The following is a 144,179-nucleotide window of genomic DNA, read 5'->3' on the forward strand; positions in this document are numbered from 1 at the left end:
ATCATTTGAAATGAAAGTAAGTTAGACATCATAAATTTACTCCTAAGTACTTAAATGGGTGTTTCTGAAACACAAAGATATTGTACATAATTCTGTAGTACAAGCACACATATAATCATTCCCAATAAAATTAACAAGTCCTCTAATATTCAATTTTCAGTCCATATTCAAATACTTCCCATTTGTACCAAAAACATCTTTTATAACTTTGTTTTTTGTATGAGGATCCAATCAAGGGTAACTTACCATGTTTCTTTGTTCTGTCTCTTTGGTCTTTTAAAATATATAATAGTCTTCTCAAATTTATTTGTTAATTTTAAAGTCAGAAAGAAATAGATGTTAAAAAAAAAAAACAACCCAGGATATTATTTAAAAGTTTTGCATGTGTTACTTAATTTAGTATTTACTAAAACAATTACAATAAAAGTATGCTGGTATTTAAAAAGAAAGAAATAAAAATGTTAGGGTTATCTCTAGATATAAAACTATAGGTGATTTTTCAAAACTTCTTTTTAATTTTTATTTTTTTTCACAATGAACATGCAATTTAAAACGTTTATAAGATTGAAGCCGGGTGCGGTGGCTTACGCCTGTAATCCCAGCAGTTTGAGAAACCGAGGAGGGTGGATCACTTGAGGTCAGGAGTTGAAGACCAGCCTGGCTAGCATGGTGAAACCCCATCTCTACTAAAAATACAAAAGATTAGCCGCGCGCAGTGGCAGGCGCCTGTAATCCCAGCTACTCAGGAGGCTGAGGCAGGAGAATCGTTTGAACCCGGGAGGCAGAGGTTGCGGTGAGCCGAGATCGTGCCACTGCATTCCAGCCTGGGCAACGAGAGCAAAACTCCGTCTCAAAAAAAAAAAAAAAAAGTTTCTAAGATTGAGTTCAGAGTGATAGAAGAATTACTTAACTGTGAAGAACATTAAACCTTTAAACACTGGGTAAGTAGCTGTTGAGAAAGGGTGCTGAATTATATGTAAAGTTTTTAAAAATAAGGGTTGGGCACTGTGGCTTGCGCCTGTAATTCCAGCCCTTCGGGAGGTTGAAGTGAACAGATCGCTTGAGCCCAGGAGCTCCAGACCACCCTGGGGAAAATGGCGAAACCGTCTTTACAAAAAATAAAAAAATTAGCCTAGTGTGGTAGCGTGTGCCTGTAGTACCAGCTATTTGGGGGAGCTGAGGTAGGTAGATTGCTTGAGCCCCAGAAGTCAAGGCTGCAGTGAGCTGACATTGCGCCACTGCACTCCAGCCTGGGCATCGGGAGTGAGACCCTGTCCTTCCGCCCCCCCTCCCCCGCACCGCCAAAAAAGGATTCCCACCTATGTGGTGAGGCTAAGAGTGGTTTGGGCTAAAAGTGAGAAGAAAGAGATCAAATCTCCCTTTTCTCCTGCTATTCAAGCAGGTTGCAAACTAGCCTGTTGGCATGTAGGGAATAGTTTGGTAGAGAGGAAGGAGCTTGAACTTTGAGTTTCAGTCCCAGCTCTGCCACTTAGTAGTCATTTGACCTTAGGCAAGTTATTTTATTCATTCTTTCTATTTTTTTCTCCTTTTGCACACTTCTTTGCTGTGAATTATTTCCTTTCCTAAGCCTGCTTTCTCATCTGTAAAGTGAGCATAATTACATCCTATGAGGTTGTTACAATTGGCAATTATATATAGTATATGAAAAGTAGCTACTAGGGTTGTTATTATTATTCAGATACATTATAGGTTAAATAATGCCTATTTATATTTAGACCCCATAAGGTGGTTACTCTGTTATATAGTTATATGCTATTTTGTAGTTTAAAAATATTTTAAAATACATTATCTCATTTATTAATAATTCTCACACTCTTAGAGCTAACTCCTGGCCTCCACTAATTAGTGAGGAAACTAAAGCTCTGGGAAGTGAAGTGACTTGTCCAATGTCTCATTACGAGAAAGGGGCAGAACCAGGAGGAAAATCAGGTTTTGTAGTTGCAAATTCAATACCTAAAAAAAATTCTTATAAGGAAGTGTATTAAAAAAAATCACAGAATCAAGCATCCAAGTGGCTTGGATTTTTTCTTTCAATTGCCAGGTGTACTTGGACAAAAATGTACACATTTCAATGCTACATTCTTTCTGTTAGAAAAATTGACATGAAACTGGTTGATAGCCAGTATAATATTGCTTATTTAAAGTTACATATCTATTATTTATGCAAGTGACAAAAAACATATCATAAGCAAAAATTATGTACAAATGAAAATTCACATTTTAATTGTTTGTATACCTAAAGATTTACACCTTGGGAGTCAACATGGTATTGGGGCAGGTACATGGGAATTGGAGTCAAAGAGCTCTAGGTTCAAGTACCAGTTTGTGAGCCTTATGTCTTTGCACTAGTTAGTTACCCGTGTGAGCCTGATACTACAATATGGGGTTGTTTCGAAGACCACATGAGCTAAGATACGTTAAATACCTGGCACAGTGCATATGTACAACAAATACTAGTTTCTCTGTCCTCATTTAATCCATTAATTGCCAATTCACTGGCAGCCTTTGAGGATGGGAGACATTAAGGTGATTTTAATCATGTTAAGCAATGTTACATAATAGCTTTACCTCTCTACCCACTTTTGCCCAAATTTCCCTTGAAAGGCTCCAGGGATGTCTTGAGACTGTATGAACAAAGTAGAAACTTCCTTCTGCTTAAAGATTTCTTGAAGCTATTTAAAAAAGTGGAAGAAGGCTGTTCCATTTATCTATTACATGACAAATTATAAAAAATTACAAAAATTATTTTATTTGTATGGGGTCAGAATTCTGTGGGGTCAGAAACTCAGGCAGTGCTTGGTTAGGTGATATTTTTGCTCCACGTGGTATTAACTGGGGTCACTTGGTGGCATTTAGCTTGTAGCAAGGATGGTCTGGAGTTCAAGAAGGCTTCATTTATATTTCTGTCATCTTGATGGGGACAGTTGGAAGATGGTCCAGTTGAGCCCCTCTCCTACCCAATGTAGTCTCAGGGCCTCTCTACATGGTTTTTCCAGCAAGGTGGATGAACTTTTTACATGGATCTAAGAGACAGTGAGTGGAACTGCCTATCTCGTATAGCCTGGACCCAGAAGTTGGCAAAGCATCACTTCTGCCATATTCACTGGTCACAGCAGTCACAGAACCCTCCCAAATTCAAGAGGGAGGTCTACAAATCCCACCTTTCATGCAACGAGTGGCAGATAATTTTCAGTCATCTTTAATCTGTTATGAAAGCACACTCTTGAAGACACAGGTCAAAGGAGCACAGTGCAGACCTTTATGAAGCACCTTTCTGTGACAGATACTTTGCTAGAATAGCTAATGACGTCTAGATCTGCAGCTGAAGAAGTTTCGATGAACCTTCCCTCTACATTACTTGGGTGAAAGTGGACCTGGAATCCTCCAGTTGCTTCCATTATACTTTCATCTCTGCTATCCCTGATCTTGTGGAGTCAAGAGATATAATCTGTTACTCACGTATTACTCAAATCTCTACACAAGTCACCACTTACAGGAAAACTACCCTAGTCAAAACAGGAATAGCCAGCTTGTTCTCCATCTGCAGGACAGGCATGTATTGTCTTTAAAACTTTCCCCAAACTCAGAAGAAAGAGTTGTTACCCGCAAAAAATTCAGAAGACAGTCTTCAGTAAATTGCAATTTTGTTAAATTAAAAAAAAAATAGGATGTGTGCTCTTTAGGTAACAGTGTTTAGACTTTATAGTTTTCAATAAAATTTAATTTCTTAGTTGTTGCAACTAGAGGTACCTCAGATGCTGGGTGTGTTGCTAATCCTTTTTAACAAGTTAGTTGTTGGTTTCAGTGACATTGGAGGGTAGTAAATAGCAGCCAAAGTTAATTATATCGTAGGTTAATTATATGTGTTAACTATAGCTAATTATATTATATTATACTACACTTCAAAACCTAGAGGGTTGGTGTTAATTCATAATAGGGCTTGCCTATTATGCATAACACTAGAGATGCATAGCATTTCTAGTGAATCTTTTTTTTTTTTTTTGAAGACAGTCTTGCTCTGTTGCCCAGGCTGGAGTGCAGTGGCACCATCTTGGCTCACTGCAACCTCCGCCTCCTGGGTTCAAGCGATTCTCCTGCTCAGCCTCCCCAGTAGCTAGGATTACAGGCATGCACCACCACGCCCAGCTAAGTTTTGTATTTTTAGTAGAGCTGGGGTTTCACCACGTTGGCCAGGGTGGTCTCAAACTCCCAACCTCAGGTGATCCACCCAGCTTGGCCTCCTAAAGTGCTGGGATTACAGGTGTGAGCCACTGCGCCCGGCCTCTAGTAAATCTTTTGGTTTTGATGTGAATAAATAGAAAGCTTATAAAAAATAAAGCATTCAACCACTTCCCTTTCAATAGTCAAAGTTCAAACGCCAGAAAAGCTGAAATAGGTGATACAAAGTCATCCTTTAGAATAAGCAGTAGTATATTTTGAGAAAATCCTAAACTCCACTCATTGTCTTACTTACAAGTGCACCGAAATATTATTGCCTGTAAATGACATTGCGGTTTTACTGGTCAGGAAAATGAATGATATAAATTTTTAATTCTAACTTAAAACCTGCTTTAGTACTAACCTGAGGAAATTACATGGTTGTTTGTAAGCTAATCAAGAGCCCTTAAACTCCATTACATAAATGATACACTTACCCTTTGTATTAAGAGACTAACGGCTTCGCTTTTCAACAAAGCTGGATCTTCTGGCACACGCTCAGAAGATAGCCAGTACTTCAGAGATAGATTGCTTTGAGGGCACTGGAACCGCTGAGGGGCAGAGTAATCCTAATGAGAAAGGAAAAAGAGGACGCCTCTGGAGTTAAAATAAGACAGAATGCATCTGTGGAAAACACGGTGACTGAAGACTGGCAGAATTCTCAATATCTCAGGCCACTATACACTGCGCAGTTTTCATCTGTATTTTGGACGTGCTCTAGAAAACTTAGAAATGATTAGAATAAAAAGTATAGATACTTTTAACCAGCCCATGCACAGGAAATTCTGTTGGTGTAGAAACGGTTCTGCTGTTCATTCCTTAACTGCTTCTGTTCCCACTTTGTCAGATGTAGGGCGAGGTGGTGGTGGTGAGTCCTAATTTTTTTGTATCTCTATCCACAGTCTGGAATCGTTCGGATTATTTTAAGCCTTCATAACATTTGCGGAGAGCTTGGAGTGTTTTGTACATGTAGTGGGGCAGTGCCTGGCCTCCTGTGAGAGATTGATCATCGGTAAACAATCCACACGAAACTCACTTGCCAGTGGACAGGGAGGATGGCTGCCATCCTTTCAGCAAAGAGCAAACGAATAAGCAGAGATCCGGGCCCATCCCTCCTCGCGCAGCAGTTTCTAGATTTTTACCCCGGCTTCATGAATGGCTACCAGCTGGCAGTCACAACACTTTCATAATATTTGCACACAACTTATTTGGGTCGATTTCTTTCTTTCCTCTTTTTTTTTTTTTTTTTGAGAGAAACGGAGAGCCTTACTTTCTCGCCCAGGCTGGAGTGCAGTGGCGAGATCTCGGCTCACTGCAACCTCCGCCTCCTAGATTCATGCGATTCTCCTGTCTCAGCTTCCCAAGTAGCTGGGGCTACAGGCGTGCGCCACTATGCCCAGCTAACTTTTTGTATTTTTTTTTGGTAGAGACGGGGTTTCACTATATGTTGGCCATGCTGGTCTCGAACTCCTGACCTCAGGTGATCCGCCTGCCTCGGCCTCCCAAAGTACTGGGATTACATGCGTGAACCACCGCGCCCGACCATTATTTGGGTCGCTTTCTAATTTCTTTCTCCGTTTGGAGCTAGCGTTGCCCGAAGGAGATTTCAGAGAGATCCCTGGAGAAAGGGACGGGGGATGTCGTTTTCCAGTAATTTCTGGGGGAAATCTGGGAGAGTCAGTGGGTAAATCTAATGCCGTTTGCTGAAGTTAAAAGCCGTGGGGAGCCAGGTGGTGCCCTGGAGGGAGGGCCGCGCGAGACGAGACCAACCTTTGGGACAGGGGAGAGCGGGGCTACTGAACGCAGGGGATTCCGCGGAGCCTCCAGCCCCTGAGCGTCCACCTTCGGCCCAGCTGGGGGACGCGGTCTCGGGAAGAAAGCCCGGAATCCCGAGCCGGCCAGCCGCGAGCAGCGGGTAACGGAGCGCGTGGGCAGGCGTGCAGAGGCAGAGGCAGGCCGGCGTCTGTCCCTTTAAGGGGCCGGTCTCCCGGCGCCGCCGGCCCAGACGCCAGGACGTGCCGGGGCAGCCCCGCCCCGAAGCCGCCCGTTTCCTGCCGAGCGGCGCGACGGCACCTGAGCAACTGCGGCGGCGGCGGCGGCGGCGCCTTGGAGCGGGCGGCCCGGGCTGTAGTGCCGGCGCCGCCGCGTCTTCCCGGTCTTCTTTCCCGGCCGCACAGGGTGAGGGAGAGCAGGCCGCACCGGGCCGGGCGCCGGCGGCGGGGAGCGCGGGGGGAGGCGGCGCCGGCTGCGGGGTCCTGGGGCAGGCGGGAGGGCCGCGCCGGGCGGGGGGGCGCGGCCGCGGGGCCCGGACGCCGCCCGCTGGGTAGGCCTTGGGCATCCGGTCGCCGCCGCGGGGCTCTTGCCGGGGCCGGGACGCCGCAGGGGGCGGGCTCGGAGGGACCTCCTCGGCCTCGCGGGGCCGTCCCGGGCCCGACCCCGGCTCTGTCGCGGCACCCGGGGCGCGGCCGAGGGACACCCCTCCTCCTCCCCAAGGACGACTCTCCCGAAGGCGAGGTCGACCCGCGCGGGCCCTGGGGTGACCAAGGCACCTATTTTTAGCCAAGCCTGAGGGCCCCCGGGAGGGAAGGCGGATTACCGCCTCCTCGGCCGGTGGACGGAGGCAGCGCGTCTCCGGCGGCGTCCCCGGGCCGGAGCTGGGCCACACTTTACGCCATGCTGGAATTCCAGTCCTTGCCGCTGCCTCTGGCGGTCTGGGCGCTCGCCCCCTTCCCCGGCGCCCCTCCCGCTGCCCTTTGCGAGTCCCCAGGTCAGGGTGGGAGGCGGTTGGGCACGGAAAGCAGCATGAGGGGGGACTTTGGAAAAATCCGTAGACCACCCTCGACACCGGCGAAGTTATCCCTTCCTGTCCCCGAGGGGTGTGTCTTAGCGATTCGGCCTGACCCCTTCAGTTTCCAAAAGTGAGATTTTTGGCCTTGGGGACCTCGCCGGAAAACTACACGGGAAGTCTAGAGAAGTCGTCTGGCTCTCAGCCATACGTCTGGTGTGGGATGTGCAGCCCCGCACGCTGGCGGTGAAGGCGCTGGGTGCACTAGACGTGGGCAGCCCCGGACACGGGCAGCGGCGTCCCAGCCTGCCCCAGCTGCACCTTGACTAGCTTAGGTTGAAAGCAAGCTGTTCAGTGTTGGCCCTTCTTTCCTCTGGGAGGAAGGAGGAATCTAAATTCAGAACTGTGTTGTCAAACGGATTCCTTAGCAGCTATTTAAGTTAGTAGTGCTTAAAGAGCTACGGTTGAAGTTAACTGTTAAGTTGTGTGTGTGTGTGTGTGTGTGTGTGTGTGTGTGTGTGTGTGTGTGTGTTTGAGATGACTTTGTGGAAAGCCTTGAGAAATGTAGACACCCATAGCCAGCCCAGCTAAAGATAAGCATCTTCAGGTGAACTAAGGTTCTGAATTGTATAGGAGTTGACTTAAAGTTAGAATTTTTGCTAAATTAGGTTGCATTTGTTTTCCTTAGCTTACCTAGCAGGCTAATGGCAACAGGGTCTCCAGTTTGGTCCGAAGCAATTCCTGGTGAGACTTGGGATAATGTTCCCAAGAATAACACTAAATTACTCTTGAGTATTTTGGGTAGACATGCCTTGCAGTAGACTTTCATATTTGATGTGCTGCCTGATAAAAAAGGCTCTTTTTTTTTTTTTCCTTTTTCGTTTTGTCTTTAGTTTAAGGATCTAACCTGAAATAGCTGGGTCTGTTCATGAGTTTCCCTCCCACCCCAACATTGAGTTTCAAATGTCTCTTCTAATTTTGTAGCCTTCAGCAGACATAACAATACCTTATCAAGTGAGCTTAGAGAATAAGATGTTCTACTTGATTTACTTGAGGCAGATAATGAATTTGAAAATATAACAAGATCTATTGAAAAATTTTCTTAATACTTGAAAATTATAAAGAATATCAGTATTTAACTCTTAATGATTCAGCGTCAGCATTATGAAGAGACATTTACGATTTTGTTTCCAATTTAGATCTTTCTGTATTCTTTTAGTACCAGTAGTCTCTTCTGTTTGATGTTGTGTTTTTCCCTAAAAATGCCTCACTTCAGGCTCCCTTCTAGTTTATAGGCTTTAATCTGCTTTTGGTAGGGAGATCATTTTAATAATTACATTTTTCATATCAGTCAGTATGGCTTTTTAAAAGAGCCTAAAACGTGAAAACCTTTTTGAGACTTTGAAAGAACCCATATTAAGATTGTCACTGTTGTTAAGTTCTTAACTTGAATTTTAAGTTATGGTTAAAAGTTCTTGATCAGCCTGTCATGGTTAAGATGACACGTAGAATACTGAATCATAATTGTTTTTTTAAAAGTTGAATGTGTCTTATACATTTCCTATGTGTAAGTTCTTAACTTGAATGGAACATGTATTTTTAATTGTATGCTTATAATTTTTATAGCAAATGAAGTTTTAACCTGAAAGATCTCCAATACTTTGTTAAAATATAAAATTGTTAATGAACTTAAGTGGTTCTAGGAAGGTTTTGGTTCTCTTGGGAATCTGACCTAATATGTAATAAGGAAATGAGAAAAATCGTGCTTTGCAAGATCATTCATATATTTGAGAATACACCTTATGACCTGCTTGTTCTCTGTACTGTTTTTAGTGACTTTGAAGGTAAATCCAGAGTATACTTAGAGGATAGAAGCAAGTAACTATTTATCTAGAAGTGACATTAATGATCACTCATGCTCAAAGAGAATTGCATTTCGTTGCTTCCTCTTTCAGTTCCTGTGAATATGACTTTGAGTGTCCCAATCAAAAAATGTGATTTATTTTCAAATCACCGGGAAACCATTGGTCTAGATGAGAATATAAGCCTTTTTCCCCCCTCTATAAATAGAAAATTAAACATTAAGGGGAAGAACCTTATGTGCTGTGAACTAAGGAGTTTAACCTTCTGTATCTGAGGTCTAGAGAAAGAGAAATAATGACAGTTTACAATTGTGTGCCAAGCTGTTGTGCTTAAATGTGTTTTTGGTTTTTGACAGAGGTAGCAGTGAAAACTAGGCTATTTTTCTTTTTTAAAAAATGGTACAAGCTTTTAATTGGTTTTATGTAAAAAGAAAATAGGCAAGATATACTTTTAATTCTAACAATAGTTTTAGTAGATACTCCGATAGGAAATATAATATTCCTCGGAAATGTAGAAGACATACTTACCCTAAAAAGAGTTATGATTTAGTATTTTACGGGTCGTCCTAACTACTACAGGGAGATTAAGACCTTTTCTGTAACTTAAATCTGGTTTCAGCAAAGTGATTTGTACACTAAATGTAATTTGTTTGCACTCTTCTTCCAGGACATTCTGCTTTTTGGGCTTTCTCCTACCTAATTGCTTTGTTCATTCTATCTTACATCTTCTACTCTTAAAGTTGACATGCTCAGTCCTTCTTTCACTTTTCTTTTTATATTCCTCTGACAATCTTATCCAGTGTCATGGTTTTAAATACTTATATGCTGATGGCTCCCATATTTATATATCCAACCCAGACTTTCCACATATCCTGTTAGGCCTATCCACTTGATGTGCAGTGGTCAACTCCAACTAAATTTCCATATTTTTCCTCAAACATGTTTGATGTTTGATGTTTCCATCAAACATTCAGGTAAAAAAACGTTGGAGTCATCCCTGACTTACCTCTTTCACACTTGGCATTCTGTGCTCTTATCTTGAAAATATAACCAGAATCCAATCAGTACTTACTGCTTCCACTGCTCACCAGCCTGGTCCAAGCCATTCTTCTCTCTTACCTAGATTTCTGCAATTAGCCTCCTAACTGATCTCCCTGCCTCTGCCCTAACTCCCTACAGTCTTTCTAACACAACACCTGGATCATATTACTTATCTTTTCAGAATGCTACAGTGACTTTCTCTATGCACAGTGAAAGCTGAAGTTCTTATGTCCTTAAGGCCATACAGAATCTGGACACTTCCACTCTCCTCATTCCCCCTTACCTCTAAGGTTAGCTACTGTCTTCCCTCTGCTTACTTCCCTCTGGCTCCAATGGCTTTCCTAGGGGCAGCTACATGTCAGACACTGCCCTAAACACTTAGACTCCATCAATAAACAAAACAGACGAAAAGCTCTGCCCTGATAGAAGTTATGTAATAGTGTATGTTTGAGGGCAGGGGGAAGAGATAATAAACACAATCAATGAGGAAATTATATACTGTTTACTTCTCTTGGCAAGAAGGTGACAAGTGCCATGGAGGAAACAGAGCTGTTTTTTACACTTGCTGTTACCCCTCCTTAGATCAGTTTTTTTTTTCTGATGATACATGCATGGCTTGTTGTCTCCGTCCAGTCTTTGCTTTTTAAATGTCACTTTTTAAAAAAGATCTGCCTATTTTATTTAAAACTGCACTCCCCTACGTCTGATTATTGTACCTTGCTCCGTTTTCTTTATAGCATTTGTCACCTTCTGTCATACTATATAATTTCCTGGTTGTGTTTATTGTCTCTTCCCCATAACCCCCAAACACACAGTATTACATAGTTTCCATGAGGGTAGGCTTTTTGTCTGTTTTATTGGTGATCTTTAAAGAGTTCAGAGCAGTGGCTAGCACATAGCAGGTCCTCAGTAAGGATTTGTTGAACACAATAATTAAATCCTGGCTGGGTGTGATGACTCACATCTGTAATGCCAGCACATTGGGAGGCCAAGGTGTGTGGATTGCTTGAGCCCAGCAGTTTGGGACCAGCCTGGGCAACGTGGCAAAACCTCATCTCTAAAAAGAATATAAAAATAGCCAGGCATGGTGGTGTGTGCCTGTGGTCCCAGCTTCTTGGGAGGCTGAGGTGGGAGGATTGCTTGAGCCAGGGAGGTGGAGGTTGCAGTGAGCTGAGGTGGTGTGACTACACTCCAGCCTGGGTGACAGAGTGAGACTCTGTCTCAAAAAAAAAAAAAAAAATCTCGCATTCCTTCCTTTGATGGATAACTCATTATTGGATACATGTAGTTTTCAGGTTGCTCCTTTCCTCTTTCAGGGATGGTCAGAGAGTGGAAGAAAGTGGCATGGAGCCTTTGGGAGCTGCTTGGTGGAAGGAATGATGTTAGAGTGTGGGGGAGACCCTCTTACATACTCCACATGATTAGGACCATTTGTTAGTTAATTCAAAAAGTTGGTTAAAGCAAGGAATCAAAATACACGTGCACCTTAAATGTTTTCACTTAAAATATTTGATTTTACTTTTATTTGCCTTTTTATTTTTACTGATTTCTTTTCTTAAAATAAAGGTTATCCTGATTTTCCTTTCATAGATTGTACTCTAAAAGCATTATCTATGATTTCTAGTATTGGTTTCTTTAAAGTGGAATGAAAAGGTAGGCACTGGGAAACTCTCCAAATACAAAATCTTTATAGATTTTTCCAGTTATTCATCAAGGTCTTCCAGAGGATTTAATGTCATTTTTATAGAAATAACACCTTTTGACTCTATTTTCATGTTTGATAGATATATAGAAATAAGTGAGTAGGAGAGTAACTGCTAGCCAGAAACAGCTTTCTGAAGACACCAGCCCATGTATTTTTACAAAGGAGAATGTCAGTTAATCCGGTGAGAGATCCTGTAAGACAGCTTCCACTTTGAATAGGTTCCATAGGGGCCATAGGATCATAGCAGCCTGTAATTACTAGAAGAGAATGTTATTTACCCTTATTTATTTATTTTGACTCTGAGTGACGTCTACAATTAGTTTTCAGAACTTATGTGAATTCAAGTAAGTGTTCATTGTCTATCAGGAGACATGATGTTACACTGCATTTTCACTGGAAAATGTGGGACAATTATTATTCTTACACATGAGTCATTGAGTTGTCAAGGAAACAGTCTGGTCTGGTATAATAAGCTGGAAGTCAGTAGTTAGGAGACCTACAGGTCTTAGACCTTATTAACTCTAAGGTTTTATGCAAGTTCTTTATTGTCCAGTTCTTTAATTACATAATGTTCTGTGGGGTACTGGAAACAGCATGGGCACTAGGGAGCCTGAAGACCTTGGGCTTGAATTTAGTTTTGCTAGTCAGTACCACGTACTGCATGTGTGATCTTAACGTATATTAACCTGCCTAAGGCCATTAAGGAATTATCTTACCTCAGTAGTTGCCTCATAAATGATAGCTAACATTGGCGTACATATTTGCTGTCAGACTCTAAATGCTTTATGTGCATTATCATATTTAATCTTCTCAACAACCTTATGAGGTAGGTACCATTTGGTGAAAACTAGGGAGACAAATAATTTGTTCAAAGACACAACAAATATCTTTAGGAGGAGCCTGAATTTTAACTGAGGCATTCTGACTTAGAGCCCATTCTTACCGATTGAGCTGTTTTATAAGAATGCTTTCTGAAAAAAAAAAAACCAAAACGCTGTCCATGTGCAGCTGTCTAATGTTAGGCATTACAAAGCTAAATTAACGTTATAAGGATCCCCCCTCCCCGCCACAGGAATTAGAAGATTAATTCTTAAAACTAGTGATTTAAATTTAAAGACTTGAAGTTTTTCAAGTGAAGAAAACAGTAAAAGCTACTTAAACCACATGCTATAAAATGTTTTAGTTATGTGGAAAGCAGTAGATAGAATGTCATCCTTTTAGTTTCCAAGAAACTTTTCTGTTTCATTTCCTGCATATGTTCATTATAAGTTACTCTTGTGTGATCTTATAGATATTTCTTAAAGGTTACCTCGAAAAAGCCAACTCTGACCCTACCTAAAAATGCATACCCTCCCTATTCTTTGTCACAGCCTTATTTTTCTTCATTGCACCATGAGTCACAACTTGATGTAATAAGCTTATTTCTTTCTTGGTATCTGCCTCACCTACAAGAATATAAGCAATGTGAGGCAGGGACTGTGTCTTGTTCATCGCTGTGAACTATGTGTCTGACACCTAGGTAGTGCTCAATTTGAATGAATGGATGGTCTGGTGCTTGAAAATGATTGGGACTCATTGAGTCTTTTGCTTTACTTGCCACCCTTTATTAGCATGGCTAACTGAGTGGTATTTGGTATGCCATATAAAGTGAAACTCTAAGAATAAGGGTTTTAGGTTTACTCTTGGGAGAGTGGAATGGAAAACAATTTGAAACATGAATTTCAGCAAAATGCTTGTGCTTAGTCCCAGTTAATCTTGTTCATCAGTAATGTAAGTGTTCTGAGTGGAATCTGTACAAAAATAATTTAGTGAATGCATGTGTTTAGATCTCATTACCTTTTGAAATAAATTTGGACAGCTAAGCTGTGCACTGAAAACTCCCTAGTGTTCTGAATGCTATGTTGCAGAACATTGAAGATGTTGCCTTAAATCTGTAATATCCACACAGGTTGAATTCACTTACGTGCTGCCAACCTGTACTTGCCTACTTTATTGGGAAGTCATGTTCATTTGAAATGTTTCCGTAATTACTTTACGTAGTTTTCATAATCTGGATCTCTTGAGGTTGGCTGAATGTCATGATTTCTGTGAAGGGAATTCCTGAAGCTTGTGTTTAGTGCTCTTATTTCTGGGTACAGTTTCAGGTGCTGTGCTGGATAATCTTTGTGCTTGGTACTCTATTGCTGGGGAATCATTTCTTAATTGACTAGATGTTTGCTGTAATTTTAAGTTTAAATTGAATCCTTTTGTAAAAGTGGCTTAATTCTTTTACTCTTTTTTTCTTTTAGTCTAAATAATTGGATTTAGTTTTAACTTGAAGTATTTCTGAGCTTGAAAATTCTGGAGCACTTTTCAAGTAAAAAATACAGCTGACCTTTGGACAGTGTGGGAATTAGGGGCACTAGCACCCTGTACAGTCAAAAATTTTTGTGTAACTTTTGAGTCTCCAGAAACTTAACTACTAGTACCCTACTGTTGACTGGAAACCTTACCAATTACATAAATAGTCAATTAACATGTATATTGTATGTTATATGTATTATATACTGTATTCTTATAATAAAGCTAAAGAAAAGAAAATGCTACTAAGAAAATCATAAGAGACTGTGTATTTACAATACTGTACTGTTTATTGATACCATAAGTTTATATCATCTGTAAGATGAATCATCTGTCTGAAACAGTGAGCAACTGTAACTGCAGACCTCAGTCTAGGTACATATCAAGTAATTCAACTTTTCCTTGTCATGACTTTTCTCTGCTTCTTGGGAGCACTTCCAGCATTACTAGTGGCACTTGGCATGGGTCCCATGGTGTTATTCAGGGTTTACAGTGTTGTGCTAAAAATGATGAAAAATATGCGAGAACTACGATCACTTTTTACTGTGATACTGGAAGGACAGAATGCTCATGTGGAGATAATTAGAGTCATAGATAGGAGTCATGGATACTTCAGACACTTGAGCTCACAGTAATACCAACAGGAGGTGGCTACAAAATTATTACAGTGGTACAGTATGTACTGCAGTTAATTTTATGCAGTAGTGATTTGGTACTGTATCTTGACGTTTGTTTACATTTCCATCTATTGCAAATGGCACCATGTACAGTAACCGTATAGGATCTGGTTTGTGTAAGTTTTGATAAATTTTAACTTTATAATTTGTGTATATTTTATGGTAGTAAATTATAAAATAGACTGGGATCTACATATATTTTATGCATTAATTACATACATTTTTCTTAATTTTTTTCAATATTTCTAGGCTGTGGTTTCCCTGCGAGTTTTTTTCATATTGTTGCAGTCTCCAAAAAATTTTCCAATATAGTTACTGAAAAAAAAAAATCTGCATGAAGTGGACCCACATAGTTTAAACCCATAATGTTCAAAGGTCAGTTATACATTCAAGATTAGCCTTGGTATTATATGTAAACTACAGCCGAGGCATTTACCTTGTCTAAGGTTTTGGGGAGAAAAGAAATAATTCATAAATATAAGTTAGTTGTAAAGTGATGAAAGCTGAATTTTTGTCTGCTCTTCTAGGATTAATTACCTGGCATAAATTGGTAGTTATATTTCATATCCTTTCAGTGTTATGTAACCTTCATTTAAGCAGAAAGTCCTGGCAGCATTCAAAATAACATACTACTTTTGGTATAAAGAGATTCTTTTTTTTGAAACGGCGTCTCGCTCTGTCACCCAGGCTGGAGTGCAGTGGTGCAATCTTGGCTCACTGCAACCTCTGACTCACTGCAACCTCTGCCTCCTGGGCTCAAGCGATTCTACTGCCTCTTGAGTAGCTGGGATTACAGGCACCTGCCACCAAACCTGGCTAATGTTTGTATTTTTAGTAGAGACGTGGTTTCATCTTGTTGGCCAAGCTGGTCTCGAACTCCTGACCTCAAGTGATCCACCCGCCTTAGGCTCCCAAAGTGCTGAGATTACAGGCATGAGCCACCATGCTGGGCCAGGGATTCTTTAATTATTATTCTTGGTTACTATATTTATCTGATTTCTATTTTTTTTTTTTTTGAGACGGAGTCTCTGTCGCCCAGGCTGGAGTGCAGTGGCACGATCTCGGCGCACTGCAACCTCCGCCTCCCGGGTTCAAGTGATTCTCCTGTCTCAACCTCTTGAGTAGCTGGGACTACAGGCATGCATCACCACGCCCAGCTAATTTTTGTATTTTTAGTAGAAACGGGGTTTCACCATGTTGGCCAGGATGGTCTCGATCTCTTGACCTCGTGATCTGCCCACCTCAGCTTCCTAAAGTGCTGGGATTACAGGCGTGAGCCACCACACCCAGCCTTATTTATCTGATTTCTTAAGGTAGCTTTGTAATAAGTAAAAACAAAACAAAACAAAACAAAACAAAACACACATACAAACCTAGATATTTTCTGTAAACCTTTTTAATAGATTTCTTATTTTAAAGGACTTTTCTTTTTGGGGAAAATTTCTTCCAAAGTAGGAATAACTTTCTACAGTTATTCAGTGCTTGTATTGTAATTGTATAAGTTAAGAAGCAGGGAAGCTTATGCCTGTTTGCTTGTTTGTTTTGATTTACATTTATCTCTTCCTACTTGTCTTTTTATTGTTTTATTGAAAGTTGAAACCACTATTAAATGACTCAGACATATAAGAGAATATATAATGTATATGTACAATTTAAAGATTAAATATAAAATGAACATCTGTGTACTGAACACCCGTGTACCTTTCTCTCAGCTCTATTTAAATTTTTTCTTTTAAAATAAAATACGTATGAAATAATATTTTAAGAATACTTGTAAGATATAAAGACATAATGAACAGCCTTGTATCTAATATCCAGTTTGAGAACATAATCCTTTTTATTTCTTTACGTCCCTTCCCACACTCTAACCACTACCTTTCTTACCTTTGCTTTTCTTTTAGTTTTGCCAGATCTAGTTGTATCCCTAAACTATTTTGTTGTTTTGTTGGTTTTTGAACTCTAAATGGAATCCTTCTGTATGAGTTTATTTGTAACTTCCTATTTCCCCTCAACCTTGTTATCTGGATATTCTTTTTTTTTGTTTGTTTTTTTTGAGATGGCGTCTCGCTCCGTTGCCTGGGCTGAAGTGCAGTGGCGCAATCTTGGCTCACTGCAACCGCTGCCTCCTAGGTGCAAGCGATTCTCCTGCATCAGCCTCTGAATAGCTGGGATTACAGGCATGCACCACCACGTCCAGCTAATTTTTATATTTTTAGTAGAGACGGAGTTTCACCATGTTGGCAAGGCTGGTCTCGATCTCCTGACCTTGTGATCCACCCGCCTTGGCCTCCCAAAGTGCTGGGATTACAGGCATGAGCCACCATGCCCGGCCCAGGATATTCTTTCACCATGTTGTATGTAGCTCTAACTAATTTGGCTACTTCATGTATGAATATTTTACAGCCTGTTTCCTGTTGTTGGACATTTGGGTTTCTAGGTATTTTTGTTGTTAGTATACACAGTGCTGCTATGAACACCGTGAATAGCATAGGTCTATTTGTTGCACTTGTGTCTCTAGGATAGTGTTTTTTTTTCAAACTTTTTGTTATCACTCACAATAAGAAACACATTTTAAATTATGACTCAGTATATTATCAGGTATACTATTCCATGCTATTCTAGTTCATTAAAACTAAAAACGCTAGTCAAGACCTAAGTTTTATGCTAATCACTAGTGAGTTGAGACTAGAGTGTAGATAGTTTTGGGACTTATGACTAGCTAGAAATAGAATTGCTGGATTGTAGGAGACAGACATTTTCAACTTTACTAGTTAGTGCTAAATTGTTTTCTTTCCAATATAGGTGTGCCAGTTTATTCCTGTCACCAGTGTATATGTGTGATGGCTCCACGTTCTTCCCTATACATGATAATGGCAAAAACCAGTTAGCCTATTGTGTGTGATACATTGTATGTCTTGCATTTCTTTCTTTTCTTTTTTTTTTTTTTGAGACGGAATTTTGTTCTTGTCGCCCAGGCTGGAGTGCAATGGTGCGATCTCGGCTCACCGCAACCTCCGCCTCCCGGGTTCAAGCAATTCTCCTGCCTCAGCTGGGATTACAGGCATGTGCCACCACACCTGGCTAATTTTATATTTTTAGTAGAGGTGGGGTTTCTCCATGTTGCTCAGGCTAGTCTCGAACTCCTGACCTCAGGTGATCCGCCCGCCTCGGCCACCCAAAATGCTGTGATTACAGGCGTGAGCCACTGCACCTGGCCTTGCATTTCTGATTAATGAGAGAAAACATATTTTCAGAGTTTGCTGGGCACTAGTTTCCTTTTCTCTGAAATGACTGTTCATTTTTCTGTTGGATTTATCTTTTTGGGTGGCAAGATTTCTTCATATGTTCTGAATACTAATTCTTTGCCAATTATGTGTTATAAATGTCTTCCTACTTTGTGGCTTGTCTTCTGACTTTCTTATGGTGTCTCTATTAAAAGTTAAAAATTTTAATGTAGTTGAATTTATCAGTGTTTTCCTTTTATAATTTGTACTTTGTGTCTAGTTTAAGAAATTCTTCTCTACCTCACGGTTATGAAGATGTTCTTGCATGTTGTCTTACAAAGTTTTATGTTGTCTCACAGTTCTTTCCCTGGAATTGATTTTTGTTTCTTCCCCTTTATGCTGTTTTCTTTTCTCCAAGATTTCTCTGCTTACCATTTCAGTTTTTAAGGGCTAAAATGTGTTTATTTATAGATGCTTTGAAATAATACTTTGACAGTATGGAGTTGTTTCGAGGATTGCATCTACAACTTTTAGAGTCATAAGAAAATAATTGCAGTTGACCCTTGAACAACATGAGTTTGAACTGCATGGGTCCACTTATACGTGGAGCAGGATGGTGAAACCTGAGTAGGTGGGCTATGGGACTTGACTGTGGGCAGATTTTGGTGTACCTGTGTGTGTCCTTAAACCAATTTTTGGCGCATACTGAGGGGTGACTGTATGTAGGAATGTTTTGAAAAACAAACTTCGGATAGTTATTCAATAAACTTTGAAGTCCCTCCTCCAATCCCTATTTGACATCCTAAGTGTTTTGTAAATATTTCAGAGTGATGCCAGTGTTTGCATGTGGTTTTCTTAAATTGTTTTGCATATATATTGTGAAGTAGATCTTTGTGCTTGGTATTTTAAATATGTATGGACAAACTTCTATGTATACAGCCTGTACTTAGAGTATACTTACAGTATGAGGAATCAAATCTTTAATTTTGAAAAATTCTCACCTCTTTAAATATTGCTTCTTTTATTTTCACTTTTCTCTTTTGCTAGACCTGTCTTGGAGTCTGAGTTTATCCCGTGTCTTTAATTGTTCTGTCTTTTTTTTCTCTTTTCTGTGCTTCATACTAGGTGAATTCATTACTATCTAGCAATTTACCATTTTATTTTTCTATTTTGTCTAGAGTGTGTTGTATCTGTTGAGTCTATATGCCAGTATCTATAATTTTCATATTTTAAATTTGGAATTGCTTTTTCATAATCACCTGTTTCAATTCTCTTTTTGTTTGGCAACCCTTTTGCTACTTAGAAAACCTCTATCTCCTTCTTTAACATGTTCAAATTTAAAAATCTTTGTCAGACCATTTCATAAAACATCTGGTGTGAATTCATGTTTTTATATGATTGTTTTTTATCATTAAATTTCTTCCTATGTTTTGGATTAAAAACTGGTTTTAATGTTGGACAGACTCATTATTTTGACAACTCTTGCATTCAAATCAAAACTCTGAAATTTAATCTTGTTTTTGAATTTACAAATTGATCAGAAATAGACAACCCCCTCCCCCAAAAAAAAACCTCGTTAAACATTGTGAGGGTACTATCAACAAAATTCACACTGGGAAACACGTTTGGACTAGCTGCTTAGTTTTTTTTCCCTTCCCAACTAAAAGTTCTAAGAATCGTAAGAAACTGAAAAATAAAGAGATAGGTATAGTAGGTGAAAGGAGACAAGAAATACACCAGTCAAGGAATAACAAAACACTTACAAAGCAATTGGGGAATGTGAACGAACGCTAGCTTTGCATTAAGGAATTACTAATTTTTAATTTGCTATGACATCGGATGTTTTGTTGTCTTTTTTTTTCTCCAGGCTTGGAGCTTCTGTAAAGTTATAGCTCTGGATTTGCAGTGTCATCGTTTTTCTCCCCTCTCCTCCCCTCTCCTTTTTTACTTTTTTATTTTTTTAAAACCTCTGTTTTTACAAGCTGTGCAAATCTTGACCCCTTGGTGTCAGGTGGTGAACCTGATTCTGTTTTGTTGCTGTTACCTTTCGGAACTGAACTATCCAGCCATCTTCCTGGTTCCTTCTTCCCTCTACTCCACTTAAGATATGGGTTACTGTTTTGAATTTTTATTGCATTTCTCACCCAGTACGATGTTTATTTTAGTTTTGAGTTTAGCCATATCTTTTAAATAATTTCCTTTTATATTCGTGCAAAAGGTTGGTGCAAAAGTGATACTTCACACTATTACTAAGTATTTGGAGGGGATCTTTATTGGAAGTCGTTATCTTCATTTCTACCTATGTTAGTCTTACTTGCTTTTTGAATCTCAGCTTATGTATCCTGAGTAGTATTCATAGTGTATCCCGAGTGCTCTAGTTCAGTGATCTGTTCCCTTCCTTTGCACAAATCTTTTAATCTTGTTGAATATTATTCAGCTCTACAGAACACATCTGATATTAGCATCACACTAATTTATGATTATATAATAATTAGAATCTTTAAGCGTTGAAATGCGATTCTTGCTTTTGCTGCTTGGTCTCACTCATCCTGTGTTTCTTCATTCTGTTTTGGAGTTGCTATTCCCACTCAAGCAGAGTAGAGTTTTTTTGTTTTTTTTTTTTTTCATTTTTGAGTTTGGATTGGTATCCATTGTTGTCGGAAATATTTTTGCTTGTTGTCTCCAACTTGAAAATCAAATATTCAGTGTTTTGAATTCATTCTTGAAAACCCTGCTGCTAATTTAAAAGCTATTAAATGAAAGCATATTTCCATTAATTTTAGTAGGGAATTATGATGCGGTATTTCATCCCAAACAGTTTTCACACGTAGGTAAATATTAATCTAACAATGAAGACAAATTTGTGTAGGTATAAACAAGTTGAAAGTAAATACACTTTATATATAAAATATAATGTAGTATAATAAAGGCTAATTGTATTTGCCAAAGGAGAAAGAAGATTTGATAGTGGATGGTAGTGTAGTTGGTAGGGTGTCACTTTTTGGAAAATCTGTTTCTTCTGTACTGTGTTTTTACACCAATTCAAGCTTTCTGGAGTTCAGAGTTATCTTGCATTCTGTCTGCACTTAAGTTGTCTGCACAGAAAAGCACCACTAGGGCAATAACAGATAAACACAAGTTGTTCACAACACGGGAAACAGAACACATGCAGAAAAGACGGAGTTGTAGAAGCTGGAAGCTCATTGACTTTCTTGCTCTGCATATGTACACAAAGCATATCTAGGTTCATCCAGTGTACTATATGTACAGTATAGATCTGTTCCATATGATGTACGCTGACGGGAAATAATTATGTTGAATAAAACATTGAGTGTGTCTTTGCCTGAAATCATAAATGTTGAAATTTCACTCTATAGAATATTTATTTTGTGTGTGCTTAGGTAAACAGTCACTAATACCAAAAAAGGTCACTGCTTGAAAAGTGGTAATTTTCAAGAGCCATTTTGATGAAAACCAGTTAAATGAACAGCTCATTATGTGGGGTAAGTCTGTAGTAGACTTAGTAACGTGGTGTTCCAGCTTATCTGAACTAGTTGTCAGGATTTCTGCTATTCTAACCAGGTAACTGAAAGAGTAACACAGGATAATACAAATCTTCCTTTCTGAAACCTTTAGTTGGTTGCCCTGGTATTCAACACATTTGTAAACTGGCAAGATTATCTTTAAGTAATTGATTAAAATGTTAGTAAGGTCAGGCTAAGAACTGAGTTTTTTGGTACATTGTTAAGATACTTTCTAAACCATTAATTGGCAACTTTGGGATATTATTGTTTAACCTTTTAAATATTCTCCAATTTATGCCACTATTCAGCCATGTTCAGGATTTATCAATCTTGTCTCCAAGGATAGCTTGTTTACTTTATTGAATGTTCTGACAAAATCAGACATTCCATAATGTGTATTGGGTTTTCCTGATTTAGTAACCCTTTTATTTAAAAAGGTATTGGAGTGATTTTTTTTTAATAGTGACTGGTTTGGCAGCTGGGCGCGGTGGCTCACGCCTGTAATCCCAATACTTTGGGAGGCCGAGGTGGGCGGATCATGAGGTCAGGAGATCAAGACCATTCTGGCTAACACGGTGAAACCCCGTCTCTACTAAAAATACGAGAAAATTAGCTGGGTGTGGTGGCAGGCGCCTGTAGTCCCAGCTACTCGGGAGGCTGAAGCAGGAGAATGGTGTGAACCTGGGAGGCGGAGCTTTCAGTGAGCTGAGATTGCGCCACTGCACTCCAGCATGGGCGACAGAGTGAGACTCAATCTCAAAAAAAAAATAAATAAATAAAAAAAAAAGTAAAATTAAAAAAATAAATAAATGGTTTATAGTGGATGGCTTTTGATGTGCCTATATTTTTTAGTAACATTGTCTGGATTTACCTAAAATAAATTCATCAATTTTAATTTGACTACTTTCTATTTTTAGTACATGATATTTAATAGCTTTTACTTTTTTCCCCCTAACTCTTAGGCATCTTCTAATAGTGAGGAAAGCAGAAGCCTTTCATGGAATTTGAAATGTAGGATCATGGCAGCTGTGTCTGTTGAAGGCAACATCTATCTTTGCATGGCTGTTGAGGTGGTTGTGTCTAAGGATGACCATAGGATAGGAGCCTTTACTTGTGGCTATATTTTAGGTTCTGATAACTGATCACCTTTCAGCCTCTTACCTCGTATTTCTGTTGTCTGGAAGGCAGTCTTTGCAATCACAAATTTTGAAGGTTCATGGTGTGCTGTGTTTTAATTATGTTAATTACATAATTTACATACTTAAACCAACTTTCAGTTGGTGAAATCACAAGGACTACGTTTTCTTGGCGTTAGCTCCCTAAGGTTCTTAGTAAGATCGGTTCTCTCACTAATTTCTTGTTTAGGTTTCCTGTTATTGCGAGTGATGTCAAAAGAATAGAACCTTTCTTTTTTTTGACAAAGTTTTTTTTTGCCACTGTAGACTTAAACTTTGTTAATATATCAAAGCTACACTTATTTCCAATTCAAGGTAATTATATTTGTATTTTTTGATTTTTTTTCTGTCATAGACTCTTTTTGCAGCTTCAAGAATAGAACATTATGGTGAAGTCCATATCATGAGAAAACATCCTTGATTTTGTGTTTCAGAGTACCAGTGAACACCAATAGGATTAGTATATACTGTATATACGAAGGATAATTTTGAAAAAAAATCCAAAGGGAAGAACTCACAAGGACCACCTATATAAAGTTATTTATGTTCAGAGAAGTAAATATTTGACAACATTGTGCGTTGGACTCTGTGTTGGGCTCCCAGATGGATGGGAGAACATATATTTGAAAAGGGGAGTTACTCATTTGGCTTACACTTTTTGAGTAGTATAAGCTAAACTTTGTATAATAAGTGAGTAAAAATCTTCAGGGAATGTTTTCTTAAGCCATAGTTCTTAAGGTGCAATTTCAGAGAATGATAAACACATAAGACTGTGAATGTATTAAAGCAAATGCCTCTTAATTTCAGTGAATCAGAATGAGAACATTTCTTAATTTTATCGGATTCTACATTTTTACTTGTTTTTAGATTGTGTGTAAGATTTTGCCGTTTATTCACAATTTTGCTGTTTGTGTAGATGTCGAATCTCTTTGCTTTTTCTTAAATAGCAATGATAGGAATTTCCCTGTGGAATATGAACATTAAAATTGAAATGCAGAAGGGCTGGCATGGTGGCTCATACCTGTGATCCCAGCACTTTGGGAGGCCGAGGCAGGCGGATCACTTGAGGTCAGGAGTTTGAGAACAGCCTGGCCAACATGGTGAAACCCCATCTCTACGAAAAATACAAAAATTAGCCAGGCATGGTGGCGGGCACCTGTAATCCCAGCTACTTGGGAGGCTGAGGCCAGAGAATCACTTGAGCCCCGGAGGGGGAGGATGCAGTGAGCCGAGATCGCGCCGCTGCATTCCAGTCTATGCGACATTCAGACCCTATCTCAAAAAAAAAGTAGAAATGTAGGTTGTAGAAGTGTAGAAATTAAAATGTAGACTACAGAATAGATTGTAAGGTTTAGAAAAAAAAATTCAGGCTTTCACCATTTAATTGGTGTACTTGACTGTCTGTGAAGATTTGTCCTAATTTCATATGGCTTTGTACACGGAAGCTTGGAATAATTGAGGGGCCAGAGAGGGAAAACTCTTTGCTAGCACTCTTCTTTGTACATTCCCGAAAAGTTTATTAGAGAAAAACAAAGGTCAGCTGTAATACCTAGTGAAAGAATAAGAATATTGCTTTTTCAGCAGGGTGCGGTGGCTCACACCTGTAATCCCAGCACTTTGGGAGGCCGAAGCGGGCGGATCACGAGGTCAGGAGATTGAGACCATCCTGGCTAACATGGTGAAACCCCGTCTCTACTAAAAATACAAAAAACTAGCCGGGCGTCGTGGCGGGCGCCTGTGGTCCCAGCTACTCCGGAGGCAGAGGCAGGAGAATGGCGGGAGCCCAGGAAGCGGAGCTTGCAGTGAGCCAAGAACGCACCACTGCACTCCAGCCTCAGCGACAGAGTGAGACTCCATCTCAAAAAAAAAAAAAGAATATTGGTTTCTCAATCAGTCATACTCTGGTTGGAAAGAGGTACTGTTCATTAAAAAAAAAAAATTACGTTCTGGGTTAGTAAATTTCATATAAAGTCTGAAATAATTTTTACTAATTATTTACTAATGTTGATCAGTTTTGTTTGTTGCATAGCTGAGAGACTTACTCTGAAAACTAATATTCCAGTGTTCAGCAGGTTCTAGAATTCTGTGGTAATTAATGGTCATTGTTTCTATGGAGATTTTATTACATTATCCTTTGGCTTCTATTGCTAAGTACTATGTAAGTCTAAATTTTTCGGTACTCTTTTCTGTGTTGCTTTCAAGACTTGCTTGAGTTACACAAGACTTGCTTGAGTTACAACAAATACGTTTAAATATCTTTTATTCTGTTCAAATTTTGTTGCCTTTGCTGAATTGGAAGATCCATAGCTTTCAACAGTTTTTGAAAATTCTCAGCCACTGTTTCTTTGTTCTTTCCTCTCCTTGAATTCCCATTTGATTTATTGGACATTCTCATGTATCCTTTATGTCTGTTAATTTTTCTTTCATATTTTCCCTTATGTATAATTTTTTGTGGTACATTATCAGTTTTTTAATTAAGTCTGTCTTGTTTGATAATTCAACTTTATATAGTTATCAGGTCATTTAGCTTTTAATTGCTGGGTTGGGTGTTTGTATGTCTGTGTACATATGTATGTACACACATAATTTATAAAGTTCAAGTTCTAATTTTTGTTTTTTTTACGAGTGTTTTCTGTGTTTCTGATTTCTTTTATAACTCTAATGGCTGAAATTTTTGTTTTAATAGTCTTTCACATTCTGTTATCAGTTTTTTGGGATCTACTCCCCGTTTGTATGTGCTACTCTTGTTCATTTTGACTGGAAGTTCACCTCTGGCAGGAGTATATCTGCAAATACTATCCTGTACAGACTAGATTGGATAGAGGTAGTTTTTTTCCAGAGAGATTTTTCCTTCCCAAGAGTTTTTCCTGAGTCCCAGGGCTTTTGTGGCCATTGAGCCATTTTTTTTTTCCTTTTTTTTGAGACAGTCTCGTTCTATCGCCCAGGGCGGAGTGCAGTGGCGCAGTCTTGGCTCACTGCCAACCTCTGCCGCACAGAAGCCCAGATTGAAAGCGATTCTCCTGCCTCAGCCTCCGGAGTAGCTGGGATTAACAGGCTCCCGCCACCACGCTCGGCTTATTTTTTGTAGTTTTAGTAGACACGGGGTTTCGCCATGTTGGCCAGGCGGTTCTTGGAACTCCTGACCTCAGGTGATCCGTGAGCCATTTTTATGTCAATATTTGTGGTAGGAAGGGGGCAGTAGGGGGTGTTCTGGATTGGCAGAAACTGTAGATCAGAATTTATGGCTGTAAAATCTTAATGGAGACTCTGGCCTTTGGAAAAACAAACAAGCTTTCTCTTGTGTCTTTTTCTCATTTGTGTCAACGCTACTTATTAAATCTATTTTTTTAACTTAGTGATTTGAAATGGCACTGTGATAATATGCCAAACTTTTTGTGTGTATTTGGGCTATTTTGCCTTTAATTGGGTGTTCTTGGACAAGAATTAAAAATTCTTGTTTTCATAAGCAAAACTTTTTCAGTAGTCATTTTTGGTAGTATTTGATATTCTAATTTACATTTCACGTTTAGTTTGTGAGATGTTTTAGTACTTCCATTGTTGAGTGACCTAAGGTGATACACCTAAGAGTTATTTTATTAATATTTTATTAATCCATTATGTTCAACTTTAATACCCTAGCTAAACTTTTCCAAAGGATGATAAATTTTTGTGAATGACAAATTTTGATGTAAGTTTTTCTATTTGCTGCTAAATTTAATTTCATTAAGTTTAAGCATCAGTTATGAAGACTACCCTGTGGTAGTGGGATTGGACAGATTTGTTATGGTTAGGGTAGAGCTAGGACCACTGGGAGAAGTTATAGGATGATGTGATTTTGGATCAAAACTAAAAAGAACTTGTCTTTCTAAAGAAATAAAAGGGGTTTATGGGAGGTATTCATCCCTGCTTTTCAAACATAGGCTGGCTGCCTGTTCAGCTGGGTCTAATCTCTGAGTGGCTAGTTGGATTAGATGGCCCTTTCTTACTCCGAAATCTTATGAAAGGAAAAGTAGGTCAAGATGGTAGATTTTAAGGGGAGGAAAGCTTCTGTACGTGGTGTAGCTGTTTTACGGTTACATTATTGGTATGAATTTCATGTTGTGTTAATTTTTGAACAGTTTTGATGACTTATGTTCTTTTGTCTTCGAAAACTGATTTTATGTGTTGATTTGAAAGACTATTTTAAAAAGTTATTAATTTTTTGGTATTCAAGCTTTCAGTTTGTCTAATTATAAATTAGATTTTTTTTTACCGAATAAACTTTTGACCAGATTATTTCCCATGGAAGTGTTTTTAAATGAGCAGTGCCTTTTCCTGAGAAAATGGGCTGGTTTGGGCATAATGAGTAAGCAGAAGTCTAAAAGATACTCTCAGCAGCTATCATCTCTGCAATTCCTTTTCAGTTTCGTGGGAAAGCTGTTCAAATGGATCGATCTATTCTCATATTAAAGGGAAAAAAGTTTCATTAAAAAATAGAAGTCTCATTTGTTGTGACATGATACCTAATGGAGAAATTAAATTTCATTACTCATTTCTGGCATTAGTTGTATTCATTTCAGATTGGGTTAGCAGTACTTTAGAATGGATATTGCTGAAGTAAGGGGTGTGTTAATAAGATGTGAGTCATAGAAATAACTGTCTTGCAGTTTAAAAGGAGAAATTGTACCATAGCTTTGAAATTTTACTGTGGTCTATAAAGTTAATCTTAGAAAAGATACTGTAAATGGGATTCCCATGTTGGAGAATTCGATGTTTGGATTTCCTGGGTTGTTTTGTCTTTTGCTTGCTTTGAATGTTTTTCCTCTTATTTTAAAAGATAATTGTATAATTGTGTTGTTCACTCCGGGGCCATTATACTTTTGTTGTAGTGACTGACTAGGACAATAGGAATTTAGATGAGTTTTTGCATTTTGATGGCTGTTTCAGGAAATGGTTAATGCTTTGTCTATTTTTCTCATTGAATTTTTTGTTTTTTTAAATTGATTTGTAGAATCATTTATTTTTAAAAATTCTTACTGCAAATGGAATATACTTAAAAATATTTAAACCTATAGAACTATGTAAAATGAGCCTATGTATTTTCTTGTGTTTTCAAATACTTTATATTTTTTCTTTTTTTCAGATAGATTTTCGCTCTGTCACCCAGGCTGGAGTGCAGTGGCGTGACCTTGGCTTGCTGCAACCCTTTGCCTCCTGGGTTCAAGTGATTCTCATTGCCTCAGCCTCCTGAGTAGCTGGGATTACAGGTGCGTGCCACTGCACCCAGCTCAGTTTTGTATTTTTGGTAGAGACAGGGTTTTATCGTGTTGGCCAGGCTGGTCTTAAACTCCTGCCTCAAGTGATCCACCCGCTGTGGCCTCTGAAGGTGCTGGGAGTACAGGTGTGAGCCACCACGCCTGGCCCTCAAGTGCTTTATATTTTTTCTTGTATTTGAAACTTTATTTGGATGTTTTTAGTCGATTTGAATGATACAGCCTTCTACTGATTAGAAATAACTTACAGTAAACTAAATTTTTGTATGTATTTGGATTTGTTTTAGATTTTGAGTTCAATTTTATTTTCTTTATCACACTGCAGTATGTTGCTGCCTTGCTGTATTAGTTGAAACCATTTACTGTCTCATAGAATTATATGCATGTCTATGTAAATAGAGAATAAGTGCTCTGGAATTTTAGGAGGAGAACTAGCTGTAGACATGGTACTTGAGCTAGAAGAGTAGAACCATATAGAGGCTCAAGTTAGGATTTTTGCTGTAGTTAGGTTTGTAGAACTATATACTTCCTTTCTCAGCGAGATTATAAATTCATTTAAAGTCAGCAAATTTATTTGTGAACACTGTCAAATACCCTGCATTCAAAAACTTAAGTGGAAAATTAAAGTGAGTGCAACTTACAAAGAATGAGAACTACAACAATAATTATAATGTGTTTTATAAGACCTTCAACGCTGTCTTTTTTTTTTTTTTTTGAGACAGGGTCTCCCTCTGTCGCCCATGTTGGAGTGCAGAGGTGAAATCATGGCTTACTATAGCCTTGAGCTCCTGTGCTCAAGCGATCTTTCTGCCTTATTCTTCCAAGCGTCTGGGACTACAGGTGCATGCCACCACGTCTAGCTAATTTTTTATTGTTTGTAGAGACAGGGTTCTGCTGTGTTGTCTAGGATGGTCTTGAACTCTGGGCTCAAGCAATCCTTTCTCCTTGGCCTCCCAGAGTGCTAGGATTACAGGCATGAGCCACCGTGCCTGGCCACCATCTTTTTTCCCCTTATTCTCTGCTTATGATTTTGCTTCTCATTTCATAAAGAGAATAGTAGCATTAGGAACAGAATTTTCACAAATGTCTATACCATCTACCTCCTTTCCTGTCCTGGGTCTGTGCTTTTATATTCTCCCTTCTTTATGTTTCTGCAGATGAACTGGCTGTGCTACCATCTAAGGCCAGTCGCTCTATCTACTTGTCCAAATTCTGTCTGTTCTTGCTATTTGAAAACATTGCCTCTCACTCCTGCATCATTATTCTTTCCCTTTTTACTGGATCATTTTTTTGTCAGCATATTATCATGCTGTAATTTCTCCCATCTTTAAAAACCAAACTGTTAACCTCATATTCTCCTCCAAGTTCCATCTTATTTCTCTGCATTCTTTCACAGGAAAGCTGCTTCAAAGAGTTGTCCACACTTGCTAGAGTTCTTCTAACTTTTAAATTCATTTCAACTAGGTTTTGATCACCACTACTCTACTGCTTTGGTCAAAGTCACCAGTAACGTCTGTGTTGCTAAATTCAGAAGTCAATTACTAGTTTTCATTGTATTTTACTTACCAACTCCATTTGACAAAATTGATCCATCTCTCCTCCTTAATAGACTTTATTCATCTAGCTTCCAGGACAGCAAACTCATAGTTTTCTTTCTAGCTCTCCTCAGTCTCCCTTGAGAGTTCTTCATTTTCCTGTTGTTGAATTTCAGTGCTTCAGTCTTGAGACCTGGTCTCTATTTATACCCATTTGTTTGGGATTTTATCCAAGTTTATGGCTTTAAATATAGTCCGTTTGTGAATACTTCCAAATTTATATCTCCAGCCTTCACTTGTCACGTGACAGCTCTTATTTAGCTGTCTACTGGACATCTCCACTTACCTAAAACCTAACTCCTTATCTCCAGCCTTAATCATGTCCCTGCCGCTTTTCCCCTATCTCAGTAAAGGGCAGCTCCTTTTGTTTTTGGCCTAGTCTAAAAGCTTTGGAATTGCTTTTGGCTTTGTTTATTCTCTCATACCCCACATCCAGTCCATCAACAAATCATCTTGGCTCTACCTTTATAAAGTATCAAAAATTTGACCACCTCACCTGCTACCATCATCTCTAAATTATTTCAGTTGTCACCTAACAGTTCTCCCTGATTTTACTTTCTCCCTACACCCTTCCCTAGTCAGATCCCTCCAGTAGTTTTCCCATATTACTGAGAGTGTTAGCCACAATCCTTTTCCTATAAGAAACTACATGAATTGTTAACCACATCCCCTCTCCCTTTCAAATTCTCTTTGACCTCATCAGTTTATCCTTTTGTTCATTCTATCCGAACCGTGTTGTCCTTACTGCTCTTGCTCATATATAGCAGGTATGTTACTGTCTCATGATCTTTGTGCTTGCTCTTCCCTCATTCACTGTATTTTGCTCTTCACTTAGATATGGATAGCAACATGGCTCTATCTTTCACTTACTCAGGTCTTTATTGAGATCTCATTTTTTAAAAAATGGAATAATCTCTGACCATTCTACTCTAAATTTTAACCATTAGGAGTTTGAGACCAGCCTGGGCAACATGGCAAAACCCTGTCTCTATATTAAATAATTAAAAAAAAATTAAATAAAATTTAACCACTGTTCACATCTTCCTGTGCTCCCTATTTCTCTTCCCTCCTTATCACTATTCTTGCTACTTATTACCCTTTCATATACTGCATACTAATTGTTGGTCTGTCTTACCACTTAGTAGAATGTTAGCTCTGTGAGTGCAGGGTTTGTGGCCCTTTTACTGCTGTCTACTCAGAGTGTCCTAGAGCAGTCCTGACATATGGTCAGTGCTAAATAACAAATGGATAATAAAGACTATTGTGGAAGAGAGTTGAAATTACATATTCGTAGGTTTGATTTAAGCTGGGTTTTGAAGGATAGGCGGAGATTTCATACAAAGGACATGGCAAAGATTTTTAGATTTGATTGCAGGGATAAGGTGAAGTGCTTTAAATGGAACTTTAGAAAGTGGTTCCTTTGGTTGCCTGATTTAGAATCCATAGTAGCCTCCTACTGCTGATTTTTCCCACTTGGTTGACTGCTGATCTTTTCTAGCTGGTCATCCCATATTTTCTTCAAAATCTGATCTAGAACCCCCAGATAGGAACCTATTCCTATATTCTTAATCTTGTCAAGGGGTTTCCTCATTTATGGAACCTTCCAGGCATGACATGTTGGAATTGTCTTATTAGCGTCCTCACTCACTTTCAAATAGTTGGGTTTTCTTGTTAGTTGTTCCACCCAAGTATTTCTGTGTTGAAATTGATTTATTGTCATCAGATCTACTTAAACTACTGAAAGTCATTTTAATTGGTCTCTTTGCAACTATTTTTAACCTATCCATTTGGTTTTATTTATTTATTTAGTTATTTGAGACCGAGTATTGCCCTGTCTCCCAGGCTGGAGTGCAGTTGGAGATCTAATTCTTTAGCTCGTTTCTGCTGCCTCTTGTTCATGATGGCTTATCACATGTTCTGTTATTTTGTGTTGTGGGCTTATATCTGGATAATAATTTTTAAAAACCTTAAGGAGCCTGGCTTGGGGAAGGATTCCACCAAAGAGGTTATGCATTTGCTTCTGCCATGGGTACTCTGGGCACCACCAACTGGGGGCCACTTTAATTTTTTGGCTGGCATATCCAAGATGATGCAAGTAGTTTGGACCCTAAAGCCATGTGAGAAGAAACTCATGGATAAAAATTTTTAAGTAAGACTCTGAGTGAAGGCCGAATTGGGGCTAAAAGCCAAGACTCTTGCCTTCCATTTTACTGCCTCATTATATTGCTATTCACTAATCTTAAAATAATTTACTTTTGCTCAGGATATATCTGCAACATAACACGCATACTGTATTTGAAGGTTATCAACTACATGATGGCTAATGTTTACTTTTAGCAGGAGGAGTTCATTGTAGCTAAACCTTTTGCGGAATGGAAATCTAATTAAATGATACTTGGCTACCAATAGTAAACTTTTTATCACTGTAGAGTACTTACCATAAATCATTTTTCTTAAAAAAAGATTAACTTGTCTGTTTTAAAAAAAAAAAAAGATAGTATTGTGGGTTTAAAGAAAGGTAAACATGGTATGAAGAGTGGCACGTTTGGAATGCCAGGTATTTAGATTCAGTGTGATCAGATTACAGATAGTTTTTTTTGTTGTTTTTTGTTTTTTTTAACCTATGATAGTTTTTTTTGTTGTTTTTTGTTTTTTTTAACCTATGAACATTATTTTTACAAATAACCTATAATAATAGCTTTCAGCTTAGGCCTCACAGCTACTTCTGTAATATTTTAACTGTATTCAAATAATGAAATAAAGCTCTTATAGGCTACTCTGGGAGCCTGCATATCTTAAAGGTGTATTCATTTAGTTGTCCAGACATTGATTTATACTGGAACTTTTATGAAATTATGCATTCCTGTGTTGAAAATTACCTTTCCCTCAACTTAATGTTTTTGTTTTTTTCAAATGTGTCTGCTTGCTTTGTATGTTTTTTGGTGGAAAAAGACTTTCACTGTGTTCAGATTTCAGTCTTGAATTTTGATTTGTTAAGTTTTTGCTAATGGTTTTTTTGAGTCACCCCAGCTGATAAAATTGTGTCAATTGAAGGACAGAAATATTGATAAAATGAATTTTTTGTGTCATTTGTTTTCAATGTTTTTAATGTGAAGAAAAGGATAGCAGAAGCAAAAGCAACTGAAACACTATAGTAAGAAAATATAATTCAAAATTGTTGTATTACTTGAAATTTAATAGTATACTTATCAAACTGCCCCAGTTTTTTCTCATAATATTAACAATTCTTATGTTTATGTATTTAAGCTTTTAAAAGTTTAATACTGTGCATTCAGGTTGGTTACTTAAATTATTGTTTCAGTGTGAAATTTTAAAAGTTGAACAATTAACCAAACAGTAAAATGTTTGTAATAATCTCCCTTCAAAAGATGTAATGATTCTCATTTTTTAGGTATCATCTATGAGTGTATATAATACTCAACACAAAACTTTTAGTCTTTCTGCTGTGTAATGTATTTTGCTGCATTACAATCTTAATTATTTTAAATGGTTGTGTGATGTGTCTTCACATGTCCCACACCGGAACAGTTTCATCGTTTTATTATATAAACAGTGTGGTCTGTCTTGTATATACATAAATATATTATCCTTTTTGTTTAAGCAGTTCTATTGAAATTCTAATAATTGCCGCCAGATTTTTATATCACTTAAAATTTTAGGTTTCACCTCTTTGTTATATTAATATAAATGGGTCATTGTGCCTTCTGAGAAGTTTGTAAAATTTAACTCAGTGATTTGTCTCAGTTTTTGTATGAACAAATGTAAGTTATAGGAGGGTGAGTAAATAGAATTTTAAAACTATTTGATTAGTATTTGTAATGTGCACTCTGACGAAACAAGACTTACGTAATTATTTATGCATGTTAACTTATTATAATTTTTTTTTTAGTTCTTTTAAGATAGGGCAGGAATGAAAACTCTCATTGTAGAGCAGGATTTTAAACCTGGGGCCTGTGCATATTCTTCAGGGAATCCAGAAACCTTCCGGAGATTATATGTAAAACTTAGTGAGTGTGGATACTTTTTTTCTTTGAGAAAGAGGGTCAGTATCTTTATCAGTTTCTTGAAAGATTTATGTCCAAGTGAAAGATAAAAGACAATGGTGTGGAATGTGGTTTTAAAATAGTTTGGACTTGCTTTCCTATTGTTCCATGGATATTTCTCTCCTGGTTCTCTTGACAGAGAAATCCTATTTGCCACCACTGGCTGTTTATTGCATTCAGATTGGAATCTATTATGACTTATCAGTGATGAAGTTAAAGAGGTAACTAATATTAGAAAGGGTAAGCCAGGCTAGTTGGTACATGCTTGTAGTGTAGTTCCAGCCACTTGGGAGGCTGAAGTGGGAAGACCTCTAGAATTTGATGCTGCAATGCGCTATCATAGGTATTGTGAATAGCCAATGTGGTCCAGCCTGAGCAGTGTATATATAGAGACCCCATTTCTTAAAAGTGTAAAAATATTATACATTTTTTGTGATAACTCAGGTTGTGAATTAGCAGAAATCACCGGTGTTAATTATTTCTTCCATGTGTGAAAGAACAACATGAGCGTCTACATGTCTCCATGTTTTTCAGCTCAACAAACATGTATTGAATTGTATACTGTGGACTTAGAAAATTTTAATGACCTGGTTCTTATTACCCAGAGCTAAATTAACTTTGTCTCAACCTCTTTCCTTTTATTTTTCAGTTTTGCCTCCCTGCTTTTAAAACTTTTCGTTTGTTCTTCCCTGAATTTTCCTCAGTTTCGTTCTCAGTTCCTTTTTGTCTCCTCTTTTTTCCTCCTTATGTAATTCTGATGCTCATGGGTAAAATGTGAATCTGAGGTATATTAATTGGTATTGTAGTATTTATTCAATAAACACTAATGTTTTGCCTTTTTAAAATAATATTTTATGAATTTATCTTAAACAAAGTTTAAAACTAGAGTATTAAGGCAAATGAGACCGTCCCCATGATTCTGGCACAACTCCTTAGTTACTGAAGTTGCATACATAAAATGTTTTGATCATATAAATACATATGATTTTGATTTTTTAGCAGCATTGAATTGAATTTAACAAAGTTTTAGTGTTCATGGTTTTAATACCTATACTTTGAGTTGATATTTGCTGATTGAAATCATTCTGATTTTGAATGTTTTATTTCTTAGTTTTTATGTAATGTTGCTGTGAACTTTTTTTTTTTTTTTTTTTGAGACAGAGTCTCGCCCTGTTGCCCAGGCTGGAGTGCAGTGGCGTGATCTCGGCTTACTGTCACTGCAACCTCTGCCGTCTGAGTTCAAGCGATTCTTTTGCATCAGCCTCCTGAGTAGCTGGGATTACAGGCGCGTACCACCGCGCCCAGCTGATTTTTGAATTTTTAGTAGAGACGGGGTTTCACCATGTTGATCAGGCTGGTCTCGAATTCCTGACCTCAAGTGATCCGCCCGCCTCAGCCTCCCAAAGTGCTGGGATTACAGGCATGAGCCACCGTGCCCAGCCTGTGAACATCTTTCTATATGTTTTCTTCTTGCAAATAAATTCCTAGGGATAAAGAATTGGGATTATTGGGTTAAAGGAATGCAAACATCTTCTTCTTTTTTATTCTTCTAAAAAAAAAAAAAAGGATACATGTGGAGAACATGCAGGTTTATTACATAGGTATATGTGTGTCATGGTGGTTTGCTGCACCTACTGACCGACCCATCCTGTAAGTTCCCTCCTCTCAACCCCCACCCGCAACAGGCCGTGGTGTGTGTTGTTGCCCTCTCTGTGTCCATATGTTCTCAGTGTTCCACTCCCACTTATGAGTGAGAACATGCGGTGTTTGGTGTTCTGTTCCTGTGTTAGTTTGCTGAAGGTGATGGCTTCCAACTTCATCCATGTCCCTGCAGAGGACATGATCTCATTCCTTTTTATGGCTGCGGCAAACATTTTCTTGATTCTTAATCTCTTGGTGTCTAGTTAGGTTCCTCTAAGTGCATAGTGAGACTCAGGTGAGCTCAAGTGAAGGTGAATTGAATTGTGTGAAGAGGGACTCCCATGAAAATCCAGAGACAGAAAGCTTGATTCCTTCAGGCCTATATATGGGACCTGGAAAAGGAAACTAGAAAATCATTAAAACATTTGAAGAATCAGTGTTTCAGAATTCTTGTGGTCTCGTACCCTCTCTTCTCCTTGAACATTTGCTACTTTTTTTTTCTATACAGGTGAATTTGCTGTGCTTGATCATAATTTCTGCTTTCCTAAAACCTAGGTTTGTACAGGGCTACAGCTTATTCATTAGGCCTTTTTGACTTTTGCCCCTTTTTTCAGCTTCTGTTATTGCTGCTAAGTGCCTTAGCGCCTCTTCTTCACCAAAGCAAAAACTTGAAGCATTCCAACTCATTGTTTTGTGCTTTTTCTCCCTTGGCTGCCCAGCTTATGTTGAATAGGCTGTGTATTCTATGGATGCTATGTTTAAAAAAAAATTCTGGGCTCTTTTAAAGCATTCCTGGTTGACAAATCACACTTATGCAGGCACAGTAAAATGTGTCTAATTTTAAAACCTGGATAGTTCAGGTTAATTTGAATTATCAGGGAAACAATTCTGTATGGAGTTTCTTTTAGTATTTTGTTAGCACATGATTCCTTTTCCCCCTTAACTTGTTAAAACCTTGTCCTAGTAAATCTAGGTTTAACTAATACTATTAAAAATTGCTTATGGAAGTATGAAATGTTACTTCAGTCATATAGATTAATAGCATGCCTGTTGAACAAACGACAGTCATTCCTTGGTATATGCAGGAGATTGGCTTCAGGACCCCTGTGTATACCTAAATCTAAGCATGCTGGAAGTCCTGGAGTAGTCCCTGTGGAACCTGAGTATACAGAGTTGACCCTCCATATACTTGGGTTTCACGTCCAGCGAATACTGTATTTTCAGTAACAATTGGTTAAAAAAAAAAAATCCATGTGTAAGTGGACCTGTGCAGTTCAAACCCGTGTTGTTATAGTTCTGGCAAAGTCTTATATTCAATAAACTCAACATTTATCCAATTTAAAATCAGATATTTTCTTAGGTGTAAAATAATTCTTAGAATAAGTCCCCTGTTTAGGTAGAATTTGGTTTCTTTATCTAATCATTACATATCAAGACTCTCCAAATTGATAATGTAAAAACTTAAAAAAGTCTCAGATTTATTTTTACATTAAAAGTGCAGCAATTAACTTTAATTTGCTTTATCCTAAACATGTCCTGATGTTTAATTATATCTGTATTATATACCTTGTCTTTTTCTACAACACATTTAGGATGACATAAGAATACAAGTCACTTTTATGTGGCTTACGCATGTTTGTAAGGAGCATCAATATCTAGAATCTCAACATCAGAATCATTTTTACTTTGAGATTTAATTTTAGCAGAAACTACCCTTCATGTAAGTGATATCTACATTCAAGGCAGATGTTGGTAGTTAAGTTACATCCCCCCCCCCCCCATACTTACTGAGTCAATCTAAAAGTAGGGCTGATGTTCTTTTGATGAGGCAAAGCCTTTTATTTAGCAATTTCGGTAGGGTGTTGATGGCAGCCTCGCTTTTGCTGTATAACTTGTTTTGTGCAGTATGGGGTGCCTTTAAAAAACTGAGATAAGTTCCTAACTTGTAATTTATTTCACCATTTTATTTTTTTTGAGACAGAGACTTGCTCTGTTGCCCAGGCTTGGAGTGCAGTGGCAGAGTCACAGCTCACTGAAGCCTCGACTTCAAAGGCTCAGGTGATCCTCTCACCTCAGCCTGCAAGTAGCTGGGACTACAGGCTCACTTAACTACACCCAGCTAATTTTCTTGTCTTTTTTTTTTTTTTGTAAAGACAGGGTTTCACCATGTCGCCCAGGGTAGACTGGAACTCCTAGGCTCAAGTGATCCGTCCGCCTCAGCCTCCTAAAGTGGTGGGATTCAGGCATGAGCCACTGCGCTTGGTCTGTAATTTATTTTAATGCTAAATGCCACATCCTAACATTTCAATTTTAATTTTATTAGATTTTTATATCCTTGATAGATCCCACTGCATCGTGAGGCTGATAGTCACTGGTGTAAAGATGCAAGCAGTTTGTGACTAGTCTTAATCTGTAAATTAACCACCTCTTTTTGCGTGTGTGTGCATTTCAGAATATGACACTTTTAATGAATGTCCATTGAGTTGGTAATAGTACTTCCTTATTTTCACGTGTAGTAGTTATCAACACTGTACAATAAACAAAAAAAGTTAACTACTAATAAAGTACCAAAGTGGATATTTTGGGAAAAGAAAGTAATGAATATTTAAATTTTTTCTCTTCAATTAAGATATTTTCACATGATTTAGAAATGGAAGGATGTGTTCTACTCCTTCTAGTTACCACTTGGCTTATTTTTCATAGTATATATGAATTATAGTTGGCAAATAAATCAGAATGTGATTTAAAGAACTAACCTGTTTGGATTTGTAGGTCAGGTTAGATTTGAAATGCCACTTGAAAGAGCAGCAGTTTTGAATTTAATTTTTATGAGACTGACAGGTTCTTTTTTTTTTTGTCCCCACCTTCTTCCCTATTTAGGTTTTATAGGATCACATTGACAAAAGTACCATGGAGTTTTATGAGTCAGCATATTTTATTGTTCTTATTCCTTCAATAGTTATTACAGTAATTTTCCTCTTCTTCTGGCTTTTCATGAAAGAAACGTTATATGATGAAGTTCTGGCAAAACAAAAAAGAGAACAAAAGCTTATTCCTACCAAAACAGATAAAAAGAAAGCAGAAAAGAAAAAGAATAAAAAGAAAGAAATCCAGAATGGAAACCTCCATGAATCCGACTCTGAGAGTGTACCTCGAGACTTTAAATTATCAGATGCTTTGGCAGTAGAAGATGATCAAGTTGTACCTGTTCCATTGAATGTGGTTGAAACTTCAAGTAGTGTTAGGGAAAGAAAAAAGAAGGAAAAGAAACAAAAGCCTGTACTTGAAGAGCAGGTCATCAAAGAAAGTGACGCATCAAAGACTCCTGTCAAAAAAGTAGAACCTGTCCCAGTTACTAAACAGCCCACCCCTCCCTCTGAAGCAGCTGCCTCAAAGAAGAAACCAGGGCAGAAGAAGTCTAAAAATGGAAGCGGTATTGTAATCTGTTTAATCTATTTAATTTTATTGTATGATTTGGAGCTTGGAATTGAGATATTCTGTTAGGTACATACACAGAATGTTTAATACTGAATTTGAAGCCAAGATTATTCTTTTCATTATGTGTTTGCTTCATTAACATTAATTGCTGGTAGAAATTAGTATTGATCATAAAATAGCACTTTAAACTTCAGGGCCCGATGCAGTGGCTCATGCCTGTAATCCTAGCACATTGGGAGGCTGAAGTGGGAGGACCTCTTGAGCCCAGGTGTTTGAGACCAGCCTGGGCAACAAAGTGAGACCTCATCTCTACGAGAAATTAAAAGAAAAAAAAAAACCCATACATCTTATAAATATCCAACTTTGTCGCTTTTATTAAAACCACTTAGGACCTGTAAATATTAGCAGTTACGAACTTTCTAAATGATGTGATAAGAATTAAAGGTGAAAAGCTAAAATCAGATATCATTTCTCACCCTTGATTGCTTCATTTTGCTAACATTTATCATATATCTGTTTTATGCTAGGCATTATGCTAGGTAATAGGGCTACAGAGATGAATAGTGCGTTTTCGAGGTAGTCGTGTGCTAGCTATAGACACAAATAGGTCATTATGAAAGATTTCGTGTAATGGTCTAGATATGTCTAAACCAGTGTAGGAATTCTAAGGTAGACCACTTAAAGCATGTAATGCCAGAAATTTTTAAAGTTTGGGTAAGTACTAGTTAGGTTTTTTGGGTGGATGGGGAGGGGAGGGAGATTCCAGGGAAAGGGGGTTGATAGGTACCATGGAAAAGCCTTGAGAATTGGCGTGGTGATGTGTGAAACTGTAAACAGTTTGTTTTATTTGAAAGGACTTGAATGTACCATTAAGTCATTTGTGTGTCTTAACTTGTAGGAGGTTATATTGGATTTTTTTTTTTTTTTTGAGACGGAGTCTCACACTCTCACCCAGGCTGGAGTGCAGTGGTGTGATCTTGGCTCAGTGTGTCCTCTGCTGCCCAAGTTCAAGTGATTCTCCTGCCTCAGCCTCCCGAGTAGCTGGAATTATAGGCGTGTGCTACCACACCCAGTTAATTTTTGTATTTTTAGTAGAGATGGGGTTTCACAATATTGGCCAGAGTGGTCTCGAACTCCTGACCTCAAATGATCCACCTGCCTTGGCCTAACAAAGTGTTGAAATTACAGGCGTGAGCCACCACGCTTGACCCGGTTGTATTGAATTTTAAATATTTGCATGTCAGCTAGGATCAAGGCATAGTAAGAACTACATGTTTTAGTTGGGGAAAAGGACACGTAAGCCAGTAAAAAAAATGGGGTTTATGTAGGAGATAGAGAAAGTATAGAGGAAATATAGAAGCTAAAGCAAGTACTACTTATGCTGGGCTGAAAGGCTTTACAGAGGAGGCAGTGTCTGAGCATTGAATCACTTCATCAGGCAGATAGTGGGGTCTCATTCCTCACTGGCAGTATATCATGTAAAGGCACAGAGCTGCAAGAGTACAGTGTATTGTTGAGCCATACAATGTGAGGTATAGAGAGTGGTAGAGAACAGAGCTGAAAAGATAGCAGTGGCTAGATCATGGTGGTTTTTGGATACCGTGCCAGGGAGCTAGGACTTCTTAGGTTAGCCATTGTTGAAGATTTTCAAGCAGTTTAGTTACATGGTCATATTTCTGTTTTAGAAAGATTTTTTTGGCAGAGCTAGCAAGAACAGATTTCATGGGGCAGTATTTGATGCTGGCAGACTAGTTAAGAGGTTATTGTAGTTTTCTAAAATTAAGATGTAGGCCTGAACTATGGTAGTGACAGATGAAACAAAGTTGAGAAGTATGCAAAGTAAGAATGACACGAATAACCTCACTATATAGAAGTATGGCAGATAAAGGAGAAGATAGGATTAAAGCTGATCTCCCAAGTTCTGAGTTAGGTTGAGGTTGGCAAACTGCAACCTGTGAGCCACATGTAGCCCACTTCCTTTTTTTATGCCCATGAACCAAGAACACTTTTTGCATTTTAAATGGTTGGGAAATAGAATAATATTTTGAGAAACGTAAAAATGTAAAAAAAGTCAAATCTCAGTATTCATAAAGTGTTTTTATATGCAGCTACATTCATTCACTCATTCATAATATGTTTATGACTGGCTTTCATGCTGCAGTGGCAGACTTGAATAGTCGTACCAGAGTCCGTATGGCCTATAAGGTCTAAAGTTTTACTACCTGGCCCTTTGCAGAAAAAGTTTGCCAACTTGTGCTTGGCAGATGGTTGGTAGCACTAAAATAGGTAATACTGGAGAGAGACTAGATGTGAATGGAGAAGAGAACACTTCCAGTTTGTGTTTCCAGTGCCTGTGGGGCCATCTACGTAGAGCAACTCAGGATGCAGTAGGGTATGTAAATGTAGAAAAGTAGATTCAGAAGCCTTAAGCGTGAAGGTAGTAGAAGGCATGGGAGTAGATAGCTCATCCAAGGGAAGTATTTTAATTGAAGCCCCAACCCTGAGAACAAGCAGTATTCAGTAGAAGCAGTTCCCAAAGTATACCGCAAAGGAATATTTCAAGTGTAAGAAGAGAATTATTATGGGAGCTGATAGGAGGTAATTTATTTTATTTATTTTTATTGTGGCAAATTACACATAGCATGAAATTTACCATTTTAACAACTTTTAAGTGTGTAGTTGTGTGGTGGTAAGTACATTCACATTCTTATATAATCATCACCACTAGCCAAGTCCAGAACTCTTTCGTCTTCTCCAAATGAAACTCTGTACACATTATACACTAATTCCCCATTCCGCCTGCCTCCCCCTTTTCCCCCGTCCTTCCCCCTTCCCCCGTATCTTGACAATTACCCTTCTACTTTCTGTCTTTATGAATTTCACTACTCTGGGAATGTCATATAAGTGAAATTATACAATATTTATCTTTTTTTCACTGCCATATTTTACTTAGCATAATGGAGAGGAGATAATTTTAAGAAAGGGGTAGAGACCAAAAGTATAAAATGCCAAAGAGTAGTCAAATAAGGATTAGTGAATATTTGTAGAATATGGCATTTGGGACACTGGGGGATCTGAGTTAATCCTTTCGTGGAATGAAAGAGATAAAAATCAGGTTGCAATTAGTTGAGGAATGATTGGTAGAAAAGGAACTAAGAGTATTTTGTCAAGATGTAAGGAAATGGATGTGGGATGCTGCGAATTACGGTGATGGGGAAGGGTTTTCTCTTCCTTCGCTTCCCTTCCCTTCCTTCTTTTCCTTCCTTTCCTTCCCTTTCTTCCTTTTCTTTTTTTTACTTTTCTTCTTTCTTTCTCTCTTTCTCTCACTCTTTCTTTCTTTCTCTCTCTCTTTTCTTCTTTCTTTCTTTCCTTTTTCTTTCGACAGGGTCTTGCTCTGTTGCTGAGGCTCGAGTGAATGGTGTGATCTTGGCTCACTGCAGCTTCGACCTCCGGGGCTCAAGCTATCCTCTCACCTCAGCCCCAGAGTAGCCGGAACTACAGGTGTGCGCCACCACACCTGGCTAATTTTTTAATTTTTTTTGTAGAGATGGAGTTTTGTAGAGATGAGGTTTCACCACTTTGCCCAGGCTGGTCTGGAACTCCTGGGTTCAAGTGATACTCCTGGGTTCAAGTGATCCACCTGCCTCAGCCTCCGAAAGTGCTGGGATTACAGGTGTGAGCAGCTGCACCTTGCTGTTTATTTTTTAAGATGATAGAGACTTGATCATGCCTATAGGCTCAGTAGGGTTGAAAATAGCTGAGGAATGGGAAAGGAGGAGTAAGTACATTGAAGAGCTGGTGTAGTGGAATAAGAAAGCTAGAATAAGTTGTTGGTGAGAGCGTTATATGTCAGACTATAAATTTTTAGTGGTAAAGCATTCTGGAAATTACTCAATGATTGCATCTTTTCTGTTATGTTCATTGTTTGCCACAATTATTTTTTTTGTTTGTGTTTAATAAAGATGACCAGGATAAAAAGGTGGAAACTCTCATGGTACCATCAAAAAGGCAAGAAGCATTGCCCCTCCACCAAGAGACTAAACAAGAAAGTGGATCAGGGAAGAAGAAAGCTTCATCAAAGAAACAAAAGACAGAAAATGGTGAGATGTTTAGATATGTATTTTTATAATGCTAATTCTAGAGAAGTACACCAGCACAAGGACCCTGGAAATCTCACACGCTCTTTAGCTCCCAGTTTAATGTGTGCTAATGACAACTGTAATACTAATACACGTCTAAAATTATCTTTAGCCTTATGACTTTATAGCGCTTTGACAGATGGGCAGAGTGTACATTTGAGATGAAAAAGTTTATATACCATTTACAAAGGGCAAAGCATTAATATTCTTAACTCAGTTTTGAAGAAAATGAATAGCATACAGACCATAGAAGAAAAACATTCTTGAAATATTTGTACTTTTTAATATCACTTAAAGATTATGCTTAAGGACATTAGCTAGATCTGGCATTAGCTTACATTTCCAATTAATTCCTAAACAGAACTCACATGTGTATATGGCAAGCATCAAATTATAAGAGATGGAGCAATCTTATTTGTTCACAGTTTTCCAGGGAAAGCTTGGCTGTGAAATTTGTGAAGACTAAACAACTTAAAATTATGACATATCAATTAGGTATGAGGGAAATATTACCTGAATATATTTGTTAAAATTAAATGTTAAACAATTTTAAATAAAAGAAGAGACATATATAAGTAAAAAAGCTCTTTTTAAAAGGTAGGAATGAAAAGAAAAGAGGTTTTCATCTGGGTGTGGAAGTTTGTATCTCTAACCAGCAGACATTAGGCTTAATGTTCAAACTCTTCAAATTCTTCCCATTAAAATTAGGAACAAAATAAAGAGGCTTCCTTCTTCCACTTTTAATGTTATTTTGGAAGTTTTAGCAAGTGTAGATGTACCATGGAAATTAGAGGCATAACTATTCAGAAATGAGAAGCTATCTGCAAGGAGCACTGTGATTCTTGCACTTAGCAAGTACGAAGAACTTGATTAAAAATTATCAACTACAGTAAGTTGGTAAAGTACCAACATAAATAAAAACTAATAGTTTTCCTTGAGCACTAATTAAGTGGAAATAATTCTTATATTAAAACAAAAATTAAAGGAGACCTAAGGATGCTTAAAAAGTTTTTAGATACTGTTAGAGGAGATATGCTGTACACTTTTAGATGACTTAAATGATTTACTATAAAATAAGACTGTTGAGCTGGTACGGCTTCATTAGAATGAGTGTTTTGACTTGTTAAATGATGAAATAGGAATTTAAAACCAATTTGAGCTACCAGTAAAGGTTTCAAAATAACTGCATTTATCATTAAAGTTTGCTTGCATGTCATTTACTCTGTTTTGTAAAAATTCTAATTATGATTTTGTTGAACTTAAATTGCAGTCTTCGTAGATGAACCCCTTATTCATGCAACTACTTATATTCCTTTGATGGATAATGCTGACTCAAGTCCTGTGGTAGATAAGAGAGAGGTTATTGATTTGCTTAAACCTGACCAAGTAGAAGGGATCCAGAAATCTGGGACTAAAAAACTGAAGACTGAAACTGACAAAGGTAATATATGGGATGTATAGTCTTTGTTGTACTATAAAAAGACATTTCTGAGTTCTGATGGAGTCATTTTCTCATAGAAACAATGCATTTCAAAAGAATCAAATCCTCGTGGTAGAAGACTTACTGGTAGTTTTTTAGTCCAACTTCCTCAGTTTTGTAGATCTGGAACTTGAATTTGACTTATTAAAGGTCCTACAGCTATTTTGCTATCTGATGATTATTTCCCAGCTACTACTGTCTCCTGTGAGGTTTCATGGCTAATTCATAACTGTTTTTTTTTTTAATAGACTATTTTTTTTAGAGTAGTTTTAGGTTCACAGCAAAATTCATTGGAAAGTTCAGAGTTCCCACATATCCCGTTTCCACATATGTACACAACTACCTCTTAAAACTTATAATTTAGCTGAAGTATTAAAAGCCCTAGGGTCCTTCGAGTCTGATGGGTGACAGCTCTTTTTAAGAAGAGGTTGTTAATGCCTAATACGAGAACCTTAGGAAAATAAGGGTGGGTGGGTCAGGAGGTGGTTGATGCATGGATTTTTAAAATGTCAGGATGGTTTGCATATATTTGATCTTCATAGAATCAGATTTCCTTTTTATAATTATCTTAGAACTTATTTTCTCATGTGTGGAATTTGGCTTAATATCTCTCAGGATTATTTTGTTTTTCACAGTTGGTTGTCAGTGTGCAAGGATTATTTAAGTTCATTGAGATTATTGTGAATATAATAGTGCAGATATTAGCACATACTAGACACCTAAGTGACTTTTTTTTTAAAGTGAGGGTATATTGGCATTTTAGTATTTTGCAGTTTGAGCAAACTTTTAGCTAATGTAATTATTCCGTATTATAGATGATAAACCCTTTTTTTCCTCTTGACTGGAGTATTTGTTTTATTTAACCTGAAGTATATATCTGTTTTCTTTTGGTTATTGACTTTCTGGGCCATGAATTCTTCATGCTTACCTTTGCTGAAGTTATTACTTGTGTTTTTTAAATGCCAACTCTTTTTTTTTTCAAATTAAGAAAATGCTGAAGTGAAGTTTAAAGATTTTCTTCTGTCCTTGAAGACTATGATGTTTTCTGAAGATGAGGCTCTTTGTGTTGTAGACCTGCTAAAGGAGAAGTCTGGTGTAATACAAGATGCTTTAAAGAAGGTAAGCATGTTTTTTGATTATGGGCATGCATATTCATGACCAGTCATTAGAAGTTCACCAAACAAGACTTTAGCCAGAGCAATTAATATCTGCTCCCATCCTTAACATCTCAGAACATACATCTGGAATGCCTTCAGAAATTACTTTATATATTGTATTAATCTGTCTTCATGCCACTGATAAAGAGATACCTGAGACTGGGTAATTTATAAAGAAAAAGAGTTTACATGGCTCACAGTTCTACGTGGCTGGGGAGGCCTCACAATCATAGTGGAAGGTGAAAGGCACGTCTTACATGGTGGCAGGGAAGAGGGAATGAGAACCAAGCGAAAGGGGTTTCCTCTTATAAAACCATCAGACCTTGCAAGGCTTATTTACTACCATGAGAACAATGGGGGAAATTGCCCCCATGATTCAATTATCTCCCACCAGGTCCCTCCCACAACACATGGGAATTATGGGAGCTACAGTTCAGGATGAGATTTGGGTGGGGACACAGCCAATCCATAACATTCCGCTTTGGACCCTCCCAAATCTCATGTCCTCACATTTCAAAACCAGTCATGCCCTCCTACTGGTCACCCAAAGTCTTAACTAATTTCGGCATTAATTCAAAAGTCCACAGTCCAAAGTCTCATCTGAGACAAGGCAAGTCCCTTCCGCCTATGAGCCTGTAAAATCAGAAGCAACTTAGTTACCTCCTAGATACAATGGGGTATAGGCATTGGGTAAATACAGCCACTCCAAATGGGAGAAATTGGCCAAAATAAAAGGGCTACAGGCCCCATGCAAATCTGAAATCCAGTGGGGCAGTCATATCTTGAAGCTCCAATATGATCTCCTTTGACTCCATGTCTTACATCTAGGTCATGCTGATTCAAGAGGTGGGTTCCCACAGTCTTGGGCAGCTCCGCTCCCGTGGCTTTGCAGGGTACAGCCTCCTTTCTGGCTGCTTTCACGGGCTGGCGTTGAGGGTCTGTGGCTTTTCCAGGCTCACAGTACAAGCTGTCAGTGGCTCTACCATTCTGGGATCTGGAGGATGGTGGCCCTCTTCTCACAGCTCCGCTGGGCAGTGCTTCAGTGGGGACTTCGTGTGTAGGTTTCAACCTCACATTTCCCTTCCGCACTACCCTAGCAGAGGTTCTCCATGAGGGCCCCACCCCTGTGGCAAACTTCTGCCTGGACATCCAGGTGTTTCCATATATCCTCTGAAATCTAGGCAAAGGTTTCCCAAAACTCAAATCTTGACTTTTGTGCACCTACAGGTTCAACACTACGTTGAAGCTGCTGAGGCTTGGGGCTTGTACCCTCTGAAGCCACAGCCCATGCTGTACCTTGGTTTCTTTTATCCATGCCTAGAGTGGCTGGGTTGCAGGTCACCAAGTTCCTAGGCTACATACAGCAGGGGGGCCCTGGGCCCTGCTCAGGAAACCATTTTTTCTTCCTAGGTCTCCAGCCCATGATAGGAGGGCCCTGCTGCAAAGGTCTTTGACATTCTCTGGAGACATTTTCTCCATTGTTTTGGTGATTTACATTTGGTTCCCCATTACTTATGCAAATTTCTGCAGCTGGCTTGAATTTCTCCTCAGAAAGTGGGTTTTTCTTTTCTATTGCATCATCAGGCTGCAAATTTTCCAAACTTTATTCTGTTTCCCTCTTAAAACTGAATGCTGTTAATAGCACCCAAGTCACCTCTCGAATGCTTTGCTTCTTAGAAATTTCTTCCACCAGGGACCCTAAATCATCTCCCTTAAGTCTCCCTCACATCTCTAGGACAGGTGCATAATGCCACCAGTCTCTTCGCTAAAACATAGCAAGAGTTGCCTTTACTCCAGTTCCCAACATGTTCCTCATCTCCATCTGAGATGACCTCATCCTGGATTTCATTGCTTGTATCATTATCAGCATTTTGGTCAAAGCTATTCAGCAAGTCTCTAGGAAGTTCCAAACTTTCCCACATCTTCCTGTCTTCTTCTGAGCCCTCCAAACTGTTCCAACTCCTCTGCCTGTTACCTGGTTCCAAAGTCATGTCCACATTTTCAGGTATCTTTACAGCAGTTCCTCACTCCTGGTACCAATTTACTGTATTAGTCTGTTTTCACATTGCTGATAAAGACATACCTGAGACTGGTAATTTATAAAGAAAAAGAGGTTTAATGGACTCACAGTTTCATGTGGCTGGCCTCACAATCATGGTAGAAGGTGAAAGGCATGTCTTACATGGCAGCAGGGAAGAGGGAATGAGAACCAAATGAAAGGGATTTCCCCTTTTAAAACCCTCAGATCTTGTGAGACTTACGACCAGGAGAACAGTATGGGGGAAACTGCCCTCATGATTCAATTATCTCCCACCGAGCCTCTCCCACAGCACATGGGAATTACGGGAGCTACAATTCAAGATGAGATTTGGGTGGGTACACAGCCTAACCATATCATATATTCACACTAATCAATTCACTTATTTAAAATGTCATCTGTTGTTATCTGATCCTTTGACAGAGCCAATTGCTTAAAATAAGTAAAATGATTTATATTACTTTTTTTTTTTTTTTGAGATGGAGTCTTGCTCTGTCGCCCAGGCTGGAGTGCAGTGGCACGATCTCGGCTCACTGCAACCTCCGCTTCCTGGGTTGAAGTGATTCTGCAGAGTAGCTGGGATTACAGGCATGCACCACCATGCCCGGCTAATTTTTGTATTTTTAGTAGAGATGGGGTTTCACCGTCTTAGCCAGGATGGTCTCAATCTTCTGACCTCGTGATCCACCTGCCTCGGCCTCCCAAAGTGCTGGGATTACAGGCATGAGCCACCGTGCCCGGCCAGATTTATATTACTTTTAAAGTCTTTTGGCCCTAGGCTAAACTGTACCGTGCTTTGCTCTGACTAGAAGTGCTAAAGTCAAAGTCAGGTGATTTCTGGATAGCATGTATGAACGGTTTTTGTGACTGAAGATCACATCATTCAAAGAACCTTAGGACTGTTGTTGTGGGGGTGTTGTGTGCATTGTGTTTGTAATAGTACTCTTCTAAAAGAAATGATTTGAATGGCATAATCACTGCTATGGCTGATGTTTTAAAAAAAATTGTAAAATAAAAACCCCATGCAGCTAACATCTATATTCTTATGGGTCATATTCACTATAATATCATATGTACTATGTCATACTGGGAAAGGTGACAAGTTTTGAAGGGTTACCTATGTAAAATAAGTGACATGGTGTCTGCTATTCAATATTAGATGGTGCATTTAACTGTCTTTATTCTAAAAACACACACATGCACACCTCTTCCCTCATAACTTCTCGCCTACTTTCAAACCTTCAGTGGTTTAATTTTTTCTTATACTAGTCTAGACCATTACCTTTCACCTGATTACCTGCAGTAGTCTCCAGATTGATGTTTCTGCTTTTCCTCTTAGTCCTCTAATTTTGTTTTTTTCCCACGTAACTGTAAAGTGACCTTTAAGAGATAAATTAGGTTATATTACTGCTTTGAAAACCCTTTGGTGTTTTTCTCTTTTGTAGTTAAAACATAAATCCAGATTCCTTAAGAGGTCTATGTCCTGCCTCTCTCTGCAGCCTCATCTAATGACATTTTTTCTCATTCCCTCACTAAATTTCACCCATACGGAGTCTTCTCTGGTTCTTCTGTCATACCAGACTTTTTTCTTCTGTCTGTCCTGTCTCCCCTTTCCTCCCAAACCCTCCCTTCCAATTTCTTTCTATGCCCACTTTCTCCTTCAAGTCTCCACTTAAATGTCATTTTCTCATATAAGGCTAACCTGAATTCACAGTCTAAATTGTTTGCCCTGCTATTCTTTCTTACAACCGTCTGGATGTTTTTGCCATAGCATTTATCATAGCATTATAAGTCTGTCATACTTCTATTGACAGTGCATTTTACAAATCTGTGGCAATTTTACAATGTAGTATGCTTGTTAGACAGTTTCCATGTGATGCCAGCAATGGCCCAGAGTAAAAAGGTAATCAGTAAATAATGATAAATGTGACTTTAAATACAAAGACAGATGCTTTGTTGCAAGGAACTTTCTTGATTATTTTTATTTTTATTTTTATTTTTTTGAGACGGAGTCTGGCCCTGTCACCCAGGCTGGAGTGCAGTGGCGCAGTCTCTGCTCACCGCAGCCTTTACCTCTCGGGCTCAAGCGATCCTCTCATCTCACCCTCCTGAGGAGTTGGGACCACAGGCAATGCCTGGCTAGTTTTTGTATTTTTTTTGTAGAGATGGGGTTTCACTGTGTTGCCCATGCTGGTTTCAAGCTCCTGAGCTCAATCAGTCGTCCTGCCTTGGCCTCCCAAAGTGCTAGGATTACAGGTGTGAGCCACGGCGCCTAGCCTTGATATTGATTAAAGAATTTGTCCTTCGGTTTATTTTATTGTAATTGAGTGAGTAAATACTTAAAAAAGTTGTTAGTTATATGTGGGGATTGGGAAAAGCTCCTAGCAGGGAAGAACCTTGCTGAAGTTACCGTGTTACTATATTGCTGTTTAGAGTTAATGCTTTTTAAGATTAAAGGTAATTGCTTTAAGTGTCTCTCTTCTAATGAGAGATGTTGCTGGTAGCTTATGGGGGCAAGAGTAATCATTTTATTGTCTGAGACAGCTGTCAACTCTAGAGTCTGGGTGGTAAATCAGACTACCATTTATCTATTTTAGGCAGGCCTTGGAAGAAGTTGGAAACTATTAAAGATAGCATGGAGCAAGTGTTTTAAAACTGTTCACATTTTTCCCCTTTTCCTTGGAGCCATTTGGTTTTAGATTAAAATCTTATTGTTCTTGGTTTCTCATGGGGCGGTTCTGTTCTCTACTAAAGGAACTCTGCCTTTGTAGGTCTCTTGTATCTGAGTAAGACTAGGTAAGTTGAATTTCTCCTTTTTCCTGCCTTAGAGCTGAGTTGGTCAGAGCTTTTCACAGATTGTTCGAAGTCCCAGAGGTAATTGAATCCTTGTGCCGAATAAAGACCACTTTAGAGCAAAGGGGGAGATAAATACAAGGCACTGGCATAGGATAGGATTTTTTGAGCAGTGTATGTAGTGGCTAAAGAAGAGTCCATGGTGACTGCTTGTTTTCTTTCTTGAGTAACTGGATAGATTGTAGTGACAGTGGTTTTTGTGAACACTTTGTAGAGAGTAGAGGATTGAGAATTTTCAGAAAGCTGTTTTAGGCATCCCTTGTGCCATTTAAGTGGATATCGTTATTTTACAATTAACATATTTCTCTGGAGTAGAAGAAAGGCTACAATGGGAGTGATTGAGGAAGATAATCCACTATCAGCAGTACATATGGTAGATGTATATTAGATCAGGGAGGATGTGAGAGGTGATAGAAGGCTCAAGAATGAACCCCAGGAAACACCAACAATTAAAGGGCAAGGAAAATCACCATGAAAGATGCTGAAGAGGAGCGAAGTGGTAGGAGGAACACCAGGAGGTAGTGGAATCACAGAAACTTTGAGTTTGGGAAGTAGGGAGGTTGGGGGAATGATCAACAGTAACATGCTTTAGAGATGTCAAGATTAAGATTGTAAAACTGGGTTTGATATCCTTAGTAAAAGTAGTTTCACTGCAGTACAAGACTATAAATAAGTACCAAATGGATGGGAAAAGTGACAGCGAGTGTCCGCTACAAGTAAGCTTAGGTGGGAAGGGGAAAACAGCAAAAGCTAGAAGGGTTGGAGCAGGGATATTATGTTGTGTGAGTGTACACGTGCCCTTGTATTCGAGTTATGAGGCACTTGAGAGTTTGGTTAAGATCCTGAGCTCTGGAGTCAGACTTCCCAAATTCAAATCTGGACTCTGCCACTTGCAGCTTTGTGGCCTTAGATAAGTTACTTAGCTTCAGTGACTCAGTTTTCCCATGTCTAAAATGGGAATGATCAAGTTTTGAGAATTAAATGCTAGTGCATGTTAGGTGCTTACGGTCCCTAGCATATAATAACTGCTGAAAAATGTAAACTATTAATGTAATTATTAGTAAGAAAATGTTTAATTATTAATTTTTTATCATTGACCTTTAAATATACTTGCTTCAGTTATATTTTAAACTTTAAATTATTAACAATTTGGGCCCCATGCTGTGTAGCAGGAGGAACTGCTGTTATACCACTTAAATTTTTTTCCTAGCTTCTGTCTTCCACCACTCTCAACTTTCATTAATAATAGTTTTTCTGTTTGTCAGATACTTGTAATATTTAACATCTCTTCTGTGATTATAACTTTCATGTTTTAGTTTTAATTTTATAGTTTAATGGTGGGTCCAGATCTCAATGTTAGTACTTTTGTCATAGCTTCTTTATGCATCTCTTGGTTAGCTGAAGTTGTTTTTCCTGGGATTTCTTCAAAAAATTTTCCAAATTTTGGCAAGTTAACATGCTTTTGTTGTATTTATACTCAAATAATACTTTGGTGGGGTATAACATAACAGAGTTTCATTTTTTTTCCTTGAAACGTTTTATGCATTTGTTGTTTCACTGTTCTCTTTATTCATATTGCTGGTAGAGGACTGACGCCAACCTGCATTTTGCACCCTTTTCATGTATTTTTGTTAAACTGCACTCTCACAATAAAACATTCTTTGAATAATCAATCACGTTTATTATTTACTGGATTTTTTTCAGTGTCTGACCTACTCTACACACATCAAGGAATTCAGTTTCTTTGGCATTCAGTAATTGTACTATAACATGGCTTGACATTGACTGCTCCGTTAAACTTCCCTTGGATACAGTATGCCTTTTCAATCATTAGATTCAAGTTAGCTTTTATTACTGGGAAGTTGTATATAATGTTCTTGAAATAAGTAAAATAATGGAGATCAGTTAAATACATGTGGGCTCTCCTCTGCCTACCTTTGTTGTCTTTTCATATCTTTAACAACAACAAAAAAATCGTAACACATAACCAAAGAAAACTTTATTTCTACTTTTTATTTATTTCTCTCCACCATGGACTCTATGGCTCTTAAACTGTGTTTACAGCGGCATGTGCTTTTCTGTTTGCTGCTTCTAACTATAGTATATTTCTGGGATGGTGTTGCCTTTGCTTCCACTTTAGTTTTGCCAGCTCACGTTTCATCTCATTTTGTGTTATCTTTTCTCTGAGCTCTTTTATTTTCCAGAGATGATTACTATATTAGATTTTTAACCACAATTTTTTCCTGCTGTGTGATAACCTTTTTCTGGTGATTTTTCTTCACTTGTTATTTGTGTTTTTCTTATTTTCATTTTTTTGGTATCTTGTATAGATCCTGTTTTGTTTTATTTTATTTCATTTTATTTACTACTACTGTTCTTCCAATGAGGGATGTTTTTCTTGGATCATCTTTGTGTTAGAGCTTGGTGGTGTTGAAGGGTCAGGGATGGCTGGTGTTTTCCTTGGGGACTGTGTATGTAATGATTTTTTTAGCCTTTGCTGCTTTTCAGATAAGAGACTTAGGGCCTCCCTATAGAGAATCTTTTGACTGCCTCACTGGCTAGTTGCTCCCTTTGAGTGAGGTTTTTCCTCTTGAGATGTGGGATTTTATCTGCGACTTTTTTTTTTCCTTCTTGAGACCTTCTTCCAAGAAAGTTCCTGCTTTCAATCTTTGCACTTGTTTGTTGTTTCCCATGTCAAATTGGGGATGGCTGGTTTTACCTTTCAGGATGTGCCTGTTAGTTTCAGAGAACTACACATTTATGGCACCTCTGTAGCCGTGGGTGTATTCTGACGGGTTCGTGGAGCATCTGAATTTGATCTTTACTATATTTGGTGGTCTTTCCTCATATGCTTTGAGATTACAGGTTACTGTTTCATGTATAGCAGCTTACATTTTGGTTTCATATTCTCTCTTTTGATCTAGCAGGAGAAGGAGGAAATTACTGTCTTGACTCTGAGTTTAAAACTGGAATTCCCGTAATTCTTTGTAAAAATCTGTTTCTTGGTTGATATGTATCTAGTTGGAAATTTCAGGATATACAGCATTAAAGAGATTTTTCTGAATATTTCACTGATCAGTATTTGGCAGTTATTTTACTTTTTATGTAATACAGAACTCTGCATTGACCCAAGAACACTTGATGTTAGATACTTCATTTTCATAATTTTTTTTTAATCTTAGCACCTTTTATTTTTTATTTTATTTATTTATTTTTCTTTTACTTTAAGTTCTGGGAAACATGTGCAGAACGTGCAGGTTTGTTACATAGGTATACACATGCCATGGTGGTTTGCTGCACCCATCAACCTGTCATCTACATTAGGTATTTCTCCTAATGCTATCCCTCCCCTATTCCCCTACTCCCTGACAGGCATGTTGCCCTTCCTGTGTCCATGTGTTCTCAATGTTCACCTCTTACTTATGAGTGAGAATATGCAGTGTTTGGTTTTCTGTTCTGGTGTTTGTTTACTGAGAATGATGGTTTCCAGCTTCATCCATGTTCCTGCAAAGGACATGAACTCATCCTTTTTTATGGCTGCATAGTATTCCATGGTGTATATGTGCCACATTTCATTTTCATAATTTTTATTAGCCCATGGTAACTATTACTAATTCTGCATTGCCTTCTCAATTGCAGTCAAGTAAGGGAGAATTGACTACGCTCATACATCAGCTTCAAGAAAAGGACAAGTTACTCGCTGCTGTGAAGGAAGATGCTGCTGCTACAAAGGATCGGTGTAAGCACTTAACCCAGGTGAAGACATTCATATGTACCAGGGATATACGTCCCAAATCAGAAACAACGAAAGATTTCAGAAATTGTCCATAATCAGTAGTTTAATTATTTGTAATTTATATCCAACAAAAGTAACTTTCCTTTAGAGTTTTGGGAGGGTAAATAGAGCTGTCTCTCTCTTTTGTGATATTATAGCCTATAGTTGAATTATTTAAAATAAGAGTACTTACAGATATCCTAACTTCAGAATAACAAAAGCATTCTGTACAGAAGCATGGGAATTTGTTTTAATTGGATCTGAACTAGATCTGTTCTCTATAGAAACACAGAATTTGGTGTGATCTTGTTTAAGTCTGATTAATGGAATAAATGTGAAACTCTTAACATAGGTAATTTATTTATGGAGCTTCTTGTGATAAGTATAATTTTTTGTCAAGTTCTTCAAATCTCAGAAATTTTACTTTGAGAGGTTAATAGTAAAAAGTACCAGAAAAGCCAATCTTTAAAATATCATGAAACTGAGAGAACAGAATTGAAACTATGGAAAATGTGGTTTCATTATTCCTGAAGTGCTTGTTTCTCTTTCTGGGGATTAAATGCAGTAGAGTACATGATGTTTATTTATGAGTCATTCACCTAGCCACTTGATGACATTGTAAAAATGAATAGCCTTGTTTGAATATAAATCCTTTATGTGAATTTGAAGTAAATAAAAAAAGTCAATGGAAAAAGTTGGCAAGATTAATTGAAGTTATTAATAAAATTAGAAACTTTAACATAGTTTTATGTGACTATATATGACTATGTAGTCACATAATTAAAAAATTAATTTTAATTTAAAAAAATTAAAAATTAGGATAACTAATTTGATAATTCATTGAGCTGCATACTTATGATGTGTATACTTCTAAGTATGTTATACAGGAGTATAACAGTTTGTAAAGATGAATGAACAAACTCAGGCAACCATAAATTATGTAATATCTCAAATTTTGTCATACAATTGCTTTAGAGCAGGAACATGATTAGTCCTAATGATACCTGCAGCTAACTTTAAAATTGCTTAGCTTTCATGTACTTCGATAATTAATATTTGTTTTAAGAGTTCATAGTACCGGCAAAGCAAAATGAAATCCCTCATTTAAGATTTGACTTAGTGGCCGGGCGCAGTGGCTCACGCCTGTAATCCCAGCACTTTGGAAGGCTGAGGCGGGTGAATCATGAGGTCAGGAGATCGAGACCATCCTGGCTAACACGGTGAAACCCCGTCTCTACTAAAAATACAAAAAAAATTAGCCGGGCATGGTGGCGGGCGTCTGTAGTCTTAACTACTCGGGAGGCTGAGGCAGGATAATGGTGTGAACCTGGGAGGCAGAGCTTGTAGTGAGCTGAGATGACGCCACTGTTCTCCAGCCTGGGCGATGGAGCGAGACTCCGTCTCAAAAAAAAAAAATTTGACTTAGGAAGATGATAAAACTTTGCTTTCTGAATTTACTTTCCCTTGTTTCAAACTTTGACTCTGCTATAGACATCTTATCCCTATTTTTTCCCTTAGGAGAGAGACTTTTATTTCCTTCTAGGCCTTTTTTCCCTGAAAGAGAACGTGTACCTGGGAATGATAGAGAATGAACTGTTTTGCTTTAAAATGTTCTTTCGTGTAATCAAGTTAGAATGTAGGATTTATTCTAGGTTCATAGTCTTTAACTCATAATAAACTAGAAAATGCATTTGAATTAAGAGTAAACAACAGTGGCAAAGTGTTTATGAAGGGAATTGGTGTGAAGAGCAGATGAGATGCAGAAGACTGTTTTTAAAATCTTTTGACCTTGCTTTTTTTAAGCAAGTACTTAATGTTTTATCATTCATGATTATTTTACTGATGATGTTAAATAATATCATTGTTTGTCATTGTTGCAGGCTTATGATACTTATTAAATAACAGGTTTTTAAATTTCTGGGATATTCTTTTAGGAAATGATGACAGAGAAAGAAAGAAGCAATGTGGTTATAGCAAGGATGAAAGATCGGATTGGAACATTAGAAAAGGAACATAATGTATTTCAAAACAAAATACATGTCAGTTATCAAGAGACTCAACAGATGCAGATGAAGGTATATTTTCATTCTTTGAAAACAAGATGAAATGGTTGCATTCACTTTATTAGCAAACTTTTAAGTGGCTAGAATGTACAAGGCCCTTTGTTGGGCCATCAACATACAGTGGCTAGTGAAGTTCACTCTGTGTCCTAAGTAAAACAACTTTTCTAGGTGGGAATGAGGTAGGGAGGCTGGATGCAGATAAATATGATGATAGAGATAAGTATTGGCGACTTTAGAGCAATGGTGATGGGAGGTAGAGAAGAAAAGGATTTGATAGGGAAGACTTTTTAGAAGTGATATCCAGACTGTGTTAAATCTTTTAAAACAATTAGGCATTATCAAGTAAGAGAGTAAAGAAATGGGCACTGAGGATAAGAGTTACTTGGTGTGATTTCTTAGTCCATCTCTGGAGGTGATAGTTCAGTGGGTATATTTTGGGACCCAGGATTCAGCTTTTTAATGAGTACACTCCAGGTGTACTCAGTACAGATTGTCTAGAGTAACTGCTCTATGAGAAATACAGTAAGAGTTGCGGTATTTGGGAATGAGGGCTGGAATGAAGAAGGGATATTGGAAGTAGATAGAGGCCCCATCTTAAAGGGCCTTGTATACCTGAAGACTGGGGAGCCAGTGAAGGAGTTTAAGCAACGCAGCAGTTGCTGGAATTATACTACTATTTTAAATTTTTACCTTGGTAGCTGTGGGGAGAGTGGAGCAAGGGATAGTTGGAACACTTTGCTAGAATTCAAGTCAAAGAACAAGGGCCTGAAATTAGATGTTGACAATGAGAGAATGAGTTTGAGTATACAAAGAGTTAGATAGGGCTTAGTGTTAGTGTGGAGGGGAGAAGTGATAGTGAAGAATGACTTCCAAGGTTTTGGCCTGAGTGATTTTGTCTGTTGTTGCTTCCTACCCTTTCACTTGTCTTCTGTCAGAAGGCTCAGTTTTTACAGTCTGTCTTTTGTATATATTTTCCATTTTCATGATCCTAGTTAGGACTAGACCAGTGAATTTTTTTTTCTTATTTTTAAAAAGATTGAAATATCTTTATTACTGCTAAAGAGGTTATTGAAGAATATGGCTTGGGTCTGCTTGCTTAGTGGTCATGTAATACCTTCCTTAATTTAACTTTCTTGACCAGTGACTTTTTGAAATTGTTACTTCCATCTGCTGGCTGATCCTTCAATTCAGAAGGTCTGTCATTACCTCAGATTTAATATATGTCTAAAACTCACCTATTGATCAGGTTGATAAATGTATATGTATGTGTATAAATACATATTTCTTCAGGCCAATCATGAGCAATGATGTTTTTAATATTTTGAGGCATTATTATCTTTATGCTTGAATCCTGTGACTTCTCTTTGCCTCGCTTAGGCTACAATTTGCTCTGAAATCTTAAAGACATTTTATTTCTATGGCCAGGTGCCATGGCTCATGTCTGTAATCCTAGCCGAGGTGGGAGGATCACTTGAACCCAGGAATTTGAGAACAGCCTGGGCAATATAGTGGGACCCCATTCTATAAAAAAATTAAAAAGTTTGCCAGGCATGGTGGCATGCCCATGGTCCCAGTTACTCAGGAGGCTGAGGTGGGAGGCTTGAGCCTGGAAGGTTGAGGTTGCAGTGAACCGTGATCACACTATTGCACTCCAGCCGGTGACAGGGTGAGACCCTGTCTCAAAAAACAAAAAACTCCAAACCTCTTTGTTTCTAGTTACTCTTGCATTCAATTCTTAGACATGTCTTTAGTTTATTATTACATACGAGGATAATTATGGCTGATATTAATAAGTTTGTCATTTTCATTCCATCTCGTATTTGGTACCAGATTTTTTTTTTTTGTAAAATATTGCTTTGATAATGTCACTAGTCTGCTAAAAATTTTAAAATATTCTTTGCTGCTTTCAGAGTCCCAATATTTTCCTCTGAAATGCCACTAATAGCAAAAAAGAAGTGAATGATGCTGTTTTCATGTTCTTACCCTATCCACTGCTTTTAGCATTTGTTTAACTCATTCCTTCATCTTCTCATCCCCCAGCAATTTGAGTTATTGAGGAACTGATTTTCCTAGCCTCAAGTGATCTTTTCTTCTTAATTCCTAATTCCTGTTAATTTGAAAATTAGTCAGATACTTGTAGCAGCATCTTTTGTTGAAGATGAAAGGTATTTAAGTGATTCATCCTGTTTTACTTGATTACTTACAGAGGTCAGGATATAGATTCCATATGATAACTTCTGTGAAAAATAGAAACGTATACCTTAATTTCTCTTAATAAGCAACAGTTTCTTTTGAAAGAATTATTAATAAGATTATTTCATATAAAAACATGTTCTTATGAGAATATAAGAGTCAGTGTGCTTTATCTTTAGATTCTTTAATCCAAAATTTAAAAATTAGAAGAAGAAAGTTAGAGTGGTGGTCGCCAGGGGCTGCAGGGAGAGGAATGGGAGTTATTTGTTAAAAAGGTGTAGAAGGTGTTTTACACAATGAAGAGAGTTATGGAGATGAATGGTGGTCATGATGACACAGCATTATGGATATATTTAATACCAGTGAACTGTATACTTAAAAATGGTTAGAATGGTATGTTTTATGTTATATGTATTTTATAATGTAAAAACTTGGAAAAAAAATTAAGAGGTCAGAATATTTTAGCAAGCAGGTTTTTGTGTTATCTGCATGATTATGGCTCATTTTGTAACTTAATATAAAGTGTATCAAACATATTTTCAGTTTTTAAACTTTGGCTTACTAAAGACTTTAAGAATATTACTAACATATAATTGACATAAGATCAGGACAAGCTTAATTCTATATGAATCTGTTTGGTAGGAAAGAAGTCCTAAATCATATTTAGTTCTGAAACATCATCTCTAAGCATGTTTATCTTGTATTTCAAATATGATAGCAGCTAGCATCTACTTGTATTCTTGAATGTGGTGACAGTTTGTATTTGATTTGCATTCATCACTAACAAAATGTAATTCTTTTAAATTTGTTTATATTTATTTGAGAAGAATGATTCAAACTTCATTCTATTGATGCTTTTTACATTCTTACTTTAATAAAGTTTATTTTAAAAGTTAGCTTTGACAGTCTTTGTTTTCTAAGTTTTATATGTGTAAAATAATTTTAGTTTCAGCAAGTTCGTGAGCAGATGGAGGCAGAGATAGCTCACTTGAAGCAGGAAAATGGTATACTGAGAGATGCTGTCAGCAACACTACAAATCAACTGGAAAGCAAGTATGTTTCCAAATACCTTATTTTTAATTGAATGGCAGAGTATTTTCTTGAATCATCAAAATATTAATAGTGTTTGATAGTAATTGGTTAGACTTTTGTTTTTTTACATTTGTTTCTAAAATGAGTTACTTTTAAAAACAATTCTCTTTTGCTTTGTGAAGAACTTCTTCAGTTATACATATGTAAACTATATATGTTATATTAACGTCATACTATTGTATACTTATACAAATACATTAATATATATCATATATTACATATTTATATAAACATGTATGTGTATATTATATATAAACTATGTAATAAATACTAGTACCACCAATGGAATGGTCTACAAGCTTATGAGTTTATAAGTTTTAAACCATCTGTCCCCTTTCACAGTAGCTCCCAAACTTCAGCATTCTGAAGAGTACCTGGCATTCTAATTAAAAAGTGTATTACCAAGTCCTCCCCTTAAAAGATTATGATTCACTGACTCTGAGGAAGAGCCCAGGAATCTACATATTAAGACACTTTCGGGCCGGGTGTGGTGGTTCACGCCTGTAATCCTGGCACTTTGGGAGGCCGAGGCAGGCGGATCACCTGAGGTTAGGAGTTCGAGACCAGCCTGGCCAATGTGGTGAAGCCCCCGTCTCTACTAAAAATACAAAAATTAGCTGGGCCTGGTGGCACGCACCTGTAATCTTAGCTACTCAGGAGACTTAGGAGAATCGCTTGAACCTGGGAGGCGAAGGTTGCAGTGAGCCCAGATTGCGCCACTGTACTCCAGCCTGGGCGACAGAGCCACACTCAGTCTCAAAAAAAGAGACACTTTCCTTGTGATTGTGATTGGCTCTGAGGACATACTTTGAGAAATAGTACCTTAAAGAGACTAGTAATACAGGAACACAGTACCCTGACTGATGTTTAATACGTTTTCAGAAGACCAGTTTGAAGGTGACACTATTTATGGTCATCCATTTTTCTTGATATTTTACAGTGATTTTAGAATTTGGATAACTCATTAGAATTATATAGGAATTACACAACTAAACTTTATTGTTAGTAGTCACTTGTGTTCTGTTTCAGTTGGGCTGTAAATGGAACTACTAGCTCAGCTCAGCAAAACTAACAAAGTATGTTTTGTTTATTTCTTATATATATTTGTAATAATGGAAGGCTCCTAATCCAGTTACTGTTTTCAGGCAGTCTGCAGAACTAAATAAACTACGCCAGGATTATGCTAGGTTGGTGAATGAGCTGACTGAGAAAACAGGAAAGCTGCAGCAAGAGGAAGTCCAAAAGAAGAATGCTGAGCAAGCAGCTACTCAGTTGAAGGTGATATATTCTCACCTTTATTTGTCATTTCATGAATAATATAGGCGTATTAGTTCGTTTTCATACTGGTATGAAGAACTGCCTGAGACTGGGTAAATTTTTAAGGAAAGAGGTTTAATTGACTCACGGTTCGACATGGCTGGGGAGGCCTTAGGAAATTTACAACCATGGCAGAAGGTGAAGAAGAAGCAAAGCATCTTCTTCACGAAGCAGCAGGAGGGAGAAATGCCGAGCGAAGGGGGAAGACTCCCTTATAAAACCATCAGATCTTGTGAGAACTCACTATCACAAGAACAGCATGGGGGAAACCATGCCTATGATTCAGTTACGTCCACGTGGTCTCTCCCTTTACACATGGAGATTATGAGGATTACAATTCAAGATGAGATTTGGCTGGGGAAACAATGCCTAACCATATCAGTAGGTATTTAATTTGATGACTTAAATGTGTATATAGGTTTGAAAAATATAGTTTTAAGCTTAATGGGACCTATAGTCTAAATGCTATGCCCTGATGAAAGAAAAAGAAGCATGTGCCCTTTTGAAAGAATTGAATGAATATAGGCTTGAATTTGAAGTTAAAGACTGTTTGAAGATATGGTAAATGATGTTAGTTGATTGACAGATATAAATTGTAGAATTTTACCTTATATATGGGGGTTAGGGTCTACATGTGTAGGGCAGAAATCATGTAGTTAAAAATTACCCTTAATACCACTTTATCACCCATAGCTTGGATTTTTCAGTAGGTCCAGTAGAACCTAGTTTTCTTCAGCACTGGAATAGGTAGTTTTTCCTTTGCTTCAGCATAAGACTAAGTAGTGTTCCAGTGGCTTGCACTCGACCCATGATGTACAAAAAATCACATACTGTATCTTTAGACGCCAGAGTGTCACTTGGTCCAGTCAGATGCTTATACTATGAAGAGATGCATGGCTTTGCTCAGGCTGACTGAGGGAGGAGCAGATTCATTTATCGCATTTTATATGCATTCTGAAGCATATGTACATTGGATAGAATGATGAGTATAATTCTCTATTCCTGCTTTTATTGAAGAGGAGATTTGTTGAAAGTATAGTTCAATTTGTGTAAGTTAAATGCTACCTCATTATAATAGATTCCTACCTAGGTCATTGATACAGTTGTACTTTGATACCAGTTCCAGAGTAGAAGTTAAAAAGGCTTCAAGAGTAATTGAATATGGAAAATAGTGTGAGTAACCTTTGTTTTTCTTAAGTCTTGTTGGGAGATTGATATAAGTATCCTTTCTTTTATTTAGTATTGATCTTGCTGGTGGGTTTACTGCTGGCATAGATATGGAAGTCTGTTCTCTGTGGAATATGGATAAATAAATGACATTAAAGATTATAGTCATGATTGGAGTGTTCTGTTATTAAAATACCTCAAAATAAGAATTTTTAGCTACTTAGATTTAGCAGTAAAGACACCATCCTGTCCTTCGGAAGCTTATCAGCTGAAGGAAGGTTAGTGGGAAACAGGGTATTGCTAATTGGATCAGATGTGTATAGTAGTAGCTGTCTTGATAGAAACTCAGCACAAATATTGAGTCTGAAATAATCTCCAGACTGTAAACCCTGTAATGTTGGAGGATAGGATGGCTATGGCTGATAAATAAATGGCTTTTAGACTGTGTGTATCTGCCTATCTTATTGAAATGTAGGAGACTAGTTGTAATAAGCAGTTTTATGATACAACAGTAAAGGTAGAGGATGCTTTTTTCCCCTCTTTTTCAAAGTAGAAATTCTGTGTTTGTGCTAATTTATCCTTTCTCCCTTTTAAAATATCAAGGTTCAACTACAAGAAGCTGAGAGAAGGTGGGAAGAAGTTCAGAGCTACATCAGGAAGAGAACAGCGGAACATGAGGCAGCACAGCAAGGTAAGGGAAAAAGGTATTCATGTAAACTTTGTATATAATTTTGGGTAAAATTGCCTCTCTTCCATCTGTGAAGAAAGTATAATTTGGCATTTTGGTTATAGCTCAATAAAAATAGCTTTTATACTTTCAGAATATCTTTCTTTGACATTTGTTAGGGTTTTAAAATAAGTTACCTACTAGCTTTGCCTGAAGCATTAAAGTTGCAGGCAAAATTATAGTACATGACAGGGTAATGGGATCCTGGCTGTGTGTTTCTTTTCTGTAGTTATTCTCTTTGGTTCTTTGGTTAATTCCTTTTTTTCCCCAAGAAAATACTTACTTCTTATTTTGAAGAGAAAAACAGAGCATTACCATCCCAAGTAGTTTACTTAAAACTGCCCATTTAATACATGCCAACTTTTACTCATTTACTCTTAATTTGATGGATCCATCTGGGAGATAATGGAGTACATGTTATGTGTATTGTTTATTTCTCTACTACTCCCTTTCTCCCATGAAACGCAAGTATAGCCTGCTACAGGAGCATGCAAGAATGGAAGCAGGAGAGATTCAAAGAAGGTTTTCTAGAGGAGAGAATGCCTACACTAAAGATGAGTATGAGTAACTAGGCAAAGAAAGAGACCTCTGTAAAATGTAATGTTTTATTACAGATTTACAGAGTAAATTTGTGGCCAAAGAAAATGAAGTACAGAGTCTGCATAGTAAGCTTACGGATACCTTGGTATCAAAACAACAGTTGGAGCAAAGACTAATGCAGTTAATGGAATCAGAGCAGAAAAGGGTGAACAAAGAAGAGTCTCTACAAATGCAGGTTCAGGTATTTTTTCTTCTTCTTTTTTTTTTTTTTTTTTTAAATACAGGTGGTCAGTTATTAGATCTGTGTGTCTAGAAGAGAGACTAAGGTCTACCTTATCCTAAATCTGATATGATGATGAATAAGTATAACTTTGTCTTTGAGCACTTGACACAATATGGTGTGTTTGAAGATGTGCTCACGCACAGTCTTAGGCTTTTTGTGTTAGATTAGGAATAGCACAAACATATCTTTAACTTCTGTCTTATAAGCTAACTCAGAATATCTAATCATTGTTTAAAATAATGCCTTTTGGAATCTAAGAATGCCTTAAAAAAAAAAGAAAGAAAAAGATAAACAGGTGTACCTGTAATACATTGTGTTCATATACATGGGGTTATTTATTAGCATGCTTTTTCTCTTTTTGGTTGCTATTTATGAAAGGATATTTTGGAGCAGAATGAGGCTTTGAAAGCTCAAATTCAGCAGTTCCATTCCCAGATAGCAGCCCAGGTAATGATGCTTTCTTATTGCTTATGATTAATAACTTTCAGCCATTTAAACACTCATCTGAATGTCTGTTGAGTGCCAATTACTGGATTAATAGCTGGGAGACTAGTCAATGAATCAACAAATGATAATCCTGAGTGCTAAACTCTTGCTAATTATGTACGGTGCTGAGGGAAAACACTAAGAAAAAAATCCATACCAACTAATTGGATGAGGGGAAGGTTAGAGAGCTTTTATTATACAAAAATGTCCCCAATCCTGTCACAAAACAAGGAGAGAGAATTGGCCAAATCCTATCTAGAATAGTGGCTTATGTATTACAGATGTTCATTAAATATCAGCTAGCTCTGGAAATCCTAATATATCAGCAGGGGGAGCAATATGGTAACCATAGATCACAGATTATATTTGCAAAATGATCAATTGAAAATTTGTACCTCAGTTTAGTGACTCAACCTTCCAAAGTTTTCAAGTGATAGTGTAAGACCTGTTATTCTTTAACGTGACATACACATCTTTATAAATAATATAAAGAAAATCAAATAAAAACAAGTTAAGTATTGTGAATTTTGAGCTTCAGTTTTTCAACTTGAAAATTCTGAGAGTTATTTGTAGCAAAAAGTATTGGCTTAGAAGTCTGACATTTCTGTATAAAAAGTGGTTTTAACATTAAAATTTTGTTTTTAAGGTTCAGAGAAGTTCAGACTCCCAAAGCTTTGACCATATAAATATATTTTTCCCAATTGCTTTATCTGTAGAAATTATAGTCTAGAGTAATTGAGGAAGAATTAATGCAGGAAAGGGTGCTGGTGTGGATGTGTATGTATATGTGAATTACCAACTCAAATTGAATAGTGATCTTTAGTTATCAGCTGAGAAGTAGCTCTAAAAAATTTATCAGGAGTTAAATACATAGAGGATGCTGTAAGAATCTTTTAAATAGTAAACATGAACATGGGTATTACTAAACTATATTAGTCATGGAATGGATAATTTTATTATTAAAAGTTGTTACTAAGGAGAAGAAACACAGGATGACAAATGGCCTTTCTGGCTGTTTTTCCTACTCATTTGTTGCTTGTCAATTATTTAGTTTCCAGGCCTGTCAACTTGTTTTATTCTAAATGTCTTGTGATATGTAATTCCTGACTACTGGCTGTTGGTGATCAAACTTGCTTTCAGAATGATAGTTACTTTTTATTGAACACTCACCATGGGCCAGATACTTTCATAACAATTTATATACATTAACTTCTCTTAAAATTTAAAGCTGTGTTATGATTATTGTATATCTTTAAAGCTTTCTCTTAAATACTTTTATGTTGACACTATTTTTCTTTCTTAGACCTCCGCTTCAGTTCTAGCAGAAGAATTACATAAAGTGTAAGCCTACCTTTTCACACTCTTATAATTGTGTAGTCACCACTAACTGATACTTGTTAGATGCAACACTTATGATTAGCTTTATACCTCTGACCTGTTCAGAAAATACTCTGAACTAGATTTGGAGCAACTTTTGCTTTTTTTTTTTTCCCTTTTTCCCATTAGTGAGTTGGGTCCCTAAACATTATATATTCTGCTTTTATTTATGTTTTTATTATAACAAGAGTTGGGGAGAGTTTCATTTGGGTGTTAGCAATTATGTGGAAGAGGTAATTGTTTAGAAAGTAGTGGAAGTAAATTAGTTTTTGTGTCTTATACCCCAAACAAAGTTATATGCTTTTTTTGTGCTGTATAATTTTGCATAGACGCTGATCACTTGAGTTCGGAAGATCTGAAATCTGGTTTTGACATTGCTAGCTTTAACAGATTAACCTCTTTTATCTCGAGTTTTAAAATAGGGTTATATATTTTAAGGAGTTATAGTAATGTGTATGACAGTTGTTAGTAAACTGAAAGGGGCTATAGAAATGGAAGGTATATGAGAACTACTGAAGTAAGGATGATGCTTTTTAAGGCTTTAAATCCTTTTGATTTGTGACTTCTTAATGTTTATTGAATGTACAAATGTCTTTCCTTCTAAAGGATTGCAGAAAAGGATAAGCAGATAAAACAGACTGAAGATTCTTTAGCAAATGAACGTGATCATTTAACAAGTAAAGAAGAGGAACTTAAGGTATAGTAATTCGTATAAATGGCTGCAATATTTTACAGAACTGAAATTTAAATTACTTTGAGCCACATAATCGGTAAGTGTATATGAAGAAAATAGTCTAGAATTCATTTGAAATAACTCTTTCTAAACTACAAAATCCTCTAGCTCTCTAGGAGGAAAAATTCAAAGGGCTTCTCTCATGTGATATAATTTACAATAATTTGATAGGAATATGCTAAATAACAGGAATTGGTGGTTTCTCTTTTCTATTTAGGAAATTTTGTAAGTTGAGACATTTGCTTAACTCTTTTGTAGAAAAGATGCTTTACAAACTTTAAAATCAATTGTATTAAGTATTTTAAATGCTATTTTTCCTTGTTCTAGGATATACAGAATATGAATTTCTTATTAAAAGCTGAAGTGCAGAAATTACAGGCCCTGGCAAATGAGCAGGTAGATCTTTATTGCTTTTGAGCATTGACCTCAGAATTTCAATTTGCGTATTCTTATTGTCATTGATATTGTGAGCCCCAATTTGATTGTGTAAGTAAAAAATATAATGGTTTCTTATCTTTGGCTGCATGATTTGATGTTACTATTTTTATGTTGAAATAAATGTTTGATCCAATGAATTAATCACTTCAAGATATCACAGGAGGCAGTTAAAATGATCTTACTATGCTGGTTTGTTTGAGTCTTTTATTTGAGCCATTCAAAAAGGATATACCTTTTTGTTAGTGTATATGAAGAATGGAAAATAGAATAAAAGAAGTAAAAAATATCGAACAGCAAAACATGTTGCAGAAGTATATGGTATTGCTGTAACTTCAAATATATGGAAATACAGCTTTTTAATATGTAAAAATTAGTGAAAAAAATAGTTTTGAGCACTTCCTGTGAAGTGATATCATTTTCTTCTCATTCCACACACAGGCTGCTGCTGCACATGAATTGGAGAAGATGCAACAAAGGTGACTAAAGTATTGTACATCTAGTCATTCATACATTTATGTTTAAGTATAATTGTTGCAGAAAATATTGCTGCTTATAACTGATAGTTGTGCCCATAATTCCTGTAGATTTTCTGAATGTATGAAGTATTTTAATTTTTTTTTTCACCCTCATAGTGTTTATATTAAAGATGATAAAATAAGATTGCTGGAAGAGCAACTACAACATGAAATTTCAAACAAAATGGAAGAATTTAAGGTGTGTGATTAAGCTTGTACACTCAGGTTTCTTAGAACAACCTTGTATACTTTTCAGTTGAGTGATTCCAGAAATACTACATTTTATATGAAGTCACTCTGAAACAATGTTTCTGTAGTTTATTAGGGGATTTATGCAAACCATGAATTTTATCATAGACTTTCCTCCTAGATTATCTGTTCTTTTAGTAGAGCTTAGAGGTTTATTTTTGGCCCCCAATCTTTTCTCAGCTGATAGATTCTATTTGGGACTGTCTTATTTGTCTCCACTGTTGGCTGTAGTTCTAGTTTCTGGTCATGGCCAACCAAGTGCTAGGGTGCATCTCTGTGTCCAGTGAAATTTGAGTTATGTCAGTATATAATTCACCTGTCACTTTGAGGACTGAAAGCTGAGATAAGGGTTTGATTGTTCAAAAACCCATTCAAATGATTGCTTTATTACCTTTTTTCTTAATAAAACAGTAAATTGAGATTCTTTCTTCCAGATTCTAAATGACCAAAACAAAGCATTAAAATCAGAAGTTCAGAAACTACAGACTCTTGTTTCTGAACAGGTAAGGCTTTTCCTAAATTACAAAGTAGAAATACTTGATACATAACAAGATCTGGTTCTTCTTATTTAGGTACCAAATTACTAACTGAGAAATTTTGCTTAAGCTTAGATATGTCTGTTATTGCCTTTCTATTCATCCTGTATCTAAATTCAGGAAATTTTTTTCTCCCTGAGATGAAGCTAATGCCAGTCTGCTCAAAAGCACATTCCAGAAAAACAAAAATGTGTAATAGGATGCATAAAAATAATTTCAGCCATTTTGATACATTTGACTTTCAGAATAAATGTCCTGCCTTAGACTTGGAGCCTCAGCTTTTTCTTTTAGGGAGCATGGTGTCTTTAAAGGTTGAAACTTATTACTAGCACTTAAAAGCAGTGTGATGTTGATCAAATAGCTTAACCTTTGTGACACCTCTCATTCCAAGCCTTTCACGTGGAGATTATATTTACACCATAAAGTTGTTAGATTTGAAAGGAGAAGCTTATGTGTGGTGCCTAGCCCAGTGCTTTGTTTATGGCAGGTATCTAAACCTTAATTCTTTTCCCTTAGAGTATTTATTTTATCCATCTCATCTTCATCCCCTGCCACCGTCACTATTCATTTCATATTTATAGCAAGGTATCAAAACTATAGCAGCTTTGAATAAGCATGGTTCCATAAATTAGAGCCCAATGGTATCTGTTCTCTGCCTATTCCTAAGTGCTGCCTTCATACTCTTCTTCTACGCAGCTCTTAGAATTACAATTTATTAATAACACAAACTCTTGATGACACATTAGAATAGAAGATTTGCGTTTGTTCCTAATATTAAGTTTTTGGATTGTACTTTTATTGGAAGCTGAAATGTAAAGCCATTGCGAATGATAGCACTTCTTTAGCGAATGCATGCGTTCTTTCATTTATTTTAAAATTCACATTTATGCAGATATTGAGCTGGTGTAAGTAGCTGTGCCTCTGGAAGTATTCTGTTAACTTGTCAAGAAATAATCAATTTATTCTACCTCCCCATATGATATTAAGTGCATTATTACATAGTCTTACTACTTACTTTGTATTTGCTTTACCCTTGTAAACTAAAGGTAATAGAAGAGACAATGCTGAAGGGATGATATTTAGTTTAAATGGCATTTAAGGCTTATTCTTTTTTTTTTTTTTTCCTTCTTGAGACAGTCTTCCTCTGTTGCCCAGGCTGGAGTTCAGTAGCACTATCTTGGCTCACTGTATCCTCCGCCTCCCAGATTAAAGCCATTCTCACGCCTCAGTCTCCTGAGTAGCTGGGACTACAGGCATATGCCACCATGCTCCGCTAATTTTTGTATTTTTAGCAGAGACGGGGTTTTGCAGTATTAGCCAGGCGGGTCTTGAATTCCTGGCCTTAAGTGATCTGCCTGCCTCGGCCTCCCAAAGTGCTGGGATTACAGATGTGAGCCACTGTGCCCAGCTAAGGCTTATTCTTGTCTTACTTCCTTTTCTAGTATAGCTTACAAAAAAGATATGATATCAATTATAAGATTTCTCTCTCCCCACCCTCCCTTACCATCTCTGAAATAAGAATGTATCTTGTAGTCTGTGGTTACAGTTTAGTTGTTTAGTTGGCAACATTTTTAATTTTTACTGTTAAATAGCAGTGGTGAGATATAACATTGGTGACTTGGATTAGATAAAATGTAATAGATTTTTGTGTGTGTGTTCTTACTTGGAAATGCAGAGTATAGTTTCTGTGTGTTAGTTACCAGGGATTTTTGAAATGCTGATACCAGTGTATGAAGTTTTAACCTTTCTAAAATTAACTTCATGGAGGTAAAACAAATGCTTAGAAACTTCTGAAACTGTCCTAGAATTCTTGTATTCTAGTAGTATCCAGGTGCTGGCGACTCTTATTTAAACAGAAAACTTTTGTTCTTTGCTAAAAATGGTATTTTCCATCATTAGATAAAAGTAAAACCACCAGCCTTAAATTTTTCTTTTCCTTTAAAATCATATAATACGTTGAGAAATGCCAGTGTAATACCTTATGTAAAATTCCCAATCATATTTATGAAAGTTAATATTATTGCTATCTTATTAAGTCAGCCTTTTATTATAATGTTTCTACGTACTTTTAGATGTTCTGTTAAAGTGACAACTTTTAATATGAGATGTGCTTTTGTTATGAAGAATAATTCACAGGATAAAATTTTATAGCCACATTTTTTGATTTATTTAAAAGAATTATTTGATAAGGGGGAAACTCATCTTGTGATACTAATTTAAGATCTTTGGGTAATTCTTAGAATTGTTCTTCTGACTCTGAGAGCTTTTTATTAATAGTCTAGAAAGCATATGACTGAGGTTTTGGTTATAGTTGTGACTTCTTTCATCTTGGCAGACAAAGAATCATTTTTGTGGCTTTTCCTCTAGTCGTTTTTATTGTTGTTCCTAGTGAAAGAAGAGAAAAGATTGGTATAATCTTAATTTCTGTCATTTCCACTTTTCTTTAACCCCTTTCTATCCCACAGTCAGAATTCCAAGTGACAGTTGAGAGATTGAACAGTTTAGTTATGTAAAAATTTCAGTCCTTTTACCCCATGGATTTTTATTCTGGAGGAAAAGATTGAGCGTATGAAAGCAGAAACCAATAATGGTGCCAAGTTGTTGTTTCTTCAGGTGTAGGAAGCAGAAAGACAACAGGTACCAAGTGAGTTAACCTGTTGATACCCTAAAGGAGGGAAGGCTGCATTTGGATTTAGGCTTGCAGATGGTCAGATAATGCAAATAAGTCATTTACTAATACTTCATTTACTCAGAATAAGACTTTTTTTTTTTTTTTTTTTTTTTGCTGTGGGAGAGCGCATTCTGACTTTTAGTGAAGGAGCAGCATGACTTATTTATTCTTATTCCAGTAGATTTTTAAGATTCAGTGATCAAGATTATTAAGTAAAAACTATAAGAAGTTTCTTCTTTTTGCCCTACTGCCTTGTTAAATTGTATTGCAGAAGAATATATTGTATATGGTGTAGTTTTGGAAATCATCTAGGGGAGGAAACAGTAGGATTGGATTAAACCAATAAAGTATGAAGTAAAGTAAAAATGTTGGAGGAGATGCAAACTAAGCTGGGTCAGTATTATGCATTAGAGTATTTGATGAGCTGAAGACCAAGAATACTTTCTAAACTGGAACTTCATTTAAAAAAATTCATCAAATACTTACTTACTAGTTGAGTATATGCTAGGTACTTACCTACATGCTGAGGTTATAGAGATGAATGAGACTTGATTCTTGCCCTCCTAATATGGAGATAGATGTGTTAAACAGAAAGTTATGGTGAATGAAGTTTCTGAACTCTGTGTATAGGTTTAGAGGAAGAGATAATGCATTCTGTTAATATTTGAAGGAGGTGGGGAGGTGACACAGGGAACAACTAAACCTGATTTTGAAAAATGAGCTTGAATTTGCCAAAGAGCTAAGAGACAGTCCAGGCTGAGGGAATACAATGTTCAAAGACATGACAGTGTGGCAAGATTGGCATATTCAGAGTATTGGTATATTGCAGAAGTATAAAATACAGGAAGGATGTAAGGAGTAGAGAAAGATTTGCTAAGACCTAATTATGAAGGGCTTTGTATGCTGTGTGAGGACCATGAACCTGATGCAGCATGTGGGTAAGCCACTGAAGAGTGTTGCAAGGGTAAATGAGCATTTAGCCTAAGATTTTAGAAAGAATATTCTGGTAGGCAGGAGTAACTAAAGGTACAATACAGTAAATGGTTAAGGTGCAGGTAACTTAGACTTAATAGTGTTATATCTTTTTGTGAGATGGCATTCATTGAAAATAAAGATGGACGAAAACCATCTTCATGAATGATTTAAAGGCTTAATGCATGATTTGTTTTTCATAGTATAAACCTGATTTAATGTACTTTTGACAACTCCTATTTCCCTTCTCATATTTGGATTATTTTTTCCCATTGGGAATTTTTTTCCTGTGCCTCCTACAAAACAATTCTTACGAACTAGAAGCAGAGAGAAGAATTAGGGTATTATGATACTTGAGATGAGTAAGCTGAGAGCCTAATCTTAGGCATTAAAGAGAAGGGTTTAATTTCATAAATATGTACAGAGTGGAATTTTAGGACTTGCATAGGGCAATGGAAAAATTAATATCATTTGTGAAAAATGATTGTAATAAGATTGGGAAAAACAAAAAAATGATTGGGAAAAAAAGTAAGAAACTAGCAAGATTGGCAAAGGGGTGCACAGAAGAGAGTGTTCTAGGAGAAAGACCCTAAATCTCTTTGGTCAGGCTGCTTGGCTGTCTGAAGATAAGGGAATACTGAGGGAGAAATCCCACTTTGGACATAAGATAAATTTTAACACTGGGGACTTGTGTGTGTACCAGGGGTTGCCGGGAGAAGTTTCAAAGGGGACTCATCTTACATGTCATGTTCCAATGCTTTATAAAGAGAATGTATTCCTGTTGCTTTTGCAGTTTACGATCAGTTTTAAAACATTTTATATCTTGATCTGGTTGGTAGTTACATAGTATCTATCTACCAAAATTCACTGAGCTGTGAACAGGATTTGTGCACTTGTCTATGTAAATGTACACCTTAGTATAGAAAAAAAAAATCAATTAAAAGAGCCCCTGTTTGTTTGTCTCTTTCTTTCTTTCTCTCTTTCTTTTCTTCCTTCCTTTTCTTTTCTTTTTCTTTTTCTCTTTCTCTCTCTTTCTCTTTCCTTCTCTTTTCTTCTTTCTTTTTTTTTGGACTCGTGAGGTCTTAGAGTCTGGGTTCTTTGTATTTGAAGAATTGAATTAATGTAAAGGAAGTGAGGCAGATTGTCTTAAGGTTATCTTTTCTAGTGATTAAGAGTTTTTTCATAAGATGCTAATTCATTTTACCAGCCCATTTTACACTACTACTTTTTCTGTGTCTCTTGTGTAGATGTATCTCTTTGTTTTGTGTTTTCTGAATTTTTTAATTATCAAGTCTTCAGATAAGTTATTGTCCTAAATTTTGTATCTATTTAATAAACCTAAACAATTTTCACAAAATTACATTTCTCATCTGGTTTTACTTCATGCAAATTTGGTAAAGTTAAACTTTTTTTGGTGATTTTTATTTTAGCCTAATAAAGATGTTGTGGAACAAATGGAAAAATGGTAAGAGTTTAGTTTTCTTTTTATATTTTGATGAATTACTTCTACCAAATTAACTACATTAATTAGAGTTTTAAAATTCTCTTTAAACTTTGTAATGGAAGAAATGTAGTATGCTGTTGATTTGGGATTACATTACCGTTTGTGGGTTTCACGTGTGGCAGTAATTTTACTTGTTAAGGCTAGCATGTAAGCATGAATTACTTGAGTATGTTTTACTTGTAAAGAGGAAGTATCCTCAGACCATGATCAAAGATTCCTAGAAACCTTTCTAGAATTAAAAGTTTATAAGAAATGATGGACAAACGAGTTGATCCATTTAAAATGATTAGAAATAATATCATTAACTGGCCGGGCGTGGTGGCTCACACCTGTAATCCTAGCACTTTGGGAGGCTGAGGTGGGTGGATCACCTGAGGTCAGGGGTTTGAAACCAACCTGGCCAACGTGGCAAACCCTGTCTATACCAAATGTACAAAATTAGCCAGGCATGGTGGTGCATGCCTGTAATCCCAGCTACTTGGGAGGCTGAGGCAGGAGAATCACTTGAACCTGGGAGGCAGAGGTTGCAGTGAGCCGAAATCGTGCCATTGCACTCCAGCCTGGGCAACAAGAGTGAAACTGTCTCAAAAAAAAAAAAATAAAAATAAAAAAGGCCAGGTGCTGTGGCTCACGCCTCTAATCCCCAGCACTTTGGGAGGCCAAGGCGGGTGAATCACGAGGTCAGGAGATCAAGACCATCCTGGCTAACACGGTGAAACCCCGTCTCTACTAAAAATACAAAAAATTTGCCGGGCGTGGTGGCGGGTGCCTGTAGTCCCAGCTACTCAGGAGGCTGAGGCAGGAGAATGGCGTGAACCCGGGAGGCAGAGCTTGCAATGAGCCAAGATTGCACCACTGCACTCCAGCCTGGGCAACAGAGCGAGACTCCGTCTCAAAAAAAAAAAAAAAAATCATTAACTTTGAAAAATAGTTAATACATGTGTTAACAAATTGATAATTTCAGCATTCAAGAAAAAGATGAGAAGTTAAAGACTGTGGAAGAATTACTTGAAACTGGACTTATTCAGGTGGCAACTAAAGAAGAGGAGCTGAATGTAAAGCATTTTGTAGTTTTGTTTTCCTTGTGATTATTCAGTGACATAAAAGGATTTCACTGTAATTTGTGTAAGGTTTTTCCCATAGATCTTAAACTTAATAGTACCTCTCACATTTATAAATTTATATAATACTTTTTTTATTAAAGTTTTTTTAGAAGTTAAACATGCATAACATTGACTGCCTTAATGAGGTAGATACTATTGTTATAGTTTGTCAGTTTCCCCACTTGCACCCAAATTATAACCAAATGATAACTACAGAGTTAATTCATGAAACGGTACTGGAGGCCAGAGAAGAGATTGCCATTCTATTTTATGGTTGTCATTAGCTTTAACTAACTTGATTGGGAAAAGGTTGCTGGAAGAAGTAAGTTAAAAGATGTTGCTGGAAGAAGTAAGTTAAAAGATGTATTTGAATTTAGGGAGAGGAGTAGCTTAACTAAAAAGTGGTATACTGTGTATTTTTGAGGTTGTCCAGATATGAGTAGAAATATATGTGGGTGTAATTGAATTAAAAATTCGTTTGGGTAGCTATAGAAGTTACAGAATTATAGACATGGAAAAAAGTGAGAGTTTTGGGCCTTCCAGAGTGGAAAAGAAGCAGCTAAAGAAATGAGAAACTAATGTATTTTGAAGCTAACTATATTTTTCAGAGAGTAAAAGCATGTTTTGCTTATGTGTCTTTGAAAAAGGCAATAAGAACAGAAAATTCATCTCTGACAAAAGAAGTTCAAGACTTAAAAGCTAAGCAAAATGATCAGGTAATGTAGTAAATTTTTACAACTGTTCTTTGTCTCTGTTTTTTGTATGTTTGTTTGTTTTTAAATGAAAAGAAACGGGATCTTGCTCTTTTGCCCAGACTGAAGTGCAGTGGTACAATCATAACTCACTGTAACCTCGAACTCCTGGGCTCAACTGATAACTCCTCCCTCAGTCTTCTAAGTAGCTAGGACTATAGGCTTATGCCACAATGCTCGGGTTTTATTTTATTTTTTTGTAGAGATAGAGTCTCGACATGTTGTCCAGACTGGTCACAAACTCCTGACCTCAAGTGGTCCTCCCACCTTAGCTTCCTAAAGTGTTGGAATTACAGGCATGAGGCACTGTGCCCAGCCCATTCTCTTTTAAACAGTGGGCAAACTGTTGCATAAAAACAAGTCTGTTGTTTCTCTTCCTCTAGGTTGGAATAAGTCAATTATAGTTTTAATTTATGAATGATAATCAGTAATAGAGGCTGCAGTTTAATACTGATTGTATGCCAGGTACTGTGACGAATACTCCAGATAGGATGCCATTGCCTCTTACTAGAGTGATAAAAAGGTTCTAAGTAAACAAATATAAAGTAAGACTCTAGTAAAAGAGGCTGCCTGAAATTAGCCAGTTTCTTAGTTGTATTTTCTCTGTGGTTGGAATTATTGATTAAATAATTCTAACATTTATCTAATGATTTTTTTCTTTTGGCATATTTGTAAGTGACCTTAAAGCTACCTATGTTCAAAATGCTATTTGTTGTCATTATTATGACATTAAAAAAGTCTCAAAAGAATGCCTGGGCTTTTCCCATTTGGATTTTGATTGTAGTGGAAAATCTAAGGATAATGTGCATTTCTACTTCTGACCCATTTCTATTTTGAACAAATTACTAAGTAGGATACTTTCCTATTTCCAGGTTTCTTTTGCCTCTCTAGTTGAAGAACTTAAGAAAGTGTAAGTGATAACATTATTATAAACCGGTTTTTCTTCTTTGGTCCATTTTTTTGTGTGTGTGCTCAGAAATCTAGTTTTATTGTGCAATTGGGACAGCTGATATATGTTTAACTTTCACTCTATAATTTTTCTTAGCGGAATAAGAGAACTTAGCTGTGCTTTCCCAAATTCAGTGTAATTAAAAAACAAAACAAAACAAAAATCTATTTCCAGAGGATGGGAGTCAGTATAGTTGAATGGAACTTGATTCTCCTCTGTATTCCTCAGGGTACAAATCTTATATTTCTGATGTACTTCTGAAGCACTTAACTGACTTCTTGTGTGCATAGGCTTCAGCTGTCTGTTAGGAGGAGCTTTATGTTCACCCTGCCATTCTACAAAGACATGTTGCTATTTTATTTAAAATGGGAAAGGGTTGATTTGGAGAGCCATTTCATTATTTAGTGCTATTTTTATATCTTGGTGGGTCTTGGTGATTTCTAATCAAATTATACTGCATTTCTTTATTGAAGGATCCACGAGAAAGATGGAAAGATCAAGTCTGTAGAAGAGCTTCTGGAGGCAGAACTTCTCAAAGTTGCTAACAAGGAGAAAACTGTTCAGGTATTGGGAGACAGAGAACTATGTTTTATGTTTTTGTTTATCAACTTTAGTTAATATCATTTAATTTCATGTGTTTGTCTGTGCGTTGCATTTTATGTCAATTTCTGTGTTTCCATTGTCCAATCTTGTCTGTTTTGTCATTGTCAAGGATTTGAAACAGGAAATAAAGGCTCTAAAAGAAGAAATAGGAAATGTCCAGCTTGAAAAGGCTCAACAGGTAAAAATCCCAGAGCCATAGCATGACAGATTTATTAGTTATGTGTTATTTATGAGCTATTTGATTTTTTTTCTTGTTACTCAGAAAAAACTTTTAGTAGTATGCTGTAAGTATATTGGGTTACGTGCTTTTAATTTTATTTTTTGCCTGATTTGAGAAAGTATTCTTGATATTTTAATCTGTGTATCTTAAAAATTTTAACTGTTAATGGTTATTTTCTAGAACATTTTTTGTGTTAATGTTTCATTTTAGTTTGCCAATTAAAAATGAAACACGAAACAGTTTGGCAATGTTTTTAATCCCCCTGCCCCCTTTTAAAAGAAAACTGCATGGACCAAAATGTTATTTGAATATACATTGCTCGATCTCTGCCTTAGAACAAAGTACAAGTTTCATTGGGATTTCAGACGTAGATGTGATTACTGGAAATTGATGAGTTTTGCTGATTTTAATCTGATAAGGCTTTCTTGAAAAAATGGTGAGATTTCATTGAAGAGATGATTCATTCATCCATAGATTCATTCAGCAATATTTATTGTCAAAGCAGTACTTGTCAAAGCACTGTACTCGTGATTGGTGGATCACTAGCTAGTGATTGGAGATAATGTGTTGAGCGAAACAGGTAGGATGAAAAGATCATAATTTTCTAATATAGATTGAGAGTTCAGGAAAGTCTCCTGAGGAACTGACATCTAAGCCAAGAATCTGAAGGGCCTGTGAGAAGAGAGTGGAGGATAAAAGGTATTATCAGACTGTGTATGATTAAGAAAAAATTAAAAAAGGACATCATAGAGTACTGTTGAGTAGTTGGCCTTGAAAACTGGGATGGAGAAGAGCTCTGATACAGTAGGGAGATGTGTGGAGAGTTAATATTCTAATTTTCACTACTGTAGAAGTATGGCTGGTCTGAGTGCAGTGGTGTTTACAACTGATCACAACCAGTTACAGATTTCTTTATTCCTTCTCCATCCCACTGCGTCAGTTGACTAGCCTAAAGAAAAAAAGCATCACATTAGTTAGACTTATTATTCATAACTATTTTCCTTGTTCCTCCCCCTTATTATTTTTAGTTTATTAATTTTCCTGTTATTGGAGTCAAGAGGAGGTAAACTCAAAACACATCTCATTTTGTTGTGAAAAATTCAGCTAGTTTCTTTGTAATTTGAAGTGTACACATTATAAAGACTTATAAAGCTTAATAAGTTAAATTGAAAGGATTATTAATTGATTTTTCTGTCCTTTGTATTTCAGTTATCTATCACTTCCCAAGTTCAGGAGCTTCAGAACTTGTAAGTACCATTTATCTCATTTCCTTTTACTATTTCTTTTTCATGAGTTAAATAGAAGTATAATGAAAATTATAGCTTCTTGATTTCAAGTGGTTTTAGAAAATATGAAAATACTAATTATCTCAAAACTCCTAAGGGCCCTAAGTTTCTTATTTGGCTTTAACCTATAAGTTTTTTTGTGGGAAGGAGGTAGGAAGTCTTTTCATGATTTATAATCTGAATATAACCTCAAATTGAGATGTTGCTTTTTGCCTATTTTAATGGCCATGTGAAATTGGTATCTTTCACATCCAGATCAAACGTAGTAAATTTTCCAGGTTTGTTTATATTGACTTAAACAAGGTGATATAGGGTAGAGGTAGAGCTAAACTAACTTACTCATATCTGGATATTCAATGATAGAATGGTTTTCCTTAATCATCCTGTGCTTCCTGATTTGATTGTCTCCAAAATCTTATATGCCTTTTTTTTTTTTTTTTTTTTTTTTTTGAGATGGAATCTTGCTCTGTCGCCCAGGCTGGAGTGCAGTGGCATGATCCCGGCTCACTGCAACCTCCATCTCCCAGGTTCAAGTGATTGTCTTGCCTCAGCCTCCCGAGTAGCTGGGACTACAGGCGCGTACCACCACGCCCTGCTAGTTTTTTTTGTATTTTTAATAGAGACGGGGTTTCACTGTGTTAGCCAGGATGGTCTTGATCTCCTGACCTTGTGATGCGCCCACCTCGGACTCCCAAAGTGCTGGGATTACAGACGTGAGCCACTGCGCCCGGCCTTGTATGCCTTTATACTTGATAAGTTTTAGTTTAGTTTAATCAGCTGGTCTGTGAGTACTACCCAAAATATACTTTTTTCAGTGTCTAAGATTTTTGCTTTTTATGGTCATGTAACATTTTCATTTAGAGTTCTGATTAATTTATTATCAGATTAAAAGGAAAAGAGGAACAGATGAATACCATGAAGGCTGTTTTAGAAGAGAAAGAGAAAGACCTAGCCAATACAGGGAAGTGGTTACAGGTGAGAAATTAAAAACAATAAAAAATAGCCTTTTTATACTTGACTATCAATTTAATTTACACCTATTCTTTTTAAGGATCTTCAAGAAGAAAATGAATCTTTAAAAGCACATGTTCAGGAAGTAGCACAACATAACTTGAAAGAGGTATAGTATAAACAAATTACCAACATGTTACATAAGGAATGAGAAATCTTTGTTTAAGGCATTAGAAAGTAAAGATGTTAATATGTTCTGAGTTTGCCAGAAAAATTGTGTTGTACCATAGTTTTGTTGTTGTTTAAATAAGTTAGCTTTTATTTCTGGCAAGTCATACTTAACTGCTTAATCTGTCAACCTGAGCCTACAAGCATTTCCTTATCTCTACCTTTTCAAATAGACTCTTAGTTCATCCTTAACTATCTGTTTAAAGTGTTAGTCTTTAATCTTTTAATAAGTATTAAAAATTGTTTAATAAAACTCATTCTGTCCTTGCTTTATAAATGACCCAATCTTAAATTTACTGTATATAATTATGTTTTTGTTTTTATTGGTGGGTGATTCCATACATATGTTGTAGCACCTTTTTTTTTAATGTTAGCATTAAAAATATGATTCTGTTTCTCAGGCCTCTTCTGCATCACAGTTTGAAGAACTTGAGATTGTGTAAGTATGCTTTAAGACCACGTTTTGAAGAGAAACAAACGTCTAATTATTTTCCAGAGTGTGCTTGAATATAATGATGAGTTTCCTGTACATCATTAACTTTATTGTTAAGTGGAAATTATAATTCCAGATGCAAATAGGCTAAGTCTCTGTTGGGTAAAATAAAGGTTATTTAAATGCTTTCAGATACCTGGAGACTTTATCCTTTCCAAATCCATCAAACCCATTTTTTCAATTATTCTTTCTGCAAATATAGACTGGTTTTAAGTTATTTTTTAAAACAAAGTATGCAATTATTATAGAGATTAAACTTATTTCAAATGAAAATTAGTATTTGAATTAGATGTTAGTAACATCTCTGAATTAACCAGAAGATAATCTTAGCCATAATCTTGATAATGAATTTTAAACCTTTCTGTAATTTTAATTTATTTATAGGGAAAATGGAACTTGTCATATTATCCTGTGCTGAATAGGAAAACTGAATCTAGTCAGCATAAGAGGTGTCAGTTTCTGTAGATACTAATCTTAGAAAATGTTTTATTCTAGACAGTCTGTTGTCTTAAGTTAAGCAGGTTACAATGGTGAGAAAGGGTATCTGGACCTGATCTTTTTGGCTCCCTTTAAAATTGCTTTTAACAAATTTTTCTTGGTGATACCATTACTCTTTATTGATATTTGTTTTAAAGAAGTGCCCCCTTTTAAACTGTCAAGATATTGAGGATATTTATTGGGTTATTATCTTTCTAAAAATAAGGGCGATTACTCTGTTCTTGGAAGATTACTCATTTGTACAATTATTGTTTGTCTTTTGGCTATGGTGTAACTGTCGAGGTGCTTATCTCTTATTTGCTTGGAAAGCTTAGAGCCGCATTTCTGGCCTGTTTATAGTAGGGATATGTAGACCATTAAAGTAGGTAATTTTAGGTGTATTTCTGCCTTACATTTTTTTTTTTTTTTTTTTTTGCCATTTTCTTCTTTAAATTAATAGATTTTATTTTTTGTGGTGGAGCAGTTTTTATAGGAAAAAATGAGAGAAATACAGTTTCCATATCCTGTAACCAATTCTCCCTATTAAAATCTTGCATTAGCATGGTACATTTGTTACAAGTGATGAGCCAATAGCAGTACATTGTTATCGTCGTTATTAACTGAAGTTCATAGTTTCCATTAGGATCACTCTTTGTGGGTTTTAACAAATGTATAATGACATGTATCCATCATTACAGTATCATACAAAACAGTTTTACTGCCTTAAAAATCTCCTGTGTTCTACGTGTGTATCCCTCCCTCCCTTCCTCCACACCCCTGCAGCACCCCCCCGCAGCACCCCCCCGCAATCAATGATCTTACTGTCTTCAGAGTTTTACCTTTTCCAGAATATCATAGTTGAAATCATACAGTATACGGCTTTTCTGGATTGGCTCTTTTCTTTTCTTTTTTTTGGGGACAGAGTCTTTCTCTGTGGCCCAGGCTGGAGTACATGGAGTGCAGGGCTGTGATCATGGCTCACTGCAGCCAGGACATCCTGGGCTCAAGCGATCCTCCCACCTCAGCCTTTCAAGTAGCTGGGACTACAGGCACATTCCACCATGCCTGGCTAATTTTTTAGAAACAGAGTCTTCTTGTATTGCCCAGGCTGGTCTTGATCTCCTGGGCTTGAGTGATCCTCCCACCTTGGCCTCCCAAAATGCTGGGATTACAGGCATGAGCCACCATTCTCAGCCTTGGATTGCCTTCTTTTACTTAGCAATATGCATTTAAGTTTTTCCCTTTTTATATATTTATCTCACTCTTCATGTATGCTGTTTTGTCATTTTTTTCATATAGATTTATAAGCATCTTGAAATTCTAGATCAAGGTGTGGTAAAAGTAAGTGTTCAGCTCAATGAATACTTGAGACTCTATTATGTGCTTTCTGGCATTGGGGATACTGAAATGGATAAGATTTCCTATCCTGACGAAACAGATAGTTAAACAGATCATTTTGATGGTGGTGTTATGCTAGAGGTCTATTGCTTAGGATGACCAGGGCAATTGAGATTCACTTGGGCTAGAGTAAGATTTACATCAGCATTGGGTAAGGGAAAAACAGATTAAATTATCCATGTAATACAAAGGATAAAAGATCCTTTGTATCTCTTCAGTACAAAGGTTAGACATATTTTGTAATTTCCAGGGTCAACAAATTATGACTTAAGATTCTTGGGGGCAAAACTCCTTGCTTTTGAAGTGGTAATTTTTGCAGCAATTTGATAAAATATAGTTTTGTTCTTAGTTTTTGTTTTAGAGTTTCTTCCTAGATAAAGCCACATTTGCTTAAGAAATGTTAAATGTGACTGAGTAGAATGATCCTAGAAATATCTTTTAAAACAAACTTCTAAGTTGATATAATATGGGGGAAAAAAAGCTGGTATGTATTGTTTCTGCCAGCTTTTTTCTTAGGGGTGATATTGAAGTCTGGTTTTCCTTTTTTATGTACTTTAGTTAATGCAGATCTTTGTAAAAAATTCTAGGTTGAAAGAAAAGGAAAATGAATTGAAGAGGTTAGAAGCCATGCTAAAAGAGAGGGAGAGTGATCTTTCTAGCAAAACAAAGCTGTTACAGGTGAATATGGTGACTTAAAATTAATTATTTTGTAGATTATTGTCTTTGCATGCTTTAAAATAATTTTTAACTGCTGCCAAAAAATAGAGTACAGAATGAGTCTCCCTCCCACCCAGATACTAGGTCTCATTACTGGCATATTTTTTGAGTAATTACCCATGCATAAAATGTGTGTATGTGTGTACACTTGTTTAGTAAATACTCTGTTGAACTATACTAACTTGTATATTTTGCTTTCTTCACAATTAACAGTGTTTTCAAGATCTTACCATATAAAGCACATTTCTGCCCTAACTTTTAATAGTTTTATGATATTGGATGGTTATATCATCTTTTTTTATTTTTATTTTTATTTTTATTTTTGAGACAGTCTTGCTGTGTTGCTCAGGCTGGAGTACAGTGGCGTGATCTCGGCTCGCTGCGACCTCCGCCTCCTGGATTCAAGTGATTCTCCTTGCCTTAGCCCCTAGAGTAGCCGGGACTACAGGCATGCACCACTATGCCCAGCTAATTTTTGTATTTTTTAGTAGAGATGGGGTTTCAGCATGTTGGCCAGGCTGGTCTCGAACTCCTGACCTCAGGGGATCCGCCCACCTTGGCCTCCCAAAGTGCTGAGATTATAGATGTGAGCCACCGCACTCAGCATATATCATTTATATAACCAATCCCAGTTGATGGATACCTAGATTATTTAGGGCTGTTTTTTCTGCACAAACAATGCAGCAGTGAATATCCTTGCACATGTTTTGAATACTTTTACTAGTGTATCTGTATCCTAGAAGTGAAATTCTGGATCAAGGCTTATGTAGCTTTTTTGTTTGTTGAAAGATAGTTAAATAGAAAATCAGTATCTTACCTTCATACAGTTAGTATTCAGATTACTTACAGAACATTGATTTGAAGTGATAGCAAGTGTGTAGGTGCCTACATTGTCTTCGATTAATCTTGCTCACATTACATGCTTCAAGGTTTGAGTCTATCACATTCCTTCTCCCTCTCATGTAGGTTCATTTTAAATTTTGTTAGACAATGCTAGATAGACCTCCAAAAGTGTTTTCACTAATTGACATTCTCACCAACTAAGGGCCATTTCACCTTCTTCCTTTCCAACATTGACAAGGATAAAAATTTTTGATATTATACTTGAAAAATGGTAAGATTATTTTTAATTTGCATTTGACTGTGAGAGAAGTTAAGCATTTTTCCTATGTTCAAGCCATTTTTATATGAATTGTCCTTTAATTTTTCCCACATTTTTTCCACTGGGTTGACTTTTTTTTTTTACTAATTTGTAAGATCCTTTTTGTGTAATAAGGGAAATTAAATAACCTTTTGTTATTATACGAGGTGATTTATTTTCCCCATTTTTTCTTCTGACTTCATTTGTGTTTTTCCCCTTTTTGGGAAATTTGAAACTTTTATGTACGCAAATATAAGTAATTTCTAGAGTTTTAAGTCTCGGGAAGAAAGGTATCTCTCTATGCTCATAAAAATATATTCGGCTGGGTGTGGTAGTTCACAGTAGTAATCCCAGCACCTTGGGAGGCCGAGGCAGGTGGATCTCTTGAGGTCAGGGGTTCGAGACCAAACATGACCAACATGGTGAAACCCCGACTCTACTAAAAAAAATACAAAAATTAGCCAGGCGTGGTGGCAGGTGCCTGTAGTCCCAGATACTCAGGAAGCTGAGACAGGAGAAACACTTGAACCCGGGAGGCAGAGGCTTCAGTGAGCCAAGATCACACCACTGCACTCCAGCCTGGGTGACACAGCAAGACTCCCATCTTTAAAAAAAAAACAATTACGTTTTCTTCTAATATGTTTATAATTCTTTTTGTTTGTTTGTTTGTTTAGCTTATTTAGTGTAACTGATTTCAGTAAGCTGTAACAATAACATTGTAACCATTAAAAAGAGAAGGCTAGCCACATTATTAAATAATCCATCATAACAATAGTGATTCTCTTCCCCAGGGGACATTTGTCAATATCTGAAGACATTTTTGGTTGTCACAGCTGGGGCAGGGGGGCTGGGGCATCTAGTGGATGGGTGCCATGGATGCTTCTAAATGTCCAGCAGTGCATAGGATAAAACCCCCACAACAAAGAAAAATATCAAGCCCAAAATGTTTTACTAGAGTTGAGGTTGATTTGAAATGTCACTTCATACTAAATTCTTAGAGCTATTTGGGTATATTTCTGGATTCTATTTTGTTCCATTGAGACATGCAAACTCTGCAGCTAGTACTAATATAAATACTCTAATTTCATCATGTTTTAATAAAGAGCTTATTACAGCCTTTAAAATTATTGCTATTTTGGAATTTTTCTAGCTTGTATGATCTGTTTCTAGCTTCTGTGATCTAAGTTTATGTGGAAAAAATCTGTTTAGATACTGATGTTTAATTTTTATTTAATTAGGATGTGCAAGATGAAAACAAATTGTTTAAGTCCCAAATTGAGCAGCTTAAACAACAAAACTACCAACAGGTAGGTATTATTAGATGTCTTGCCTTTCACTTATGTGGCAAAAAAATTATATAACCAGTGACATATGAGTATTTTTGCCATTTCTGCATTTTCATTGAGAATGCAGTATGTTTTGTTTATATCAAATTTTATATAAAAGAAAGCGACTTGCTATGTCATATCCAAAGTAAAACAAATCTGTAATTTATGAAGTATACACAAATAATATTATTGCCTGTATTCCAGCTCTGTTTTATATTCATGTGTGTTTTCTGATCCTAGAATTCTTAGCAAGTCAGTTTAAATACTGTAGAGGTTGGCTTAAAGATATGTGTACACACTCTATCTCCCCTCTTCCCAAATGAAACATTAGTAACCGGAGAGAAACTAACAAATGTATCATAAGTGATAGTCTACTACTATTTAAAAGAGGTTTTCAAGTTATAATTCTGCTTGGTAAAAACAAAAATGTGTTTTTATAAAAGATGCTACCCAAAATAGCCTTTAAATTAATTTATGCATGTATATGGATAGACTTGATAGTATTTTGAGAAACAAATGAATTGGGAGTCCTTGCAAACAAGAAGTTTGAGAGATTATTGTCACCAAGGAATAAATACCATATATGAAGGGCTGTGTACCTTTGCATGTTGATGTATAAATAACTTTGTTAAACGTGAGGAAACATAACTTGTCCTAGTTTTTCTTTTGATTCTGGTATTTTTTTTTTAACTTGGAAGCTTAACATTTTTATGTAGTCAAATATGAATTGTGCAGTTTGAAAATGTAAGGTGTGCTTCCATGCACGTAGTGGGAAATTGATAAATACTTATTAAATGAAGAGTTCAAGTATGTTGCGACAGTAAAGATTGGATTTAGCATTCAATATGTTTTACAGATTTGTACATGTTTTTATTACAATCACTTGATTAAAGTCAGGGTTACTGGCATATGAAATATATACTATTTTTGCTTCTGTTGTTTTCTTAATTTATATTTGAGAAAAGTTTCAATGTTTTTAAGTCTCCTGAAAAGTTTTGTTCTGAAATAACATTTAACTCTTTTGATAGGCATCTTCTTTTCCCCCTCATGAAGAATTATTAAAAGTGTAAGTAATAAGTTTGTTTCACAGTTTATAAAGTAGTAACTATTTTTATGTGATAAACCATTCTCAAATAAGCAATTTAGTGTAACTGCAAATGGCACCTGATTTTTACAGTTCTATTTGGATATCTTGAATTGCAGTTGAGAGTTGAGCGGTACCTTTGGCTAAGATGCTTTTTTTGTGGTATTTGGATTTGAATATTTTGCTGAGAGAGATGTTTGTTTTTGTTTTTTTAGGCATTCAGAAAACATCAAATCAAGTTAAACTGTACTTTGCAGGGTTTTCTAAATCACCTTCTATTATCTCAGTCATATTACTGGGTCTTCTTTCTTCTAGATGTGATTGTGTAATTGAATGATGCAAATTTTGGCTTAGCTTCATTTTTTAAAGAAACTTTAGGATAGATGTGGTAGCTCACGCCTGTAATCCCAGCAGTTGGGGAGACTGAGACGGGAGGATCACTGAGCCCAGGGGTTTGAGATCAGCCTGGGCAACATAGTGAGACCTCGTCTCTATGAAAAGTTTAGAAATTCCAGGTGTGATGGCATGCACCTGTGGTCCCAGCTACTCGGGAGGCTGAAGTGGGAGGATCTTTTTAGCCCAGGAAGTTCGCACCATTGCACTCCAGCCTGGCACCAAGAAAAAAAATATATATATAGTCTTTATGATTGTCTTTCTTAAGGAGTTGTTTTTTTTTTTTTACTGATAACATTTTTATTGTTGGCTTGTAATTTTCTCTGTGAGGCTACATTTAAGGTCATTTCACATAAGTTAGTGTGTTTCAACATGTTAAAATGTCAACCACATTAAGTATATTAATAGATGGTGTAAGTGATCTATCATTGGGAATATTGTTAATTTTTTTTTTTTTAATCTAAATGTTCTTCTATCTTGGTTGGTTTACAGAGTTGCTTGTTTACTAGGTTAGAATTATTGACTATTAAATCGAGTCTTGAGTTTGACTATATAGAGAAAAGGTTGGCAAACATTTTCTGTAAAGGCCCTGATAGCATTTTAGGCCTGTGGGACACATAGGTCTGTTTTATACATGTGTATATATATGTGTATATGTGTGTACATGTATAAATAAAACAACACTTTAAAAATGTAAAAACAGCTCTTAGTTTGAGGACCTACAAAAACAGACTGTGGAGTGGGCCCATAGCCCTAGTTTGCCAGTCTCTTATATGGACACTGATTCTCAGGGAAGAGCTATTTGTTATTTAACTTTCTACTCCAGCCACTCTCAACTATAACAGAATCAAATTATGAATCTTTGCCATTGCTTTCTGCGTTTCTGGGAAACAGTAGCAGAAAAAAACATGAATGTTGAGATTCGTATGAAAATGGCAAGAAAACACTGAGCTCACTTTAATATTATACTTTTGTTGTGGGTTAGCCATTTAAAGTTATAACTGATTCATTGCCCTCTGGAAAAAAAAATATATTTAAGGGACTGCTTCTACATCAGTTTTAACTCCTCTGAAAATAGCTACTGTGTACTGACGCAGGTAAAAATATAAATAGCTACAACAGTTCATATCTTCATAATATGTTTCTTAGGGGATGAGATTTCTCTTTAGCATAAGCCTGAGCATACCATATTAGGTATAAAAATTTATATTAGAAATCATTTCTGAAATTCATAGGATGGCCTTTGTATGGTAAACAGTAGGTAGACTCTTTAGTTAATGTACTTTTCAAGGTGCTATCTCTTGATATTTTTATTTTGTAGTAGCAAATGTTGATAGTAGGGATCTAAGTTGTATTACTGTTTACCTGAAATCTTGCTACATGTATTCATGTTCTGGTTTAGAATTTCAGAAAGAGAGAAAGAAATAAGTGGTCTCTGGAATGAGTTAGATTCTTTGAAGGTTGCAGTTGAACACCAGAGGAAGAAAAACAATGTAAGTAGATCTTTATCAGAATGAAGCTTTTCTTTTTTATTACTTTAACACTGAAATATGGTTCAGGAATTTTTTTTAAATCTACTTTTACTTTAGATTTCTTAATCTTTGTAAGAAAGTACTATTTTCTGTATGTAGTTTTTTCAGGGGGCGGGGCATTATTGGAGAACAGTTTTTTTTAAATAAGTGAAAAAGATGAATTCTTATTCTTATAAATATTTAATGTTGAAGCTATAATTATTATACCTTTAGTTATTTTAAAAAGTAAAAGTGCAATTGACTTTTTGTTGAACTTTTATTTGGAAAAACATGTTTTTCAGCTTGGTATTTTAAAATCAAAGATATTTCCTCTTAGATTAGGCTGGCCTTTTTGTAAACTAAAAGTAATGCCAGTATTCAAACCCAGTATACTCAGTAATGAGGTCTTTTGAAAGCCTTCTGGAACCTCCCCCCGCGTTTTTTTTTTTAAGACAGGGTCTCGCTCTGTCGCCCAGGCTGGAGATGGCATGAGCTTGGCTCACTGCAACCTCGGTCTCCTGGGTTCAGGCAGTTCTCCTGCCTCACCCTCCCGAGTAGCTGGAACTACAGGTGTGCACCACCATACCCAGCTAATATTTTTTGTATTTTTAGTAGAGGTGGGGTTTCACCATGTAGGCTAGGCTGGTCTCGAACTCCTGACCTCAAGTGATCCACCTGCCTCGGCCTCCCAAAGTGCTGGGATTATAGGTGTGAACCACGGCGCCTGGCCAGAGCCTCCCATTTTTAACTGAGAGGTGGTTCAAATTTTGGTAATTAAGTGTGTTAGAGGCTTTAGAACCTGACTACATTTATACTAGAAAGGGAAGGGATAGTGCTTTCAGAAACATGAACCCTAATAACTTACTGAATAGACAAATAATTTAGTAGAATTTCTTAACTTTTCTCATACCAGAGGGCAACACCTATAAGTAGAGTCCAAGCATTCTTGCTAGAGAAGAAATTTTTGTACACTGTAGTGTGATTGCTAAGACTTGAGCAAGGATAAAATGTTACTGCAATCTAAGGGAGCATTGCTAGTAAATGGATGTGTGTTTTCTGTTTTTCAAAGTTTGTGTTAAATTGTTAATTTAACAAGTTGACATTTTCTTGTACCCCTGAGTTTGTCAAAATTAGGTACATGAATTGCCGCTTGTGTGTTGGTATAACAGTACTAACAGCATTGCTTAGCCACAAAACTTGAGGTGAACTTGCCGATATACTGCTAACATCTTAACTGTGTTTTATTATTGGAATTCTGAGATAAGGAGGGCATGGTAATGCAGCAGCAGCAGCAGTGCTGGAGACATTGAACCCGTGTGAAAAGAGCCAGGACACTGGAGGCCAGCAGATAGCAGTGTCAGTCTTTCCTTCTAGTTTTGCCACTTCATTTTCTGTGTATACTTGGCTCAGTTTTCTAACTTACTTGAGCTGTGGTTTCCCTGTCTATAGAATGGGAATAAATACCTCATGGGGTTGTTGTAACGGTGAGAATTTGTGAACTGCCAAGTACAGTGGTTGGCATATATTAAGTAATAAATGGTGATTATTGGCTTTTTATTTTTCGTTGTTGGTTTTTATCTGTTTAGATTTCTCATTCTGAAAAAAAGACTGAAATATAGCAGATTATATATGTGAATGAAATGCTGTTAAAATCCAGATCTCTCAATTTTTAATAACCTCTTTCTCCTCCAAGAGAATCTATTTTATAGCCTTCCAGCCTTCCCCCTTGCTTTGATCAACTAGCTCATACAATTCATGTAAAGTTGTTTTGTGGCATGAATGTTTGGCCATGCCAAGAAAAACATAGAACACAGTGGGTTACTATGGGATTCCTAGGTAGATTTGAAACATGTTAATTGTATTAAAACATAGAGAAAAAATGTTACACTGCAGTGGAAAGTCCTATGAGTGTTATTGGGCCTCGTTTAAACATCACATGAAAAGCTTTTTGTAATACTTCTATATTTGCTCTGTCTTTAATCTTCTAATGTTCAATGTACCTGAAATCATGTATGTATTCTTAGTTTGTGTCTTTACTTTTGAATGCTTTCTTCTTTGTCACATGTGCATAGTAATTATTTTAAAAGCTGGCCTAATTTGATATATATACTAAAACATGGAAAGTGGGCGTCTTTATTTTCTCATTCAAACTTCTAAACATTGCTTTTTATTTTTTTGCTAATATGCATATTTTCCCATTGAAATAATTTTGCAGTAACCAGCATTTAAATGCAGTGCAAAATACTGATGAAGTAAAAAAGCAAAAATCTCTCAATAATGGATAAACTGAAATCATTCTTTCTAAAAATGATTAGGACCTTCGGGAGAAAAACTGGGAAGCAATGGAAGCATTGGCATCAACTGAAAAAATGCTGCAGGACAAAGTGAACAAGACTTCCAAGGTTGTAATGCTAACTCCTAGAAACAATCCACTGAACAGAGAAAATCTGCAGCTTGTCTTAAAATCAGACTAAAGCATTTACTTTTACTGCAATTTAAATATAAAATCTCCTTATCCACATTTATCATGTCTGTCATCTCTGCTTTTTTCATCTACTCCTTGAAACTTTAATTTTGGGCATGCTGATTTGTAGTGATTACCTGATTGTTTGGGCTTTGTTGAGCACAACTTTAAGCTGAAGAGTCTCAGAAGACTGATGTTAACCTCTTGTCAGACAATATGCGCCTTTTGGGTTGGTTAAGATAACTTTCATGAAAACTTTGAACCAAAGAAATCTAGGTGAATTAACAAACACATTTGAATATGTAGGATGTGCCATAAACTAGGTGTTTTGGAGGGCACACCAAGATGTCTCAGATAAGGTAGAAAAATGATCAAAGGAAAGGAATCAACTTTGGGTGTGTTGCTTGGAATGGTTCCTTAGAGGTGGTGGACTGAAACTTCATGTATTACTAGCTAGCAATGACACATATGGCATGTTTAGATGAAATATTACTATCAAGGGATAATTCTCTTGGCCAGAGTATGTAAAGTATTCCTGAAATATATAGCCCCCTCTGTCTTCAGAACAATGGAGGACATTCTCCTTGAGCTCAAGTTGTACCATTGGGTGTGAAGATTTCTAATGAATTGTAATAGAGAAGTTGTTTTTAAAGATTGAGAAAATTGAATCTGCCAGTCCAGTCAAGTATTTTGAAAATTCCTGCCAAGAATAAATGTGAAACAGGGGTATTGAATTTTGCAGACAGGTAAATGAAGGAACCTACATGATTAATTTTAGCACTATGAAAATATTTTGTGTGCCATGGTACTCTATTGAATCTTTAATATAAGTCTTAGTGACACCCGAAGGAATGTTTAAGCATAAAACAGTTCCGTAAATTTTTTTTTTTTTTTTTTTAGCAAGTATACGTTTGTAGTTACATTTCCTATAGCTTAGTGGATTTGTATTTAACTATATCTCTATTCATCTAGCCATAATTTTCAGTAAAGGTTAAATTCGAGATAGCTGACAGGTATATTGGGACCAGAGAGTAGGAAAATCTAGGTCAGATAGGACATTTCATTGGGACATTTCATTATTATTTCACTGGGAGTGGTTGCAATTGTACAGTCATTTCTGTCAGCGATGAGGGTTTTAGTGTGGTTTCTGGTTGTTTCTATTACTTTGTTTTTGATGGTTAAGAGCCACCTTTTTGGTTTTGTTAGTGGGACTGGGTATCTGGTTGCTAATGATGCCATTCCTACAAGAAGTTACTTACATGCTACTTGCCACAGGCATTTTTGCATTTTATAATTCTAAAAGAATGAATTTTTGTGCATGATGCCTTCTTGCATAGCTAAAGATCTACAGAGAATATAATTGGAAGTCTTCTATATTTTAATGGAATTTAGACAGTCCTTAGATAGCATAGGTGTAAAGGGATGTTGATTGACCCAGTGCCATAAATTATGTTGTGATGAAAAGGAACTATGTGAAACACTTTTAGTATTTTAACTAGAAATAAGTTACAGTCAGCTTACCTAAAATGTAAAGAGGATGATATATGCTGTCTTTACAGGATTATTTTTAGAGGCTAAATACTCTTGAGGAGCTACTGAAAGAAACTCTTAAACATTTCACTTAAAGATGGTATGCAAATTATAGTTCAGTTTTCAATATTAGATCTTTCCCAGATGTTAAAGTGGAATGGAAATTGCTATCTATAACCCAACTACTATGTCAGATGAAAACTTCTTAGCTAAAATTGTTAATACCAAATAAAAGTAAGTTCCCATGTTTGTGGCTTTTGGTTATGTCAGATACTTTGTTCTTTTAGTTAGTCTTTTTTTTTCCTTGGGAAGTTTTCGAAAAGCTGTTCCTTGTGTCTCTTTTCCTAACCGGTTTTCTTTAAAGATTAGTACTTTGATCAAATGATAAGAATTATCTCTTAATGTCCTTGAAATAGCATTAATTATTTTCCTTATTTTATGCAGTTAGGTGTATTCCTGAAAATTAGTGGACTTCATTGAATTATTGAAAATATCCTATTAAAACACCTATTGTAAAAATACTGCTGCTGATCTTTAACAGCTTTTTGTGTGTATGGAAAATGGCAAAATCTGTAGCTGTTTATTGTGTAAATTTTCATGTGATTAGATTTTCTAAAATTGAAGTGTGTAGACCTTGAATCAGTGATAGATTTCAAATTTCACATGTAAATGTTGGGGGAAAGATATGGTTGAGATGTTTCTAGCTTGCTTGCCTTCTTGTCACCTGTTGAACTTTGTGACTGTTTTTAGATGATTTTCTTGGCTTGGTTTAGATGTGCATTTTTATAGGGGTCTTTTTTTTTTTTAATCTTGTGGAGGTAGTTTGAATGTTAGATTTTTTTTTTTTGGTGTGTGATAAGTCATTACCCTAATTTTGACAAACCATGGTTTTGAGTTTATAATTGATATCCATTAGACTTGGATTTAATATCAGCAAATTTAGACTTACACATTTGTAATATTTGTAAATTTATAGCAGAGTCCATATACAAGTGTCAGAACTAGTTTTTATGATGTGTGGCATTAGTGAAGTAATACACCATCAGTTGCTCCTTGTTCTTTCTTTTTCCCATTTATATCATCCATCAGATTTTGATGGTCCTCCTTGTTTAGCATAAATACTTCACATGACCTTGAAGTTGGAAATAAGAAAGTTACCATTTTAATGCCATGATGTTATATAGTCCATCAGTGATCCATTTTTTTAATAGAGATATACTGGCCAATAAACCTCAGTTGTGTTCCTCCAATGTGTATTTTTCTACTGTAGGTAGTTTATAAAGTTTTAGCTATAAGAAATGTTTTTTGTGTCTGTTTTTGAATTGTTCCTGGACAGGCAAATCACTTGATTTCTAAATGCCAAGGAAAATGTCCATATTGTCAGATATTGCTGAGGCATTATTTGATATTTAGGATGCTTTAGAGATTTTGCAGATTTTTTCTTATGGGAGCATTTTAATATCTTAAAGTGGGAAATTTTAACATTTGTCAGTATTAAAAATTTTTTTTAACTTTTTCTTCCTGTAGAATTTAAAACACTATAGTTATTTTTCTTTTCTTTTTCTAAAAACATTCTGTGATCTTGTAAGTCTGATTTGGTTCATCTTCTGCTTTAGGAAAGACAGCAAGAGGTGGAAGCTGTTGAGTTGGAGGCTAAAGAAGTTCTCAAAAAATTATTTCCAAAGGTGTCTGTCCCTTCTGATTTGGTAAGACTAATTTATTATTTTTTTTAACATGATGACATTATTCAAGAAAGGTATGAATAAGCAACATCATTTGCACTCCACTTGGTTTCAGTAGAGTGCTGATTTCTTGATCTTTCCTATTGTTAAGCTCGTGCTTTTCAGTAAAGATTAATAACTTGGTTCAAAACTCATTTCTATTTACCTGATACTATTGTTTCTATAAAATTTTATATATGAGACATTATTTAGAAGATTGAAAACATCATATTTGGGAAAGAAATGTTTTTTAATGCTAATAAAACCAATATGGTAACATTCTTAATGGCTTTATTTAAAACTTAATTTTAAGTGATTGCTTCTTAGTTTTAGCAACACTTCCTTAATGTACTTGATACTATGAACCAGGCTCTTTACATTTTAAAACTCAAGATTTTTGGTCATCTATTACCTTCTTCAAGCAGAAATCTTACAGATAATATAGAAAAACTTGGTTTACTTGAGGTAGTACATGTTCTCCTTTGTTCAGAGAATTAACAATAATTACTTGAGGGCAGAGAAAGTCAGTGAATGTGCATGTGAGTTTCCTAGAATAGAGTGTAGGGTCTTTTTTTTTTTTCTTATTTAATGGAAAACTATTCAACAGAGAGACAAGCATAATGAGGCCTCATGTACCCAACATCTCTCCATAGCACTTATATGCATATCAGTACATGGCATGCATATAAGCAATCTTTTACCTCCCACCTTGCGCTCCCTAGATTATTTTGAAGGAACTCAAACATCAGAGCATTTCATTGGTAAATATTTCAGTACACATTTCTAAAACATAAGGATTTCTTTTTAAAAAGTGTGATATTACACTTAAAAATACATTCTTAATTTTGTATAGTATGTATTTCTCCAGTTGTCATATAAACTGTCTATTTTATTAAATAATAACTTATTGTAGTTTGTTTTAATCAGGATCCAAATAAGGTCAGTATGTAACTGGTTTGAGACATCTCTTAGATATATTTTAATCCACGGGTTCCCCGACTCTTTCTCAGCAACACCCCACCTCCTTTAAAAAAAAAAACAAAAACAAAACTTAGTGGTTTCCTATGAAGTTTCCCACAGTTTGGATTTAGTTGACTGCATCCCTCTGGTGTTAGCATGTTCCTCTTTTCTTTATGTATCTTTTATATATCAAATCTGTAATCAGGAATCTGATTCCTGGTCAGATTAAGGCTCAGTATTTTGGGGGTAGGGTAGAGTAGGGGCAAGACCACTTCATAGGTGGTGGTGTGCACTTTCATCAGGAGATTCGTAATGTCTGCTTGTCTTCGTTTGGCCCATTGGAACTTATTTAGGTTGGTTACCAAGTCGTTTTGACACAATGCTGCTAAACTTTGATAGCTTCTATGCTTTGTGGTATGATAAGGTGCTCCTGATTTATCATATACATTTCCTGCCCCAAACATAGAATCAACTATTTCTCCAAGGAGCTCTGTGGGTGCTAGGGGTGGGGTAAGTAAACTTAATGGCTTGTTCTATTTGTAGTCTGAGTTAAGTATAGCCTACATTTATTTCAAGTAAGGAGAGAAAACTCCTTTGTTTCCATTGTAACTATCGAGGATATGTTCCGATTTGATCAGTTTAGGAGATCTCTACCACTTTTGAGTTGAACTGATGAAATATCTAGCACTGAGTAAACGTATCGATACGCTATCAGTTCTAGTGCTGTTGTTAAATTGAACCTAAGAGAAAGGGTTGCTATTAATATATTTATTTTTTTTTGTTTGTGGCATAACCTGTTTTTGGTTCTACTTTTTATTTATGGAAATAACATTGGGGGATGTATTTTTTGGCAGTACTTTGTGAGCCAAGAGAATTAATGATTGATAATTTCTGTTCTTCAAAGATTGTATAAGATCACCAGCAGTAAAAATTTTCTTTTCTAACAGCAATACTACCCACTCTCAGTAACCAGATCTTTTTGACACTATAAATGTTTATAAGTCATCATAATATATGGATGATACTGTTTGGCTTTTGTTCATATAGTTGTTAAAAGTTGAATATTTCTGCATATAGTCTACAAGAAATGTACTAAACTTTCTATGTGCTAACATTAGAGTCTGGCATTTTAGGTTTGTAAAGATATGAAGGACAATAAACTATTTACGTTATAAAATAATAAAGCAATAAGCTTCATTAACATTAAGATAAGTCAAGATAATCAGTAGATATAAAAGTACATAAATTTTTTTTACTGTTTCCTTTTGCTGTTTTGCTGAGCAGTCAACATAGGAGAGATCTAAATTACATGACCTAGAGGGAAATTTACAAACTTTAAGCAACGAAACTAGTTTTTTATCTTAATTTATGTTGGGTACCAATAGTTGAAACTGTTAAGTAGGATTCTGACAGTGTACATTTAGTCTTGGTTCAGATTTATAATGTGAGAATGTTAAATAGTGTTTTAAAACTAATTTGATATTAAAGGTATTGTACTATGGAGTGACTCAGCATCTACTTTTGTTTTTTGTTATTTGATAGTTTACAGAGAACCCTGATTCAGCTGCATATGTAACAGTTTATATTATAGCAGTTAATAAAAATTTCATGAGTTTTTTTTCTTAAATTTAATCCAAAGACTTAAAAGAAGGAATAAGAGGAAATTTGATTTAAAGTATCTAACACACAGATACACTTTATCAAAGTGTAAAATTCAGATAAGCATCAATAATTTAGAGTAATTTATTCTAAAATTTAGAGTAAATGCCAAAACTGTAATATATGCATATTTACCAGCTAACCTGTCAGTACAAATTGAGTTTTTGTTGGATTTAAACAAGTAAATGTGTATGCATATCACTTCTCATTAGGATTTTTAAAATGCTTAATAATATTTCCTAATTTGAATGAAATAATTTTAGAGTCCTTGGAGCATTTTCATAGAATTTGAAATCCTCCAAATGAAACATCTTCAGTTGAACCTCCACTTTATGAACTCAAAATACTTCATTTTTGAGAACTGTTTTACCTGGAAACAGTTTTGAAAAATTATTCTGGGTTTTTTGTGTTTTAAAGATTATTTGTCCTGGTGCTAGTAAGTGGTAGAGGCCAGATTTGAGCCCAGGTTTTTCTAACTGCAACTGCAGAATTTAGTTGAAAATACTCTTGGTTAGGTATATAAGATTTTATTTTGATGGTAGGTACGTAGGTCTGTTTTTAGTGCTTGTTTTAAAAGTGGGTTATGTCCAACTTATGCAGTAATTACATTCCTCTTTGAAATTTGTAGCTATGTCCTGTTTGTCTATGTAGGTTTCTTTTATAATTATCTAATTTGGTTATTTTAAATGTTTGACCTATTTTATTTGGATTTTTTTTTCTTTGGAAATTAATGATTTTAACTTTTCTCCTCCACAGAGTTACAGTGAATGGTTGCATGGATTTGAAAAAAAGGCAAAAGAATGTATGGCTGGAACTTCAGGGTCGGAGGAGGTTAAGGTTAGTTCAACAAATGAACTGTTTGTAATTTAAACATAGAAAAAAGAAGAATAAGATTTTGTCTTCATGAGCTTGGAAAAGATAAAAGATAATCGAATAAGGCTCTTTTGAGAAAGTGTAAGAAGGTGATTTCATTTTGTTTAAATTTTAGTTGAAATACAGTAAGTTGTCTTTGCATTTGATTTGTTTACAAAGCTAGTGTTTGCCATTCCTTTAACTCTGTATTTTAATTGTTTCTAAAATTGAATATTTATCCCTTACTATCTTTTTAGCCTAGGTTTAAAAAGTAAAGATCAGTCGAGATAGGTAGAATCTCACTGGTTTGCTGAAGCATCCCCAAATACATCGTTAGAGGTATTTAGAAACTGGATTGGTTTTTATCCTTGGCTACTGAAATTGGGGGGATTTATTATTATTGTTTTCTTGTATCTCAAGTGGCATGAATAAAATCCTCTTTCCCATGTGTGTAGTATAGGCATTGTGACCGTCCTTCACATGTGGGTCTGCTTTGATCTTACCACCTGACTAAAGACTTTAGTACCAAGACTATTTATTATAACATTGTTTAATAAAAATGACCAAAAGGGTCATTGAATGAACTTCACTGCTACTTAGAAAGGTTGAAATGTAGTGTTTCCTTATAAAACACTTTGAAACCATTTATCATACTACAGTATTAAGTACTAAAACAAACTTGAAGCGTAAAACTTTCCGGTAGAATTATGGAATTTTTCTTTATTTCGTTCTTTGCAGGTTCTAGAGCACAAGTTAAAAGAAGCTGATGAAATGCACACATTGTTACAGCTTGAGTGTGAAAAATACAAATCCGTCCTTGCAGAAACAGTAGGAAATGATTTTTAATCTACATTTTGATTTTACTTTAAATCATTACCTTCTTCCTTCGTGGCCTAAATAGTTTTATCTTGGCATTAGAACATGAATTTTTCAAAACAACTATACTTTTGTCTGTAGGAAGGAATTTTACAGAAGCTACAGAGGAGTGTTGAGCAAGAAGAAAATAAATGGAAAGTTAAGGTCGATGAATCACACAAGACTATTAAACAGGTATTTACAAAAGAAAAGCTTAGAGCAGTGGTTCTCAATGTGTGGGGCTTGAACCAGCAGTATCAGCATCACCATGCACATTCTTGGGCCCCAACCCAGCTACCAAATCCAAAACATGTATGTGGGGTGGCAGCAGTCTGTGTTTTCATGAGCCCTCCAGAATAGTCTAATGCCCACCCAAGTTTGAAAATCACCGGTTTTAAAGTATGACTAAAGGGTAATCATATAGAATGTAGAGTGCTAGTTACAGAACTATCGTGTGATAAGGTAAAGAATACTGGGTTCAAAATCAGTTTTAAAGTATTTAACCCATAATATAGAATTCAAGAAAAAGTTCTTCTATTCGTGGGACCTGAATGTTATTGTGCAACCTTAATTTTTCTCCCTTTTACTTCAGCGTGATAAAGAGTACCATTACTCACTTATTTTTTGGGGCCAATGTGCAGAATTTACAGTTGCTGATGGTACTCTAATGCACTTGCAGAATAAATACAGCTGAATATCAGTTAATACTAATCAAAAATTAATCACTTTTAGCCGAGCCTGATAGACAAATGGAGTAGGTTTGGACCACAATTTAAATCAAGTTCAATGTGACTCATTTTTAAGGTCTTTTAAAATTCAGTAAGACTTTAAATGAGATGCATTTCCAAACCTTGGAAGTGTCTTTTAATTGATCAGAATTCTACAGGATAGAAACTGCTATATCCTTGGTGGTTTACTTGGCCATATAATTGTTTCACATTTCAGATGCAGTCATCATTTACATCTTCAGAACAAGAGCTAGAGCGATTAAGAAGAGAAAATAAGGATATTGAAAATGTATGTTATTTGATTGTTTTACTTGTAACCTATGGATTTGTTTTTAGCATTAACGGTTGTCTGAAGATCTATAGTTTAAGATTACTTTATAGTTATGCTCTTAATATCTTGGGTAGTGTTTGAGTTGATATAGTTTTATATTCATAAGTGTCATAATTTTGCCTTGTGGGGAAATATTATGAAAGGAAATTTTAAGTGTGTTAACTTTTCCTTTGTTGCATTGCTAGCTGAGAAGAGAACGAGAACATTTGGAAATGGAACTAGAAAAGGCAGAGATGGAACGATCTACCTATGTTACAGAAGTCAGAGAGGTACTTAAAACAGAATCTTTTCAAACTTGCTTCTCAATTCAGATTAAGTTTATAACAGTGATATTTCAGTATAAGTTGTTTGTGGCAGAGCTTCCGAGTAGCATACAAAACATGGGCTATCATAAGGAGATCAATCTTAAACTCTAAACTTCATTGCAGCTGAAAGATCTGTTGACTGAATTGCAGAAAAAACTTGATGATTCATATTCTGAAGCAGTAAGACAGAATGAAGAGCTAAATTTGGTAAGAAGCTTGTCCTCCACTGGGTATCAAGTAGGCACTGAAAACACTTTGTTGACATGTGGAGAAACCATCCAAGCTTTTTTTTCTTTGCTAACATCTTTAGCTTGGCCTTTTTGTAAGTCTAAGATAATCTTCATATTCCGATGATTCCTAAGATTATCTTTCTTTTCTTGACTCCTAAAATGATCCGTCTTTTCTTAGCTCCTAACAATGGCATGTTTGGCTTCCAACTCTTTTTCAAAATTTTCGATGTTTTATAAATCCTATTTTCTCAAACAGCAGTCTTTTCTGTGAATAAAGAAATGAAAGATTGGCTGAGTTACGAAGATTTTCTTCTCAGACTATCATAGCTAATGGGGCCTTTTATTTTCTAACCTGGGAGAAGATTATATTGAAAGTCAAAGACACGTATTCTTCATTCAAGGGCAGTAATCTAATCCAGTTTCTAATTTTAACCTAGTCTCTCTATATATTACAAATATTAAAAAGCGTACAAGAGTCTTTATTATCAACATACTATTTAGAGCATAGTAATCCTAAAAGCATAGACTTTGAGATAAAGTTAGCTAAATGTCTTAGAACATATGGTACCCTGTATTCCTATTCTCAAGTTTTCTAAAAACTGTACTGATTGTGACAGATTTAGCTATTAGACAAATATGGCTGTCTTGCTCTCTGTTTCAAACAACAATTTTTAGGTCTTCCTTGTGAGTTAAAAATTGTTACAGCACAGGGATTAGATTTTTTTTTTTTTGAGTACCTTAATAAACTCTCAGAAGATTACAGTAAGTAAGTTTTTTCTTTACCCAAAGTTCACCCTGCCCAGTTTGGAATTTTCTTGTTAGCATTATTCCATGTACCAAGAAAACTTTAACTCATTCATTTGTGGTTGGTATCCTATGTTATGGCAAAAATTTATGGGAATCAATTTTTAGAGTAGAGCTGTGTGAAATACAGGTTGCATATTCTTTATCTGGAATGCTTGGAACCAGCTATTTTGGGGGGGATTTTGGATTATTTGTATTATATGCTTGCTCTGTATGTGTCCCTTATCTGAAAACCCGAAATCTGAAATGCTCCAGTGAACATTTCCTTTGAGTGTCATGTCAGTGCTTAAAAAGTTTAGGATTTTGGAGCATTTCAGAGTTCAGATTTTCAGATTAGGGATGTTCATACACACACAGCCCTACACACACAGAGCCCTACACCTCTAATTTTTAAATCTTTGTTTTATTTACCAATGTTTTACTTTAATTGAACTCATTCACACTGCATTGTGAGACTAGTTCTATGCTATACATTGCACAGATTAGGACTGTGATATGTCATGGCTATAAGTCCTCACTCTGTGTTTTTAAAAAATCATTTCTAACTAGTTGTTAGAGTTTTACTTATTAACTTTGGTGCTTAGTGGCTGACTCAACAGTTACATGGTTACATCTCCACTCAGCTTAATGCTTTATTTTGATTTTTTGTCCCTCTACTTCTGTCAGGAGATCATTTTGAGTGGTTGATACTTACTTTTTTTCCCTAGTCTTGAGTTTGGAATCTTTATTTTAATGTTTGTTTGCTCAGAATAACTGCTGCTACTTTTTATGATAAAATAGCTTTGTTTGCCTGTGCGTTCTTTGTGTATTCTTGGGCCAAAAGATTCATTTCTCTGATGGAGAATATTAAAACTCAAAGTTGTGTAAAGGAGCAAAATTTATTTGGGTACTTACATAGAATTCCTCAGATAAAATTTCCAAGTGGAGTTTCCCTCCGCCCCACTGCCGCCCCTTTTTAATTCTCCCTCCAATTTTAAATGTCACTGCCTTGTATTTCCCGCTTTGGGCCTCTAGAACTGTTTCAAAAGTGCCCATGGGTGGGAAGCAAAAACAAATACCTTATGAGAATAAGAAGACAGTTTTTTGGGAGCAATATAGTTCATTTTCCTTGCTCATATTTAATTGGAAAATCAGAGAAGTGGCATTATATATTCGCACTGGAGTTACAGAACTTTCTGTTTTGACAGATTGGTTATTCATAGGTGTGTCGTAAGGCATTTCTTGATGGTATAATTTAGGCCAGTGTGGTCTTGTACTACCCCTTAGTGAAGCCTTAAACGATGGTCAGTATTTTGGGAGTTTTAATTTGACTGGATTTGTAGTCTTCTGTTCAATGTTTTTAAAAATATTGTATAATTGACTCTTTAATTGAACTGTATAGATTAAGAAAGCCTTTAAAAACTAATGGATAAAGTATCTATTTGGCTTTTAATTTGGAATAATTTCAGTGACTGTTACAAATAGTGATACCTTTAAAAGGCACTTTACTGGAATTTGATGGTTTTGTTTTTGCATTTGCAGTTTTCTACTCTAAACTGTAGTTCATTTCTGTGGCTTTTCTTATGTTTAGCTTTACAGATGGGAACCTCTACTGCTTAGCCTTTCTATACATCTGGTGCAGCATATTGGCTAATCCACTGTGCATAATAACTGTTAGCAATCCCATTCATTCTTCAGTCCTAGAGGTATCAGCATAATCAAAGAATGATGCAAATTAAGTTAATTGTGGTGTTCCTTTATTTTTACAGTTGAAGGCACAGTTAAATGAAACACTCACAAAACTTAGAACTGAACAAAATGAAAGACAGAAGGTAGCTGGTGATTTGCATAAGGTAGGCACTGTTTGTCCTAGAGATGTAGTATCACGAGCCTATGTTGTGTGTTTAGTCTTAAGCAAACTTATGCTGCTAATTCTGGATTTGTTGTTTTGCATCATTATATTAACCTTTTATAAATTTAAGCTGCTTGTTATTAGTTACTATTTTGGAACGAAACTTTTCGGCTTGTTTTTCCAGGATTCTTAATTCACCTCATTATTTCCTCACGTTTCTATAATTAATTGCTTTATAAAGTACAGAGTAAAATTTAGTTGGAGTTATTAAAATTTGGCTGCATCCATATATTTTTTAAAATTGGGATTTGGCTGTGTATTCATTTACAAAGTATGTTTCTCTTGGTATTTTGGATAAAACAAAGATATAAATTTCTGTTTTTTTCAGAAGTTTTTCCTTCATTTATTTCTTCATACAAATATATTTTTCCTAATCTCAATGCAAATGAATGATTTTTAGGACTGCATTTCTTTGCATTGGTTTGACAGATTATTTATAATTCTGTTTTGAGGTCTATTTTTAATAGTAGAATTCACATATTCTTATATCAAAGCTGTTTTAGAGCTATGGTAGTGTTTATGGATATATCATCATTAGCAAAACAAATGTCACTTTTTGGAATTGCAAGAACAAGAGGTACGCATGCCTTAAATTTTGATAGTATAAAATGGAATCCCAGAAACCCAACAGTAGTAATTTATACTCCTCTCAACATGGTATGAGAACGTGTATTTCCCTATACCCTCACCAATATTAGATATTGTCTAACATTTAAATATTTGATATTCTGATAGATTTTAAAAGTTATCTCATTTTAAAAAATAATTCTCCTTTTAAAGAGTTGAAAGAAATTTTTTTTTTTGAGATGGAGTTTCACTCTTGTTGCTCAGGCTGGAGTGCAATGGCACGATCTTGGCTCACTGCAACCTCCGCCTCCCAGGTTCAGTCGATTCTCCTTCCTCAGCCTCCCTAGTAGCTAGAATTACAGGCATGTGCCACCATACCCAGCTGATTTTGTATTTTTAGTAGAAATGGGGTTTCTCCATGTTGGTCAGGCTGGTCTCGAACTCCCAACCTCAGGTGATCCGCCCGCCTCGGCCTCCCAAAGTGCTAGGATTACAGGCGTGAGCCACTGCGCCCAGCAACATGGCCCTTTAAAAAGTAAAAAATATTCTTAGCTTGTGTTCTGTACAAAAACAGGCTTTGGGCCAGATTTGACTAACCTTTAATCTAGACTAATACTAACCGAAATATCAACTACGGTTATTTCTGTTTTTAAATTTCTTTATATAGTTTCTGTATTACTTAAGCTTTTAAAAACAGTGAACATATGTTCTTATAATCTGGTGGGGGGTGAAGCTATTTTCATTTTGGAGGGAAAAACCTGTGTTGTCTTTTGAGAGGAGCTTTTACCTTCTACAAAATGAATAAAATTATTCATTTTTTATGTATTTATCAACTGTATTATTTAGTAGCTACCATATTGCTTTCCTTATAGGCTCAACAGTCACTGGAGCTTATCCAGTCAAAAATAGTAAAAGCTGCTGGAGACACTACTGTTATTGAAAATAGTGATGTTTCCCCAGAAATGGTATGTATTTTCTTCATCCCCAGATCTCTGAGCTAGTTACCTTGTGACCTGTGTGAAGAACAAAAATGTATAAGGTCCATCTCTGAAAGTCATCTTTCTTGAAAATATCCTGTCCCTAAAACGTAGTGTTTTCACTGATGTTTGATCTCATTTTTGCTTAGTGAGGTATGTTAATTTTAAGGGTTGTGTTGAGAGGTATGGAGCAGGGGTCCCCAATCCCTGGACTGTGGACGGGTACCAGTCAGTGGCTTTTTAGGAACCAGGCCACACAGCAGGAGATGAGTGGTGGGTTAATGACCATTACCGCCTGAGCTCTGCCTCCTGTCAGATCAGTGGCAGCATTAGATTCTCATAGGAGTGCAAACCCTATTGTGAACTGCATACTCCTTATGAGAATCTAATGCCTGATGATCTGAGGTGGAACAGTTTCATCCTGAAACTATCCCCGCACTCACCCATCTGTGGAAAAATTGTCTTCCACAAAACTGGTCCCTGGTGCCAAAACGGTTGGGTACCGCTGGCTTAGAGTATAGACTCTGGAGCTAGACTGCCTATGTTTGAATCCTGGCTCTGCCACTTAGTAGCTATGTGAATTTGGGCAGATCTTAGCCACTTTGTGCTTTAGTTGCCCCATCTGTAAAAGGCAATGATAATAGTACCTATCCTGTGGGGTTTTTGAAAGAAGTAAATGAGTTAATACATAAAACACTTAAAATAGTAGGTGGTACTTACAACAGTGCCTGGCACTTACTTAGTAAGAGCTCAATATATATTAACTTTTTTTACTATTTGGAATGTGCTTTCTTTTGCAGGGCAAATTTTTTTTTCTGAAAGAAAAAATGGATATATTTCTGATATTCATAGATTCTAGATTTTTTTCCTTTTGTGTCCAAGTGACAACATTTATAACATAGTTTTCTTTGGTGCCAACTAGTTTGCACCACTAGTTAGCAAACAGTATTTCTCTATGTGGTTTTTGTTATTGTTGATTTTCATGTCATTGTTCAGATTTTTTAATGTTTGTGTTTAAATCAGCAATATAACATTTTCTGTTGTTTGGTTGTACATTTCTTTTCCTTATGTATGGAGTTTATCATCACTTCCATCTTCTTTTTAGGAGTCTTCTGAGAAGGAGACAATGTCTGTAAGTCTAAATCAGACTGTAACACAGTTACAGCAGTTGCTTCAGGCAGTAAACCAACAGCTCACAAAAGAGAAAGAGCACTACCAGGTGTTAGGTAAGGACAACTGAAATATTGCTGTCTATGGGTAATTGACGTTAGGTGTATGTGTAATGTGTATTTACATAAATAAAGGAAGCTCACTTCACTAGAGGAAATATTCCTTCTTTATCTCTCTCAGAACTTCAGATGACAGCCTTAAGCTTTCTTGGAGCTTTAGTTCTATTTTGTGCATATTTTGAAGGTCTTGTAGCTTGGAGGGGTTATCTTTGCCTCCTTTGACCTTTGTATCAAACAGATTCTCTTGTAACTTGGCTGCCTGGGTTTTTGTGTGTTGCCTCAATACCTGCAACTGCTTCGTTAGTTTATTCTGTTCTCAGTTTAGAGTAAGTATCTGTGACCTTTTCTCCCCCTTCCCTTCCTTCCTCCTTTCCTCCTCCCAAAATAAAATGACCATAACATTTTAACTGAGGTAAGATTGCTGAACTGAAAGTAAAGTCATCACAGTGTCATAAAATTGAAAGCTGGTTTTTATTCAAGTTTGCTTTTGTTAGGTAATCTAAGAAATTTATTCATTAGCTCCTGAAGTGAGATTTTTACTTGAGGATAGCTAAACCCATAATTAACCAAGTCATGTTATGAGCTTTTATTGTCTATATTACCTTGGAAGGCTCAGATTTGGTAGCATTTTAAAATGACTTGTATTCCAGCGGTGAATGCAGTTTTTGTTTTTCTGGTTGTAGGTTTTTTTTTTTGTTGTTTTGTTTTTTCTGTTGCTACCTGGATTTTACCTGTTTTATGAATAACTTAAGTCACACTGCCTAGAGTGTAATTAGAGTATTCAGATATGCACTGAATACTTCAGATATTCTTCTTTTGAAGATATTTTCTCTGAAACAATCATGATATCCTGGAGACTCTGAGGGGCAACTCATCACTGAATTATCCCTTTCAGAACCCCTGATAATACTGTGTTGGGCTATACAAGGCCTCAGGGAGAGCTTAGGTATTCTGGAAAAGTTGGGATGGACTTCCATTTTGATGTTACAGGAGCATTTTGTCTCACTTTAGAGTGATCATCCTCTGGCCTACCTTGACACATGCTCTCCTTCAAAATGCTAATTCAGGTCAGTTATCTCTAACATGACTTTCTATATGATAAGCCCAGCTCATTCTTCAGCATATCAACAAAAGTAATTAAGCCTCATCCCAAATCTTTTATCCTTGGTAAGCTGACTTCTCCAGTTTCCCAGTGTAAAAATTCTGCCAATTTGCTCGCTTTTCCAAATTAGGAAGTAACCTTGCTTCCTAGGGAAACTCTTCCATCGCTCCTTCCCAGGACTTCAGCCTTATTCTTTCCACTGGCTCCCTCTGTTCAGTCTTGAAAACATGCTCAGATGGCTTATTTTAACCTTGTACTTCCTTCAGGTTACCACCGTTATTTTTTACTTTTTTACTATTTAGTATTCTTAAGAAAATACTCTCTATCTACTTATTTATTGTTATTGATTACTTTATACACTCTAGAATGGCTTTTCTTCCTGCTATTTCAATGAAATCATTTTTGCAAAAATCATTAATGATCCCTAATTGCTAGATCCAATATAGGCCCTTCTTTTGCATGTGATGAGATACTGAAAGTACTTATGAAATATGTCAAAAATGCTGATGTTAGACCTTTGCGTTATAAGGGAAGGGTTTCATTTCTAGAGAGCTTAAACAATTAAAAGATTGCCTATTACCCCTTGCCTTTAGACCTAAGCAATATTCTCTCTTTAGCATCTCATAGATGTTCTTTAATATTTTTCTTTTCTTCCTAAATACATAGTCTGCTCATTTTAAGTCTTGTGAACTATTTTTGGCTTGTCCGTTGCCACATTTGTTTTAATTGTATTACATTTGAGACATATGAATCATTGATAATAACACTTTTTCTTTTTGATTTACAGAATTATAGTAATTTATTAAAATATGTCTGTATACCCTCACAATGCAGTTGGCAGACAGCTCCCCTAAGTGATAGCACAACATTCTTTTGTCAGCTGATAAACATAAGTCCAAGTTTGGCAAGTGGGTGGTTGACAGTATTATATCATGAATGATAGGCTAGATTGTTATGAAAATAGAGGCCCACCAGACCCTCTCGAACTTCTTCATTCCTTAGGCTCTGCCTGGCATTGACGTTGATAATTCTTCCTTATGTGCTTATGTTTTGGTTCCCATAGCTCTTCTTTATACCCGTTAAATGTTTGTGTTACCCTCAGGTTTTTATCCTTAGCTATCATTTTTGCTACATGTATTCTCCCTCCCGTATACTCTATTTAAACTGACACGAGATGATTAAATTGAAAATAACACATTTCTTAATCATTAGAATGTAGGTAATAGGTTAATATATCTAATGTCAAGAAACCTTTAAAAATATACACAAGTACTTATGAATTGTTTATGATAATGCTGCACATAGTAAAGGGAGAGTTGTTTTTAAAAACAAATATGCAAGAGATAATATGCAGTGATGTAGTTTTTCTAAATCCTGATACATAGTATTTAGCGTTTCTTAGAACTGATATCTTTAATTTGTGAAAACTTTTCTTTTGGAAATTTTTTTTCCCATTACCTATTTTTCCTCCCCCCCATCAAAAAAAGAAAAGGGTACCATCCTCCTCTTTCCATTTGAGGGGAGTGGGAGATTGATTAAGATGCCTTTTATATGAATTGACAGTATTGGCATTTTATAATATACTTTTTTGTTCCCAGATATCTACTCTTTATGTTTCACATTTGCCTGGTTTCTAAGTTTTCTAGGTGTATTTCTAACCAAATCAGAAAACTTTATTATCCCAGGTTACCTTATCTTGGAACCAGTTTGTAGAATCCTGTTGAGGGAGGATGATAATTTAAATAGCTGATACTTCATGAGTATGCCTGTAAGCATAAGCATGCTTCCAACATGTGGCAGCTCCTTTAATCTTCACAACCACCCTGTGCGTTAGGTAGGTAGGTATTATTATTCCCATGTTACAAAAGACCCAAAGAGATTCTATAACTTGTCCAAGGTCATACGGCTAATAAATGGGCGAGCTGGGGTTTAAATCAAGGTAGTTTGGGTACAGGGCTTGTGTTGTTAATCATTGCTTTTCTTCTCCCTAATTCAGGCACTGTGTTCACTGATCCCTTTTGTCACTGTTTTCTTTTCTCCTCATTTTGTCTTTTTATTTGTTTATTTTTTTTGCCAGCCTCTTAGAAATTTTGTCAGTGAATTCTGACTTTTTCCTAAAGTTGGTATTTGGTTTGTCAGTAGTGTATTGGAGAGGCTTACAGTATTATCCAGATGAAATGGAGGTGAAGCTCTGTGTGTGCTCTCTGTACCCCCTTTAACAAATAGATTCTTAAGTGTTTCTGGAAGAAAAAGTCCTTTTGTAGTGCTCCTGAAGTACAAGAGTTAATGCTCTGGAGAAAAACTTATCTTATTTCTACACTGAACCTTGGCTATCGTATGGATCAGGTTTTCATTTTCTGTAATATGTTTACATAGCACTTTAGAGTTTAATGTACTAGTGATCTTTTTAGACTTTCCAATCAACTGTTAATAGCCAGTGATAACTTTGCTTTTTAATTTTCCAATTGCTTCTTTCCTCTAAACTTTTTATTTTGAAAAACTTCACACATAAAGTTGAAAGAATAGTACAACACCCATAAACCCTCCACCTGCTTCATCTCTTTCTATATGTCTACATATTTTGTTGTTGTTAAACTAATTGAAAGTAACTTTTAGTCGTTATGACATTTTATCTCTAAGTACTTTAGCACGCATCTCCGAAAACAAGACATTGTTTTACCAATCAGTGGTACCATTATTACATCCAAAAAGACAAAATAGTAGTTATGTAGTATCTGATATTAAACCTTTGTTCACATTTTGTCAATCGTACCCAAAGTAGCTTTTTAACTATTTTCCCCAAACCAGAATCCAAGGCAAAATTTAACATGTTGTGTTTGGTTAAGTCCTCTTAGTCTCTGTAATGGCTTTTGAAGTTTAATTTCTGTAGTCATCTTATGTGACTTAGAAAACTTCATATGAGCTAAAAAAAAAAAAAATCTATTTCTGCTCTTTTAAATTATTTGTTCACTGGGGTAAGGTTGTATTCAACCTCTTTTCATTGCTACTCACTCACTTTAGCTTTACATTCTCTTGAGTAGGACTTAATAAAAATGGATTACCAGTGTTGTTGTCTTAAATGTTTTCTAACAGAATTTGGCTCACATTCAAAAATATCTACCTAAAAGCTTGTTTCCTTTGAATCCTGAGATTTTTCTCATTTTGATTACCATTAGTGTGAATTACTTTGAGTCTATTTGAAAGGGCCATGCTAGATCAAATGGAATATGTACTTTTGGTGTTTGACAAATGTCTTCTGATTGCCTTCTGTTGCTTTGTTTTAAAGTGAAATTCATTCTTTCTGATCTTTTACAGAGTGAAGTAATTGGGAAACTGTTCATTTGAGGATAAAAAAGGCATTGTATTATATTTTGCCAAATTAAAGCCTTATTTATGTTTTCACCCTTTCTACTTTGTCAGAAACACTGAACAGAGTTTTGTCTTTTCTAATCCTTGTTAGACTACTGATTTAAAGAAAGAAAAAAAAAAGCCAACTCTGTAGACACCTTCAGAGTTTAGTTTTATAATAAAAACTGTTTGAATAATTAGACCTTTACATTCCTGAAGATAAACATGTAATCTTTTATCTTATTTTGCTCAATAAAATTGTTCAGAAGATCAAAGTGGTAAAGACAATGTAAAATTTAACATTTTAATACTGATGTTGAACACTGTTTTACTTAACATTTTGGGAAGTAACTGCCTCTGACTTCAACTCAAGAAAACACTTTTTTGTTGCTAATGTAATCGGTTTTTGTAATGGCGTCAGCAAATAAAAGGATGCTTATTATTCAAACTTGACTTGTTCTAATTTTTATTGAGCTTTAACAGATTTCATTAGTAGTACAGATCATTGTAATTTAGAATACAGCTATTAACTGGCAACCATTCAACAAGATAGGTTTATGTAGCTTCTATAACCTTTCTAACTGGTGCTCTGGGTCCTCTTCGGTTTGGTCCAATATAAAGTGCCCCAGGAGTGCTGGGGTTTCAGAAAGGACAGAGCAAGCGTTTAGAATTTCAGACTTAACACCCACACTTCAGGTAGAGGAGCTCTATTTTTACCATTACTATTATTTTTTTGAAGTAATAATTAACTTTTAGTTTTCTTTTTCAGGCACTGTTACACCGTTTACATGTGTCATCTTTTTTGTTGTTGTTGTTATTGTTGTTACTGTTTTTTGATACAGAGTCTCACTCTGTTGTCCACGCAGGAGTGCAGTGGCACGATCTGGGCTTACTGCAACCTCCGTCTCCTGGGTTCAAGCGATTCTCATGTAGCTGGGATTACAGGCACCAGCCACCATGCCTGGCTAATTTTTGTATTTTTAGTAGAAAAAGGTTTTCACCTTGTTGGCCAGGCTGGTCTTGAACTGCTGACCTCAAGTGATCCACCCATCTTGGCCTCCCAAAGTGCTGGGATTACCGGTGTGAACCACTGTGCCCGGCCGATGAAAGTTTTTTTTAATAATTGGTTAAAAACACTTCAGATGCTGAATAACCACTGAGAAATATCTTGTGCCATTGAGTACTGAAGTACCCATTAGGCTGCACTGTGGTCATCTTGTTATTTTGGTGCACATAACGGTCATGCTTCTGTCATGGGGCCTCTGCATTTTCTCTTCTCTGGGCTTGGAACTCTCCTCTGGTGTGTCAGCTTTGGCTTGCTCCTTCACTGTGTTGAAATCTGCTTAAATGTCACCCTTCTCATTAAGTCTTTCCTGACTATCTGCTATCCTTCTGCCCTCCCTATTCTGCCTTATTGTCTGTCATACTTGATTTCTACTCCCCTTGTTCCCACCAGTAAGTAAGCTCCACAAGGACAAGAAACATCTCTTTGGTTCTTTGCTGTATCTGTAGCCTGAGACAGTGCCTGATACGTCATTGTGCTCGACTATTTGAATGAATGGATAAAATTCATTTTTGGAGGTTGAAGATTATCTCAAGTGGTGCTTCCTAACCTTTTCACTTCACTGCACATGTAGTATTTCTAAGGCATATAGAAATCAACTGAAGTGACTTCTTATGGTCAGTGAGGACTGGTGTGGGGATTCAAGCTACCTTTTGCTACCTTTGCTGCTTTCAGCAAATCATTAGGAAATTGATCTGAAGGCCAGATACTACATCATCAGCCTCTTTCCTTTGTCCTTTCCCATTGCCTAAAGGTGCTCCTGTTGCTGCCACCTGTAACAAACAAATTCTGCCTTCCAAGTTACAGTGTCTTCTTGCTACTCTTCCTCTCTTCAGAGCTAAGTTCCTCAGAAGAATTGTGTAATTCTATTATTTTTTTCAACCTTTCTGTATGTTTGAATTTAAAAAAATAAATTTCAAAGGACTCTGGGGACACAGTCCAGTCTCCTGTCAGTTTGTATCCCTTCCCTCAACATCCCAACCTTACAGTCATTCATCTTTTGCCTCTGAAGTAGCAGGAAGTTCACAACATTGCCTTTTCTAACTTGACAGCTGTAATTGTTAATGGTTCTTGTATGACATTATTAAAAGTTGTGTCCCTGATACTTGCATCAATCTGTCCTTTCTCACTACAGAATCACATAGGAAAATGTTATCACACTCTCAGTGATTGTTCAGATAAGCGAAGATAATTCTCTGCTCTACGTTCATTCCCCTTACAGTTAAAGATTCCCAGCTCCTTAGTTGCACTGAGTGATTAAAGGCCAAAGTAGCCTCCTTGCCTCAATCCCCGACTGTCCGCCTCCTCCCAGTGTATTACAAACCTATCTCCAGGAGAGGAAGGGAGCATCAAAAGAGAAGGAATTCTGTGTCATCAAACTCAATGGCTCTCCTTGCCACTATCACAGTCAACTGAGGCAGAAAGCCCTAAGAAAATGACACATTGAAGAAAGCTTACAGGAAGAGCATAAAGAATAGTCAGGGGCAGACTTCTTGATCCCCAAAAAGAGAAGAGAGAGACATGGAAGGGAGGAGTGGGGATGCCTGTGAAGCCGGCCATACCCCTGGGTGTGGGGTAGGAAAACTAATTCGTTTCCTGGAGGTAGTGATATTGTGTAAAGCATCCAGGCTTGAGCTGCCTTGCATGTGTTTCACTCTAGCTGCAGGAGGCTATGTGGTGTATAGCTGTGGGCAATAGCTGTATTGCTCACAGAGTTAGAGCTAGATTTTTCATGTGTCTTGCATCCCGGGACAGAGACTGCATGTGGGCACCTGCCACTTGTGGAATCTGCCCAGGATGAGATGTAGGGAGAAGCAGTTACCACCAGAAGGAGGCTGCAGTTACACCCGCGGTTAAGACATGTTTGTCCCTTGATCTCATTCATTTGGGTCCCCAGAAAAGGGAGGGCAAAGGAAAAATGAAAGAGAAGACAATTCCTTGTTGACATTATTAAAGCCAGGGGGCAGATGGGAGATGGGTTATTAAACTGGGTTGGACTGGACTTGTATTAACTGGAGTTACAGAGCAGCTTTTGGGTCTACTTAGGATGTGCAGAAGAGGGAGACTCCGCAAAGCATAGTTGGAGACTATGGTTGGGAAAGGACACTAACTTCTTAGGCTGTTCTGCAACCTGGGTGGTAGATTTTTTTTCTTGACTACGTTTCTGTCATTTTTATTTTCCTAGGAAATCTGGCCATTTCATATTTGTTGGCAGAGTTCTACAAGGCAGCCAACATACCACTTGTACAACCTGTCACATGCCAGATGTTTTTTAAGCAGCTACGTTAGTTCATTTAATCTTCCGTAGAATTTAACTGACCAGGGTTGTGCTTTCATCATCTTCATTTTATAGATAAGGAAACTGAGGCACAGGGAGGAAAATTAAATTATCCAAGGTCTCACAGCTACTAAGTAGAGGAACCGGGTTTCCAACCTCCAACCTAAGCTGTCTGGCTTGATTGCCTTATTTATAGTCATTAAAATTTTTTTTATATATGTATGCATTTATAAATGTGAGTGTAATTATATAAATTACTAGAGTAATTTTTAAATTAGACTATACATAGTCTGATAATTTTTAAATTTACTCATTTTTTTCCCTCCATTTGTTCCTGTTGTTAAGGTGCCTTCTCTCATTTTGTCTTGATTCTACTTTGCAAAGGATTGCCTACCTTTGTGGTTCTCAAAAGTATGGTTTGCAGACCACTGGGAATCTCCAAGACCCTTTCTAGGAGTTTGCAAGGTCAAACTTAATTTTCATAATAAGATGTTATTTGCCTTTTTCACCATATTGACATCTGCGCTGAATGGTACCTCAGCAAGTGTTAAAGCAGTGGCTCCCAATTGTTTGTTTGTTACTGTATTTACACCACTACTCACCCCAGTAAAAGTCCTACTACAATATCAAAGTCACCTAAGAATGTCTTCTGATGAGATCAGTAGTGATGGTAATGAATGTGATTTTGTGATATGTGTAATAAAGTGTGTCAACATTTGGAAGATCTGTATAACTCAGTGAACCAGTATTTTCCAAATTATCAATGCACAGTGTTACAAAGTCATGCATGGGTGAAAGATCCCTTCAAAAAGCAAGACAGGGCTGGGCGTGGTGGTGGGCACCTGTAATCCCAGCTACTCGGGAGGCTGAGGTGAGAGAATCACTTGAACTAGGGAGGCAGAGGTTGCAGTGAGCTGAGATTGTGCCACTGCACTCCAGCCTAGGCAACAAGAGAGAAACTCCATCTCAAAAAAAAAAAAAAGGGCACGACAAACCAATGGACTTTAATGTAACAGTGCAAAAAGTTCATTGATATCATTTCAGACTCCATATTGTGGTTAATCTTTAATAAATTACCACTTGAGTTTGGCTGTAGCATTAAAGAACATCCACAGTTGTCTGAAATAGCTGCCTTTTTTCCAAGGATATGTCTGTGTGAGGCCAGATTCTTTTCATACACTTCAACCAAAACAACATATCACAACAGATTGAATTCGGAAGCAGTTGCCTTCTATTAGGCCAGGAATTAAAGAGCTTTACAAGGCCGGGTGCAGTGGCTCATGACTCATTACAGCACTATGGAAGGCCGGAGTGGGAGGATCCCTTGAGGAGGCCGGGAGTTCAAGAGCAGCCTAGGCAACATAGGGAGACCCCTTCTCTACAAAAAAGATCTGCAAATATGTAAAGTCATGCCACTCTTCTCATTATATCTTTTGAGTTTTGGAAAATGAAGTTATAGTTCATGAAAATATGTTCATTATATTGTTATTTTAAATTAGTAAACTTCCAGTTTTCTTGGTTTTAATTTCTAGTACATTGAATATTGATAGAAATTAGATTTTAAGTCTAAAGCAGTTCTGAGATCAAAAACAAGTCACTGGTCTGGCATGTTGGTTTATTTTTCCAACAGTTTTAAATTATATTGGACAACTTAGTATTTTTTATGTATTTTGTTTTATATTCAATTCATTTATGTTTTTATTCTTTTTACTCTTTTTGTTTTCTTTTCCAACTTACCTGTAAATTTTAATTCATTTATTTTCAGTTCCTGTTTTCTAATAATTTAGGCTATACATTTTCCTCTGGACTTCTTTACCTGCATCTCGGATTTTGATACACAGGGATTTTGTTGTCTTCCAGTTTTTAATTTTTTTAAATTGTGAATATTTCAAACATACAGAAAAGCATAGAAAATAAGAGAAAAAGTCTGTGTTCCTCCACCTTCTGTTCGCTTGAATTTTTTAAATAAAAGAAAACATTAGCTACAGTTGAAACATCTTGTATAACCCCCATCCAATTTCCCTCCATTTTCAGAGGTAGCCACTGCACTGAAGCTGAAATTTATCATTTAATTTCATGTTGTTATCAATACCATAGGTAGGTATCCATAACTAATGTAATATTATTTTGCATGTTTTCAAAATTTATACAAATCGTTCTGCCATTTGCTTTATTCATTCAATATTAACTTTAAAATTTATTCATTTTGAACTATGAATATGCCACAATTTATACATTCCCACCTTCAGCTGGGCTTTCTTTAAGCTTTTTTTTTTTTTTTGGAGTGTGTTATATATTTGTCACATGCATAGATTTTTAAAGGATCCTTTTCTAATATTGCATTTTTGTCAGTGAATATGACCTATATGACACCAATTTCCTGAATTTGTGGAAACTTCAGAAAGAAATTATAAACCAAAAAAGAAATTTATTTAGTCTTGGTTTAGAATAAGAATGTGTCAACAAGAATATGAAGCTTTGGCAGGAAATGATTTCATTATCTGAAAGTTTGAGTTTCCAAGTTACTATACCAGACTGGTTGTTACCCTCTTCAGTTAAAAAATAAGAGGGAGTTGGGGAATATTTATTTTCCAGTGATCTCAGAACACAGGAAACAGTCAAACAGGTGGGGAAAGGTCTTATTTACATTTGCATTTCTGCATTGTCTCTTGCTTTTGCTATGAAGAATCTAGCAGTTATGAGTTCATGAGTCAATAGCAGGTTCTTCCTGAGCTATTCAATACAGAGTTCTTGGGATTTCATCCAGTGCCAAATACAAAGTTCCTATTTAGTAAATGCAGTATTGATTTCAAAATATATAAAATATGTTATTGTTGAGTTAATCCACAGACTATAGTTACAGGAAATGGAAATTTGCTTACTTATGTTGATGAATTGTGTTGGTAAGTTCCATTGCCACCTAAATTGTGCAGGCTTATCAAACCTCTGCATCTAGTTTTTCTCCTTGCTAGCTATGTAAATAAAATAAAAATGTGACCGTGTTAGTCATTTCTTGCATTGCTATAAAGAAATACCCATGGCAGGGTAATGTATAAGGAAAAGCTTAATTGGCTCATGGTTCTGCAGGCTGTACAGAAATCAGGGTGCTGGCATCTGCTTCTGATGAGACTTCAGGAAGCCTATAATCATGGCAGAAAGCAAAGGGGGAGCCGGAGTATTGCATGGCAAGCAGGAGCAAGAGAGAAGGGGAAGGGACTGCGCACTTTTAAACAACCACATTTCATGTCAACTAACTGAGCAAGAACTCACTCATCATGCTAACTAAGCAAATCATGAGGGATCTGCCCCAGTGATCTGAATACCTCCTGCTAGGCCCTACCTCCACTGGGGATTACATTTCAACATGGATTTGGAGGGGACAAACATCCAAACTGTATCAGTGACTAGCAAATTCTAACTCAAATGCAATAATATGAGTTTTCTTTAACAATTCCTTTGTTGCCAATTATATAGTCAGTATCTGTAAATGTTCCAAACTATTGAAAGTATGTTTTATACTTGTTAAATTCAAATTTGTTAATTGATACATTCTCAGTTCCCAAACTGTGTTTCTGGTTCAGTGGGTGTGGGTTAGGGTTCAAGAATTTGCATTTCAAACAAATTCCCAGCAGCTAATGCTGCTGGTTTGGGGAACGCACTGAAAGTCACGCATATGGTTTTCAATTTGCCTTTCTTCTTTTGCAATTTCTTCACAGTTTCTCATTAAATGAATGTTCTTGTTTTCAAGGTTTTAAAATATTTACTAAGTATTTTTATACCATTTCTATAAATTCTACAAATTTGGAGAGGAACAGAGATTGCAACATGTGTTTGGCTCCAGTTGGTGGTTCTCTTGGTGTTTCTTGATATTTTCTCATCATGTCACACAGAGAATAGTTTTTTCAGAAATAAGTCAAATTTAAGCTTTTTTCCTCTTCAGTGAATTTCTTTGTTATCCACCCTGGCAAAGTCTGAATATGCATGAATTCTGTTCTCCGATTGACCAATATTGTGATTTTTATCCCCTTGAAGAAGGAATTGCTTGGAATAATGTAAGATGAGACAAATGTAAGTTTTTCCCACTTTTGGTAACAAGGACAGGGTGGTTTATTCACCTAATACCATGAGGACAATATAGGAACCCAGGTATAAAAGTTTTTATGGAATCTTAGCCCTAATGTTCTGTTAGGTAACAGTCTCTATAGTCTTAGTCTTCTGTTAGAACAGATAAATATGTCCAGTCAGATGAAACAGGTTTTTTTCCTGACAACTAATCCTGGTAACTTTCTGCCTGTATCGACACCTATTTTGAATAAACTAGCTTGCATTTCCTACCCACATTTGCATGGAGAATACAGAACTTTTGCATATGTGCTGAGCACCTGGTTTTAATATCATGAGTAGCCTTAACACATAATTGCCCCAGTTTCTGTTCACTCTCACAATGGCCTAGGAGTTAACTTTACAATTTTTAACTGGATTGTGGCTGATGCTTCTATAAAGCGATTAGCATGTATTATTAGTAATAATTACAACAACAAAATAATGGCAGTTATAATAATTGCAAACATTTATTGAGTGCTGTTTTCCAGGTACAATGCTTAGTGTTTTAAATCCATGTTTCATTTTGCTACTGGTATGTTGGAAGGTTATCCAGAAAGTTGTATTGTTGTAGGAGTTTATTCTTTGGAGTCTTTATAGAGCTTTACAGTGCCTAAGTTGAATGTTTGGTAATGGCTGTTTCTTAAAATTACTTTTATTTAATATTGATTTGATTGAGAATGACAGTTGTAAAATACATGTGAGGTATAAATAATAAGAATGCAATGAGCACTTGGTTACCTGCTATCCTATTTAAAAGAGATAATGTTACCGTTACTTTGAGTTTCCTTGGATATCCTTTCCCAATCCCATCCAACTCCAACCACTCACAGATAAAATCACAATTCCAAATTTGTGTATGTTATTTCTTTGTTTTTTGTAAGTAGTGTTTTTGTATAGGTTTACACATCCAATAGTACATTATTTAGTTTTATATGCTTTTGACCTTTACTAAGATGGATGATTAATGTCTTCTGTGATGTGCCTTTTTTGCTCAACATTATTTTATGAGAGTCATAAATATGGTTGCATATAGCTTGAGTTCCTCCTTCTTTTCCCTTTCTCTTTCCCCTGTCTTTTTTCCTCTTCCCCCTTCGTCTTCCTATATAATGTTTAATTGAGGGAATACACCAAAATGTCCTTATCCATCTGTTCTAAATGGACAGTAACAGGGTCCATTTTTTAGAATATGAGCTATTGTGAATAATGGTGCTGTGTATATTCTGGTACATATGTTCTTGGGTCTGAGGATAGGAGCTTTTCTAGGGTATATACCTAGGGATGGAACTTTGGCTTATAGAATATGTACGTGTTCCATTTTACTAGGAACCACAAGCCTGTTTTCCATAGTGATTGTTTTAATTTACATTTCCATAAAAAGTATATGGGAGTTTCTATTGCTCTATAACTTCACAGCACTTGGTATTATTCTACAAATCATTTTTCTTTTGCCAATATAGTGGGAGTTAACTGAGATCTCATGGTTTGTTTTTAAACCATTTTATTAAAATATAATGGATGTAGAATAAATCACACATATGTGTACAGTTGGATAAATTTTGCAATATGAACCACAATCAAGATAATGAATATAAACATTACCCACAAAAGATTTCTTGTTAACCTTTGTAACTTGTCTTCTCTCCCGCTTTCCTGTCCCCAAGCAACTCCTGATAATGCTTTCTCTCGATGGTAATATGCATTTTCTAGAATCATACAGTAGGTACTTATTTTTTGTCTGACATCTTTCACTCAGCATAATAATAATCAATAGTCCCTTTTATTTCTGAGTACATGGCATCATATGTATATACTACAATTGATTTGTTCATTTATAGATGAATGTTTGTATTTTTCTAGTTTTTGCCTATTGTAAATAAAGCTGCTATCAACATGTATATACAAGACTTGTACATAAGTGTTCTTAAAAACATAAACCAAAATACCAAGCTATAATTGAACATTAAGAGACGTCCACCAGGATAATCTGTATCAGTCTTTTGCACAGATCATCCTATTAGTAAGCAGGGCTACTCCAGCCATCAAATCACGGAAGAGGAAAATTATGAGGCAGTGATAATTTGGGATGTGGTGGGCAGGAGGGAGTCAAGGGACAGCATCCCTGCATTGCCCATCAGTCTCTCCCGTTCAGAAGTCACTCTTTGACTTCATTTCCCTAGCTGTCTCCTGCCAAGCCACTGTGTCTGGAGCTGATCCACCTTCCTATTGATATTCTTTGTGATCTTTGTGTTTTTTTGCTACAGTGACAATAACAATAGTTAACATATGTCGAGCTTTCCATGTGCTACCACCCTTCTCCCTAATGGTTTATCCTCACCCCATTTTACCCTCACAGCAACTCCAGGAAGTCAATAATGTTCCTCATTCCCCCTGCCTCATAGGGCTGCTATAAGGATGAGGTAAGAGAATGCTCATAAAGCACTCAGGCTAGTGTCTGGAACATAAACTTAATGTATGTTAGCTGTTACTATTGTTTTTAAAATGGTTGTCTGGATACTAAACCTCTCTCTGTAACCATTATACACCCTTTATCTGGCCCCTGGCCTCTGAGGGCTCTGGGCACCAGTTCCGTTTTCCAAAAAATCTTTTCCAGAATTGCAAAGGGCTGGGAGAGGCCAGGAGTGAAATAGAGAATCCCTTACAGTCAGCCTTCCAACTTTGCATTAAAGAAAGCATATTGAATAAATTTTTGTCTTCTCCCTCCTAAGATCTCACTAAAATGATAATAGAAGAATTATAAAAAGGTATAAACTTGAGACATTTTCAGATAAATGAAAGCTGAGAGAATTTATCACCCACACACCAGCACTATAAGAAACGCTAAACGCAGTTCCCTGTAGCTGGAGGTAAAGGTAATGACACCAGATGAAAACTTGAATGCACAGGAAGAAATGAAGAGTTCCAAAAAGGCGAAATATGTGAAAATATAAAGACTATCTTTTTATTTTTAAAAAACGTATTTAAAGGGTAACTAAATTTTAAAGTAAAACTATGTAGATGTAAAATACATGACAGAAAGGAGCACAAAAGACTTGGGACAAATGGAATTATGTTATTGTAATGTTGCATATGTGGGGCAGTATGACATTAATTTCAAATAGACTGATAAGGAGGCATAATGTAATCCCTAAAGCAACAAATAATTATACAAAGGGGCACAGCTGAAAAGAAAGGGAATAAAACATACTACTAAAAAGAAGACTGGAAAAAAAAGCAACAGTAGAAAATGATGACAAAAACAACCAGTAACTAAAAAGCTGAACAAAATACAGAATCCACCATTTTTAGACACTGGACAACAGACAACAGGACCATGGTGACTGAGAAAAAGGGGACAAATGAGATGAGCTTTCACTCTCCAGAGTCCCTGCCTGGGAGCCATGTCCAAAATATGGTGTGAGGAAGGGGATGTTAAAGAGTCATGTAGCCTCACGGAGTTGAAGAGATAGAAGTCAGAGTTTGAGATAGCCAAACCAACTATAATTTGTGGAGCAGAATACCCAAGAGGATGGAGCTATAGAGTTTCAGAAATCGAACAGGGATTCCCTTGAGTCTTTGGCTGAATACTAATCTGCTCGTGCTTAGGGCAAAGCCCCACAAAGCTAAGCCAGGATAACTTCCAGGGAGAGAATAATTACTGCTCATTAACAATTCTATTGTTTATGAAATAAATTGGCTTATTAAACAGATAATTTGATAAGTTTGGATTGGTTCTTTGGTGCCTGTTCAACCTCACAGCAAAAGATTTAAAAATCTTCATTCTGTTCCAGAAAAAGAAAAAGCACAAGATTCTGAACCAGTAAAGACCCTATCAGAGTACATGCCACTGTCCTGAATGTCTTGCTGTCTCTACTCCCTACCCTGCATGTCTTTATTTCTATTATAATAGCAGAATTCCAAACACCAGGTTCCTTCCATGCCAGATAACAGACTTTACTAGACTATCATCGGCCTTTTATAGGTGAGGTAACCAAGACAAAGCAAGGTTGTATCTTGTTATAGATGACATGTAGAAAGTCAGCTGGAAGTAGAACTTACTGCGCCAAGGTTTCAGTCTAGTTTACTTATAGGCTTAGGAGGGAAAAATGCCTGCTCATGCAACTTATCCCAAGGGAAGGTTTAGAAGCAGGGGTAACTGCAGAGAAAAATTCCACAAACTGTGGCATTTTTGCCATTGGCAAAGTAAGCCACCCAACTCAACGATTTAAATGATTAGAATAAGCACAATTGAGGCTTCAATGTGGGACCATTTGTCTTCCTGCCAGAAAATGAACAAATGGCAGATTCAGTTACTACCATTTTAATGACAGCCATATTGTTTCCTTTTATTTGAAGCGTTTGAATGTTTGGAGTCCCAAGCTTAAATTACCCTAATCATGATAGAGCAAATAAGCACATTTTAGTGATATTGACACTTCCCACAACCATAGCCCTCAGCAATTTCAATAGCCAGATCTGAAGAGTGAGAGCCAAACTTTAAAAACTTCATTTACTGCAGAGCAGAATCAAGTTGAAATTCCTAAGTGTTAAGGCTTGATATCTTTATTTCCTTGAGAGATCATTTGATTATTTCAACTGGCTTCTTGGTGTGTCCGATGAGATCATATTTTACTTGCCTTTATGGAAGTGGCTGAGGGATTCAAGGTTATAGCATTCCAAATGAAACCTGGAAAGGAATTCACCAGCTGCTGAATTATAAGATGAGTGATAGGATTTGGGATTGAGGCTACTTTCTGTGCCTTAACTTTAAAAAAAAAAATCTCCTTTCCCAAGATGGTTGTAGATTGAGGGTGGCCTAAGTAGGCCCAGGAGGGATGGAGCTGAATGAGATGACATGTAATTTGATGTCTTATTAGACATTATAAATGTTGAAAAAAAAATATTTTGCAGTTTGCAATAAATGTTTAGGGGTTATTCATAGTCCTGGCCTTTGGCTCCCCCCAGGGCCCAGTCTACACAGGTCTTAGGGTCTACGGGCTCAGCTGCTCTGTACTGGCCTTCACATCTACAAGTGCGGCTGGCCACCAGCTGGCCACCCTCTAATCCTCAGTTCTCTGATATCTGTACACCAGGGTTTTTCTGGAAACTAAGACCAGTAAGCTCACCAGCCTCATATTACTGCCATCCTTGGTTACCACCCCAAATTTAAGGGCCCCCTGAGCCAGTTATAAATTTATTGCTTCTCAGCTGCAAACCTACTTTTCATTGTCTGCCCTAAAATGGAGCTGAGTCCTTTAAACATTTCTCCTTTGGAGCAGGTACACTGTTAAGCTTTGTCAATAGAAGTTGTTGGAAGGACATGGAAGGAAAAGGACCTTCTCTTCCTGGTTCTGGTGTTTTCTATCTGCTTATTGCTCCTATGGTATGGCTGCCAAGAGCATATGTGTGTGTGTTTGTGTGTGTGTGTGTATATATATATGTATATACAGTGTGTGTATATATATATATACCCTGTATTCTTTAGTGCTATTTTTACTCCATGTGTAGGTCATCTCCTGTTGTAATAAATAACTCTTTATATTAAACCTTTTCTGTTCAAGTTTTGTGGGGTTTGTCTCCAGATTGGACCTTGACTGATCCACTTTTCAATCAAATATCCTCCCCTAGATTCTCATCCCCACACTGCCTCATGCTTCCTCACCACTGACCCAACATCTTGTTTTCTTTTCACCTGGGTCATCCACTCCTCTTTTGGTAACCCTTTCCCTTGGAAAACTGATACCCCTCCCCTATTCTTTAAAATAAAATTCTGCTCCCCTGAGCCTCACGCTATCTAGAAACATTGCTCTCCCCTTTGCTGTCACCCATTCACCCCCTGGTCACTTCTACCCCATGGGTTAGAAACTGGCATCCACCTTCCAGCTTCCTCTCCAGTGCAAATTCCACAGCCGTCGCAGGTGATTTGAACTTACTGTGGATCTCACCCAGCGCTCTAGGCTCACAAGTCTTAGACCTTGACTCATGTATAGTTTCTCACAACTGATGAAGCAAATTACCACTAGTGGCTTAAACTAGTGGCTTAAAGCAACAAAAATTTATTCTTTTACAGTTCTGGAAGCCAAAGTAAGTCTCATGGGCTAAAGTCAAGATGTCGTCAGGATTGGTTCCTCTGGCAGCTCCAGCAGGGAGTCTCTTCCCTGACATTCTCTAGCTTCTGGAGGCCCCCTGCATTCCTGGGTTTGTCAGCCTTTCCTCACAACACTCCAACTTCTTGCTTTGACATCACATTCCCCTTGACCTTTGTATTGGTCTGGATTCTCCAGAGAAACAGAAGCAATAGGAAAGACATATATGTATAAAGGGATTTAATATAAGGAATAGGCTCACATGCTTATGAAGGCTGAGAAGCCGCACGGTCTGTGTTTGGCAAGCTGGAGACCCAGGACAGCCGACAGTATAGTTGCAGTCTGAGTACAAAGGCCTGAGAACCAGGAGAGCTGATGGTATAATTTTCAGCCCGAGTATGAGCCTGAAGGGAGGAGAAAGTCGATGTCCCGGCTTGAAGACAGGCAGAGAGTGAATTCTCCGTTACTGAGACTTTTGTTCTATTCAGGCCTTCAATGGATTGGGTGAGGCCAGCTCGAATTGGGGAGGGCAATCTGCTTTACTCAGTCTACAGATTCTTATGTTAATCTCATCTAGAAACAGCCTCACAGACACACCCAGAATAATGTTTAACCAAATGGGTTAACTGGGTACTCCATGGCCCAGTCAGGTTGACTAATAAACATGATCTTGACCTATGGCATTAAACATAAAACGCTTCTTGCCTCCCTCTTATGAGGACCCTTGTGATTATATTTAGGGCCTATCGGGTAATCCAGGCTAATTGTCCCTTCTCAAAGTCCTTAATCACATTTCCCCTTGCCTTGTAACATAACACATTCACACGTTCTGGGGATTAGGATGTGGCTATCTCTTGGGGAGCCATTATTCAGACTATTGCAACTCGAAAGACCTTCTTCTCTTTCATGCTTAAGACCACAGCTTGAACCTTGCTATTGTTCTCCAGTATTCTACCCTCTGATACAATCTCTCACCATTCCAGATTTCTTAGCTGCTAAATTCCATTGTTTCTGTCATTTGCCCTCATGGAGGTGTTAGCCTGTTGACAGCTTTAAACAATTTTAAAAATAATATATATTTCTTTCTCTATGATTCATTATATACATGTCTTTTGTCAATATATTAAATTCTTTTACTCTCTTGTCCCTCACACATGCTTTGCAAAGAGCTCCAAATCTGTATATTAATATATCAAAGTGGAAGCTCACATGTATAGAGACGAAATTGCAAAGTGGGGTGTGATTCTGAAACATGCAGGACTCTGAAAATGGAAGATGGGGAAATGGTGTTGCTACTCCTAATTCCTGCATCTATGATCATATAAATGGGAGTTAGAAATTAGGAGAGAAGGGAATTTTTCAGGGATTGCTGTTGCTGTTATTGTACTGTGAGTCCCACCTCTGTCAAGGGTCAGGAATGGGGGAACCCTTCATCTAAAGAAGGAGGGCCTTCCATGAGACCAACTTGGCAGTTTGTTATGCATCCTCTGCATTTGGAAAACAGAGTAGACTGGGGTCTGACTCCATCCCGGAAAATACAAAGGTCAAGAAATGGCTACTTTGTTTGATGGCAAAATAAGGGAGTGGTGGCTATGCTGGATGGCCTGCATTTCCCAAATTTTTCAGAACAAAGGGTATGTAGATGTCTGCCATGGAGCAGACATGAGTCATGTTAGAGAGAAAGCCAGTGGCATTGTCTTGGCATCTATCCAGTAGGGCCATCTGGAGGAGGAAGAGACCTCATCAGACAAAAGGCAAAGAAACCATTAGACACGAATTGAGGAAGAAGTAAGCGACTAGTTGGAATAGCATGTTCTTGCTCTCAAGGGAATTGCAGGTGAGAGATCATTAAGGATGGAAATGAAGGACTCGAAGTTGGCGGAGTCACACCAGGATGCTCAGGTCCCAGAGTCACTGCCTGGAGGAAAGCTGTGCAGGGCAGTGCCCACAGCACACTTTGCATGGGTGAGAAATGATCTATTGTGTTTAGCCACTGGGGCTTATTAGTTAACACATCATAGCCTTGTTGCATGTTCCCACAAACAACATACCCATTCTACCTTAGAGGGTTGTGAGAAAAATGGGATGGCGTGTGGAGGGCCTGGTGCGTGTTGGGCCCTCAGCAAGTGTTCGTCTCCCTCCCTCCCTGTGAGCACATGCCAGGGGCCAGCCTGTGTTCTGAGGCGTGTCTGTAGCAGGGAGCTGGCTCTTGTTGCCAGAAAGCCAGTTTAGGTCCTTTGAGCGCCATCTCCTGATTGTTGGTTTGTCTTTCTTATTCTTTCTAATTTGGGTTCCAATTTTGGGATTATGTACAGATGTCAACAGAAAGTAGCACCTTGGTTGATATTGAGCCCTATCTGGATTAAGCCAGTCCCGTCTCGGCCTCACTTCTAGGGTGGTTTTTGTTTGTTTGCTTTCTTGCTTGCTCTTTGGCTAGGAAGAAAGGCACTTGCCTAAAAATATGGGGATGCTACTGTATATCTATGGAGGATTTGTGATTTTTGTTCATTCAACAAGTTTTTATTGTACATCTTCTAGGAACCAAGCAGAAGTTCTGGGGCTAGAACCACAGCAAATAACAATAGAGACATGGTAGTACTTCCATAAAGCTCGGGGCAACCGTAGGGATGACAAAGACAGAAAACCAAGCAGGAGGGACACTGAGCCTAGGCTGGGCAGGGCTCCTAGAAGGACACAATGTCTAAGCTAAGGCCTGAAGCAGTACAGGCAAAGAAGGGAATGCAGGGTGCTGGAGAACAGAGAGGGAGCAGGGGATGGAGCAGGAGATACAGGAGAGGACAATGGAATAACGTTACGTGTGTTTCCATCTTTGTCCAAATAGTTCTGCCTTCCTATTGTTGAACAGGCACGTGGTAATGATAATATGAAAATTCTATACATAGAATTCACTGTCAAAGCATTTCTGAATAAGAACTAGCACATTGATCATGGCACTCATTTATGGGTTATGATATGGTTTGGTTGTGTCCCCACCCAATCTCAAGTTGAATTGTATCTCCCAGAATTCCCACATGTTGTGGGAGGGATCCAGGGGGAGGTAATTAAATCATGGGGTCCGGTCTTTCCTGTGCTATTCTTATGATAGTGAATAAATCTCATGAGATCTGATGGGTTTATCAGGGGTTTCCACTTTTACTTCTTGCTCATTTTCTCTTTCTGCCACCAGGTAAGGAGTGCCTTTCACCTCCTGCCATGATTCTGAGGCCTCCCCAGCTATGTGGAACCGTAAGTCCAATTAAACCTTTTTTTTTGTTCCTGGTTTCAGGTATGTCTTTATCAGCAGCATGAACAGGAACTAATATAGGTTATGAATTAGAAATCAAGATTTGGCTTAAGCATCACCCCTGCTTTGAAACTTTCCTGCACATGTGTGGTCTGGCTATCTAAATGTCACATCAAACCTCCTTCTCCCTTACTGCCTCTCTACTAGAGGGGCTGAAAACCAAATATTCACTTTTCCAACTTCCCTTGCAGCTAAAAGTGGCCATGTAAACTAGATCTGGGCTGTGACCCCTAAGTAAATCTGCAGGGGAGGCTTCTGGAAAAGCAAAATTTCTCTTGTTTTTTTTTTTTTTTTAAAGAAGAACACATGAGCTGATCCAGCCCTTTTGCCTTTTCTCCTTTTCTTGCCTTAAATATAAACATGATGGTTGGTGATGCAGCAGCCATCTTGTGACCAAGAAGGAAGGCCAAAAGAATTGCAGAATTGGCCCTAAAATCAATGAAACTCTCACCCACCCCTTTAACCTCTTGTCTCCAGACTTCTGGGTATGTAAAAACAAAACAAAACAAAACAAAACAACAACAACAACAAAATAAAAACCTAAGACCAAATACCATTGATTTTGTTTAAATTGCTCTAGTGAATTGTAGGCGAAATAAGTCCTATTACATCAAACTGGGCAGAATCTGGTAGTCCTTCCTCTTAGTTCCCATCTCACATGTTGCATAGGTCTACGTTCAATTACCATTGAGTATTTGTTATTTTTGCCTGTCTGACTTTCCTGATACTGTGAGTTCGTTGGAGTCAGGGATGACTATGTTATCCACTTTGGTGACCCCAAATCTACTACTATGCCTGGCAATGTTAGCTGCTTACTAATGCTTTGTGAAACTTATTAGTAATACTTAGTGAACAAGTGAATGGCTGACTGAATGTGGTTATGTGGAGGGTGATGTGGGGGAGGAGTCATTAGTGGCAGTGAGAACAATGAAGAGATTTTAGCAGTGAGAATCCAGGGAAGAGGTGATGAGAGCCCAAGCTACAAAAAGCAGGACCATCTCAGGAGAGATAAAGGGATGGGTTCAGGAGTTATTGAGAAGGCAGAAGAGATAGGACCTGGTAGGGGTGAGGGTAAGAGTGAAAGAGAAGAGGGGCTCAAGGATGGCTGGAAGATCCTTAATATGTGGTGGATTTGGGCATGCAGTAGTCCTGTGATCTTGGGCAAACTCTTCAAACATGTTGGTGCCTTTGTCACCTCATCTGAAAAACAAGGATAACAGTAATGTGCACTTCTTAGGTTTGTTGTGGGAAGTAAATGACGTAGTGTGTATAAATTGCTCATATCGGTGCCTGGCACAGAGTAAGTGTTCAGGCTATGTTTTCAGTTACCATCATCATCATCACCGATATTGGGGCAGGATAGCAGGAAAGTGGGGAGACTGTTGAGAAAGGAGGGTGACAGTGAGCAGGAAGGGGCACTCGGGAGGAATGAAGAGGAAGAGGTAGGTTGGTAGCAGTGACTTTAGGATGCTAAACACTTCCTCTCTTTTCCTTGGAAACAAAGATTTCATTTAAAGTGGGACTGCAAGTCATTTAATGAGCTCAGAAGGAATGGGATTCGGGACAGCCTGCTTTTATTCAAGGCTTGTGTCAATGGGTTATGCTGCTTTGATTATTGTTTTAAACATGTCCCAGGAGGCTTGGGGTGAGAAAAGAAGTGTTGAGGATGCTCATTTGTAATGTGAAGAATTGTAAGCTATTCTGGGGCACAGTAGGAGTCTCAAGAGGGTTGTACCTAACAGATTTCTGCAACAATTAATGAAGCCCAACAGCAAGAATATCATAAGAGGCACAGTATGAGGGCCATTAGCCTCAAGGCAGTGGAGGATCCTGCATGATTAGGCAGGAGGAAATGGTAGGGCAGAAACCACACTCAAACTACTGCAGTCGGGGTCCATGTACGAGCTTCCACGGGAACAGTGAGCTACTACTTATGACATGCTTAAGAGGGTCCAGTATTTTACACGTTACTTTCATCCTCTCGATTTCCCTGCAAGAGTGGGCTATTATTATGCCCATTTTAAGAATGAGGAAACCGAGGATTGAATAGATTAAGCAACATTTCCAAGATCCACAAACCCAGAAGAGGTAGGACTAGGATTCAAGTCAGGCCTGGCTACCAAAATGTGGCTATTTCCTTCTCACTGTATCGAGCCGCAGGACACTGACATGCAGGAAATTTTATTTGGTGAATTTTTTTCTCTGTATTACAGGAGGTGTTTTTCAGCTCATACTCAGTCTGGAAGTTTACTTGCCACTGGCAAGAGCAGAGTATAAACACTAAATCACAGGCCGAGGATGGATAAACACTCCATCATTGCTAAATCACAGGCTGAGGATAGAGGGCCCAGCGGGAGACATGGCTGCAATGCAGGGAGGAAAACCTAACACTGCATGTGATGGTTACTTTTTTTTTTTTTTTTTTGAGACGGAGTCTTGCTCAATCGTCCAGGCTGGAGTGCAATGGTGCTATCTCCACGCACTGCAAGCTCCGCCTTCCAGGTTCACGCCATTCTCCTACCTCAGCCTCCCGAGTAGCTGGGACTACAGGCGCCCACCACCACACCCGGCTAATTTTTTGTACTTTTAGTAGAGACAGGGTTTCACCATGTTGGCCAGGATGGTCTCGATCTGACCTCGTGATCCACTCGCCTCCCAAAGTGCTGGGATTACAGGTGTGAGCCACTGCGCCTGGCCGTCATGGTTAATTTCATATGTCAACCTGGTGCCCAGATATTTGGTCAGACATTATTCTGGGTGTTTCTGTGAGGGTACTTTGGGATGAGATTAACATCAAAATCTGTAGACTGAGTAAAGCAGATTGCCTTCCCTGGTGTAGATGGGCCTCATTCAATCAGCTGAAGGCCTGAATAGAACAAATACTCTGACCCTCCCCTCAGTCTTTCTGAAGGAAGTCAGACCCTCCTGCCTGATTTCCTTCAAACTAGGATAGTTGCTTTTTCCTGCCTGCAAGACTTGAACGGAAACTTTGGCTCTTCCTGGGTCTCCAGCTTGCCGACTCTCCCTGCAGACCTTGGGACTTACCAGCTTCCGTAATTGCATGAGCCAATTCCTTATAATAAATCTCTTATAATAGAATCTGTCTACCCTATTGGTTCTATTTCTCTGGGGAACCCTGATGATACATTGCTGTACCTTATGTGTATATGCCAACAAGTGGTGGTAAAGCAAGAAAGTGCCTTTCCCTTCAAAATGGAAACTTTTTATAGAAATATGTGGACTTGGAGCAGATATTAGTTATTCCTTGCATTTAGGGTTACGGACCCTGGTTCAAGGAAAGGAACAAGTCAGGGGGCAAGGCATTGATGAACAGGGCAGTTGACAGATCTTTTGCTCAGGCCCCAGAACTACTCCCAGCAGACTTCTATCACAGCCCCTGTGAATGCTCTGTTGACCACACTGGTGTCTGATGACCAGTCTGGAAGCTCTGCCTCCCTCCTGGCCCCAGGATGAAGACAGATGGGGAAAGGGCACGCGTTGCATGGAACAGAATCTGCAGAAAATGCAAAACCAAAGAAAAGAAAGACATTTCCTTTAGCCATATCTGGCTAAAGTTGTTCAATTCCAGCAAGGAGAATTTGGAAATTAATATGAGTCCACCCCAGTACAGATTATTTATCTTTTATTGTATATAATTATGATCGATAACTGTAATGATAGTAATATAGTAATAACAGTGGTGAGCATGAATTGAATAATTGCAATGTTTCAGCTGCTGTGCTAAGTACTTTCAGGATATCATCTCATTAAATCTTCCACTAAATGAAGTAGATTTCATGATTATCCCATCGTACAGATGAGAAAACTGAGACCCAAAGAGATTCATTGACTTGCCCAAGATCATACAGCTACTAAGTGGCTTAATCAAGGCGTCACCCAGGTAATCTGACACTAGAACCTCTATGCTCTTAACCTCATTCCCTAGAGTGAATGTGGTCATTGTTATCTGGTTCTTTGTGCTGGCTTCACAAAGTTAAAGAACCCTCTTCAGTTCTTGAATAAGGTAGCCCTGAACCGACAACTGCAGTCAAGATTTGGGTGTCCAGACTGGACTGAGGAGGTGCACAGCTTGCCTATTAAATGCTGCCTTAGCCAAGCTTTTCCCAGCCAGGTGAGCCATCTTTTCAGGTGACAGTTCCCACTCACAGTAACATTTGCTGCTGCTTAGGATGTCAGCATTGTAATCAAACCACCTTTAAGTAGACAGCCTTTGGTTCCAAATTCTTGTTCTGTTCCTCAAGCTGTGTAGCCATCAGTGAGTGACCTAAACTTTTACAGCCCCCATCTTTGTACCTGTCCAGCAAAGATTCTAACACCTTCTCATAGATCATTGTGAGGACTATAGGATAAATGTGGGTCAAGCATCTTACACTGCCTGGCACATAGACGGTACTCAATGAATGTTCATCTCCCAGAGCAAGAGCTGTATCTTCTTGGTCCTGTGCACTTCACCCACCATCACCTAAGACTTGGAGACATCGTTTTTTTCAATGTGCATGAGTAGAATCCTTCAATCAGACATTGTTGAGCGCAAATATGGTGGTGCAAATACAATGCTAAGCACAGTGAATTAGGCCTCTGGTTCCCAAGTGTCCCTGGCTCCTGAGGTGGGGTCAGCATGGCAGGTCCCTGGTTTGTTACAGTTTTGTCCGCCCTTGGTGTGGGCTCACAGGGAAGGCTGGAAGCTTTGAAGAAACTGAGACTTGGATGGAGTCTGCTGTGTGCACTTTAGGGACTGGAGTATGAGCTCTCCAAGCTCACTGCAGAGAGGCACGCACGGGCTTGACTGTGTGGGCTGGTATCTCACATCCCAGGGCATGACTTTTGAGAAAGACCTTCCTAGTATGCAGGAAAAAGAATTATAGACTTCTGCCACTTGGAGGTGGCAAGGATGGTGTTTTCTTCAGCAGTAGGAAGGAAGCATCAGGATAAAGAAGTTTCTGTAGTTCCTGAATGCCATTTTACTTTCTCTCCTACTTATTATTTCATAAGGCCTAATGGGATGTGGCAGACTCTTGACTCCTCCATGAAGTGGAGACAGGCCAGCACCTGCAGTGAGGGCTGCCTGGGTGACTTGTGGTTGTGTCAAAAGTGTTTGCTCAAGAATAAGCTGTTTGCTCTTCATCCTGACATCTGCTAAGCCCAGGTGCTGGAGCTATTTTTGGTAGCTGACTTCAGGAATTACTTTTCACTATCCCCAAGCAGATCTCATAAGCCCATAATTGCTGTGAACCTCTGTGTGTGTGTGTGCGTGCACACTTGGGTGCATGTGTGCTTCATAAGCTTGCTCACTGATAATAAGCCAGATTTAGAGTCTTAGAAAGCTCCCTATCTGATTTTCCACACTTTCTTATGACCACTAGTTCCTCTTTAACCACCAGGGGATAAAGTCTTTGAGGAAGAGAATTGTTCTGAGCAATGCCTGGTCTAATGTGCTCTTCTGGTTGCACTTGGCTCTCAGCATTCCTAGGCTGGACAGGCAGACTTTTTAGGATCTGAAGGAGCATCTGGAAAGGACATCCTGCAGTTTTGCACTTCTTGTCATGCCAAGGTTCTTCTGCTTTAGAAATGAACCCTAAGACAGGTCATAAGCCAGGCCAAGGAGGGAAAAATAACTGGAAAATAAGGAAAATTGAGAAAGAGAAAGTAGGTTTTTTTTTTTTTTTTTTTTTTTTTTTTTTTCCTGAGACAGGGTCTTGCTCTGTCACCCAGGCTGTAGTGCAGTGGTGTGATCATGATTCACTGCAGACTTGAACTCCTGGCCTTAAGCGATCCTCCTGCCTCAGCCTCTCAAAGCACTGGAATTACAGGCACAAACTCCTGCATCTGGTTGAAAGTAGATTTAAGTAAAGTACATGTTTTTCAGTTAGATACAAGGAAGAATTGTCTCCCAGCAGGCTCAGAAATCATAAATGTGGTCCTGAGGAAGTGAAAGGCCACTCCTAAAAGATGCCATTAACAAGCAGCAGCAGCAGCAGCAACAACAACAACAACCACCATGACATTTTAAAAGGTCTTACCTCACACCAGGCACAGTGCTCAAACCAGTACTGAATGATTCATTCAGTGGTTGTTGTATCTCTATGATATATGCAGTCCCAACCCATTTTACACATATGGAAATGGAGGCTCATGGTTTAAGCCACTGGCTTGAAATCACAAAGGGGTGCATGGTGGCACCAGGCTTCATATGTAGGTCTGACTCCAAATCCCTAGGTAGTTTTCTGTCTCGGATTTTGATTAACAGGCTCCAAAGCAATGTCAGTGTGAGATGATTTGGAAGTGGAATCCATATTGTCTAGTTTACAAAGTAGTTATCCAGATACATGAAATTGCCTATGTGAAAGCACTTTGAGGAGCATGCAATACTGTTCAAGTATAAAGAGGCATCATTATCATCATCATCGTCATTGTCATCACCATCATCGCGGTCACTTAATTTCTCCAGCTTTGCCAATAGATTCTTATGGCATTTCACATATCCAATCACTAGGGGGAGGCAATAGACAATGCATATAAGCAAACTTAGTTTTGGAAGGAAAGTGTATTTTTCTTGTAAGTGATGCTCAGAGATTTAAAATAAATAAGCAAAGGTTTGTATTAGGGACTGGCAGCCATTCCTGTCAAGGTTTGATCTTGTGCTTTTGTTGAAGTGTTTCCCTGAGGGTATCTTCATCTATCACAAATACTTATGAATAGTGGGTATTGCCCAACAAAAGCCTAACATCGACTTTTGTTTCATTGTTCCTGCTTCTTGCCTTCTTTCCCCCCTGTGATTCTGCCTGTGATCATTCCTGCTTTCGTTGAGATGCAGTTTTTCCTTTATTCTCCCCATTCCATTTGACTATGGACCGTGTTTGTTGGTCATCTGAGGCAGAGCCAGTAGGGCATGTTCCCGATCTCTCCTGTCCCTTAATGGTGCTGCCCTGGGGTACCTTTGGCTTCCATGGAATCTCTTCCTCAGTCTGGGGGTTCCTGAGGTGACCTTCTTGGCTCTCATATGCAGACCATTCTGACTCTTTCTACATCATTCTCATCCACACTTTTCTTACTGTGGCAATGTTGACTTCTCTTTCCATCCTTCTGGAATTCCACATCTGCCTTCATTTCCTTTCTGCTAGGTGGAGAGGATGTTGGGCTAGGGGTTCAGGTCCTGTGAGTACTACTTACTAGCTAGTTGGCCTTGAGACACAGGAGGACCCCACTGAGCCTTTGTTTCAGGGATAATTATAACTTCCATGTCTACTTCCCAGGCAAAGGACTATTTATTTTGTAGCCTAAATTAATCGGCCTAGGCTGTTCATGTAGAGTTATCTAAATAGTCCATCTTCTTTTCTGTTTCGAATATTTCTGTGGGTCAGTCCCAAGGTTCTCATGAAGATGCCCTCTCTGGTAGTGTCTGCACTGTTCCACCAGGTGCAAGTGATCTGCCAGCCAAACTGGATTCTGCTGTGGCTTCCCTGGAAACCAAAGCTATATGGGGTTGTGTCTTAGCTCATTAGGGCTGCTATAACTAATTACCATAGAGTAGATGGTTTATAAACAACAGAAGCGTATTTCTCACAGCTCGGAGGTCTAGAAGTCTGAGGTCAGGGTGCAGCATGGCCAGGTTCTGGCAAGGCCAGGCCCTCTCCTGGGTTGCAGGCTGCTCACTTCTCTTTGGGTCTTCACATGGGAGGAAGAGAGCAAGAGTGAGAGCGAGGACGAGAGGGACAACTCTCTGGATCCCTTTTATAAGGGCATTCATCCCATTCATGAGGTCCCCACCCATATGACCTATTTACCACCCAAAGGCCCCACCTCCTAATACCATCACATTGGGGATTAGGATTTCAGTGTATGAATTTTAGGGACACAAACATTCATTCCATAACAAGCTGTGTTGCCAAGGGGAAGTGCAGCTGTCTCCCCTGCGTGTTGCCTTCTGCTAGAAGGGTCCCAAAGCAGTGTTGCTTGAACCTCCATGAGCTAGAGTTCCCATTCCTCTCAGTTACCTCTCTCGCACCTACAGGGCTGGCTGGAGATGGATTCTGTAGTACCCCCCATTCTTTCATTTTTAATAACTTCTATTCTCCTTTAACAACCAAGGACCAATCCATTGTGCTCAACTGCCTCTTTCCTTAGGATGAGTCCTACCTCCCTTCACCCTTCTGAAAGTAGACTATTTGCCAGGCATGTCTTAATACTTTAAAGTCTATCAGGTGAAAAATCTTGAGTTCTTCCCAGGAGACTTTCCAGGTATGTTTCCTGTTGTCAGGCCTGTCCCTGTGGCTCCTGAGTATATCTAAGTCCCGGTGGTGGACAACAGAGAGCTCTGGCTGAAGACAAGAGCTCTGTTTTAGTTAAAAAGAGTTTCATTGTCATCAGAACTATCCTTCTCTTGTCTTGTCCTTTGTGGCTCTTCTTCCTTCTTAAGGATTTCAACCTTGATTTCTTTCTTTCATTTTAAATACCACCATAAGGTGTTTAAAACTGAAGGTGTGTCAAAATGACACAGGATTTGCTTCAAGGGGCTCCCCTGGACAAATTTCGGATAACCTGAGAAACAAAATTAGTAATAACAGTTGTGAGTAATAACTCATTGCATTAAAAAAGAACCTATCCATCTATATTTATACTAAATAAAAGGGGAGGGGAGAAGGGAAAACCTTTCTTTGTAGAAGAATGCCGATTAATAAATACAAATGATAGAATTACAAAAGCACCATTTTCAACCACCATGGTGATTGAAATAATTATTATTGTAATATTATTACAATTATTTTTATTAATTTTTATATTATTTGATTACATAGTAATAATCCAGGCAAGAATTATTAATGGTTTCTAAAACCATTGGCTGAAACATTGTTGGGGAAGAGGATGTTCACAGTCTCAAAGTATCATCCCATAGATTACTTACTAATTACAAAGGGAAAAGGGAACTTTTATGGTGGAGAAATTTGGCAGATACCACTATAACTAAGTGATCAAACTTAACATCAATAATAGACAAATCATCACTATGGCCTCTGGTGTGACACATGAGGACACAACACCACCTGCATAGAATTCCTGCCAAAAATGTTGAATTTGAATCTAATCAAGAAGAACCAACCAAATCAACCCAAATTGAAGGACATTCTGCAAAGCAACTGGCCTGGATTCTTCAAACAGTCAGTGTCATAAAAGACAAAAAGTCTGGGAATTATCCCAGATTAAAAGAAACTAACAAGATATTCAACTAACTGCAATGTGTAATTGATGATTGGATTTTGGATACTGGAGGAAAATTGGACTCTAAAGAATATTATTAGCACAAGTAAGAAAATTTAAATGTAGACTACAATAGTATTACATCAATGTTAAAAATTGTAATTTGGTTAATATAGAAAAAGTTAAAATTAAATTTAATATTCATTATTTATGCATGTGTGTCTCAAACAATCTCTGTGTTGTTTTAAAAAATCTCTATCTTATGGGCTGCCATATCTTATGGGCTGATCCTTACTCACTCCTTCTCTAGTCTTCCCTCTCAATTTTCTTTCCTTTACTTTTCTGTTAGAGGGAACTAACACAGAAATAAGGGAACATAACCAAGAAATGGCCGTTTGAAGGGTACCATTATTAACTGGTGTTTCCCTTTGGGACAATTGTGGTATAGACAAAGCCTTTCATGGCCAGAGCCACTTCTGTTTTTGTTGGACAAGTGCTTGCATGACACTAGCTTGAGTTATTTTTACTTCCTTTGGACTCTGATGGTTGACTTATTTGAAAAGCACAGAATTTCCTTTCTTTGCTCTTTCTGGCTCTGTATCCAGGGCAGGAGCTTGAAATCAGGGAGGCTCCATAAAAGGGTCGTGTGGATTCTGTAGCTCCTTGGGTTAGACCATGGGCAGTGAAGCTGGCAGTTCCTTGCCAAGAAGAGAAAAGCTGTTGTTTCAAAAAAAAAATTATTACTATTGTTTATTATTATCTGAGTTCCAGCAGTCAAAATGCCTGAATGAAGATAAGGTTGATTTCATAAGCAATAGAATTAAAAAGAATGAATAATTATGTAAGGACAGCCTTTCTTGCCAAATACAAATCTTTTTCCCGGCTTTGGAGGCATTTCCTTGGTTTTGCTTTTTGAGTTAGGGGAGGAGATAAATTGACTTTGATGTCAGGAGTGTTTTAGAGAAAGGATCACACTGTCAGAGCCAAGCCCCTGGTTGGGGGGATGATGATAGAGACCCAGAGAGGTCTGGGTGATCCTTGAGCATAGTAACTTGCACTTCCCTGCCCATGGTGCAGCCCAAGGAGACCACATACTTCTTAGAGCTCTTCATAGGCAGCCTGGCCCCACAGAGGTGGAGAAGTCACACATGACTGGGCAACAGCCAGAGGGCTCTGAAGTTAGCCTCATGGAATCCTGATACGCCATCTTAATGCAAAGAGAATATCCAAAGGTCCTTATGCCTCCTGAAAGGGCAGGGTGGAGCTGAGAGAGGACCACACTGGCGATGGGGAAGACACAGTGCTTGGACATTTATTTAAACTTGGCAAGATGAAATTCACTACCATCAGCAAAATGAGGGCTCACATTCAGAAATTAAAATTAATTTCTGATTTATATAAAGCTAAATACTTTTATTTAAATATTTTTATGTAACTAAATTTGCTATTATTTAAAATTAGATAATAACAATAAAATTTCTGATTTATATAAAATTAATATCCTGGTTTGACAGTCAGAGGTTGTGAAATTTGAATGGCTATGCTTATTTTGTTGTGTTTAGCTGGAGCCTAAATGAATGAGAAGGCACTATTCTGGTGTTACCCATAGCAGACAGTATCTGAGTTTTGTTGGCTTGTTTTGGTTTGGATTACATGACTTCTCAGGACTATAAGACTGACTATTTCAGCCCATTTCTCCTGGTTCACCTGGGATTCCTGAGAGATAAAGACGGCTATTGGTGGCTTGTGATGGGTCCTCCCCCTTTTCAGGCCTCATTACTCATCCTCAGTCTGCACCCAGTGGCCTGAGCTGTGAGAAGATGGGTGCTATGGTTTGAATGTGTCCCCTGAAGTTCATGTGTTGGAAACTTAATCCTCAACACAACAGTGTTGACAGGTGGGACCTTTAATGGATGAATGTTGTTATTGTGGGAGTAGGTTTGCTATAAAAGCAGGTTTGGCCCTCTCTTTTGTCTCTCTTGCCATATGATATCTTCCACCACGTTATGACCCAGCAAGAAGGCCTCACTAGATGCCATCCCCTCGGTCCTGGACTTTCCAGCCTCTAGAACCATGAGCCACATAAATTTCTGTTCATTGTAATTTGCTCAGTCTGTAGCATTCTGTTATAGTAGCAAAAGATGAACCAAGACAATGGGGATGGCTGTAAAGGCCCTGGGGGCAAAGGAACATGAGGGTGCCCACAGGAGAAGCTTATCCTCAGCACCTAAGAAGTAGGAGGCTCTCTTCTACCCTAGATGGCAGGGGTACCTGCTGCACATTTTCTTTCAGCCAGGCAGAGCCTACCTTACTTTCCTGGCAGGCAGGGATGCAGAGATGCAGTGAGCATGGAGCATGGTAAGAGGCATCATCCGCAGATGCGAGCTCCCCTCCTCTTCCCTATCCCCTCTCACTGGCAGTTATATAATCTCTCTTTACAGTATGCAAGGCCGCACTGGGAGGCTGCCAGCTGTGGGTGCCCTTTGGTAGTTGTAAGGGAATCACACAGGCGAGTATGACCTTTGGAAATACAAGGAGGTTACTCGGGAGTCTGTAGCTTTAGGATTCTTGGGGAGACTGCAATTCAATCTGTATCCTGTGGCTTTGAGTTTTAAATCTCAACTAATAAACTGTCCACTACGTGAAAGACTCTCTGCTCCAGGAAACAGAATGCACCGTTTTGGGGTGGAGAGCGTAGGGCGGGGTGCCTCCTTCATCTCCAGAACAGTGTTGTCTGTTACTAAATGGCTTAGGACAGCAATGAGGTGGGGAGCTGGCCTTTGGCAGTTTTGGCGGTCTGATGAGTGGTTTAACTATTGTCAAAGACTCTTATTCCCTCTCCTCCTCAGTCTTCCGCTGCTCTCAGTGCTCCAGGCAGTGACAGCTGGATCCTGCCTTGGCTGTGCTTGCCTTTTAATGGAGGTGTAGCTTTCTTTAGACACACACAAAGCAAGGGTCAGCTCCCAGCCCTCCAGGAATCTGGCCCTGTGGTGAGGGGCCTGCTCTCCAGGCACCTACCCTACAAGGATTGTCGGGTTCAGGGCACAGATTAGCAGCCAGTTCCTTTATCCAGAAAAATGGGAGTGACCTGGGGCTGGAGGAAAGCATGATGGGAAACAAGATAAAAGGACACACACACGATAATGAAAATAAAACAGTACAGGAAATCAGGAGAATAAATGAATTTGTGAATGATGAGGGCTAATGCAGTTGCACTTTACCTCCCAACTTTTTGGCAGCTACGACAAAAAATGAAGTATAATAATGGGAAAGAGAATTTCTATTAATAATGATGGCTAAGATTTTCTGCCTTCTAGGTACCAGGCACTGTTTAGGCACTTTACCGAGATTGTCTCGTTTTATTCTCACAAGAGGTCTGTGAGGAGGTACTAGTTTAATGCCTATTTTACATATGAAGAAACAGAGAGGAAGGTTATGTAACTGGTAAGTGGTGGACCGAGTTACAACATTACTGTGTCTGACTCCAAAGCCCAACCTCAAACTCTCAACCTATGCTGTATACACTGCCTCAGCATATGGAAAATGGGATGCATAGCTCTTTCTGTCTTCATCATCAAATCAAAATCTAGATAGGGATCCCCCACTGGCCCAATGGGCCAACCCTGATTTTACCCAGTCACTACTGTGTCTGTAGACAGAGAACAGAAAGCTTGTCTCAGGGAGCAGGTGCAACGAGGCAATGGGAGTCGTTGCCATTCCAGAAGGTCACTTAGAGGCAGAGGGGCAGGGAGACCTTGCTTCATTTCAGGCTTCCTAAACTTTAGATTTTTGCCTATTCCAGTGATGAATTCAGAAGCGAGGACAGCTATGTTGAAAACTAGGCATGAGGAGAAACAATTTTTTTTTGAGACAGTCTCACTCTGTCACCCAGACTAGAGTGCAGTGGCACGATCTTGGCTCGCTGCAACCTCTGCCTCCCAGGTTCAAGCGATTCTCCTGCCTCAACCTCCCGAGTAGCTGGGATTACAAGCATGCACCACTACACCCAGCTAATTTTTGTATTTTTAGTAGAGATGGGGTTTCTCCATGTTGGCCAGGCTGGTCTCAAACTCCTGGCCTCAAGTGATTGGCCCACCTCAGCCTCCCAAAGTGCTGGGATTACAGGCATCAGCCACTGTGCCTGGCCAAAACAATTTCCTTTAGTTAAGTATCATGTCATTTCACCTGACACATCTCAGGTGCCCTCATTCTCTTGGCCTTACCTGTGTTCCATACTCAGGGCTTGCTCCATCTCAGCTGCTGCAGTGACACGGGCTCTGGCAAGGCTCTGATGTGGGGCTGAGGCCCAGAGTCTTTCTGCCTCCTCCCTGCGGCACTGCTGGATGTGAATGAGCATCATGCCACAAGGTGTGCCATCTGTCTCCCCTGGGGGCAATAGGTCTTTTGATTTAACTCCGAAATTCAAAGTGTGACTGTGGGTCACATTCTACCAATGAGAATAAAGTTAGGTAAATAAATTCCCTGTCCATTCTTCTCTTTGATGGACATTTTTTCTCTATATAGTTTGGCCAGAAATGTCCTGTGTGGTCAAGAAGACACGTTGGGGATTGAATGCATCTCTTGAAACTTGTTGAGGAGCAGTGGACAGCATTTACTCTCCATCCTTCCCTGACTTGCTTTCCTTTTTCCTCAGGTGCAATGCCCTGGCACTGTACTTTCTAAAGCATTAGCCCTTAATCCTTGTCTCAGGACATGTTTTCAAGGAATTCAGGCTGAGAGTGCTCTAACACAGGTTTTAGAGTAAAAAGTGAAATTTCTTCTGAACTTTTCCTCTAGATTACTGTCCTGTCCCATTCAGTTGTAAGGGAAGATGACTTTGGTTCATGGATTAGGCTGTCCAAGAAGCAAAGAGCCCTGTGGCTCTGATGTGAGAGGTATATACTTTGCTTGGGGGTCTGATCTCTCAACCTCAAACGATCGATGTTACGCTATATATATATATATATATATATATACACATATACATATATATGTTTTTTTTTTTTGAGATGGAGTCTCGCTCTGTTGCCCAGGCTGGAGTGCGGTGGCGCGATCTCAGCTCACTGCAAGCTCTGCCTCCCGGGTTCACGCTATTCTCCTGCCTCAGCCTCCCAAGTAGCTGGGACTACAGGCGCCTGCCATCACGCCCAGCTAATTTTTTGTATTTTTAGTAGAGATGGGGTTTCACCATGTTAGCCAGGATGGTCTAGATCTCCTGACCTCATGATCCGCCCGCCTCGGCCTCCCAAAGTGCTGGGATTACAGGCGTGAGCCACCGCGCCCGGCCACACTATATATATTTTAAGCACCAGTTTGTTGTTTACCAGACGAACATGAGAACAGCGCAGACCCACTTCCCTCCAGATGTCCAAGTGGCCGTGTATGTTTCAGGGACAACCAAGATGAAAACAGACTGACACATTTGGAGTCAAAGACTGCTCAATGGGTTCTTTTGGGACAGAGGTATATCCAGTCTCTCCATGGTAAGTTTGATTGGGATGAACTGTCCATTTCCTTGCTGCTTACCTGGTCCTGCCTTAACGGCCCCATCTCTTCTCTTTTGTCTGTGCCCTCTGCCTTCACACACAATTGTACTGAGATGATCCAAATTCCTCTGGCTGAGCCTTGTGTCTCTCCTTCCTAAAAAGCTAAGTGGTGGTTCAGCCACGGAGGACTGAAAATCTGTTGTGAATTGGTGGTATTAGAAAGTTGCAGCCACAACTGTCCATTTTAACCACTTAGAATGCCTTCCCTTGCTCTGATGTCACTGCCAAATTCCTGTGGGACTCTTCACAGATGAATTCCAGATAGCTGAGCATCTTTTTGACAAACAGAAAAATAAGAACTGGGACATTTTTCCCCACTGGGTTAAGAAAATGCTGCAAGTGAGATGTCCTGGTTTCCTATGACAACGCCCCCTCCTTTAGCCAGTCACTTTAGCTAGTCACATCTGTTGGCCCCTGGCTATAGAGAAGTCACAGTGAGGAACTGTGTGGTTGCTGGAGGCTTGTTTTACATACCTGTTTCTATGGGTTCTCACTCAACAGTGACACAACCAAAGATTTCATGAACTAATGGATCCCTGAAAACCCAATTTAAATTTCTAGGGTTTATGAAATGTTCCTAAGTGGTTCTGTAGCTATTACAGTGAAAATACCAGAGCGAAGCCACCCTAGAGCAAAGCTGTTGAACCTCCATTCCAAGCCTAATTGTGAGAGGCTGCTTTGGTAATATCAGTATGAAAGAAGTTGCTTTATGTGTGGGAGAGAAAGGATCAGTCCATGACTTCAGAGTGCCCTAGGCTGGGTCAGATTGGAGGTAGGATGGAAAACGGTCTTTGAGGATCAGAGAAAGCAACCCAGCAGAACCCACGCCACTCCGTGCACAACCCACACAGCTCTGTCCTTTTTCCACTTCAAAATCTTCCGGCAGACAGCACAGAGGCACAGCATGGAAACTGTGCCCCCCAAACCAAGATTGGAGCTTCCCCTGGAGTCCCTGTTTAGAGGAAAAGTCACTGAAACAGACTCTCCTGGGGGTCTTCAAAGAAGTCCCATTTGGGTGTATGGTATTTTGGGACTATGGTCTCAGAAGCAGTGGCTATCCAGGCCCCATTGTGAAAGGAGCACAGTATTACAAAATGTTTAGGGGTAATGAGAGGTGGAAGACTGGGGTAAAGGCAGGCAGGAGGCACCTCTGGGTGTGTGAAGTTGAAGCATTAGTTTTCACATGGAAGGGCTGCTCTGGTCCAGGAGCTGGAAGAAGACAGAGTTCTGAGCCCCCATTGCCGAAGCCTGGGATTTCTTTCTCCACTCACCATCAACTCCAATCCCATTCCCCATTCTGGCTTGTGAGACTCCCTACCTTCTCTGGTCCCCAGGAGCAGAAGAGATTTGGGGGCCTCATGGACAGAAGGATCCTCACACCGGGGCTGCTTCTAGGATCATCACGACCCGTTAGATCCCGGAGTCTGGATTCTTCTGGGAAGAGCTTTCCACTTCCCCATTTTCAGCGCCAATTTGTTGTTTACTGGACAAACTTCAGAATAGCACAGGCCCCTTTCCTTTCAGATGTCCAAGCAGCCACATATGTAGCAGGGACCATCAGGCATTTGGAGTACAAGACCTTTTACTAAATGAGTTCTTTTGGGATCACAGATGGATAAACAGATATATGTTCTCAGAGTTTTCTTGTTCATATCTTTGGTGCTAGGGTGTCTGAGTGCTCTTTTGTTGAGAGCTGCATACAGAATTCACTACAGATTACTCAGGCCGGGGTCTAGTTTCTCTCTCTCGGTAGATTCAGCAGGACCATGAGTTGACAGGTCACCATAGCCCTTCAAAAAGCAGACACGGCCTCTACTCAGCTAATTTTGTCTCCCAACTTCTCTTTGGTCTGTGTGAACCTTTTAATAGCTGGGCCAGACCATTCCTATGGAGACGGTTGAGTAAATTCCCATGGAGCAAGGTAATATGATAGCATTTCCTTGGTGGTGTATTTCTACCATTTTTTCTACTTCTTGTTTTGCTCATCTCTCTTCTCCTTCCCCTCATGTTTTTTTTTTTTTTTTTTTGGTTAATAGAGTAAGGGCCCTGTAAGGCTGTTGAGACACCCCCAGAGTTGCTGGTTCTTCCTGGAGTGTTGAATTAATATTCAGTGTCGAGAAAGAAAAATACCTTACTCTGGAAACTCAGGACATTTCCTTCCTTCCTCCCTTCCTTCCTCCCTTCCTCCCTTCCTTCCTTCCCTCCCTCCCTCCTTTCTTTCTTTCTTTCTTTCTTTCTTTCTTTCTTTCTCTTTCTTTCTTTCTTTCTTTCTTTCCTTCCTTCTTTCCTTCTTTCTTTCTTTCTCTTTCTTTCTCTCTTTCTTTCTTTTTTTCTTTCTTTCTTTCTTTCTCTCTCTCTCTCTTTCTTCCTTCCTTCCTTTCTCTCTCTCTCTCTTTCTTTCTTTCTTTCTTTCTTTTAGATGGAGTCTTGCTCTGTTGCCCAGGCTGGAGTGCAGTGGAGTGATCTCAGCTCGCTACAACCTCTGCCTCCTGGGTTCAAGCAATTCTGTCTCAGCCTCCCTGAGGGGTAGCTGGAACTACAGGTGCATGCCACCATGCCTGGCTAATTTTTGTATTTTTAGTAGAGATGCGGTTTCACCATGTTGGTCAGGCTGGTCTCAAACTCCTGACCTCAGGTGATCCACCCGCCTCGGCCTCCCAAAGTGCTGGGATTACAGGCGTGAGCCACCGTGCCCAGCCAGGACATTTCTATACACAAAGTTGCTTCTCTGTGCTGAGGCACACTAAATACAAATCTTACTTTTCTGACAAACTGGAGACCTTCTAGAACAACGATTTCCAAATTTTTTAAAGAATCAAACTCCTCCTCAAGTGATGTATTAGACAAATTGCACAGCAGCCCTGGCTGTGGAGTGGGATAGATGCTCCACCCTTTTGGGCTTCTTTCCCATTCCCTCCCTTGGCAGCCATCCATGCACCCCTCCATTGAGCTGTGACTCTGCAGAACAGGGAGAAACTATGCTGGTGGAAAGTGTGAGCTGGTATGTCTATGTATTTATTGACAAGATCATGATACTGCTAAAGACTATATATGTTGCTGGTTTGACAAAAGCATGTTTGTATATTTACGGCACAGGTGAGCTATGGCCTCTATATGGAGCCATTTGACAGATATAGTTCCTGCCTAGAGGGAAGTAACAACTTAGGTCCTGTAACAGGCACACAGATATGTGTACAGTGGTGGGTGCTGGATATCTACGTTTCCAGGTCATTTCCACCATGACCTAGCCCAGAAAAACATGAAGATGTGAGGAAGGCTTCTTGGGAGCCACAAGTCTGCTTAGGGGCCAAACAGGAGAGATCCTTCCATCATTTTTGAATCAAGGTTCCTTGACAGTAAAAAAGCCATAGGGTTCCCCTCAGGGTTTCCTTAATCCTATTTTGGTTCAGTGAAGCTCATCTATTCCAGTTGACTTGAAGGTCATTGATAACAAATTGATGATTTGGTGACTGTTACATAACTGTTACGATTATGAGTTTTGATTGACCTCTGCCTCCCCCACAAGTTCTC

The 144,179-nt window shown here is 37.6% G+C and overlaps 1 protein-coding gene across 33 annotated transcripts; it reads left to right on the forward strand.

Moving 5' to 3' along the window:
* Positions 1–6,242: 6,242 nt before the first annotated feature.
* KTN1 (kinectin 1) lies at positions 6,243–109,502 on the forward strand. 33 transcript variants are annotated; one of them, XR_008493738.2, is made up of 45 exons: positions 6,243–6,417; positions 38,005–38,557; positions 42,525–42,662; positions 43,972–44,142; positions 45,170–45,300; positions 53,869–53,985; positions 55,939–56,079; positions 59,207–59,313; positions 60,498–60,630; positions 62,440–62,527; positions 63,178–63,344; positions 63,765–63,833; positions 65,176–65,213; positions 65,856–65,946; positions 66,310–66,378; positions 66,859–66,896; positions 67,053–67,134; positions 67,619–67,687; positions 72,794–72,828; positions 73,832–73,922; positions 74,618–74,686; positions 75,595–75,632; positions 76,145–76,235; positions 76,384–76,452; positions 77,704–77,741; positions 78,665–78,755; positions 78,832–78,900; positions 79,361–79,398; positions 81,915–82,005; positions 84,424–84,492; positions 85,542–85,579; positions 87,393–87,483; positions 89,817–89,903; positions 93,112–93,201; positions 96,592–96,672; positions 97,426–97,515; positions 97,645–97,737; positions 98,488–98,559; positions 98,787–98,870; positions 99,030–99,113; positions 101,689–101,772; positions 103,271–103,363; positions 104,481–104,601; positions 105,616–105,671; positions 109,022–109,502. XR_008493738.2 is itself a non-coding variant. In XM_054449119.2 (45 exons), exons 3-45 carry the CDS (start codon positions 38,035–38,037, stop codon positions 109,024–109,026), a joined length of 4,074 nt encoding a protein of 1,357 aa, XP_054305094.2. In that variant the 5' UTR covers positions 6,270–6,417; positions 27,695–27,818; positions 38,005–38,034; the 3' UTR covers positions 109,027–109,502. The 33 variants fall into 33 exon arrangements, 32 of the variants coding, with proteins under 32 accessions (XP_054305091.2, XP_063507682.1, XP_054305100.2 ...); XM_054449119.2 differs by lacking the exon at positions 105,616–105,671 and adding an exon at positions 27,695–27,818 and having other exon boundaries at positions 6,270–6,417; XM_054449116.2 differs by lacking the exon at positions 105,616–105,671.
* Positions 109,503–144,179: the final 34,677 nt, after the last annotated feature.

The sequence above is a fragment of the Pongo pygmaeus genome, chromosome 15 (genome assembly GCF_028885625.2).
Source record: "Pongo pygmaeus isolate AG05252 chromosome 15, NHGRI_mPonPyg2-v2.0_pri, whole genome shotgun sequence".
NCBI classification, from domain to species: domain Eukaryota; kingdom Metazoa; phylum Chordata; class Mammalia; order Primates; family Hominidae; genus Pongo; species Pongo pygmaeus.

Coding starts and splice junctions, on each gene's coding strand:
- KTN1 (XM_063651612.1), top strand. CDS start 38,035: ATGGAGTTTTATGAGTCAGCATATTTTATTGTTCTTATTCCTTCAATA. Junction 53,986..55,938: donor GGTGTAAGCACTTAACCCAG/GTGAAGACATTC, acceptor ATATTCTTTTAG/GAAATGATGACAGAGAAAGA. Junction 101,773..103,270: donor TAGCTGGTGATTTGCATAAG/GTAGGCACTGTT, acceptor CTTTCCTTATAG/GCTCAACAGTCACTGGAGCT.